At 37.3% G+C, this 140,672-nt stretch overlaps 13 protein-coding genes and 3 long non-coding RNA genes across 29 annotated transcripts; 9 read left to right on the top strand and 7 right to left on the bottom strand.

Annotated features, from left to right (window-relative positions):
• The first annotated feature begins 13,564 nt into the window (after nucleotides 1-13,564).
• Nucleotides 13,565-15,861, top strand: LOC147545942 (universal stress protein A-like protein). The gene is made up of 4 exons (XM_086673844.1): nucleotides 13,565-14,023; nucleotides 14,881-14,984; nucleotides 15,373-15,491; nucleotides 15,623-15,861. Exons 1-4 carry the CDS (start codon nucleotides 13,681-13,683, stop codon nucleotides 15,699-15,701), a joined length of 645 nt encoding a protein of 214 aa, XP_086529970.1. The 5' UTR covers nucleotides 13,565-13,680; the 3' UTR covers nucleotides 15,702-15,861.
• A 187-nt stretch (nucleotides 15,862-16,048) lies between these two features.
• Nucleotides 16,049-22,796, bottom strand: RBL15 (RHOMBOID-like protein 15). Of its 6 annotated transcripts, none has more exons than XM_086673838.1 (13): nucleotides 22,515-22,796; nucleotides 21,471-21,636; nucleotides 19,692-19,995; nucleotides 19,480-19,512; nucleotides 19,271-19,362; nucleotides 19,041-19,114; nucleotides 18,222-18,316; nucleotides 18,069-18,141; nucleotides 17,123-17,301; nucleotides 16,904-16,946; nucleotides 16,757-16,813; nucleotides 16,370-16,448; nucleotides 16,049-16,283 (listed from the first exon to the last, which is right to left on the bottom strand). In XM_086673838.1, exons 1-13 carry the CDS (start codon nucleotides 22,536-22,538, stop codon nucleotides 16,273-16,275), a joined length of 1,230 nt encoding a protein of 409 aa, XP_086529964.1. In that variant the 5' UTR covers nucleotides 22,539-22,796; the 3' UTR covers nucleotides 16,049-16,272. The 6 variants fall into 6 exon arrangements, with proteins under 6 accessions (XP_086529964.1, XP_086529968.1, XP_086529966.1 ...); XM_086673842.1 differs by having other exon boundaries at nucleotides 16,049-16,295; nucleotides 16,374-16,448; nucleotides 17,123-17,292; nucleotides 22,515-22,709; XM_086673840.1 differs by having other exon boundaries at nucleotides 16,049-16,295; nucleotides 16,374-16,448; nucleotides 22,515-22,695.
• A 1,788-nt stretch (nucleotides 22,797-24,584) lies between these two features.
• On the bottom strand, nucleotides 24,585-27,785 carry LOC147545944 (nucleic acid binding / methyltransferase). The gene is made up of 4 exons (XM_086637221.1): nucleotides 27,341-27,785; nucleotides 25,790-25,948; nucleotides 25,189-25,270; nucleotides 24,585-25,019 (listed from the first exon to the last, which is right to left on the bottom strand). Exons 1-4 carry the CDS (start codon nucleotides 27,653-27,655, stop codon nucleotides 24,865-24,867), a joined length of 711 nt encoding a protein of 236 aa, XP_086493347.1. The 5' UTR covers nucleotides 27,656-27,785; the 3' UTR covers nucleotides 24,585-24,864.
• Nucleotides 27,786-28,771: 986 nt separating this feature from the next.
• On the top strand, nucleotides 28,772-37,100 carry TSL (Protein kinase superfamily protein). Its single transcript, XM_086638236.1, has 16 exons — nucleotides 28,772-29,929; nucleotides 30,554-30,643; nucleotides 31,509-31,724; nucleotides 32,473-32,523; nucleotides 32,757-32,864; nucleotides 32,959-33,003; nucleotides 33,128-33,240; nucleotides 33,340-33,406; nucleotides 33,570-33,636; nucleotides 33,915-34,012; nucleotides 34,722-34,901; nucleotides 35,519-35,729; nucleotides 35,853-36,117; nucleotides 36,201-36,255; nucleotides 36,469-36,630; nucleotides 36,736-37,100. Exons 1-16 carry the CDS (start codon nucleotides 29,720-29,722, stop codon nucleotides 36,829-36,831), a joined length of 2,034 nt encoding a protein of 677 aa, XP_086494362.1. The 5' UTR covers nucleotides 28,772-29,719; the 3' UTR covers nucleotides 36,832-37,100.
• Nucleotides 37,101-41,724: 4,624 nt separating this feature from the next.
• LOC147545946 (uncharacterized) lies at nucleotides 41,725-46,072 on the top strand. Its single transcript, XM_086633944.1, has 9 exons — nucleotides 41,725-42,876; nucleotides 43,492-43,696; nucleotides 43,897-43,987; nucleotides 44,117-44,262; nucleotides 44,356-44,599; nucleotides 44,697-44,801; nucleotides 44,902-45,084; nucleotides 45,178-45,382; nucleotides 45,472-46,072. The coding sequence occupies exons 1-9, from the start codon at nucleotides 42,648-42,650 to the stop codon at nucleotides 45,954-45,956; spliced, it is 1,893 nt and encodes a 630-aa protein (XP_086490070.1). The 5' UTR covers nucleotides 41,725-42,647; the 3' UTR covers nucleotides 45,957-46,072.
• Nucleotides 46,073-46,705: 633 nt separating this feature from the next.
• Nucleotides 46,706-49,747, top strand: LOC147545947 (uncharacterized). The gene is made up of 8 exons (XM_086638237.1): nucleotides 46,706-46,992; nucleotides 47,252-47,456; nucleotides 47,560-47,650; nucleotides 47,760-47,905; nucleotides 48,004-48,247; nucleotides 48,404-48,508; nucleotides 48,585-48,972; nucleotides 49,072-49,747. The coding sequence occupies exons 1-8, from the start codon at nucleotides 46,764-46,766 to the stop codon at nucleotides 49,554-49,556; spliced, it is 1,893 nt and encodes a 630-aa protein (XP_086494363.1). The 5' UTR covers nucleotides 46,706-46,763; the 3' UTR covers nucleotides 49,557-49,747.
• A 130-nt stretch (nucleotides 49,748-49,877) lies between these two features.
• On the bottom strand, nucleotides 49,878-53,969 carry LOC147545948 (uncharacterized). Of its 6 annotated transcripts, none has more exons than XR_015224246.1 (9): nucleotides 53,739-53,969; nucleotides 52,773-52,929; nucleotides 52,527-52,649; nucleotides 52,040-52,251; nucleotides 51,640-51,783; nucleotides 50,949-51,166; nucleotides 50,603-50,861; nucleotides 50,071-50,377; nucleotides 49,878-49,941 (listed from the first exon to the last, which is right to left on the bottom strand). XR_015224246.1 is itself a non-coding variant. In XM_086638242.1 (9 exons), exons 3-9 carry the CDS (start codon nucleotides 52,849-52,851, stop codon nucleotides 50,243-50,245), a joined length of 1,170 nt encoding a protein of 389 aa, XP_086494368.1. In that variant the 5' UTR covers nucleotides 52,852-52,929; nucleotides 53,229-53,353; nucleotides 53,739-53,794; the 3' UTR covers nucleotides 49,878-50,242. The 6 variants fall into 6 exon arrangements, 5 of the variants coding, with proteins under 5 accessions (XP_086494368.1, XP_086494367.1, XP_086494366.1 ...); XM_086638242.1 differs by adding an exon at nucleotides 53,229-53,353 and having other exon boundaries at nucleotides 49,878-50,377; nucleotides 53,739-53,794; XM_086638241.1 differs by having other exon boundaries at nucleotides 49,878-50,377.
• On the top strand, nucleotides 53,758-56,259 carry LOC147545949 (phytochrome-interacting ankyrin-repeat protein 2-like). Of its 2 annotated transcripts, XM_086638244.1 has the most exons (4): nucleotides 54,024-54,266; nucleotides 54,499-54,623; nucleotides 54,808-54,979; nucleotides 55,830-56,147. In XM_086638244.1, exons 1-4 carry the CDS (start codon nucleotides 54,158-54,160, stop codon nucleotides 56,039-56,041), a joined length of 618 nt encoding a protein of 205 aa, XP_086494370.1. In that variant the 5' UTR covers nucleotides 54,024-54,157; the 3' UTR covers nucleotides 56,042-56,147. The 2 variants fall into 2 exon arrangements, with proteins under 2 accessions (XP_086494369.1, XP_086494370.1); XM_086638243.1 differs by having other exon boundaries at nucleotides 53,758-54,623; nucleotides 55,830-56,259.
• Nucleotides 56,260-57,592: 1,333 nt separating this feature from the next.
• On the top strand, nucleotides 57,593-60,512 carry LOC147545950 (uncharacterized). The gene is made up of 2 exons (XM_086632256.1): nucleotides 57,593-57,796; nucleotides 58,872-60,512. Exon 2 carries the CDS (start codon nucleotides 58,917-58,919, stop codon nucleotides 60,312-60,314), a length of 1,398 nt encoding a protein of 465 aa, XP_086488382.1. The 5' UTR covers nucleotides 57,593-57,796; nucleotides 58,872-58,916; the 3' UTR covers nucleotides 60,315-60,512.
• Nucleotides 60,513-60,516: 4 nt separating this feature from the next.
• LOC147545951 (uncharacterized) lies at nucleotides 60,517-64,384 on the bottom strand. 2 transcript variants are annotated; one of them, XM_086632254.1, is made up of 10 exons: nucleotides 64,038-64,384; nucleotides 63,376-63,621; nucleotides 63,093-63,297; nucleotides 62,902-62,992; nucleotides 62,624-62,769; nucleotides 62,157-62,400; nucleotides 61,954-62,058; nucleotides 61,639-61,821; nucleotides 61,274-61,478; nucleotides 60,517-61,121 (listed from the first exon to the last, which is right to left on the bottom strand). In XM_086632254.1, the coding sequence occupies exons 2-10, from the start codon at nucleotides 63,596-63,598 to the stop codon at nucleotides 60,634-60,636; spliced, it is 1,890 nt and encodes a 629-aa protein (XP_086488380.1). In that variant the 5' UTR covers nucleotides 63,599-63,621; nucleotides 64,038-64,384; the 3' UTR covers nucleotides 60,517-60,633. The 2 variants fall into 2 exon arrangements, with proteins under 2 accessions (XP_086488380.1, XP_086488381.1); XM_086632255.1 differs by having other exon boundaries at nucleotides 63,922-64,351.
• An 8,368-nt stretch (nucleotides 64,385-72,752) lies between these two features.
• Nucleotides 72,753-76,464, bottom strand: LOC147545952 (uncharacterized). 2 transcript variants are annotated; one of them, XM_086632547.1, is made up of 10 exons: nucleotides 76,137-76,464; nucleotides 75,469-75,735; nucleotides 75,170-75,374; nucleotides 74,957-75,047; nucleotides 74,727-74,872; nucleotides 74,373-74,616; nucleotides 74,181-74,285; nucleotides 73,772-73,954; nucleotides 73,457-73,661; nucleotides 72,753-73,364 (listed from the first exon to the last, which is right to left on the bottom strand). In XM_086632547.1, exons 2-10 carry the CDS (start codon nucleotides 75,692-75,694, stop codon nucleotides 72,877-72,879), a joined length of 1,893 nt encoding a protein of 630 aa, XP_086488673.1. In that variant the 5' UTR covers nucleotides 75,695-75,735; nucleotides 76,137-76,464; the 3' UTR covers nucleotides 72,753-72,876. The 2 variants fall into 2 exon arrangements, with proteins under 2 accessions (XP_086488673.1, XP_086488674.1); XM_086632548.1 differs by lacking the exon at nucleotides 76,137-76,464 and adding an exon at nucleotides 76,053-76,133.
• A 603-nt stretch (nucleotides 76,465-77,067) lies between these two features.
• LOC147545953 (uncharacterized) lies at nucleotides 77,068-78,946 on the top strand. Its single transcript, XM_086632549.1, has 2 exons — nucleotides 77,068-77,360; nucleotides 77,526-78,946. The coding sequence occupies exons 1-2, from the start codon at nucleotides 77,261-77,263 to the stop codon at nucleotides 78,680-78,682; spliced, it is 1,257 nt and encodes a 418-aa protein (XP_086488675.1). The 5' UTR covers nucleotides 77,068-77,260; the 3' UTR covers nucleotides 78,683-78,946.
• Nucleotides 78,947-90,752: 11,806 nt separating this feature from the next.
• LOC147545954 (uncharacterized) lies at nucleotides 90,753-92,282 on the bottom strand. Its single transcript, XM_086635879.1, has 2 exons — nucleotides 91,747-92,282; nucleotides 90,753-91,040 (listed from the first exon to the last, which is right to left on the bottom strand). Exons 1-2 carry the CDS (start codon nucleotides 92,280-92,282, stop codon nucleotides 90,800-90,802), a joined length of 777 nt encoding a protein of 258 aa, XP_086492005.1. The 3' UTR covers nucleotides 90,753-90,799.
• Nucleotides 92,283-97,192: 4,910 nt separating this feature from the next.
• On the top strand, nucleotides 97,193-99,016 carry LOC147545955 (uncharacterized). The gene is made up of 2 exons (XR_015224248.1): nucleotides 97,193-98,030; nucleotides 98,696-99,016. It is a non-coding gene; the product is annotated as an uncharacterized LOC147545955 (long non-coding RNA).
• An 18,676-nt stretch (nucleotides 99,017-117,692) lies between these two features.
• LOC147545956 (uncharacterized) lies at nucleotides 117,693-134,209 on the top strand. Its single transcript, XR_015224249.1, has 3 exons — nucleotides 117,693-117,919; nucleotides 118,517-118,637; nucleotides 134,006-134,209. It is a non-coding gene; the product is annotated as an uncharacterized LOC147545956 (long non-coding RNA).
• LOC147545957 (uncharacterized) lies at nucleotides 121,148-127,262 on the bottom strand. The gene is made up of 4 exons (XR_015224247.1): nucleotides 126,975-127,262; nucleotides 123,765-124,787; nucleotides 122,103-123,122; nucleotides 121,148-121,896 (listed from the first exon to the last, which is right to left on the bottom strand). It is a non-coding gene; the product is annotated as an uncharacterized LOC147545957 (long non-coding RNA).
• Nucleotides 134,210-140,672: the final 6,463 nt, after the last annotated feature.

Genomic DNA, 140,672 nt, shown 5'->3' on the forward strand with positions numbered 1-140,672 from the left:
TTCTTCAAACTTTTTTTTTTTCGAAAATTATTTGTCTAAGTTATTACAAGACAGTGATACATTATGTTATAAGCACGATATTTATACTCTTAATGACCCATGAATTTCACTTATTTTGAGAATCTCATGGATTTCACTTTTTCTCAGAATTGAATTTGAGATCTTCAGGATTTTAAAGTTTATGTCAACAATGTTAACCATTTGAGCAACAAAATGTACCGTTCTAAACATTTGTATGAAACTACAATTATAACCAGTACAACATAAGAAGAGAATTATATGCGGAGACAAAATTGTGTTGTATAACTTCAGTGATTTTATTAGGGTTATTTTCCTAATGGCCCCCTACTTTGTGATCAACTTCCCGCCTAGCCCCCCCACTTTACGAGAAATACTCATATGACCCCCTTTCGTTATAAAACCGTTACTCTCTCACCTCCATCTATTTTTCTCTCTCTGTCAAGTCACGCTACATCATCTGTTGTGCCACCTCATCACCTTCTTCGGCAAAGGTCGTCGGCTGGCCAAATTTCCGGCCGGCGACCTTCAAACTAAAAAAAAAATTTCTCTCTCCCCCTCTCTCTCTCTAACACTACTCCGCCGAAGGTCTCCCTTCGCCGGAGTAGTGTTAGAGAGAGAGAGAGAGAGGAAGAGAGAAATTTATTTATTTTTTTAGGTTGAAGGTCGCCGGCCGGAAATTTGGCCGGCGGGCGACCCCTGCCGGAGAAGGTGATGAGGTGGCGTAACAGATGATGTGACGTGACTGGACAGAGAGAGAAAACATGATGGAGGAGAGAGAGTGACGGAAAGTTAACGGTGTCAGAAAAAAGGGGGCCATATGAGTATTTTTGCTAATTTGGGGGGCCAGGCAGGAAGCTAGTCACAAAGTAGGGGGCCATTAGGGAAATAACCCATTTTATTACCATGCGGAAATAACTAGAAAGGTCTTCGCACTATTATTAATTCTGCAATTAGTTAGAAAAATTACAATGGAAGTAAATCATATTTTAAAACTAGAACATAATTAAAAGAGAGTTAATCAACCATTAAGGATTTAACTATTATTTTTAGATTTGTTACTTCTAGTTAATTATGAAGAACTTTATACCTATTTATCTACGAGACAAGTAATCAAGTATCAAGTTTGTTCTCCATCAACTTTAAAGTAAGTACTGTCGACACTTGGTTGCCCAAGCAGTTAAAGTGTTAGACATATACTCCAAAGGTTCGTGGGGTACCTGGGTTCGGAAGAGGTGGAATTTCTGGATTATTGAATTTGGGATTATTAGGGCATAAATAATGTAGATGACCTTTAGGTCATAATGTAGATGGCCTTTAGGTCATAGTTTAGTTGGGCTTTAGGCTTGTTCTTGTTTAATATGACAGTTACCGAGCTTATCACATCTTTGATGTATTCATGTAGAGGAATTGGCCGAAAAATACATGGAAGAAATAGATGCGGTCAAGTATAAAGGTGACAGACTGGAACGACCAAAACCGAAGCTACGGGTAGGGGTGGGAATCGGGCGGGCTCGGGCAAGAATGAGCCGGACTCGGGCGGATCGGGCTCGGATAAGCCGAGCCCGCAGTAGTGAGTCGGGCGGATCGGGCCGGACCAAACACGCCATAATGGTGCCCGTAGCCCGTCCGAGCCCGGCTACCCGAGCGGGTTCCAACGACCTCGGGCCGGACGGGCTCGAGTTTTTTTTATTATATTTAAAAGAAACCAATTTATCTTATTTATCTTATTATTTTTTAAAAAACAAATAATTACTCAATAATTTATCTTATATAGCTTACAAGTAAAAAACCCTAGTTTTTCAAGTTATCAATCACCAATTTTCTTTAATAGTCACTGTACTGTATACAAAGATTAGTTCTCAATCTTCTAAATCATCCAGACCCAGTAAAAAAACATCATCAGATCTCAATTTTCATTTACAAGTAAAAAATAAAACCTAAGTTCTAAGTTCATTACAAGTAAAAAAACATCTATAGATCTCAATTTTCTTCAATCTTTGATGGTCAATCTTCAATAATCCACCCTTTGTACTCTTTCTCTCTCTCTCTGTATAGATGAGTTCTCAATCTTCTAAATCATCCAGACCTTCAAACCAACACTTTTGGGATCTGCAGTGATTCTTCTCTTCATCCTTTTCAACGGCCTTCGGTTTACAACCATGACGACGATAAAGACAACGAAGAAGATGATGATTTGTATGATACTATGATAGTAATGGACTAATGGTTATGGTTTAATGGAGTTTTCGGGTCATGGTTTAATGGAGGTAGGAGGTTAGAGAGAGAGGCGGAGAGAGAGGTGGAGATAGATTTAAGGTTAGGGCAATATGCAGAACTCTTTTATAGGTCCCCTATTTAATCCAACGGCTGAGGTCTCTTTCTACCTCAGCCGTTGGATGTATTAAAAACACGCGGGTCTTAAGTGGGTACCAGGCAGATCAAGTCAGACGGACTTCATCGGGCTCGGGTAACGGACGGGCATAACGGGTCGGGACTCGGATTTGAGGTTATGTCCGAGTCCCGGCCCAATAAGCCCGATTCATCGGGCCGAGTTAGCCCGGCTCGGGTTGACTACGGGCAGCGGTCTCTAACGGTCCGGGCCGAACGGGCCGGATCGCGGGGTTTCAGACCGTTTTCCCAACCCTAGCTACGGGTGTCGGAATTGAACGAAATTTTGAGGGATGTGCGAAATAGCCTTCCGGTCATTCGTTGTCGCTTCGCCACAACCGGCCCACTTTGAGGGTCAAATTCCATCGTTTAGGTCCTCAAAACGGACTTTTAGTAGTTTTTCTATTTTTGGAAATTGTTTTCAGTTGATGATTTCTGTTATTCTAGTGTTTTATTTTATTAAGAGTTGTTATTTGAATTTGACTAAGATCAGAAAACCTTAGGCCTATATAAAGAGGGTCTAGTAGTTGTTTCAGTCATTCAGTTCAATCAATAAAATTCAAGTAGTTAGTATTAAATCTTATTAGTTTCGGTTTTATAGTCTTTAGACGAAGTTCTAAGGCTTTTTTTTAGAGATTTCCGCTGCATCATGTATCAACGCCATTGTAATGACTATCGTACATCGAAGTCAAACTCCAAAAAAAAAATTTTAAGTAAGTACTCAAGTAAGGCGAAGTTTCACACAAGACAAATTTATAATGTAATTAATAGATAAGCGATAAATCATATAATTTCGAAAAGAAAAGAAAACCAATTGATTTTACGTATTTAACGTAGTATTATAGAAACGCGAAACTTTATGTGCAAACTGTACTAATGACTTATGTGTTCTATATGGTCTCAAGAATCATTACATGAGATGGATACATCATAAATGTTTCATATCTGAACTGAATAAATTCTAGAGTTATTTCCTATTTGACCCCCTACTTTGTGACCAGCTTGCTTTATGACTCCCTGTTTTTTGTAAATTCAAATAAGGTCCTATTTTTTAACGTAAATGTCATAATTACCCTTCCTATAAATATTTTTTTAAAATAAAATTAAATAGAAAATATAAATTTCCACCTCACCTCTCCTTCTACCTCACATCTCTCTCCAGCTCACATCTCTCTCTCTAACTCACCTCTCTCTCTCCAACTCACCTCTTTCTCTCTCTCCAACTCACCTTTCTCCAACTCATCTCTTCTCTGGCTAAAGTCGTCGATCGGCGACCTTCAACCATTAAAAAAACTCTCATCTCTCTCTAAACACTCCGGCGAAGGGGCGGTCTGTTCTTAAACAGACCAATACCTCCGCTCGAAAGGAAACCCCTTCGTCAGAGTATTAGAGAGATAGGAGAATTATAATTTTTTCTTTCAAGGTCGCCAACCGAAAAATTTTCTGGTCGCCGACCTTGTCGGAGAAGACAGGGAGAGAGATAGAGGAAAGGTGGAGAGAGAGAGAAAGAGAGAGAGAGAGGTGGAGAGAGAAAGATGAGGTGGAGAAAGAGAGAGATGTGAGGAGGATAGAGATGAGGTGGCCCCCTACTTTATATTTTCTATTTTATTTTATTTTAAAGAAATAATTATAGGAAGGGTAGTTATGACATTTAAATTAAAAAAATTTAGCCATATTTGAATTTACGAAAAACATGAAGCCATAAAGGAAGCTGGTCATTAAACAGGGGGTCGAATAAGAAATAACTCTAAATTCTATTATAATTCCGGTCACAAATATATTTTGGGTCTTAAAGATAGTGCAAGAACCCTTAAGACTATCTTATGGAGTATGAAAGCCAATTTATCTATATGTCTATTATATTTATATTCGAGTTGAATAAATCATGATTTTCACTTTTTTACAAATATCGAACTTTGGAAATCCAAAATGCAGAAAGAGTGTCCAGCCTCTAAATCAACTAGGTGAGTTTAGGTCAACACTTGGTTTTCCGAGTGGTTAAAGTGTTGACATATACTCCAAAGGTCCCTGGATGTCCCGGGTTCGATCCTCAAAGAAGGTGAAATTTCTGGATTATTGAATTTGGGGTTATTAGGACATAAATAATGTAGACGAGCTTTAGGCCATAGTTAGTTGGACTTTAGGTCATAATTTAGACGGGCTTTAGGCTCGTTCTTGTTTGATTTGGCAGCTATCGTAGTACCGTGTTTATTACATCCTTGATGTATCAACGCCTTGTAATGACTATCATACATGGAAGTCAAATTATAAAAAAAAGACTAGGTGAGTGTTGTGATCGGGCTAGGACATGAAGACCACTTCCCGATCCGAGTGGATTAGGGTAACCCCAACGGGCTCCCTGTGCGCTTGTTATTTGGGTCAGCGCTTGTTATTTGGGTCCACTCAGTACAAGAATCCGGTTCCAAATCAGAGACATTCCGATGTCTCGGCCAGAATCACGTTTGGTTCGAGAACTCATGGCGCGAATTTTTCACCGTATTTGTTTTGCAGTTGTGCAAACTTCAACCTGCTGGTGGGTTTGTTATCTCATCATTTGGGTGCCCTAAATTTGAACTTTGATTTGCAGATTATAACTTATTTTCCCTTGAAAGTATCTTTTGTTCCTCCTTGGTGGTTTGATATGCATATTATAGATATCGTAGTGGTCGAACCCAGAAGCTCAAACTTTTGTTGAAATTTCTTATGTGTTCGATGAAATGGCTCAAAGAACTTCATTTTATAAAATGGAGTTCATAATCTAGACCCAAGAATGGCATTGATATATTAACAAGTCAATGAACCTTTTTTTTAGTTATATAAATATAATGTGAATATTCTCATCTTATTTGCTCTCATCTTCACTCATTCCATCTATATTGGAGTGTGTTTCTTCAAATTATACAATACAAACCTCAAACATCTTCCATCACTATGCTGATGAGAATTCTCAAATACTGTCTAATTCGGCGACTTCGAAATTCTGGCAAAGGATGTTTATTAAAATTCGAGTTTAATACCAAGATATACGAAGATCAACCAGGAAAGTATATACTAATATTTATCTAAAGATAATTACAAGAGATATTCAAAATACATGAAACTCAATCTTCTCGATCTTCATGTATCTTGGAATATCTTTAAATATCTTCAAGTTACTTGGACTCTTATTGATCGTCAGATCTTCCCCTTCGCGATCCATATGACAGAAACCAATTCCTGGATGATGAAAGGGGAGGAAAGGGAAAGACTCAGTCAGCGTCTACTAAGTGTCACCTTAAACATATCTACTGATCCTATACTCTTATTCCAATTGTCAAATAGTTTCATATCCTTAGGTATGTTGCTTGAATGAGTCAAACTGTTCTCCGTTGATTGCGTCTAACTATGAAACTGCATTTTTACAAAAGTATATACGTATGCGCAGCGCGCTATAAAATACGTGTCTAATCATTCTGGAATGTAGTACGAGTACGGGTTGGTTTCACACCACTTCCATCTGGGGGAAATGATTCTTGCTATATCACAACATACCTTGAGTCAAACTCGTGTGATCAGTACCATGAAGTTCAGTCTTGCATCATGTATTTGAGCCCTTACTACTACACTTTCAGCAAGAATGGGTCACCTAGCTTTATTTGCAAGTAGCATACAGTGAGCTGTAGCTTGTAAACTCTGGGTTGCAAACTGGATAGTAGCCGAAGCTTGGGTGCAACCCTTTGGATTCCAGAATTATACTAAGCTCAGGCCAAAAGACATGCCCGGGAGCAGGAAACCAAGTCCTTGACACCATTTCAAGGGCTAAACTTTGTTGGACTCCAGCATTTCTTAGGTCTTGGGGTTCTCCTTCAGCTGAATAATTTTGGGGAAGTGATATTTTATGGATTTTTCCCGGAGGGTTTCTTGCAGACTCAGTTCTTAAAAGAACAAATTAGATGTCTTCTGCCGCTCGCTTTGTCCCTTGGTTTGTGAAAAGTGTAGCAGATCCCTTTGACTCACTCTGACTCAGAACTGATTTCAGCTGAACTTAGTAGGAACCCAAGTTGTAGCAAGTATAGACTGAGATCTAATGTGGGTCTTATATTCTATAACTGCAGATGATCTTGTTTTAACTTATGCTTAATACGACCACTTGGGTTGGACACTTTGTGAAGGAAGTATAGCCTATAAAATGCCATCAACTGAACCCTAAACCCTAACTTCTAGACTTTGTAGTAATACCAATCTTTTAGACTCGCACGCTAAACTATTTGCCATCAATTTGAATTTAGTTCTCTTAATTAGTTTTTGAAATCTGGTAGATAGAAATGCACAAGGTAAATGCATAAGCGCATATTATATATACGTTGTAATGCAATTCTAAATGTTTTGATGAGGTATTTCGCTTGTTGCAGATTTGTGTCTAATAAGTGGTTTGGAGCAATCGTGTGTTAGTTGAATCTTATTTGAAAGACTCGTAACATAAAACGGTATGCCACAGGCGTTGCATCAATGCTTCAAGTTCTGTCCATCAAATTCGTTCTTTCAACGGGATTAACTTCTTGCAACATAAACGGAAACCCAAATATTGGAGAGGCGCTTCTTTGTATAGCAAGGGAAACAACTCAGTTCTAGACTGCAACGTCTGAACCAACACAAGAACCATCTTACTTATCCTAGTTTGCGGTGGTTTAGGGTATAGGGTTTAGGATAACCGAAAATGAAATCTTTGTTTGGGTATGACGTTTTTTTTGCTTTTTCTTTTGTTGCATGACTTGGTGGGTGGTGTAACAAAACACATTTTTCTAAAATTCATAGTTTCAGCCAAAAATTGTCTGTTGCCAAAGTTTGTTTCTTTTGAGGTAAGCATGTTATTCTTGCACGCTAGAAATGAGGTGAAAAGGATAAATAATGAATAAGATATTTTCGCAAAATAGAATTACCAATTATGAAAATTTATTGAAATAATTGTTTTTTGTTTTGTTGGATAATGATCACTCAACTTTTTCATAAATTTGTAGGTTCTTTAAGTATGTCTGTAATTTACATCGCAACAAGTTTTTCAGCTGTTTGCAAGAAGGTTGAAAAAATTACTGAATTTTTATGTAAAATACAGATGATATATGTTTTACCAAAAAAAATTTACTTTATTGTAATTGTGCCCAAGAGAGAGAGAATTTAAATAGTAAAAGGAACACTTAATTAACCAAACTTAGTTATATTATAAATGTACGAGTATATTATTCTCAACTCAACTTACATACCAAAATTAATGAGAGGAATGGTGTATTTATAGTAAGAGATGTTGGCAACGTGGAGCATAAAGATGGTAAGTCCTACATGATGTAGGCACCTCATGCTTGTCATCCTAGTGACTCACCCAACAAGTAGGCACCTCATGCTTGTCATCCTAGTGACTCACCCAACAACACCACCTCATGTTTTCTCCCATCTTATCCTTGAGAAGCTTTAAGGGACTTGCATGGGCCACACTACCAAAGTCCCATAGCAACATTGATCTCTAATATCCTTATGGGCAGCCACATGTAGTATAACACTCCCCCTTGGATGCCCATCACTTGGAATAATTGTCTCATTAAAAACCTTGTCAGAAAAACCCAGTGGGACAAAATCTGATGAAGAAAAAGAGTACAAATAATAGATTCCGAGTGACGTTGGATACGCAAATACTGCCTCGTTAAAACCTTGCCAGAAAAACCCATTGGGACAAAAACTGGACGAAGGAAAAAGAGTACAGAGCGTAGATAGCGATACATGAACCTGCACATGATAATAGACTCCCCCTGATGAATATCATATCTTGGAACGATGTAATCTTACATCATCAGGCTATTCAAGCTTCGCATTCCGATGCCATCTACCAGTTTTCTGAACGTCGTAGTAGGCAGAGACTTGGTGAACAAGTCAGCATAATTCTCACACGATTGTATCTTCTGGATATCAATCTCATTATTCTTCTGGAGATGATGTGAGTAAAACAACTTAGGGGATATGTGCTTAGTCCTATCTCCTTTGATGTATCCTTCTCTGATCTGAGCGATGCAAGCCGAATTATCTTCGTGAATGACTGTGGGAGATTTTGTGATTGAATCAAGACCACTTGAGCTTCTAATGTGTTCAATAATGGATCTAAGCCATACACATTCTCTTGTTGCTTCATGGAGAGCAATAATTTCTGCATGGTTAGATGAGGTAGCGGGCATACTTTGTTTACTTGATCGCCAAGAGAAAGTTGTACCACCACTAGTAAAAACATAACCTGTTTGTGAAACTCCCTTATGTGGATCAGAGAGATATCCTGCGTCAGTATATCCTGTTACTTGTGAACTATCGGATGAATTTTTCGAATAGAATAACCCCATGTCAGTAGTTCCCCGAAGGTATCGAAGGATATGTTTTATTCCCATCCAATGTCGCTTTGCTGGTGCCGAACTGAACTTGGCTAATAAATTTACTGCAAAAGAGATGTCAGGTCTAGTACATTGAGCCAAATATAATAAAGCACCGATTGCACTTAAATATGGTACTTCAGAACCAAGTAGTGCTTCATTATCTTCTTTAGGACGATAAGGATCTTTTATAGTATCTAGAGATCTGACAATCATTGGAGTACTAAGAGGATATGAAGTGTCCATGTGAAATCTTTTCAAGACTTTTTCAGTATATAAATTTTGATGAATAAGTATGCCACTTGTGCTCCTCTCAATTTGTAAACCAATGCAGAATTTTGTTTTTCCAAGATCTTTCATCTCAAATTCTTTCTTCAAATATTTTGCAGCTTTTGAGACATCTTCAACTATCCCAATTAGATTTATATCATCAACGTATATTGCAATGATGGCGAATCCAGTATATGATTTCTTAATGAAAACACATGGACAAATAAGATCATTTACATATCCTTCCTTGGTTAAGTATTCACTGAGGCGATTGTACCACATTCGCCCTGATTGCTTTAACCCATATAAAGCTCTATTAAGTTTAAGTGAATACATGACACGTGGTTTTCCTTCAGGTAACTTGAATCCTTCAGGTACCTTCATATAAATATCAGTATCTAGATTGCCATATAGATATGCAGTAACAACATCTAGTAGATGCATATCGAGTCCTTCTTGAGCGGTTAGACTGATTAAATATCTAAATGTAATGGAATCCATAACAGGAGAATATGTTTCCTCATAATCTATCCCAGGTTTTTGTAGAAAACCCTGTGCCACAAGTCGTGCTTTGTAGCGAACGATTTCATTATTTTCATTTCGTTTTCTTAGAAAAACCCATTTGAACCCGACTGGATTTACATCCTTAGGTGTTAGGACCACAGGTCCAAAAACACTACGCTTATTAAGTGAATCTAGTTCTGCCTGAATTGCGTCTTTCCATTTCGACCAATTAGGTCTTTTTCGACATTCCTCAATAGATCGTGGTTCATAATCATCATTCTCTTTCAGAATTGAGGTTGCTACTGCAAAAGAGAATACCTCGTCGACAATTGTTTCATTTCGGTCCCACACTTTTTTCGAACATTCATAATTTATAGAGATTCCCTCATTGTTTGGTATCTCTGCCTCATCAAGGGCTTCACCCTCTTCAAGGGGTATTTGTTCAGAAAGTGTGGGTGTATCATTAATTGTCTCTTCTAGAGAACTATTATTTTGTGATTGGTTCTTCCTCTTTCTAGGGATAGTATCTTTAGAACCAATTGGTCGTCCACGTTTCTGACGTGCCTTAGACGACTCATTTGCTATAACAGTTTCTCCTGGTCCTCCAGGAATATTAATTCGTGCACGAGCATTAGCAGCAGGGATATATGATTCTGTTACCCTTGCTGCATCATTAAATGCATCCGGTAGTTTATTTGCAATGCCTTGCAAATGTATTATCCTTTATACTTCTAGTTCAGATTGATTTGTATAAGGATCAAGATGAGATAAACTTTGTGTACTCCAACATAATTCAATTTGTTTGTTATTCACTGCAGACGAATTTTCTCCCCCTAATGGCGGGAAAATTGTCTCGTCAAAATGACAATCTGCAAATCTTGCAGTGAAAGTATCACCTGTCGTGGGTTCTAGATACCTGATAATAGATGGTGAATCAAAACCAACATATATCCCCAGACGCCGTTGAGGTCCGAATTTTGTCCGTGTAGGAGGTGTAATTGGCACGTGCACCGCACATCCAAAAATACGTAAATGGGCTATGTTTGGTTGATGACCCAAAACAAGTTGCAAAGGAGAATGTTGACCATTCGCTGTAGGTCGTAGACGGATCAAGGCAGCAGCATGTAATACTGCAGATCCCCATGCAGAAACTGGCAACTTGGTTTTCATCAACATTGGGCGTGCAATCAGTTGTATATGTTTTATGAATGATTCTGCTAGACCATTCTGTGTATGAACATAAGCTACAGGATGTTCAACATCAATACCAACTGATATACAGTACGCATCAAAAGCCTTTGATGTAAATTCGCCTGCTCCATCAAGGCGTATGGACTTAATAGGAAAATCGGGAAAATGAGCTCGTAATCTAATAATTTGGGCAAGCAACCTTGCAAATGCATTATTACGAGTAGTCAGAAGATTAACATAAGACCATCTAGCAGAGGCGTCTATCAATATCATGAAATATCGAAACGGTCCACATGGTGGGTGAATAGGACCACATATATCTCCTTGGATCCTTTCAAGAAATTTAGGAGATTCGATATGAACTTTTGTATGAGACGGTCTTACAATTAATTTTCCCAATGAGCAAGGTGTACAAGTAAAATCCTTGCTTATTAGAATCTTTTGATTTTGTAGTGGGTGTCCTTGAGAATTTTGAATTATTCTATTCATCATGGTAGATCCTGGGTGTCCCAAACGATCATGCCAAAGTGTCGTCACACTTGGGTCGTAAAACTTCTGGTTTATGACAACATAAGATTCAGACGTTTTTATCCTTGTAATATATAATCCTGATGAGAGAGTTGCCAATCTCTCGAGATCATGCTTCTGGCCTGAAGCAGTTGAAGTAATATATAAATATTCTTCATTATTTTCATCTCTAGTCTCAAGGTGATAACCATTTCGACGTATGTCTTTAAAACTTAACAGATTCTTCAAAGATCTGTTGGAATACAATGCGTCATCAATGGTTAACTTCGTACCACTTGGTAATATTATGATTGCTCTGCCAGAGCCGTCAATGAGACTAGATGAACCAGCGATAGTAATCGCATTAGCCTTAAATAATTTCAGAGTCAAGAAGTACTTTTTACTTCGAAAGATGGAATTTGTGGTTCCACTGTCTGCCAGACAAATATCTTCATCATCTCTCAAAATTGTACTTCTAGAATTCATACCTTATGTACACAAAAATAAGACATAAGATTATAACATATTTGTATTATATGAACATGACAATATATTACACTAATTATTTAAGAAACAAAGTAACATATACAAATTTAACACTATTCTGGGAAAATTTTGTCAAACTCTTCATCAAGTAGTTTGTCAAATTCAGCGGGAGGTAGATGATCAAAGCTACCATCGTATATATCTCTTTCGACGGCTAGGACACAATCTTTTGGAATTTCAAGATTACTGCCGTAATCAACAGGAAATAACTCGATTTCTGATTTAGTATGATGAATTTCAACTTCATCAACTAGAAAATCAGACACATCCATTCCAGTGTTATAGGATGAACCACCTATCTCCATCTGGTTCATTTCTGTACTAGACGTTGATTTCTTTAACGACGCTTGATAAAGATCTACCAGATGTTTTGCAGTTTTACAGGTCCTTTGCTAATGACCTGTCATGCCACATCTATAACATGATTTAGTTTGCATTTCAGATGGTTCATTTAATGCCCTATTTCCTTTGTCTTGTCGACTAAATGGATGAGGTCTAGTATACGAGTTATTGTAACGTCCTTGACGACCACGACCGTAACCACGACCACGTCCACCAGAGTGGTAGCCACCATCTCTGTTATTCCAATTTTGACAATTCCCACGTCCGCGCCCTCCAGAGTGGTAGCCACCATCTCTGGTATCTATTTGGTGATCGTTGCCACGATCCACAGAGTGGTAACCACCATCTCTGGTATTTAATTGACGATTGTTGCCACGATCGCCAAAAGGTGGTAGCCACCACTTCTATTATTTCTACTGCGATCGTTGCCACGATCACTTTCTGCCAGAACGGTTACCACCGTCTTTAGCTAGTACTTTTACCGTGATTCTACAACGATCACGTAATTTAACCAGTTGTTGGGAAATTGTTGTTACAATACTAACTTGTTAAAGAGACAGTGGGAAAATATAAAATATATTAGATAAAGTACTACAAACCAAACCTTATTAATTTATTCTTCCTTTATTAGAATTCATGATATTACAAGAACTATGAACTTTCCATAATCTTCTTGAGAGATTTGCAAATTTGATATTGGTTAGATTTGACATTATGAAAATTAATAAGACAACTTACCTCAATCTTCAGATAGCCTTCAATACAATCCTTCGTCTATACCCTTAAATCTCTTTACTCGAATCAAGAGACTATCGTGCTGATAACGTATTGTAATTGTGCCCAAGAGAGAGAGAATTTAAATAGTAAAAGGAACACTTAATTAACCAAACTTAGTTATATTATAAATGTACGAGTATATTATTCTCAACTCAACTTACATACCAAAATTAATGAGAGGAATGGTGTATTTATAGTAAGAGATGTTGGCAACGTGGAGCATAAAGATGGTAAGTCCTACATGATGTAGGCACCTCATGCTTGTCATCCTAGTGACTCACCCAACAAGTAGGCACCTCATGCTTGTCATCCTAGTGACTCACCCAACAACACCACCTCATGTTTTCTCCCATCTTATCCTTGAGAAGCTTTAAGGGACTTGCATGGGCCACACTACCAAAGTCCCATAGCAACATTGATCTCTAATATCCTTATGGGCAGCCACATGTAGTATAACATACTTTATATTTTGAATTTTTTTTTTTTTTTTTTTTTTGCGTGGCAATTTATATTTTTAACTTAATTTTTGTTATTAAAATTCAGTATTGGATGCAATTTCCTCAAAAAAGAATCCACCTAATTTCTTTTTTTTTGTTTGAGAATGCATAAAAGGAAAGGAAAGAAAATGCATGTGGGGGCAAGGCAAGTCATCCTTCAACTCCAAGTGTCTTTAAGAAGGTCGACGCGTCAGATTACTCTTTCTTTAGTTGATCACAACTAAGAGAAAGAAACAAGAAAGAAAGAGAGAATGGGGAGTGGTGATGAGGAGAGAGAAATAGAAGGGAAGATTAGGATGGAGGAAAGGAAAGAGCAGGAGATGATGAAGCCGCCAGTGGTGGAGGAGGAGAATAAGAAGATGAAAGTACTGGTAGCAATTGATGAGAGTGAAGGAAGCTTCTATGCTCTTAACTGGACTATTCACAACCTTTTCAATCCCACCACAGCCACTACACCCACCACTTCCACCACCACCACAACCACAACCACCAGTTCTGGTGATGGAAGTGATCAGATCCCTGGCGGTGAAGGGAGGGTGGTGGTACTCCATGTCCAGCAACCTTTCCAACACTACATGTTCCCTGCTGGACCTGGTAATCAAATCAACAATCACTCTCTTTCTCTCTACTTCAAGTTAATTACTTTCTTTTAAGTTAGGTTCTTTCTTTAGTAGTAGAAGGAACTGTTTTAGGAAGGGTATTCAATTAAAACTAGGTTTATTGAGATACCATTCAGCTTGAAAAATTTTCATATTGTTATAGACTGGAAAACAAACTTGTTAGGATGAACAATTAGAGACTAGTAACTAGTAGTTTTCCCAAATGATAAAAAATAAAAAGAGAACGCTAGAGGAAGGGGTCGAACCTCCGACCTTGTGGTTAACAGCCACACGCTCTAACCAACTGAGCTACTCCAGCTCTTTGCTTCTCTCTAACTTATTATAAATTAAGAATTGTATTATTCCCTTTTTATCTTGGTTTCAACCCTTGATTATTCTGGTGTTACGTTAATGAGGCCGGAAGCAAACCCCAAACAGAACTTTAGGAACATAGAATTAGAGGAACTATTCCTTTTGGACGATATGATAAAAGACTACCTGGATACACATATTCAAAAGCTTCATATAGGAATTCATAAAGAAACAACACAATCGATCAATTTATAAATGAAACGATACTCCGTGGCGGCTCGCCCCCATAGATGAGGATGTAAAGGCATTACGTCGCTTGGGGAGAATCTAAAGTATGTGCTATAGATGTTTCCTCGAGATTAATAACTGACATGGCCTTGTGTTTGTCTCGTGAACAAGATATTGTAGTTCTAACGGTTGGGTTTTGGTTTGTCAGCACGGGTGCAATAATTGAATAATTCTTTATGCATAGTTTGAGATGAATTTATTTTGTTCGTAAGAGTATATATGATATTAAAGGGATTTCTTATGGTTGTGCAGCTGTTTATGCTACTACTTCGGTGGTAGAGTCGGTAAGGAAGGCCCAAGAAGAAAACTCGGCACTCCTGCTTTCACGAGCATTACAGATGTGCAAAGAGAGCGCGGTAAGCTTGTGTGCTCTTTTTTTACCCTCGAACTATGTTCCTTTTTATAGGTCAATAAACGATAATGATGTTAGGGTCACAAAATTAGTTGATAAGTACATCAAATTCAAATCCAAGAGATTGTTTTTTTCTTTATCCGGATTCACCTATACGGTTTGTTTAGTTTGAGTATTTTACTTGTACTAGTTTTGGATCAACTCGACCAAAGCCATAAGAAAAGACTGACTTAAGGGTTCATTACCTGAAATAACAGGCAAGGACTCTAGTGCTCTCCACAAAAATAAGTGAAATTAAGATGATATGAATTCAGACAAGTCAAACTCAGTACGATAGAAAAACAAAGACTAACTAATCTTAAGGGTATAATATGCTTGGCCATGGTGTGCAGATCAAAGCTGAAACACTGATATTGGATGGAGACCCAAAGGATATGATATGTCAAGCAGCAGAGGAAATTCATCCAGATCTTGTCGTCGTAGGAAGTCGTGGACTCGGTAAAATCAAGAGGTAATTCATCGTATTCATTTGCTTTCAGTTCACGTTGGAACTTCTTTAAGGTCCGTCAATTGATGATCTCAGATTTGTTCTCAACATTTTTCTTCACGATCGTAAAAATATCAATACAATGATAACTGCAGGGCATTTCTTGGAAGTGTTAGTGACTATTGTGCTCATCATGCCAAGTGCCCCATACTCATTGTGAAGCCACCCAAGTGATCAGACGTTACAGCTTCCTTGCATCAAAGTTTTCTCTCCATATATAAATGTGTGATGTGTGTTTTATGTGCCTTAATGGCTCTCTTAGTGTAATAAAGAGGACTCAATTTTACTGTTTATCAAGTGTTGTCTATCGAATAAGGCCTCGACTGAATTAACATGTCTGTGACCATCCAACACCCAACATCATATTTTATTTCAAATTATAAGGAGTATCTCAAAATATCATTATAAGCTCGCGAAGTTATCAAACCCATACTGAAGCGGTTGGCTCGGTCAGCCACCATGGTCGATGTCCAACCCCAATTTACCTAACTGCTAAATAGAAGCAAAAAAGCACAAAGATAGAACCAAATACATTTTTTTGAGATCCAATAACACAAATTGGTTCTACATGATCTTGTTTCCCCAATTTTTAGCTCTACATAATTCTTTCCTCTAGGAAAATATACAGTAAGTTCATTACTCACTAGTCACAACTAAATTTGTTTAACTATCAGGGGTGTTAGAAACATTATAAACGGAACCTGCCTGGAAGAGTACCTCTGAATGTCCTGTAGTCGATTGAAGTTTATATGCGATCTGCGGCTACCCCTTAAATATAAGCCAACAATTTTTTATTGTCAGTACAAGATTCATATTGACCCAGAGGAAAGAAAGTTAAATACGTGCCTGTTGGCTCATAAGAATTTCCACAGCAATGTTCGAGTCTCCTTCTGCCGCTGTAAGAGCAACTTCTGCTTGTGTCTGCATCGGAACACACAATCAGTTATCATGCAATAACTTACAGTCAAGGAATGACTACATGGCAGATAAAGTTACAAGCAAGATGAGTGACACCAGATATTTCTAACATTAGCAATATGGTCGTATTTCTTTCTGATTGATCTTGTTTCTGAGAACCAGATACTGTGCTTGCCTTTCTCGAAACCGATGTACAGGAAGGCGCTTATTTGTCTTCTTCAGTCTCTTTTAATAATTAGTGGCCATGTACAAAGCACATATCAATTTCTTGTCAAACTATGGTAAGAAAATAAGTCAAGGTCGTGATTTACCTTTTCAAAACCCATTGCCACAAGTTTTTCGAGCTCTTGATTAAAAGCTCCTGAGTTCTGCAATTATAAACAAGTAATACCAACTAAAGTTAGGAACCAAGTACCCCAATGAAATGTGATTTTACTAAAAGGAACCTGATGACTTACAGGGGCTCCTGCAGCTGGAGTTGCATTGTCCACTGCTGGATGCCTGAAAAACAATAACCAAGTTATGAGCAGTTCAAGATTCAGTAGCTTCATATTCTTTTTTTCCCCTTTAATCCCTCGTGCTTGAGTGCGGCCTAAGTTAATTTTAGTAAAGCTCACAGCATTTTATTGACATAATGAACATGTCGAAGATATATGATCTAAGAGACGTTTAAACACCTTGTGCTTGAAATTAGCTGTCCTGTTCCCAGTATTGCTGATTCTGGGAGATGATCTGGACTGCTGCTATTATCTAAGAGTCTAGCTTGTAGGCTTGAATCGGCAGCTGGTTGATTTGGGGTACCGGCAAGGGTCCTTCCTCTTCCTGGGAATCTGCTGTCCTGGGTTGACTGCAAGTTCTAAAATTGAAATCACTACGTTAATATTGAGCCGGGAGAAGCCAGGGGCAGGAAACAAGAACCGGCAGTAGAATTATAAATATCCAAATGGTGTTAAGGGTGCTCCTATCATTCATCTAAACCAAAGACTACCATCAACAAATTAAAATTCAGCATATTTACATGTTGCAAGCATTCCAGTTACGAACTCTAAAGATATAATATACCTACCAAACTTAGTTATGAGACAACATAGTGAACACATCCAAATAAAGCAGGTTCAATTCTCACTTAAAGAGAAAGACTGATTCAAATGAATGCCTGAGAAAAGATTCCACAATATAAATATAGACGATGACCAACTGGGAGGACTCATTACTTGTTTGATTTTAACCAAAATTTAGGACTCGCAGTAGAAACGGGCAAAGTCAGTGACTTGTAGACTAATAAGAGAAGAAACTTTCATCCCCCTTGATAGTTGAGTCAGCAATATTAACACTCACGTATCGTGATAATGTTATTCCTTAGAAGAAATATACTTCAAATCCTTAACTGTCCAAATTTTCTGAGCAACATCAAGGCCCCATAGGAGAATATACAAGTATACAACGGCCCAGGCTACTTCTAAAAGAATATATATTAGAGGTCACTTCGATATATGAATGTCAACCCTAACACATGAATATTATTCATGACAGAGATACTGGTATTGACATATGAGATAATTATTCATTAATACGATAATTCACAAAAATTTAAGTTTTTACTGCTTAGCTTAGGATTGAAACCTGAGGAGATGATGTTTCTCGATTCGGCATCCACGACGAAAGATTTCTCCATATATTCCCAGATACCAAACCACTGCACATACGGAGAACTGAGGATCAGGTATCCACTGATAAATCATTACAAAAATAAAGAACAAAAGATGAGGAGATAACCTGGATATCGTATTTGGGCTTGAATAGGTCGGGATATAACTAGTTGGATTGCCTCCAGTGCATAAAATAAATTTAGGCCGTCTGACGCATGAAGACTGTAAAATCATAAAAATAAGCATTCATTCCAATTCAAAAACTACAAGTTCTAAGGATGCACCTAGTAAGTATGACTAGCAAAAGACCACATACAAGTGTACACATGTAAAAAAATAAATATACTTTTTGATTTTTATCTCAAATTACATGCTAGATGTTAACATATTGATTCACAATCAATTAAACGTTGGTACGTTTCTTCTTTTCTCAATACAGCATACATTCCTAGCTCGATAAATCCTCTCGTCTACCCCCAGACATCGAATGGTGGTATCACATAGAAAAACTTCGGGGGATGATTCTTTTTTTATTTCTTTCTGTATAATTTAGAATCTGGCTTGGCTATCAAAGCTAGTACAACCTTCAATGTCTGATCATGCAAAGCTTTTCATATGCAGACCCTGTTCCTGGACTCTGCACCTGCCACCTGCAGGTGCCAAATCTGGGCTCATATCCCTCTGGGCTATCTCTCAAAGAGGATATCACCAAAGCCACTATTACATTCGTTTCACTTTGCATACTACCAGGCATACATCATGACTATCCAGAACTTTATGACAATGCAGTCTTATTTTTGAACTTTATCTATGACCATACAGACATGAGACATGCATGATGCACCACATCACTATCTCACATGTTTGTCAGATAGTACTAGATACCTAATAACCAGACGAATTTAATGTGATCTAATCTCAGAAAATTTAGGGGCTTAAACATTACCAGAAAAGAGGAGCCCTCAATAGATGAAAAGAAAGATGATCCTGGAAGCATGAAGTTGAATAATCCATAGGTATCTGATGGAATGAAAATACAGCTTTGTAAGCGTACATATAATAATCTCAACAAGTGGTTTCAACTTTCAAATAAGATGAAAAGAACAATAAACGAGAAAAAGCATATTAGTTGTATAATGAAGAATATGAGGTAGATAAAGGACTGAAGGGACACACATGCAAACCCAGACAAAATGCCACACAAGTGTCCGAGCAATGAAACATTCGTCATCAGAAGTTGGAAAGCTATTAACAATATCCAGGCATACCTGAAAAATATGTAGGTCAAGATATTGCAGCTTGAAGGAATCAAATAAAAGATACTAACAAGAAACAGTTGAAATGGCAAAACAAGTACGAACGAATAATCAAGTTATTGCATTTACCACTTAGCTGGTACATTAAACAATCCAAACACACTGCAGGAAAGAAAGTAAATACAATTAGAAGGTAAAAGAAGCATGGTTATTTTGTATTTATATGCTGTATGTCAGTGTATAATTTGTTAATGCATACAAGAGCCAACAGATTTTTGTTGGATAAGCAAGTTAGCATCTATCGTATGAAGTATATACTCGTAACGAGTAAGAGTGCCAACCTTCTAGATTGTATTCCACTAAGACTTGTCTCTATAACGATCATGGAGAACAAGATTCCTGAGAAGCCTATTGCACACTCGTTCATGAGATAGGGGAAAGGGTGGAACGGATTATAGGATACCAATAACGCAATAAGAAGATGAAAAATAGCATTGCTTATGGCCAATAACACTATCACGTACAACAAACGGACAGAACCCATGATTCTCTCAAGCTCGGAACCCAACGGCACAAGAGCTAACATATTGAACAGAACATGCAGTAGAGAACCATGGAAGATGATTGATGTGAAAATCCTGTAAACTGCAGGAAGGGACAGAACAAGGTTAGAGAAGTAAAAGCAAGAGGTGAAATTAGTATGGATCAAAAAGATATGAGCATACTAGACAAAGTATCACATTTGTAATCTGCTCCCGTTCAGATAATTGAAATTTAGAGATAACATGAATTAAAATTAGGTTGTAGCTAGTAGTAATAACTAATAAATCCGAAAGTTATCATCAGGCTGCCGCTAGCATGGCATGATGAAGGATATACGTTGTGCATTAAGGATATTACGATTTCACGAGATATTCAACTTCCAGCTCCGTAAGCAGATATACCCAAAATGAATTTAGGTAAAAATCCCGAAGACAAAAATAGTTCCCAAAATGATCTGGAAGGCGCAACAAGATTTGACTCTTTACAGAACAGTGAAGATGAAATTATTTAGCAAAAATTACACATATAGAAAATTCACGAGAATATGTAATAACTTTCTATGCTTTACTCGGTTGACGTGTTTCAAATAGAAGCCTTTGAGGAAGTAAATATCATGAACTTACAACCAAAATATTAGGAGGAATGGGCTTTTAGTCCAATTTGTAACCTCAAACATTCATTCAGAACACCAACTTAGCAAAATATTCAAGATGCAGGAGCAATTTCAGATGTCATATGCATGTCAAGAAAAGCAAAATCAGAAATAAGTATGCGACTTCAGATATATTTGCAGGCATGCAAATGAAAGAATATATATGCAGATTGAGTAATGCAAACAACGTTTGGACCTAATAGGTCAATATGAAACATTGCTGGACTAATTAAACATTATATATTTCTAACTGGATAGCTACTTATCTATTTCTAGTCGTTCTAATTATCTTCGGTGGAAATCGTTAAGTAGTGGCACAATTTCAAGGATAACATAATAAAACTTTTTAGAAACATACGTTGGAACTGAATAGCGAGTGTCCATGTAACATATTGGTGACAGAGCACTTATTACGGAAGTTTTATATTCCACCAATTTTGTATTTAAGTGCTATTGATGCCACATATCTCATTCAAACGTGTGTTTCTTAAACCTTTTTATCATAGGCTCATAGCTAAGTATTTAATGCCCAATCCAACAATTTCTGTATGCAAAATACCTCACTGCTGACCGTTCCAATGTTAATATTGTAGAAATTAGTTCATCTTAGGAGAGCTCATGATATTCATATTGGTCTAGGGTTTCCCCATCTACCATTGCTTAGACCTTGTATAAAAACTCTTTTAGTTCCACCATATCTTTTCTTTCATTTCTTCTATAAAACAAATTATCCATAAGAGTGAAGTAGCTAACATATAGTGTGTAATGACTAATGAGAGCAACACAATAAGAGCAGTTGTGAGATATAGTCAGTTAACTGATACAGAACGACCCAGACCCGAGAATTTAAGACTTGTACAACAGATCACGACCCATTTTCTTAATTAAAATTATTTTATCCATAAATGTTTGAAGTAAATCATACCTTGGAAATGAGATACGACTGCAGAGGGCAAGAAACATATCTCTACAAAGGAGTCATATCCAACCAAAAGGCAGACCAAATATATAATCCCACACACAAACACTATGGCAGAAGTAAGAAAGGGAACACCTTCCCACCATTGGTTTAACCTAGTCGGCAAACCCGCCTGTACACCAAGAAAAATAAATAAATGAATCCTAATTCCCAGATGAGAATTCAGAGTATATAACTACACAAAATAAATAAGCTACGAAAGCCAAAACGTGCTCTTTATCTCAAAAAGAAAAATCTCTACGTCTCAATCACTCTAACGAACTTATAATTATATACTGTAATAAATAAAAGCAATCACACTTCTCAGCACTTACTGAGTTGCTAATTTCTTTTCGATATCTTTCCTTTCCAAGAAAGAAAATTGGCTTTCAGTAAAACCCCGATCACTAATGAACGGTAACTAAAATTCATTATCTCTTTACCAGTTGAATAAGTTACATTAGCCTATTCCTACCCTTATACCGAGATAATAGCATCCAAACTGAACTTTTCAAACAACATAACTAAAAGAAGTCAGAGAAACCAAACCAAATTTCAGCAAGGGGTTTCTTATTAGTGCATTTTACTACATTTTCTCAGTCTAATTTACTATGCATGAAAAAATGGCCACCATTAGAAACTTCCATCATCACTTCAAATTTAAAACCTTCAAATTAAGTCTTTCATCTCTTTCTTCACAAAATTTCCTACTCAGATTTCCACAAGCAAGTAATAAAAACACCCCAAAACTCCAAAAAAAAAAACTGATCTTATTTCATAAATAAAATGATGAGTGAAATATCAACATTTTTAACTATATCACTTATTCATATTAAAACCCTAAACAACTAATCAGATTATTTTCAAGAAAATACAAAAACCCTAAATAATGAAATTGGGAAATCTACAGAGAAAATGAGGAAATTATTAGTTTAAGATCCAATTCGATATAAGAAAATCCTGAAAGAAATTTGAAGTGTGTGAGATCATCAGAAATGGGAATTTGTTTACCTCAGTGACGATGTTCGATCTCATGATGTTGAAATTGTGAATTTTTTTCTCTCTCTATTCTGTAACTTGTTTCTTTCTATTTCCCGCTGACAAATCCTCAAATACTGTTTCCAGTTTCTTCTCCCGAACCCGAAGGTGGTTCTTCAAGTTCACGTAATCGCCGAGTACAAAGTTAATTATTACTAAAATGTCCTTACAAAATTTAGGAAATGACTTAGGTGTGGGTGAATGCTAGTCTCTGTTTTGGAAGCTTACTAGTTTTTTTTGTTGTCAGTTGTTGTTGAAATGAGTAGCTTAATGGTTGCCAACCGGTAGTCGGTGTGTTCAACAAAAAAACGGTAGTTGGTGAGTGCATCTACTCCGCAATGCGGAGGTCTCAGGTTCGATCTCATAGAAGTGCAAATCTAGGAATATTGAATTTTGGTATAAATAAAATAGTTTTTGTGAGTTTTAAGTCATAAAATAATTAATTTCGTCGCCCTTTATACCAGTAATAATCGATGTATCAATGCCTTTGTAATGATCATCGTAGTCAATATTTAGATAGTGGGACCGACCATTATCTTAAGAGTGTTTTTTTAAAAAAAAATTGAATGAATATAATATAAAGAATGTTACAACGATCATGAACTAGAAAAAATGATTTTCATAGGGAAAAAAAGGAGATTAAACTTTGAATTAATGAACAAAGAGATTATATAAAGAAATGTGAAAGTTGAACACAACCTAACAGGATGACTAGTTGTTGACTAAAAAGATTTGTGTAAGGGCATATGGGGTATCTCCCCTTTTTATGCTAGGGCACATGACCCAACTCCAAAATGAAGTTTCATAAAAAAAAAAGGGTTAATTCCGTTTTGGCCCCCGATTTGTGACCAACTGGCCGTTTTGGCCCCCAATTGTGTCCGGCAGTTCGTTTTGGCCCCAAAAAATTCCTAAATGGCCCCAAATTTTTTCAACCTCCCAATTTTACCCCCATGGCATTTCTGTAATTATCTTTTTTTTCTTTTTCTTTGTCCACCTCATCTAACAATCACCACATCACTCTGTCCACCTCACCCTTCTTCTCCGGGGAAAGGTGGCCAGCCGGCCACCTTTACCAAAAAAAAAAAAAAAAAAAAAATTTCTTCATTTCTCTCTCTTCTTCATCTCCTTCTTTCTCTCTCTTCTTCATCTCCTTTATCTCTCTTCTTCTTCTTTCTCTCTAACCCCTCTCTCTTCTCTCTCTATAACTCCGGCGAAGGGGCGGAGCCCCTTCGCCGGAGAACCAGACCGAGTCTGGTTCTACAACCAGACCGAGTCTGGTTCTACAACCAGACCGAGTCTGGTTCTACAACCAGACCTTGAAGGTCTGGTTTCTACAACCAGACCTTGAAGGTCTGGTTTCTACAACCAGACCTTCAAGGCCTGGTTCTCCGGCGAAGGGGCTCCGCCCCTTCGCCGGAGTTATAGAGAGAGAAGAGAGAGGGGTTAGAGAGAAAGAAGAAGAAGAGAGATAAAGGAGATGAAGAAGAGAAAGAAAGAAGGATATGAAGAAGAGAGAGAAAGAAGGAGATGAAGAAGAGAGAGAAATGAAGAAAATTTTTTTTTTTTTTTTTTTTTGGTAAAGGTGGCCGGCTGGCCACCTTTCGCCGGAGAAGAAGGGTGAGGTGGACAGAGTGATGTGGTGATTGTTAGATGAGGTGGACAAAGAAAAAGAAAAAAAAGATAATTACAGAAATGCCATGGGGGTAAAATTGGGAGGTTGAAAAAATTTGGGGCCATTTAGGAATTTTTTGGGGCCAAAACGAACTGCCGGACACAATTGGGGGCCAAAACGGCCAGTTGGTCACAAATCGGGGGCCAAAACGGAATTAACCCAAACTCCAAAATGAACTCTTAGACTTATTTCATAAACTCAAATAGATTTGAAGTTAACTCAAGTCAGCCTTCGTCAACTGATCTGCTCAATCCTCAAGGACCAAGGCGCCTGTGAGGGGAAAAAAATTGGTAATGTTTATTCCCATACAACAATTCTCATAGGTATTACCTTTTCATCAGATAACTTACAATTATGAATCCAAAAACCAGTTCATCTGAATAAATCAATATCATTGCACAATTTCTGCCTCGGAAGTATTTAGATTACACTTCTTTCATCATTTCATGATTAGATCAAGAATTTAGATCGTCTTAACAGAAAATGACGAGCAGAAAACTAGAAGAACTGCTTAATGTGAGTGCCGATGGGAGCAGAAAATGACGAGCAGAAAACTAAAAGCTCAAGTTTCTAAGATCTGAATAATGTGAGTTTCCGATGCCGAATGATCAGAAGCCGAGCTTATCTGATCTCAAAATGGTCAAAACAGTTTTACTGTCTGTGGTTTTCCCAACCACCGAAGCTCTCGCCAGGGTCATAGTTCGTAAACAGCCGGAACTCGTTTCCGAGCTTGTTAGAGTGATTAGGCCTGAAACAACATGGATGTACGTCCAATAGTTCAGCAGCTCTCTCCTCTTGCACTGCCCCTGAATTCACAAATCGTAATCAAGATGTTTAAGTAATTATTTTCGACATATTTAGAATGTCATAGATTAAGAATAGATCACCCTTGAGAAACCACTCTAATTCATAGGCTAAATAAACAACAAAAGATGGAGCTAACCACCATTATGGACGAGAAAGATAAAACTCTACCTGTCAGCAAAAGCAAGTACGGTTTGCCTGGTTGCCTGAGAAACTCAAATGTCCGAGTAACTTTCTCCAAGCACTCCTTACTCTGTAATATAGAATATAAAGATTAAGCAGATCAGAATCATCAATTAAGATGTGGATTAGCAGAAAATACTGATTCACAGACGACGATAGAGAAAAAGAGTGATTCTAGTGCCGCATCTACGAGCCATCATTACATCTCATGGGTGAATAAATGGCTCGAGAAATGGTAAGTCCAGAACAACAATATGCATAAGTCACGATCATTAGATCAAATGATTTTGAACAAATATTCTAAATAATCTGAGGAGGCACCCCTTGGTAAGATGGGTATTAAAAACACCCAACTGTGACATGAACGCCACAGAGATGACCTCTTGATGTCCTGCATGTTAAGTATTTGTTTTAGACTAACAGAAACCTGTAAGCTTGCTCTTTTTTGCATAACAAATTGACACACGAATTGAAGCTAAGAAGAACATAACACACGAGATGAGGTCATAAAGACTTCATGAAAATGCTAACAAGGTAACACAAACAACAAAGTATAGATATGATGACATCTTCTCATCTCACCACTCACCAGATAAGGAGGATCTGCAACAATGATTTGGTAACTATGCTTCAACTCCTCCGGTAACTCTTCTGGTACATTGTAGTCGTAAAATGTAAAATCACTTCCATATTGCTCAAAACGTTTGTCATACTCAAAGAGCCGTGCAGAAATATTAGGATCAATTTTCTGAAATTCAGATAAAGTATAACCATAACATCACTGGAAATATCAATAAATGAAGGCAGAGGAAGAAATTTCATTGACCAGAAAGGATAAAGTAGATTCAAAACAACACAAAGAGAAATAAGAGTACTATTTTGTTTATAGGAAGTATGAATGCCATGATAGTCGATCCCTCTCTTTCCCATGTATCCGCTCTATTAAAACCTTTTCACCATCTTTTAAGCGGTAGTTGTGCTAGGTCACTTCCCTAAGCATTGAAGTCTATAAACTAAATGACCTAATAATTAGTACAAAGTCTTAGTATGCCAAAAAGTTACTTTGGACATAGTCAATCTCTCATTATATTAAGCAGAAAGATTTGACGCACACGGGCTTACCTGCACTAGAAAAGTGTAGATGTAAGATGTTCCAACTTTGTCCTCCATCTCTCTATTAACTATGTGAGCATCCTAAGTTATGCCATACGGTATGCTTCAAAATTTCGGTCTGTCAAGCTCTTTGGACGTTCATACCACACGTCATCTTTTGATGTATTTGGATATCCCGCAACATTTAAAAGGGAAATCAGTAGCCGTGAGTTCGATCATACACCTAGTCCAAAGGACGCTATTCCTGTGATCTAGAGGGAAAAATTGGGCTAAACTTTTACTCTTCAGGAGGTCACGGTAGCACGGAGACGCGTTGATGAAATTCTTCTTTAGGGAGTAGACAACAACAACAATGGAGGTAGACAATACAATAGCGGGGGTAGACAACAACATCAACAACAACCTTGTTGCATCTTAACACGGGTGTTTCTGTTTTTCTTGTCCTCTAGGAGGGTTGCTTGACCTCCTAGAGTTTTTCCTTAAGGCGTTATACATCCTTTTTCTTATTTATGTTCATTCAAAGTTCCAAAAAAAGATAAGACCCAGAAGCAAGAGCATTAACTTAGACAAGTGAACAAATGAGAAGTCTCTTCATCGTCCAATACAAAGAGATACAGTAAATAGCTACGTTAAATACATGGTCATTTCTTCTTAGTCTTTTGTTTTACCTTGTTGAACCCTCGGATCATCCGATACTTGTGACAAATAGTAGAGTTGGTGGGTATAATACTATAATGTGGGATTTCGTATACATCTTGAGTAACTTGCACATAATCACATTAAGACAGTGAAATAACAGTTTTGTGTAAATTATACCAATGGCAGTTCCAAGAGTACAAAAATTGACAAAGATATACACAAACAATTTCAATTCAAACACTCTAAACAAAATGAAGAACAAAAACAACCTTAGGTAATTAATTAATCAGCTTTCAACAAACAATTAAACAATCAAACACTTGGTGATCTAAAAACTAAATAAAACCCCAAAAAATCAAGTCTTGATTGAGAGAGAGAAAGAGAGTACCTTGAGATAAGCATAAAGGGTGGGGCAAGCGATACAAGCGACAGGAGAAGAAGTAGAGTTGCTGAGTTTGCGAACTTCTTCTGCCACAGTTTCAGCAGTTTCTTTGTCGTACCAGAACTGACTCAATCTCCAATCTTCCACCACTAGATCAACTTTTTCAGAATCTCCGCCGTTGTTCTCGTCTGAGTTGGTTTGATTATTCTGTTCACTGAGAAATTCTTTGAGGGCTTCGAGAGCTTGAGAACTCAGCATCGGTGGGTCATCGTCTTCTTCTTCGATACTGGATTTCAGTCTTTCATCTGACTCGACCTCCATTTTTTCAGTGGTGCTTTGGCGCCGGTTTAGTGAGAGAAAATAGAGAGAAGTTTCGCGTTGAAGGTGTTGGGCAAAATCTGTGGACTAACCATTTTAATCCTTCGGATTGTTCGACTTGCATTTTAGCCCCTTCTAGTTGATTGTTCCAATACGAGAAAGTTAACTTTATTTTTCTCTTCCAACTTTGCCCTTTATCTTTTTTTTTTTCTTATTCTTGTCTTCGTCATTCTATTTTTCATCTCTTATGTTTCTCTTTTTTTAGCTTTCACGTTATCGAAACAAAGACCTACATAATCAGCTTGTCCGACTAACGACAAAATTCGTGCAGCAAATTCTTTTAAATGAAGATCTCTCTCTCTCTCTGTATTCTACCAATGAAGGGAGAGATGCTAACTCCTATTTTCGTCTTAATCTTCATACAACATTAGATGGAAAGATGGATTCCTCTCTTTTTCTCTCCCTTCAAACAAAATCATATCAATAAGTCTGGGGAGTCCGTCACTTGGGACTCCCTCGTGACCCGTCCAACCCCATTGGACTAGAAGACAAAGATCAATCCACTTTCTATCTCTAGAATTTGCTTTGTCTTTTAGTCCAATGAGGTTGGACGGGTCACGAGGGAGTCCCAAATGACGGGCTCCCTAGATTTATTGAAATCATATTATAAAGAACAAAAAATGAAAATAAAGATATAAGGTTTCCATACCTATCCCTTTGTACTTCATGATGTTATAATATAATGATACTTGTAAGAATTGAAAAAGAATTCATCGAGCAAGCACGATGTTATCTCAAGAGTGTACTGTGATATTCTATAGTTCATCAAGGGAAGTTTGATAAAATGAGTGTATAATCAGACGCAACTTCACGAGTAGTCTTAAAAGTAGTGACAAACAAAGTACATCATTGGATAAATGATGTTCAAGCATCTTCAAACTCAAACAAATCTTTATCAAATACTTTGACCAATACATTTCATTTTAATCATATGACGCGACCTTATGTAATTTCATAATAGGAAGTTACCGCAAAAGATTTTTTCATAATCTCACAAGATTTTTTCAGAATCTCAACTAAATCCTAATATAAATAATATATGTGAAGTTAATACTTCTTGACCGTAGTTAAACGTACAAAGATATTCTATTGTACTTTACCGTCATACTCGTTTCTCATTAACATTTACAAAGAAGTATTTCACAAGCTTCCATATAAGCTTGATAGATCTCAACAAAAAAAAAAAAAAAAAAAATATAAGCTTGATATGATGTAAATAAGTGCTAGACAAAAAAAAGGGTTTCTATGTGAAAATTAGGGCACTGAAATCCCATTTTTTGAGTCTTTAGGCATCAAAACAAGTCATGACCAAGTCCCACTACTCAAATCACAAACTAGCCAGTCCTTAAAACATAAAACAAAACTTGAAAATTGAAGGTTTCATTTCATAGTATTTCTTCTTCTATACTCTACTCATCCTTCCTTCCACAGATCCCTCTCTCTCTCTCTCTCTCTATCTGCATTTTGTTTCTTCAAATAAAAACCCTAATTTTGTTTTAATCAGAGAGTCCCAAGAGTCATTGTTGTTTCCTAATTTCAGCTACTGTGTTTCTCCTCTCTCAATCAGTTCAAAGTATTCTGTTTAATCACTTCTGGTCTTCTTTCTCACTGGTTCTTAATTCCTTATTTCAATTTTTAACCTTCAACCTTCTCTCTCTTTCATAGCCACCCTTTTTTTTTATTCTCTCTCTCTCTAGAAGTGCTTTCAAGCAACTTCTGCGATTGTAACGTTCGGAATTATACATTCAAATTAGGCTAATCCAAGTGAAATCTTAATAGTAATCTGCATTTAATGCATTCCTTATAATCTTTGTTGAATTCTTAGTTTTCTGAAGTTCTGTTTTAAGAAACTAAGTAAGTTCGAGTTGGCGAATTAATGGTACAAATTTGTTGGTACGAAAATTGTGGGATTATGGGGTTTATATTAAGGTATTTTATAGGGCATCTGAAATAGTAGATGATCTTAATTAGGGTTTATTGAGTTCTCTTGAGTTTTGGATTGACTACATGGCGGACGATTTGCTTTTGCACTTCTCATCAAACTCTTCAAATCAATCTGACCCATCTCTGCCAACAAAGCTTGCCAAGCTTGAAGCTCGAATGGTTGGAAAAGGGTCGTCAAGTACTCCTGTTCAACCATCGTGGTCATCTGTTTCTTCTGCCCAGAAATTTGTACCCGCAGAAGATCAACCAGCTTCAAGCGATTCTGATTCTGATGTTAGTTCTTACTTTCATAATCAAAAACTTAATTTTTCATTATCTTTTAATTACTTTTTCTTATTCATCTTCCTATTACTTGCTATACGATTTTGTTTTCCCCCTCATTGAATGTGAATTTTATTTATCTGCTCATTACTTTAGCAAGCATTGGGGATCAATTTCTATTATAATTGACTTACTTTTGGCAATTCTGCTTCTGTATTTAGTCAAGTTCATTAGGTTTTATTGTTTACTTAAGGAGCTATAGATTTACAGATTTAATTAGGGCCCATGGAGTAGGACTTCGATATAGAAAACATGTTGGTGATTTGATTAGTTTTCTAGGTAGATACGAGTAATGATTAGTTCAGAAGTTAAAACATGGAATTGGATGTTTCGAAGAATCTTTATTGTGGTATTCTTCTTGGTTGGGAAATTCCTCAAGCAGACGAGAGATATTCTGTCGATGTGATTTTAGGATTTTGTTGCATGATTATTGTAATAGATGTACTTAAGGAAAGGAAGGAAACCATTTGTTCATTCACCATGTGTTTTTCCTTTTAATCATCTACTTTGCTTGGCGTACTTCAGTTGTTCTGTTAATCAGATATTAACTTGGGGAGATTCATGTCTTTATATCAGGACGGAGGGGAGTTTCTTATTCGCGCGAACACTCAAAAGCGGTTGAAACTCGAAGAGGATGATAACTCAACTTCTTTTCAACAGTCAGAGGTACTGATACTGAAGCACATTCTGATTTACATTATTGAAAATTATAAAGCTATGATTTGGTATTAGTAAGTAATGACATATGTTCACTATCGTTATAGTTTTCTTTACGATATCATTACAGCAAAGGGATCAAATGGTACATATCCCGTGTATTGGACATGATTACTGGATGGTTCCTATTTTGGATTATCACCTAGCATAAAATCATCCTTACAAAGTCGATCTGTTCTAACTTTGACCCAAATACAAGTTGGTTAGAAATTAATATTATGATAAATATAACATACTCACATAAGTGTAAGAGTATAACATCTAATTTGAGGGGGTTAGAAGGAAGGTATGTTGTGACTTGTGAGGATGACGGACATGATGGAGAGATCATCTTTGCGTAGATGTACCATGTGGATAATCCTCCTCGAACCTAGATCGCTAGATCTAGTGAGTTTTGGATGGTTCATTAATTTGATATTGTCATTGTTTCCGTTATTTGCTCTTTATCATTAGTTACGAATATGGTATATCGTCAATAAATATTTATTTTCTTTCGTAGTATACTTTTCTTTCTTCCCTTAATAGTGTTTTCACATTGACTATGTTGTCTATGCTTGCATAGAAAGTATGGTAACTTTAGCTCGTTACAAGTGGTGTCCTTAATAGCGAATGATTTCTCATGCATCAGAAAAGAGGTAACCATCTTGGAATTTGCTAGATGGAGGTGTCTGGTTATTGCAATATAATATACTTTCAAATTTCAATACACCTCCTACTTATAGTTTCAAAAAAATAGGCTTCCTACTTGGTGAATGATTACTGCTGTGAATACTATTTTGCCTGGAGATACATAACAATGCAAATGTAAAAACAGATGATGTCTGAAGGAAGAACTAAGACGGTTGAAGTCGTGGAGGCAAAAGTTTCTTCTGAAGATGGAAATAAAAGAAAGCAAGTTCGTGGCAGGGGGCGCCCTGCTACAGGCAAGGGACGTGGTTTAAAGGCTAATGATCAAGCACATCCACAAGTTTCTTCTCCCCCTTACTCATCATCAAATGCAAATGGTCAAGCTGATAACTTCTTGAATAAGGTGTGCAGTCAAGGACATCTCTTAATTTTAATACCCGTATTCTACATGTTTGGCTGTCATTTATCTGATGGAGGGCTATCTAGTGTTCTTTCCGCCATCTCATTTTTCTCAAGTATAGCTCAGTTATTATGTGAAGCACCAGTAAATCCATTTGTTACTCAGAGTCACATGTGTGACCCTTCTGGAGGACACTGTGCAAAACCGAGAAAATGACACTCACTTAGATAACAAGGAGCACTTTTGCACCATTTTTATTTCCTGTGTTGATGTAGTACATATTTTGTGCAGATTTTATCGTTTTAAAGCTCACGTTTAACATGAATGAACGATGTAATAGTATGTGTCATGATGATTGGTTAATAGCGCATAACCGTAGCTCAAGTGGATAGATTAGAGAAAGTGCATGAAACACGTGTACAATGATACATAACTTTTAAAAGCGTGAATCCAACATATTTTCATTGATGTCGACTCATTTAGGAAAGTAGATTTTGATAGTTATAATACAGGCATCTAGAAGGTTGCGCTGCTGGACCTTAGTGCTGAAACACTGAAAGTAACAACCATGAAATACTGAGAATAGCCAATGTACCAAACTCAGATCACGATTATTTTCTCCTTGATGACTGATTCAGTAGGAGCAAGCAGTAGCAAGCACTACTTAAAACAACCAAGTACATATATACACATATATCTAGTTATGTACGCTTTTCAGAAAAGCTAATACTTCCATTTCCTCTCTATGAAGGAGAATCCACCCAAAGAAGTGCTCGGGAAGGACGGACGAGTTTTTCTAGAGGTAAGCTGTTGTGCTGATTTCTTGTTTTTCCATGACAAGGCTGTAATTGTGGTAGTATCCATGTATTTTTTGAGCATATATATATATATTCAAATTATTAGAAGGTCATCTTTAGTTCTTTGGTTGGTTTCAAAATGGTGTTTATGCATTTATTCATGACCAAGTGGTTGAAGTTACAGAAAAACCTTATCTTCTCGCACGTATTCCATTTTCTTTCATGAAATTGATTTTAGGAGGAGGTGTCATCTTTACGTGCAAAAGTTACACTTCTAGAGGAGGAGCTGCGGAAATCACGTCTGGAAGCATCTGACAGTCATCGATTTTGCACTCAACTAGAAAAGGTAATTGTTTTCTTTCTGTTGCTTGCTTGTAGAATGATTTTCGTCCACTTCCTTTCACAGATCCAATTTGTCTAATTCTTGTTGACAAGTGCAGGAATTGAGAGACCTCAAGGATCAAGAGCAAAAAATAAAGCCAAAGGTACTCTTTCTGTTTTTTCCAGTATGCCATCTTATGCTTCTAAATGGTAACTAGAACTGTCTGGTCTCTAAAATGGAGGGTGTCTCTGTAAATTTTTTGACTTGTTTTCTCGTCTCTGTCACAGAGGATAAAAGTAATATCCGAGCTCTTGATATCTGTCTCGAAGGCAGAGAGACAAGAAGCGAGGATGAAAATACGCCAGGATTCATCAAGGCTTGGCAATGTTGGTGTAATAAGGTACACCCTGTACTCATTTACTTGGTAGTTTTAGAGGATTTTATTCAAAGAAATTAACGCTGTCGATTTGGCTGGTTTGTCTTATCCTTTGCACTGTAGAGCTGGAACCATCATATCAGAAACTTGGGAGGATGGGCAGGCACTAAAAGACATCAATGCTCATCTTGTATGTCATTTCAGCTTCATTTCTCCCGCATATGATTGTATTACTAGTTGGCACATTTCTGTACTTGCAGCTTAATAATAGGAAGGAAATACTAGACTAGTTTTCCGTTCACATAATATATTGAAAATTAGTTATGAGTTTGATTTAATTGTTTTGTTTGTAGAGACATTTACTGGAAACAAAGGAGGCTATTGAGCGACAGCGGAAGTCGCTGAGAAAACGTCAATCGGGTATCCTGTTTAATCTTTTTGTGGTCAATATAATATTTTCTCGCGTGCTATTTTTATATTTACTGGGTAGAAGTTCTGGAAGTCTAACAAGAGTTTAATGGTTTCTTCAATCTATGAGTCAGAACCTGGTGTTTTACAACATGATTGACTTAAAGGCTTTGTTATTCTAGTTTCACAATCATCCCTCCTTCCATAAAAGATATTTTGAGCTCTTGTATTCTTGAATGATGAATGGAATGTTACTTAAGTGCTTTATTATTATATCTTGATTCTTGAAGATAAGGGAGATGGAAATGATGCTGAAATGGGAATACCAGAAGAAGATTTTCTAATCCAGGATGAGATCTTTAAAACTCGCCTAGCAAGCATCAAGCGTGTAAGATTTTTGCAGTCTACTTTTTAATATCTTAATTCTACTTATTTGCAATACATGGATGTCTAAGCGGGGCTTACCAAAATGGAACATGGTTATAGACTCACGTGAAAATGAATAAAGGTCTGATTTTGTTGCGAGGATGATCTTTTCATATGGAATGTCTACAATCTGTACACAATTGCTCAGCTAACTCTGAAGTTTCAAACCTCTAAAGTTTGACTAACAAAATCATTTTGTATTTGTTTTGTATTAACTTTTAAGATTTATTCGCTAAGATTAAATTTTTGATGGAGCTGACTTGCTCACTGAGAATCAACACTTTTTTAAGGTTTAAGATTTTAAGTCTTACAATAACTGTGACAGTGGAGGCCAATTAAGTGGTGAAAACTTTTTAATTTGTACACTCCAAAAGCTTAACCATCCATCATTTAAGTCTTTTAAGGTAGTTGTATAATGAGGAGTCTGGAATTGTTTCAGTTTTACCCGCTAGAGGCAAGAAATGACAGCCAGAGCATTTCTTGTTTGGATGATCTGCATCTAAAAAAATGATTCGCCGTAGGCCTAATATATGGATGTACTTTCTGTATGGACATTCTAGATATGTGGAGTCCATCCCAGCAAATGTCACCTTCGGACTCACCTCCATGTCATAAATTCTGTAACGAACAACCTCTAATTCTTTGTCGAATATCTTGTGAATTTACATTAGGAGGAAGAAGTTTCTCTACGGGAGAGAGATCGCTACGAACTGGAGAAGGGAAGACTAATACGTGAAATGAAGCGTATACGAGATGAAGACGGGTCACGTTTCAACAATTTTCAAATTCTAAATCACCGATATGCCCTCTTAAACCTTCTTGGCAAGGGAGGATTCAGTGAGGTTTACAAGGTATTACCCATTATTCCATAGGTATCTTCAGTTGTATCTCGAACATTAATTCCTTTTTGGATTGTGATTTCATCTCCAGAAATTTTCACAAAGTTTGTGAATCTTGCTAGAGATTTAATGAGACAGTGGTCAGCCTCCTATAGTAAGGAAACACATACTTTCCGGACTTGCTCTTTACAAAAATTGAATACCTGTATTATATGTTGGAGAGAAAAAAAGTATCTCCAAGTAAATGTGATCAGCTGTTTTTTGTTACACTATCTAAGCAGCTTTAGTTTAATATGTTTATCTTTTTCCATAGAAACAGCATATATAGGTCAGATTTGCTTACTAGGATAGGAATTACATTCTCTAAGTGGACTTACTACGGGATTGATTAAAAGGTTTCTTCCCATTTTAAAGCCACATTAGCCTCACATTGGAAGACAACTTTTACTCTGGAAAATTCGGTGTCTTTTAGCGTGTGTGCTTCCTACGTGGCACAACAGTTTCTAGCCAAGCACATTCATACTGGAGAACCTCTAATGATAGAGTGCTAGATCACTGGTGTGCTTGTGCATAGGCAGTTGTGAGTACGTACTTTCTTGCAGTAATTTGAAGTGGGAACTTTCGAGCAGGCATATGACTTGGTGGAGCACAGATACGTGGCATGTAAGCTTCATGGTTTGAATGCTCAATGGAGCGAAGAGAAGAAGCAAAGTTATATACGCCATGCTCTTCGAGAATATAACATTCACAAGTCTTTGGTGCATCATCACATTGTCCGACTTTGGGACATCTTTGAAATTGACCAAAACACATTTTGTACTGTTTTGGAGTATTGCAGTGGTAAGTAAATTACAACTATATACCTAATGCTAAATCCTTCCTGGCTGGTTTTTATGAGCACTAAATGATATGTTTTAGAAACTCACCCATCTTTCATTATCGCTCGGTTCATCGGTTGTGCAGGAAAAGATCTTGATGCAGTTCTGAAAGCAACACCTGTACTTCCAGAGAGGGAAGCCAAGATCGTTATCGTTCAGATATTCCTGGGTCTTGTATACTTGAATAAGAGACCACAAAAGATTATACATTATGATCTGAAGCCTGGAAATGTTCTATTTGATGAAATTGGTGTGGCGAAAGTGACGGATTTTGGGCTAAGCAAGATAGTCGAGGATGATGTTGGATCCCAGGGGATGGAGCTTACATCCCAGGGTGCTGGAACATACTGGTGAGTCAGTCAGTTGCTTCTTCCTAATTCCCACTTCTTCTGCTTGGCATATTAGATTACTGATTTCCTGTACAAATTTACAGGTACTTGCCTCCTGAATGCTTTGAGCTTAGCAAAATTCCGCTTATTTCATCGAAGGTTAGTAGACGAAAACTTGCATTTTTGGTAAACTGCCACACGTCTCTGCTAAATACAACAGTTATAAGTAACTTTATAGACTGAGTAGGGTTAGGGACTTGGAACTGCATCTCTTGAGCGACATAATTTTATATTATGATGGTCTGTTTTTCTTTGATTGTTCTTCGTGCTTCAACAATTAACATGACATTACTACCATATGTAAACAAACAGGTCGATGTTTGGTCAGCTGGTGTTCTATTTTACCAAATGCTCTTTGGGAAACGGCCTTTTGGACATGATCAAACTCAAGAAAGAATACTTCGAGAAGACACGATTATAAGAGCTCGCAAGGTGGATTTCCCTTCTCGGCCCGCTGTCTCAAACGAGGCAAAGGTAAGGGTCTTCCTCCATCTCTAATTACAACTGACTTTTTTTCCGGCGCTTATAATCTTCATTCTTCTTAGAACAATAAACACCACGTCTTGGCATATTTTGCAGGAACTGATTCGCCGATGTTTGACTTATAACCAAGCTGACAGACCTGATGTTCTTACTATTGCTCAAGATCCATATCTATCCTACACAAAAAAGTGATACCCAGATAAGAAAAAGATGAGGAGAGCTAAAAGTTGGTGGCTGTTAAGTGGGGGAGAAATCAGCCATTAAAAGACTTGAGGACTAAAAGTTGTTGAAATCTTCTTGAGATCAACATCCAAATACCCAGTTTTGTACATGTCTTTTATATCCTTTTTTTAGTTCTCTGTTTCTCCCCCTCATCACCTAAATGAAACTTGTTCCTTCAAGTACTCAAAAGTGGATTATCATATATTTTCACAAATGGAACCTGACTTTGTTTTTGGAAATTTGAGTGGACCGTGCTAGATTGAACAAATTTTAATCACACCCCATGTTTTGATTAGTCATACTCGACATTCTGCAGAGAAGTGTATTTTCAAATATCGGAAAGCAGTAAAACCGTCAAGTGTGTCAACTTTCAATTGTTTTTTGGGTGTTTGAAATATTCAAAAGGTGGATGCTTTTGGAAGCAAGAAAATTTTGTCGCATAATTTTTCTTTCGATTCTTTTTTTAGTTTCACATCGCCACCAAATAGCTGGTGGGCGACCCTCTATGATCATTAGCTAGAGTCGGCATTTTCTTCTTCTCTTCTTCTCCACCATTATCTTCATCTTTCTCTCCTCTCCCTCTCTCCCCTTTTATCCCCTTTTACGGCTCCCTCTCTGTGGAGACATAAGAGAGATGGTGGCCGGAAGTGGTGGTGGAAGGAAAGAAAAAAAATGCTTTAAAGAAAAAATTAAGTGTAGCTGGCGCTGATAGTTCGCCCGCGTGAGAACAAGGAACGGTGGGTGGTGGTGGGGTTTTGAAGAAAACGGAAGAGAATAGTTTTCTTTCAGCTAAATTTACGTTATTTTTCGAAAAACAAGGGGCCTATTCATGGTTTCGAGGGATATACCCCAGGCGGGATTGGCTCGTCTACTATGCGGGACTGGTCGAGCCCAAGCCCACACAACCTGATAAGCACCACTACTCTAGAGTATGCTTTCACGATGACGAGGCGTCAATAAAACTTTGAGGGCCTATTAACATGGTAGCCAATAAGTGGACAACCAGTTTCTTTATATGGACAACTATTTTTGGGTCCGGTGTTAGTAAACTATGTTTGACTTAGTTAACTTTGATTTAATAAGGGGACAACTCTATAAAGACTTGAATGTTAACACTACTTATTCTGAGGACCATTGACAAATACAATGGTTAAAAATAGAAAACATAACTGTTCATCATCTTTTTCTTCTTATTCTTTAAACCCTTGTTTCAAATCCAGTACAATGGCCTTTTTTTAAATCAAACTTAAGCCATAGGTTAGGGTTTCTCGACTCCCTAGTCCTATTTCTTGGGAAGATGCAACTAGAGCTATTGGATATATAATAGCAACTTTCAGCAGATATGGGAAAGATAGTCTACGATTGTATTTCAACACTAAAATGTGAAAAAAGAGAAAAAGAAAAAAAGTAAGTTATGTTGGAGGACATTAAACAAACTGCATATGGTGATTTCCTGACCAAGATGAAGTATTAGTATTTTGGACATATCTGGCCAATATGGGATGTTATTATTTTAAACATAATTTGCCATCCATTCTATTGCATTTATCTTCTAGGTATTGGATCCAAAGTTCAGTTGTTTAACCCTAAGAAGATAGGATTCAACAGTTCAAATACTTAAGTATCATACAAGTAATACCCCAAGGGCAGAAAAAACCTGCACAACAAGACTGACAGTCACGAGTTCTATTAGGTATGCCATTCGAATTTTTCGGATCAATCTTTTGATATAGGCCGATTCCATGGGCCCATCCCGGTTCACATCCAGGATTTCATGGGGTCAGATAACAAATCCCATTATGTTCCAAGGAGTTGATGATTTTCGATCCCCTTTCTAAGAAACTGCGGAAGTAGAACTTTCTTTCTGCTGCTGTACAAAAGCGTTATCTCCTGGGTGGATTGGAAGAGGAGATGAATATGCATTAAAATGTATAACTCCAAAGTTTTTCTCTCTCTAGAAATTTGTTAATGGTGAAGAAGAAGACTAAAGTCTAGGGTTTATGGAAAAAAAAGGACGGAGTTAAAATAAAGTTCTAACTCTTGGCGGATTTGAGTAAACAATAATAGAGTGTTGTCCCCTTAAAAACGGTTGTCCATATAAAAATTTTAATTTTTCTGGTTGTCCACATAAAATAGTTGTCCGTATAAAGAAATTGGTTGTCCACGTATTAGTCACCATTAACATTAGCGAAGGGTAATTGAATTTTTTTTTTTCTTGTGAAAAATTGACTACGATCTACATTAGTCATTACAAGGCGGTAATACATCATGAAGATGTGATGAGCATGATAAACACCTAAATTAAACTAATAATGAAAGAGATCTAAAACTCAATAATGTAAAACCTAAAGCCCGACAAACTTATTAAATTATTTATACCTTTAATAATTAAATTCAATAATCATGAATTCCATCTTATCTGGGAATCAAATTTGAGACCTTCTGAATTTTGGAGTTTCTGTTAAAACTATCAACCACTTGGACAACCAAGTATTGACCCCAAGGTTAATGGTTGTGTTTTCAAAAGAAAAAAAAAAAGGTTAATGGCTGTGGGTGCCGGCCTGCCGGGTGCCTAAAAGATGTTTTGTTGAGGTAAGGATCAGAAAATTTCTAATTAGTCCTAAAGTTTATGCACAATGGAGATTTTGGCCTTCTTTTTGTTTAGATGACTATTTAGCTCTCTTTTTGGTTCGGTTAAATATATGTTACGGCCAGTTATCAATATATCCCATTCTACCCTTTAGTACTTATATTTTGTCCTTGAACTTCAACTACATCAAATTTTTACTTCTTTTGTTCCTTCTTGCCACGAGTTTCGTTATCTCTTTATATTTTCATTAAGGTTTCTTGACTTTAGCCTGTCGATACTTTCTTTTAGTTTAGATGAGTATATAGTCTTTATCTTCTCGGGTACCTTAATGCATTATCTTGTTTCTTGTTTTTATCTCTCCAAATCAGTTTTAATTTCTTTCTCAAATCAAATTATGATTATTTTCCTATACTAAATCAAGTTTATCTTCTAAATCATTGCAACTTTATTCGACGAACATCTTTAGGATTGTGTTTAAGATTTAAAACATTCCCACATATAAATTCTTATCCCTTTGCTGATTCAATTTTTTTTTTGATTTCACTAAATCTTAAACTTTAATGCATTTCCAAGATTAAATCCAAATCTTCTTTTTTATTACTCCTATTTTGAATCATTTTAATTTATTTCCTAACTAAATATGAATCAATTTCATTTCATTCCATAATATAAAACCTAATCAACCTCATTTCAAAATCATTTAGATTTCAACTTATTTGGTATATAATAATTTGTTTCCCAGACATACTTTTTTTATATTGCTTTCTAAAATTTCTTTTATCATTTCAAATCACTTTTTAGTGATTTACCAAAATAAACAATTATAATCCCAAAGATTAGACCCAATGGATTCAACTCCTTATCCAAATCATTTTCACTTTTGTAGTAATAAAGTTAGAATTTTCATAATTAGCCACTAATTTTACAACAAAATCTTCAAAAAAGGACCAAACAATCCATTGAACAAAATTTGGAACTAATTCCTTGATGACCATAGACTTTTGGCTATGAAAAATTTATCAACTTGTAAACCATTTACCTTCCTATCTAAGGACTTTAGTATATCATTTTCTACTCTAGGTAGTGCAACGCCCCGGGCCTAAGAAGTTATAGATATTGTCTTCGCCTTTAACATCCATAACAAGGCCTAATTGGTAGAGCATTTTATTCTAGAGAAAGGCTCTGTGAGCCCACCCAAATGACCTCGACACTTACTAAGTCTGAACAAGAACCAATAGCCTAGACTTATGACGTTTTCCTTGCACCCTTACTCTCTCACACCCCCTTTGGATTTCTTGTAAACTTCCCATTTTTGTACATGCATGTTCCTGCATTAGTGCATTATATGAGATATATCTCTTTAAAGAACTTCATTAAGGAGAATTTTTATGATTTACTTGCTAATTACATTCCCCTTGAATAGCTATAAATATATAATCTCTCCCTCTAGAAAACTCACATTCTTCTTGGTTACTTTCTAAGTTCCTTCTACACTACTAGTTCTTTTTGTTGTATAGATAAGAAATCAAAGAAAAACCATGAGGAGAACAAATTTAATCCCTTTGGTGGGATTACTTTGCTTATGTTTCTTTTTTACCATGGTAAAATCAGAGGATGAATACTTAAAGTACAAAGATAAAGATCAACCCATGAATGCTAGGATTAATGACCTCATTAACAGAATGACTCTAGAAGAGAAGATTGGTCAAATGATTCAACTCGATCGAGCAGTTGCAACACCTCAGATTATGAAGAAATACTCAATTGGTAAATTATGTTTCTTTCTTTTGATCAATTGCTATAAAATTCTGAAAAAATAAAAACGGTTTAATGAGGTTGATCTTAAACTGTGATGCTTGGGCCTGAGCTAATGGGCCTAGTATTAGCATTATCCCGTATCGTCTGAGCATTAAAATTCGCGAAGTAGATAAGCCTGGGCAATTCTTTCCTTGCAAGCTAGTTTTCAAGGAGAGTTAAGCCTGGGCAATTCTTTCCTTAATGCATTATCTTGTTTCTTATTTTTATCTCTTCAAATCAGTTTTAATTTCTCTCAAATCAAATTATGATTATTTTCCTGTACTAAATCAAGTTTATCTTCTAAATCAGTGCAACTTTATTCGACAACATCTTTAGGATTGTGTTTAAGATTTAAAACATTCCCACATATAATTCTTATCCCTTTGCTGATTCATTTTTTTTTATTTCACTAAATCTTATACTTTAATGCATTTCCAAGATTAAATCCAAATCTTCTTTTTTTTATTATTTTGAATCATTTTAATTTATTTCCAAACTAAATATGAATCCATTTCATTTTATTCCATAATATAAAACCTAATCAACCTCATTTCAAAATCATTTAGATTTCAACTTATTTGGTATATAATAATTTGTTTCCCATACATACTTTTTTTATATTGCTTTCTAAAATTTCTTTAATCATTTCAAATCACTTTTTAATGATTTACCAAAATAAACAATTATAATCCCAAAGATTAGACCCAATGGATTCAACTCCTTATCCAAATCATTTTCACTTTTGTAGTAATAAAGTTAGAATTTTCATAATTAGCCACTAATTTTACAACAAAATCTTCAAAAAAGGACCAAACAATCCATTGAACAAAATTTGGAACTAATTCCTTGATGACCATAGACTTTTGGCTATGAAAAATTTATCAACTTGTAAACCATTTACCTTCCTATCTAAGGACTTTAGTATATCACTTTCTACTCTAGGTAGTGCAACGCCCCGGCCTAAGAAGTTATAGATATTGTCTTCGCCTTTAACATCCATAACAAGGCCCAATTGGTAGAGCATTTTATTCTAGAGAAAGGCTCTGTGAGCCCACCCAAATGACCTCGACACTTACTAAGTCTGAACAAGAACCAATAGCCTAGACTTATGACGTTTTCCTTGCACCCTTACTCTCTCACACCCCCTTTGGATTTCTTGTAAACTTCCCATTTTTGTACATGCATGTTCCTGCATTAGTGCATTATATGAGATATATCTCTTTAAAGAACTTCATTAAGGAGAATTTTTATGATTTACTTGCTAATTACATTCCCCTTGAATAGCTATAAATATATAATCTCTCCCTCTAGAAAACTCACATTCTTCTTGGTTACTTTCTAAGTTCCTTCTACACTACTAGTTCTTTTTGTTGTATAGATAAGAAATCAAAGAAAAACCATGAGGAGAACAAATTTAATCCCTTTGGTGGGATTACTTTGCTTATGTTTCTTAATTACCATGGTAAAATCAGAGGGTGAGTACTTAAAGTACAAAGATAAAGATCAACCCATGAATGCTAGGATTAATGACCTCATTAACAGAATGACTCTAGAAGAGAAGATTGGTCAAATGATTCAACTCGATCGAGCCGTTGCAACACCTCAGATTATGAAGAAATACTCAATTGGTAAATTATGTTTCTTTCTTTTGATCAATTGCTTTAAAATTCTGAAAAAATAAAAACGGTTTGATGAGGTTGATCTTAAACTGTGATGCTTGGGCCTGAGCTAATGGGCCTAGTATTAGCATTATCCCGTATCGTCTGAGCATTAAAATTCGCGAAGTAGATAAGCCTGGGCAATTCTTTCCTTGCAAGCTAGTTTTCAAGGAGAGTTAAGCCCAATGGGCTAAAAACTGGTGTCAGAGCTAGTGTCCCAGGGATGGATCGGGACTTACTAACCTTAGCCTGCGTGTGGAGGGGGAGTGCCCACTGTCTCCAGTCCAGGCGTTGAGGGGAAGTATTAGTATTATCCCACGTCGCCTGAGCATTAGAATTCGTGAAGTAGACAGGCCTATCCTTGGGTTTTTTTCCCTTCTTGTAAGCTAGTTATCAATGAGAGTTATGCCAATGGGCTCTAACACCTATATCTTCATGTGATATAGCCACAAGTGAGAATGATCTCCTATATCATGTGGAAGTCCAAAGTATATTAACTCGGTTTCGAATTGTGATATCTGAGCCCCAAGCTCATTAAATCATTGCTCAAGGATTATATCATAATATAAATTGCGATTTTGGCAGGGAGTCTATTGAGTGGCGGAGGGAGTGTCCCGAAGCCCCGAGCTACCCCTCAGGATTGGGTTGATATGGTGAATGGGTTCCAGAATGGTTCGCTATCTAGCCGTCTTGGTATTCCAATGATATATGGAATTGATGCTGTTCATGGAAATAACAATGCCTTTAAGGCCACAATTTTCCCCCATAATGTTGGCCTCGGCTGTACTAGGCAAGTTCACTATACCCTTAACTCCATCAAAGTTCTTCTTTGTGTTCTTTTTTCCGCCCGAAGGGATTGTTCCTGATCTAAAACCGCCTCAACGACTTAAAACTTTTGAATATACTTCAATATTTCCATTATACTTGCTTGTGTCAACCCTCTAGGAATCTTCGATGAGTAATTTGTGAACTGAATTTCTTCTGATGCAGGGATCCTCAACTTGTAAAGAAAATTGGTGCCGCGACTGCTCTTGAAGTTAGAGCTACTGGTGTTACATATGCTTTCGCACCATCTATAGCGGTAAATAGCTTACTACTTATGATTCGAAGTACATTTATGTTCATATAATGGATTTGAAGCTTGAACATTTCTTGTGTTTCAGAAGGTTTATTTCATTTTTCGCCTCTTCTTGTTCTTGAATCTATATAGGTTTGTAGAGATCCGAGATGGGGTCGGTGTTATGAGAGCTATAGTGAGGATCACAATATTGTTCGGGCTATGACTGAGATTATACCTGGATTACAAGGAGACCTCCCTCTTAATTCTCCAAAAGGAATTCCTTATGTTGGTGGCAAGTATGAGACTAGAACTCCTATTTCAGGGTTTAAAAAAGTATAACCAAATATTCCGATAACTATCTGTTTTAAACATTTGGTGATATTTTTTAGGACTAAGGTTGCAGCTTGCGCGAAACACTTCGTGGGCGATGGAGGAACAACCAAAGGAATCAATGAGAATAATACAGTGATCGATTATCATGGATTGCTCAGTATTCACATGCCTGCCTACTACGATTCGATTGCTAAAGGTGTCTCAACTGTTATGGTTTCATACTCAAGTTGGAACGGTAAGAAAATGCACGCCAACCGTGATCTAGTTACCGACTTCCTCAAGAGAAAACTTAAGTTCCGGGTAAGTTGGAAATGTTTATATTACCGTCGTCTAAAGTTGTCTGGGTTCCCGGAAGAAAGCAAGAGCAACTCATACCCTTTTTCTTGTAAATTGTCAGGGTTTTGTGATTTCGGATTGGCAAGGGGTTGACAAGATTTCCTCGCCACCACATTCTAACTTTTCGAACTCAGTCCAAGCGGCAGTTCATGCTGGCATTGACATGGTAAAAACCTCTGTTTAATGCCAAAAACTTGACTCTATTTGAGATCTTAGATTTCAGTATAAAGTGTTTGAGATGTCTTTACTGTTTTTGGGTTTTGTAGTTTATGCTTCCATACAACCATACCGAGTTTATCGATATTCTAATCTCCCAAGTTAGGAACAAAATCATTCCAATGACTAGGATTGATGATGCTGTGAGAAGGATTTTGAGAGTGAAGTTCACCATGGGACTCTTTGAAGAGCCAATGGCTGATTACAGTTTAGTTGATCAGCTCGGAAGTCAGGTTAGTTTATTTAATCTTCTATTACGTTTCTGTTCGATTGTGACGATATATGGATATAAATCTAGTTTACTTGATTGAATTCAAAAAATGCAGGCACACAGAGACTTGGCAAGGGAAGCTGTGAGGAAGTCACTTGTGTTATTGAAAAATGGTTACGCGGCCGACAATCCAGTTTTACCACTCCCAAAGAAGGCGCCTAGGATCTTGGTTGCCGGAACCCATGCAAGTAACTTGGGCTACCAATGTGGTGGCTGGACGATCGAGTGGCAAGGAGTCAGTGGAAATAACATCACTGCCGGTATTGCCTGTTTATCTACATTTTTGTACTGCCCTTTCCGGAAAAATAGAGAGTTTCCTTACGAAATACCCTTTTGTGTAAATGAACAGGAAATACTATCCTCAGTGGCATTACGTCTACCGTTGATCCAGACACCGAAATCGTGTATAGTAAGAATCCAAGCGTCGAGTTTGTTAAGTCTAACAACTTCTCATATGCTGTTGTTGCTGTTGGAGAACTACCTTATACAGAAACACAAGGAGACAACTTAAACCTAACCATTCCTGAACCAGGTCTTAGCACAATCAAGAATGTCTGTGGGGTTGTCAAATGTGTAGTTATTCTCATCTCTGGAAGGCCTTTAGTTATCCAACCTTACCTCTCAGAGATTGATGCTCTTGTTGCTGCTTGGCTCCCTGGAAGTGCAGGTCTAGGCATTGCCGATCTCCTTTACGGGGATTTCGGATTCACTGGCAAACTTTCACGGACGTGGTTTAAGACCGTCGATCAACTCCCAATGAACGTCGGCGATAAACATTACGACCCACTCTTTCCTTTTGGTTATGGACTAGAGACAAAGCCAATAAAACACTGATCTGGTCAAGTGAGAACAATTAATGGAGACATAGCTCCATCATTTTTTCACATTTTTAAGATCTTATGATATTTTGTAATGAATATCTCTAATATAGATTGAGGAATATAATAAAAGGAAACATCTATTCCCATCCAATGTTTTCAATGGTTCTTAACCCTAGTTCTAGGGGTGTACTCCAGCCTAGCCGATGTGAGTAGTAAGATGTTCAGGCTCGGCTAATGTCTTTGACTGTTTGCTCGAGTTCGGTTGAGTAATTGTCCACTTTAACGAGTCTGTCCGAGTAATTGTCCACTTTAACGAACTCGACAATGAGATATACTATATCCAAATAAAGAGCAAGAAAAAAGCAAAAATTAAAATGAGGGCAAGATTGGTAATTCAAAAATGTAAAACACACGTGTAAATCAGTTTGTGGATTATTATCCTATTTGGATAAAATGCTTATTTGGTGCTTAAAAAGTGGTTTAACTTCATATTAACTGATTTGGATGGATTAAAGACTTTTCAGAAAAGGTCAGCATAACTAACTTACCTGTCACTCTCTTACACCTTCCTTGGATTTTCATAATCTCTCTCTCTAAAACAAAAGAATTTCTAATCCATATATCTCTAATCTTAATATCTTAATTTAGTAAAACAGAGTAAATAATCTAATCCATTTATATCTTTTCTTTTCCACAAATTTCTCTTCAATTATCCACAACTTTTCTTCTATAAAGATCAATTGGTCTTCTATGTTTCTACATCTCTCTCTATCTCATTAGGACTAAACAAAATTAGACAAGAAATTAAAGAATAACAACAATGAGAAGAAGTATTTTGACCCCATTGATAGTATTTCTTTGTTTTTGTTGCTTTTCAATCATGGTGGAAGCAGAGGATGTGTACATGAAGTACAAAGATAAAGATCAACCCATTAATATTAGGATCAGAGACCTCATGAATAGAATGACTTTAGACGAGAAGGTTGGTCAGATGGTTCAGATCGAACAATCGGTTGCTACTCCTGAAATAATGAAGAATTACTCCATTGGTAATTATGTAATTAACTTTTTTCCCTTCAAATAAAATTAAGAACATTGCTTAAACATCTAAAATGATTAAAAAAATGATTTAAATGAGGTTGATATTAAACTGTGATGTTGGGTCTGAGCTAATGGACGATCGAACATTCTATTGTATTATGTTAAAATATACAACTAATTTAATTCAGACTCAAACTGTGATATTTGAGTTTGTTAAATCATGTCTCAAAAGGATTGTTTTATAATATAAGTTGGTGGTTTTGGTAGGGAGTCTATTGAGTGGTGGAAAAAAAGTATGGAAGCATCGTGCCACACCCGAAGAATGGATTAATATGGTGAATGAGTTCCAAAATGGTTCGCTATCTAGTCGCCTTGGTATTCCGATGATTTATGGGATTGATGCTCTTCATGGACATAACAATGTCTTTAAGGCCACTGTTTTCCCACACAATATAGGACTTGGATGTACTAGGCAAGTTCACCATATCTTAGCTTCATGGAAGTTCTTTATTTGTTTATGTTAATCCTTATGGAATCGTCGACGAGTATTTTAGACTGAACTTCTTTTGATGCAGAGATCCTCAACTTGTAAAGAGGATTGGTGCTGCAACTGCTCTTGAAGTTAGGGCTACTGGTATAACATATACTTTTGCTCCGTGCATTGCGGTAAAGAGCTTAATGGTTACGATTTTAAGTACATTTATGTTCATATAGTTATTGGTTTATGAGGGTTTATTTCACTTTTCGCTTTCTCTAGATATTGAATCTTGTATAGGTTTGTAGAGATCCGAGATGGGGTCGGTGTTATGAGAGTTATAGTGAGGATCATAGGATTGTTAAGGCGATGACTGAGATTATTCCAGGGTTACAAGGAGACATTCCTCTCAATTCTTCAAAAGGAGTTCCTTATGTTGGTGGCAGGTATGATACTAAGACAATGTTGATGTTTGAAATCCTATTTTAGGCATTCGAAAAAGTTAAGCCAATAATCAGGTAACTGTTTGTTTGTATATATGTAGGACTAAAGTTTTAGCTTGTGCAAAACACTTTGTTGGGGATGGCGGAACGACCAAAGGAATCAATGAGAACGATACAGTGATTGATTATCATGGATTGTTTAGTATTCACATGCCTGCTTACTATGATTCGATCATCAAAGGTGTGTCAACTATTATGGTTTCATACTCGAGTTGGAACGGTATGAAGATGCACGCCAACTATGATCTCATTACCAACTTCCTCAAGAACAAGCTTAAGTTCCGGGTAAGTTGGAACTGTCAATATACTATAGAACGGTACGTAGCGTGTTAAATACTTTGAAATGACTATTATGCCCCTGACCAAACAAGTCAGACTAAGCGAGTCAGATTCAGACGATAGAAAAACGTTTTTCTCATCTATCTTTATATATGTTATCAGGGTATTGTAATTTCGGATTCCCAAGGAATCGACAGGATTACCTCACCACGTCGTTCTAACTATACATACTCAGTCCAAGCTGCAGTTGAAGCCGGCATTGACATGGTAGGAGACTCTGTTTGAGATTCAAATTACAGTATGAAGTGTTTGAGATGTTTTTTCTTTTATTGGGATTTTGCAGTTTATGCTTCCCTACAACCATACCGAGTTTATCGATATTCTAATCTCCCAAGTTAGGAACAAAATCATTCCAATGACTAGGATTGATGATGCTGTGAGAAGGATTTTGAGAGTGAAGTTCACCATGGGACTCTTTGAAGACCCCATGGCTAATTTCAGTCTTGTTCATCATCTGGGAAGTCAGGGACACAGAGACTTGGCAAGAGAAGCTGTGAGAAAGTCACTTGTGTTGTTGAAAAATGGTAAATCGGCCGACAAGCCAGTGCTTCCACTCCCGAAGAAGGCGCCTAGGATCTTAGTTTCCGGAACCCATGCCAGCAACTTGGGCTACCAATGTGGTGGATGGACTATCCAAATGCAAGGAAGTAGCGGAAATAACATCACTGCAGGTTTACCCATTTTATCTGATTTCTCAGCAGTTCGGTTAATATATTGTCTTTCCAAAACTATTATTTTTCCTTACACCAATATCGGTGTATAATGAACAGGAAATACCATCCTCAGTGGCATTACGTCAACCGTAGATCCAGACACTGAAATTGTCTATAGTAAGAGTCCGAGCGCCGAGTTTGTTAAGTCTAACAACTTCTCATATGCTGTTGTTGTTGTTGGAGAGCTACCATATGCAGAAACATTAGGGGACGACTTGAATCTAACAATTCCTGAACCAGGCATAAGCACAATCAAGAATGTTTGTGGGTCTGTGAAATGTGTTGTTATTCTCATCTCTGGAAGACCTTTAGTGATCCAACCTTACCTCTCAGAGATTGATGCTCTTGTTGCTGCATGGCTTCCGGGAAGTGCAGGTTTAGGCGTTGCCGATCTTCTTTACGGGGATTTTGGGTTCACTGGCAGGCTTTCACGGACTTGGTTCAAGACTGTCGATCAACTTCCGATGAACTACGGCGACAAAAATTATGACCCACTCTTCCCTTTTGGTTATGGACTAGTGACAAAGCCAATTAAACACTGATCTGGTCATCCCACAGCAGTGGAGCTAGTAGCTCTCTATCTTTCATTCTTTGCACATTCCTAGGGTTTTCTTGTGTAAATTTCCTCATGTAGTGTCTTTTGTTTAGTAATAAACACTTTGTAAATACTTTGTAGTGTCTTTTGCTTAGTAATAAAAACTGTAATCTAAATCGAGTGATTTGACAGACAAAATTTGTTTCCAAAACGATCAGTTGGTCCAAAATTTGGGCTAAAAAGGGGTTAACTCTTAAGGAAAACATATAACAATCACAGATTTACTTTTGTCTTGAATTATAGGGAAAAAAAATACTATTTCTGCTCATGGACAAGAATAACCTCTTCTTTCAATATTGGCTGTGCAAGTGAACAATATCCAACTATCCATCCTTGGGAAAAATCCACAAGTTGAAGATACAACAACAAATAAAACATCAGAAGCGAAAAGAATTTCTCTGTACTAACATGGAAATAGAGTAAGAAAAATTGAAGAATAAAGAGAAAAAAGAATCACATACTTGTCATCATCGTCGTACTTTTGCTCTTTCTTTCTCATGTTCGCTATAGTTGCTTCAATCAGCTAAAACCAGAGAGTATTCTAGCCATTTCTTGTTTAATCACTCTCTGCAGAATTTCAGCATTAAAACCCAAATGGAGTTGGCGAAGTTCGAGAAATCTAGTTATTAAGCTTCAGAAATCATATTTTGTTCTTCCACTCATTAAGATTAAGCACAACATATCTGAAATGCCAGGGGAGGTGGAGGAATTATAGAAGTTCCAAGATTCAAGCATCAATCGCTTTCTTGATCCCTTGAAATGAACCACCTGAAAATCAAATAAGTTGGAGCGGAAAAAAAACATAGGTCGGCAAATCAGCAATGACATTTAACAGACAAACCACATCAAATGGTAATAGTGGTTCAAATGCCCTTGTTGTCGAGTCAAAAGAAAAAAAACGGAATTGAAGGAAATAATAAGTCGAAACGTTCTCGGGAGCAAGATAAAGAAATAGAAATGAACCATCAAGTTTTGGAGTTGCAGTATAATTACCTTAACATCTAAGGGCATTCCATGGAATTGTCCGGCACCCTCAGGTGGCGTCCAATTATAAATTGCACAAGGTAAAAAGAGAACCGATGTTCCGTGAATGTCATCCAGAAAAGCTTGTGGCTTAGTAAATCTCTTGGCATCAAATGAAGGATGGGACTTTATAATCCAAGCCAAAGCTAGCTGGTCTCCTAGCATTCGAGAGGCTTTCATGTATTTGGAAACGTATATTTCTAGTACTTCTTGGAGAAACACCGTCGCTCTATTTAACCAAGATATATTACAATACGAATATCAGTATTTGAAAATTTCCCCGTAACAAAGAAGAAACAGGAAGCAAATTATGTACCTCGAAATTCCATCATGGGTCCCTCTAACTGCAATGAATCCTGAATTCAGAGGCTGGTCTTTGTTGTTCCTGAAAGTGACAGCAAGGTGGAAATCCGGGTAGTTGTGAAATATCTGTCCCAGATCGTCAACCACTGCTATATCGGAATCAGTGAAGATGTAATGATGATTATCCTCTTCCTGCCTAGAAGGTTGCTCAAGCCTGATTTCTAGGAAGGCCTGAATACAAAGAAAATGAAAGCACCACCATAAATTAACACCTTTATTCCTATTCTATTTTTTCATACAAATAAGTCTTAATAAGAGCTTCGCCTGGTATCATGTGAACTTCTAAAAATATTCACATCTGACATCCCCCTATTATGCCTTAAGAAAACTGATGTGGAGTGTGGACTAACTACAAAATGGTTTATGTGTTCGTACTTTAAAAGAAGAAACAAAAGCATAACTTGGACCCAAATATTTGGAAAAATTCAAGGAATACCGACCAAAACCTAAGAATCTATTCAGAGTAACATATGTAATGATATTATAGAAACAAGTTGAGCACATTCTATCAGAAAGAACAAATGAAATTAAACTGAGAAGTCACTTCTGGATAACAATCAGTATAAAACAATCAGCATACTCTCACCTAGGAAGCTAACAATGTCGACTATAAAGAAATTGTACTAATATACATTCATTCTTACAATGTAAGACTTGATTCTTTGAAGCATCAACTTGTCTCGCGAATATTCACCTGGAACGGGTAATACAGTGACATTATTTCTTCGTATTGACATATCAGAGGCTGGATCTGTGAGAATAAATACATTGCTTTGGGGCATAGAGACCTGCAAAATCGAATATACGATCAAATTTGAACTAAACTCTTTAATATAGCAAGAACCCATTGACTAGCTATTCTATTTAGATAATTCTTATCACTTCAAGCTTCTTAGAGTAATTTTGTCTGACGGAGACTTGGTTTGAAATTGAGTTATTTAGATATTAGAGAGCATTTTTGCTTGTTATAAAGATAACTAGATGATCATATAAAACACGAGTAGAAACTTATAGTTCAAAATTGAACTCGTTCAGATTTACAACCTTAATGAAGTTGATGAAGACATCCAGAACTGCCACTGATCGCTCCGCCTTATTGTAGGAAGTTTTCCCAATAGTTACCAACTTAGATGCGCTATTGTCCCTAGGATTGGAGGTATTATAAATAGTAAAGACTGTTACAAAAGAAATAGTGTTCTCTAAACCGGAGATTCGAGGCGAAGTTGAAGTATGGATCTTATGAAGAGCTTTCGTGCCTGCAGCATTTTAAAAACAGAATACATATATCAGATTATAAAAGTTTTGTAAAATTAGGAGCTACTAACCATATCACACTGGCAAAAGACAAAAGGAAGCAATTATTAAAAGAAAAGGAAGCGCCACCATCTTCATTATCCGTTTCTTCCAGATATTGGGGTCGTGATTCAAAATAATATAACTCGGTTGTAGATAGACCAAGTAAATTTGGTATCCAAATATATGAGATGGCATGCTAGCGTACAAAACCTTGAGTAAAATGAATGTTAAGTACCTTCACATTGCAATCGATCACGCAAACCCTGACCAGCAGCAGGGCCAAGAACCAGATGATCAAATTTGTTCTTGTAGTATTTTCGTGGCACTTCTACATGTGAGTTATGGTGCAATACGATAACTGAGAAACATGGACGAAGTTTTCTCGTAAATTTCGGTCTTACATTGTAAAAAAAATGATATCGAAATAAACGACAGAAATGGTTTAGGTACTCAAGAGTGAGTATGAGAATGGGCAATTCACCTGAGAATAGGTAAAAAGGTAGAAATAATATGAGAGGGGTGCAGAAAAGGAAGCGACGCCATCCATTCCAAATTTTCATGACTAACAAGCTATTCCACAACTATGCCTTAAAGTAGGCATTCAGCATAGGGAGAATAAAGTACAGATCTTTGCTTTACTGGCCATAGAACAAAATAAACAATCATGTTTCACACAGAATATAAACAATCATGGCTCAGAACAACGTGACCAACATCCAAAAACATATCAGAATCATCCGATACAAAACAATAAGGTCAGTAGCTTATGATCCATTGATTTGAACCACGTATCTCATCAAGGTAATATATGTCACTTCGGGCTCTTACCCGACACAAGCCTAACTCAAATTCTTGCTCTCTTAAGTTAACCTTACAAGTCTGTAACGGCCAACACTAAGAAGGGGGAGCGAAGCTATTGCTGGATGGAAGCACCTACCTTTTGCTTGGCCTAAGATCTAAAACAGAGGCGGCCTTGCCTGCACTGGGCCTACTTGAGAAACTATTCCCGGTATATTCCGCTCCGCGAACCTATTCTCTTCTCTACTAGACTAACCACTGGGCCTACTTGAGAAACGAAAACTTCGTCAATTGAGGTTAAAAAACCATTCTTTGGGCTTTGGCAGAAAATGCTAGAGAACAAGAAAAACTAGGCAAACTCTAGGCAGAAATCTTATGTGGTTTGTTGTGTGCGTGCTTCCCATGATTCTGATCCACTGAACTACGAATTACGGCAAACCACATAGGATTTCTGCCTAGAGTGATGATTTCCATATCATATGATAAGATAAACAAACAACATTGAATAGCTATGGTTCTTCCATCAGTTTTTGGATCACCAAAAGTAAGATAATGGGTTTTGATTTGATCAGTATATAATAGATCTTATTCCAGTAAAATGAATTATGATAAATCAAAAACTAAATCAAATTGATGATTTAGGACTAACCTGAAGACTAAACCGGACTGACTCGAATGGCAGCAAATTAGTGAGAGAGAGAGAGAGAGTGAATTGGAGGAGAAGGATGAACAAATTCGGGTTGTTTATCTCGCGGACCGCGGTTTATTCCGGTTCAGCTTTTAGCAGACCAGTTCCGGCCCGCTGTTTATGGGCTAAAATAGTAAAAACGTGGGCTGAAATATCAACCGCCCTATAAATTCGATTCTAGAGACGAGCGTTCTTCCAACGCAAGCGCAACGAAGTTTTCTTTCTTCAAATATTTCTAGGGTTTCTTTGTGAACTTTTTCATCTTCTCCATGTTTTCGTCAAATTCTCCTCCAATTCAATCTGATCTTCCACCGATCTAGGGTTTTTGTATTTCTTGGTGACTTGTTCCCTTTTTTAATAAACTCCGTTTCCCCCTAACTATGCTAATCTTCTCTTCCTCTCGATTATCTTCGATGTATGCTTCTCCGATCTCAATTTCTCACAATCTTCGTGCTTTTGGCCCTGGTTTGAATCCTTTTGCACCTGTCGGTATGGGTAATTATTCTTTTGGTTCTCGCTAAATTAGTTTAGTTTATTTTACGTTTTCATCTTCAATTTGTATCTGGAATCTTTGCTTGGCGAGATTTATTAGGGTTATTGGGGGTTTACAAAAGTTTGAATCACGTTGAATTAGGGTTATTGGGGGTTTACAAAAGTTTGAATCACGTTGAATTTGAGGGTGTTTTAGTCGTTTTTCCGTGGGATTAGATAATGCCACAAGAACAGTTTGGTCGTTCGCTTAGGCGAAACTTGTCCGGTAAACGTATGTATCGATCTGATGTTGAGAGAGATGATAGAGGGTGGACTTCGCTTCACGTTGGTGCCCGCAAAGGTGATTTACAGGAGGTTAGTATCGTTTCATTACCCTTCATGTTTGTTTTTTCTGGTGCATTGTTTATGTGTTAATTTATCTTAAAATTGTGGGTATAAACGAGATGTATTAAAGAACATAGTAATGGAGTTAATAAGAATGCATTAAACAATTAAGTAGTTTTTGCTCAAAGTGTTTTGTTCTCTGCCTCCTCTACAGGTGAAGCGATTGCTGAGTGAAGGGCTTGATGTTAACGTTCTTGCATGGGGTCCCAAAGCACAAGGTGTTACTCCTCTTCACCTTGCTGCTAAGGGTGGCCATCTTAAGGTTATGGATAAATTGCTCGAGTATGGAGCAGACATTGATGCTAGGACAAAGGGGGCTTGTGGCTGTAAGTAATATCTCTCTATAGCTAGTAGTTTTATTTATAAACGAGAAGGTCAACTTATTTCTTGGTTTTACTGCTGCAATTATGTGGGAAGTTGCCACGATGAAATTTTTTATTACTGCATAATATACTTGCAAAGATGAATATTTATCTGATAATTACTCGACTCCTTGCTTCAGTAAAGAGCTTAAACAAGTTAGGATGATGACTTGAACAAGTTACGATTAAGTTTTAGAGCTAAACAAGCTAGAACAGACCTTGCAAAGATGTTGCTTAAACAAGTTAGGGTGCTTGCGCCGAATGCCAAGGCTAATGTGAACTCCTAAACGTCTCGAGCTAGTCGCGAAAAGTATTTCATTTGGCGCATGGTCAAGGCTCTCTCCTATATGGCATAAAAGCCTTGATTTATAACTTATAGTACAAAATTATATACCTTCAATATTTGGTAACTTGATTTGCTTCAATGAATATCTTCTTTTTTGGTTACGGAGTGTTTGTTGGACTATTATTGCCCTACTTGTTAAACACTTAAGTTTATAAGTGAACATCGCTATGCAGTGTATATTAGTAGAAAAAGTATCTTATTTCAGAATTGTAAGTACCGCCTGAACGCCTGGTAAAAAAAAAAAGTAGAACCCTATTCAAGAAAAGGTCCGAGCTATAAACATTATAGTTCTTGTGTTCGACTATAATGTTCTATGCCGTGAGTATCATTTACTGTCATGTCAACATAGTGTATACTCATCTCATAAACTAGTTGGTAATTGCCCGAAATTCTGGGTAATGTTTCCGTTTGGATTAGCTCCAATTACGTTTTTGTGGCTGAGCTGACGTGATGTCTATATTCTGTCAGGGACTCCTCTCCACAGTGCAGCCAGAGAAAGAAAGAAGGAAGCAGTGAGATTCTTGATTGAGAATGGGGCGTTCTTGCCCGAAGACATAAATGACTGCAGGTTTAATCCACCCATCCACTATTGCTCGGGTCTGGAATGGGCTTACGAAGAGGCAAAGAAGTTACAAGATGATAGTCAGTCATCCAGCGAGGGTTCCTCCTCCGAAGCCTAGCTCCAACAACAGCGAACAACACCTAAGCTGCAGTATTAGTATTTGCTTTAAAAATGTCGAATGTTATGTTTTTCACTGAGAATGATGGCTTGTTTGTCTTTTTTTTGTTCCTTTTCTTTTTTGGTTTCATGGGCTTGGATTGGATCTTGTCTCGTCTGGGAAATGTCTTTCTCTAGACATTAAGAAAAATTATAAATGCACTCAATATTTTCGTTTTAGAGGCGATGCAACTGGATCTTGTCTAGTCTGGGAAATGTCTTTCTCTAGATGCCCCATTCACATAAGGACCTTTAAAATATTTTGCCTTAGCCAAGGGGGCTATAGCTGTAATGTGGGGCCGTATATGACTGTACTCGTATCTTTCTTTCTTTTTTTTTTTTTTTTTTTTTTGAAGCCAAAGGGAAACAATTTCCATTAATAAAGTGATAAAATCACATTGTTTACATGGATAATTCTTATTTCTCATCTGAAAACTTCATGAGAGTTACATACCTTTAAATGCAAAGTGCCTCATGAAGAGAAAGAAATTGGACTAGACACAGACACAATGATCCTAAAGATCGAGAAAAGAGACACTAAAGGTCGACAAAGAGATCTTAAAGATCGTGAAAAGTGAAAAGAGACCCTAAAGGTATGTAAGACATCTTCGCTTCTTGAGCGAAGATAAATCCGTCTTTCTTTTCTTCTCATCTTCATGTAAAATCAGATTCGTTGTATGATTTCCTCTTTCTTTTCGTACTGTAAGACATCTTCGATTTGATGAAATTGAAGAAGAAGCCCATAAAGAACGAAGAACCATCATCATACCATTTGGCTCTTTTCCCCTGAAAAAAGATGAAGAAAAACAAAAGAAAAACTTTTCCCATATCTTTCTTTGATACGTTCACATGAATCACAACTCTTTAAGGGTCCGTTTGTTACGTAGGAAAATTATGTAGGAAAATCAATTTGATTCCAAGAAGCTGCGGTCAATTGCAAGTGTGACTCAGATTGAAGCAATAACCCAACAAGTACGATTCTTGTAACTCTAATTGCAAAAACTCAATTTGATTCCAAGAAGTTGTGGTGAATCTTGCGTAAACCTAACTCCAAGTATGATTTTTGTGACTAGAAACACAATTTCATTCAAGTATGGATATGAACTCCGTCTCTTTGTTTCTACTGATTTGTTCTCTCTCTCTCTCCCTCTCTCTCTCTCTCTCTCGATCTTCTCTCTCTCTCGATCTTCGCTCTCTCCCGTTCTTCGCTCTCTCGATCGATCTAGGATGGGTTAGGGCAGAGAAAATGATATTAAAGGCAAATATTATAAATGCACTACCCAAAAGTCAAATTAGTATATCGTTTTATAGAGACACTCTTATTTTCCTGCATTCTTACCAACACAGTTAAACTTCAGATTGACAAGAAAAAAACTTGACTTTCTTTCTCATTTAAGAAAAAAAATACTCCATGATTTTATTATTCAGACATTCTCGCGTAACAAACGAACCCATAGAAAAGTCGAGTCGGTCAGGAGATGATGGTAAAGGATTAGCGCGTTTGTTGAAGTTTATTTGTGACACACGTCTTTTACACGTTCGCTCCATTTCCATGACTTTCCTGCGTCTTCTTTAAATGATGACTATGTCGGTACAGAAGCATATCTATACTTTTGCTAGTCTGTCCTTCAAATACAAAACATTTTAACGAACCACCAGAAGAAGAAGAAATCTAGAGAGAGATCTAGTGAGAGAATTGGCTTTTTTTCAAAACAAGGTTAGTTGTATATCCTCTCTCTCTCTCTCTCTCTCTTTTATGTCTCTAAAAATTGTGGTAATATCTCGATTTCAGAGCGTAGACCAATTCGAGTGCTTAATTGTGTTTCCTTTTTTTTTTGTTCATTAGATCTTCTTGTGTTGTGTTTCAATTTATGTTCTGTAGATCTTGTTTATGCCTTTTCAAAGCTAGTTGATACCTAGGCAGCCTAATTTAAATTTCTCTACTTGTTGATATAGTAGTAGTATTTGATGTTTCTTCAATCACTTGTCATCTCAAAACTCCAAATCTTACATCAATTTTCAACCCAAAAATAATTTGTATACTTGTCTTTATATGTTTGCTTGATATCTGAAAATCTTGACACAATTATTTTGAAGAAAAATTACTGATTGAATTTGTGCATAAGAAGAGCAATTAAGAGAAGTTTTGCTGGTCACTTAAACATCTTGGTTTTGTTATACTGTATTGTTTGGTTTGATCAGGAATATGATTAGTAGTAGTAGAGATTAATTTTGATGATTTAATTGACTAATCCAAGGGAAAGGTAATCACAAACCTAGACACCCCTTGGATTTGGGATTCTGAGGAGGAATACCATTCCCCTTCGGATCCCCGTGCACCAAACACCACATGGAATGTGATTATTGGTAATCGAATTCCATTTTCGTGCTTCAAACATGCCCTTTGGGTTTGGTTATCTTTCGGAAAAGAGAATGATTATCATGAGAAAACCCTGATATATCCTCGTCAAGTTCACTTACCTCTAGAATTATGGAGTTCCTTACTAAGCATTGATATTATAGTACATTCTTTTAGCATGAGAAGCTGCATAATGCCGAAATCTTTTGACCTAGGCGACTTTTTTAAGTCTTCCATCCATAATTTTCTAAATTGTCACTTTTATTTTCTTATCTCGTGGTGAAAGGTTGTAAAATTGGTATTTATATATTATGGTTATCTTTTGTTTGATGTTTTATTGAAGTTCTTAAATATCATGAACCAGTCATGTTGATTTTTTAGTTAGTACTTGTGTTGTTGAAACCCATTTTTCTGCCTTTTCTGTATGTTGCAGAAATACCAAGGAACAAGAGTGTTTGAACGCGTTTAAGCAAGTGATATGGCTGAAGAAGCTGTTGAGGGAGTAAAGAAGGTGGAAGAAGAAGTTTTTATCAAGGTCAAGAGCAAAACGAAGGAACCTATGGAAGATAAGGAAGAAAAAATGGAGCTTGAAGTAAAGACTAAATCTGTGGAGAAAGAAAAGCCAGCGAAACACAAGGAAGAGAAGGAGCAACATAAAGAGGTGAAGGAGAAAAAGGAGAAGAAACATAAAGAAGATGAAGGTGAGGGTGGAAAGCATAAGAAAGAGAAGAAAAAAAGCGAGGAAGGGGAAGAAGAAGAGGAAAAGAAAGACAAAGACACGAATAAGGAAAAGAAAGTGAAGAAAGTGAAAGAGAAGAAAGATGAAGATGAAGAGAAGAAACCGGAGGAAGAGAAAGATGAAAAGAAAGTAGAAAAGAAGAAGAAGAAAGATAAAAATGGTGAAAATAGTGAGGAAGAAGATGGAAAGTCTAAGAAGGAGAAAAGTGAGGATGAACCTATAGACACGAGGGACAAAAAGAAGAAAGAGGGAAAGAAAAAACAGAAGAATGATGAAGATGAAGCTGGTGAATCAAAGCAAGCCGAAGACAAGGAAAAAAAGAAGAAGAAAGACAAAAAGGTAAAGAATGATGAGGAAGATGAGAAACCAGAAGAAGAGAAGGAGAAGAAAGAGGGAAAGAACAAGAAGAAGAAGAACAAAGATGGAGAGGCGGATGATGAAGTAAACAAGGAAGAAAATGACGAAGATGTTAAGGAAGAAAAAAAGAAAGAAGGGAAGAGTAAGGATGGAAAGGCTAAGAAAGAAAAAGAAAAGAAGGAAAAGAACACAGATGAGAAAGAAAAGAACAAGGAGTCAGGTGGGGAACCTAAGGAAGAGAAGAAGAAGGGAAAGAAAGACAAGGAGCTTGACAAAGATGGAGAGTCGAAGAAAGACAAAGATAAAGAGAAGAAGGGCAAGAACAAGGATGAGAAAGAGAAGAAGAAAAAGGAGGAGACGGAAGTGGAATCAAAGAAGGAGAAGAAGGACAAGGATGATAATAAGGAGGAGAAGAAGCATGAAGAGAAAGAAGGTGGCGAGGAAAATATCAAGGTTGACACGACCTCGAGGGATATCAACATAGGAGAAAATGATTCGAAAGACGATGAAGATGAAGAAAAGAAAACCAAGGAAGAGACTGAAACAGGGGAGAAAGAGCAAGCAAAAGAAAAGAAAGATAAAGACAAGGGTGACAAGAAGAGGAAACCTGATAGCAAGAACAAAACCAAAGATGCTACAAAATTGAAGCAGAAGCTTGAGAAAATTGATGCCAAAATACAAGCCCTTGAAGAGAAAAAGACTGAAATACTGAATCAAATCAAAGAAATCGAACAAGCGAACTCTGCAGTTGGAAATCCCACACCTACTATTCCTCAATAACATCGTTATCGGATTTCCGTTGATATTAAGTCATGTGCTATAGTGGTGTTTATGGTTTGACTGCTCCTTGAATAATTTGTATGGGTTATACAAGACTATATGAGTTTTATATGTAATATCTGTTTTTTTTTTCCTTTTGTAAAAGATGTTGGTTTATCTATTGGCAGTTCTGATCAGATCCAAATTATGAACAAGAAATTAGTGGTGGTTTATGAATACTAGGTACTTTCATTTCTAAGAAGGTCAAATGAGAACTCATAGCAAAATTTGAGTACAGAGTAAATAAGAAAAACTACTACAAGTTCTTTTAATGGAGTTACTAATGCTCAGTCTTCGGTTCTGTAACGAGTCCGAAACCGAATGGGAATAGCGGATCGTAATGACTGTCACCGACATTCATCGGAAGTTGATCAACAGTCTTGAACCAGGTTCGAGCTAGCTTGCCAGTGAAACCATAATCACCAAAGAGTAGATCAGTAACACCTTGACCTTCGGTCCCTGGTAGCCAGGCTGCAACAAGTGCTTCAATGGTGGAAAGGTAAGGTTGGATCACGAGAGGTCGACCAGAGATGACAACAACAACGCACTTAACGGACCCACACACGTTAGTAATCGTGCTTGGGCCTGGCTCCGTGATGGTGAGGTTTAAACTATCACCGAATGTCTCTGCATATGGAGGTTCACCCACAACAACAATGGCATAAGAGAATCCGTTGGACTTGACGAATTCTGGATCAGGGTTTTCATTGTAGACTACTTGGGTAGCTGGATCGACAGTTTTCTTGACTGCTTGGAGTATTGTTGTTCCTGTTTCACAAGAACAAATCTTTCTTAGATCATTCGTTCAAATTATAGATTTTAGTTTTCATTCAACCTGGTATTAAGACAGATTAATTTGGAGGGGAAGAACGAATAGGGGACAATTTATAACTCTCATTCAGTAATATAAATGAGCTTACCAACAGTGAGGTCATTTCCGGTTTTTCCCTGCCACTCAATTGTCCATCCACCGCATTGATTACCGAGGTTATCGGCATAGCCTCCAGCCACAAGGATCTTAGGTGCTTTCTTCGAGAGGGGCAAGAATGGCTTATCTGTCGACTGCCCGTTCTTCAATAGCACAAGTGATTTTCTTACAGCTTCTCTTGCTAAATCTCTGTGCTCCTGTCCATATGGAATACAAGGGTTTGTTGATAGGGTAATTTTGTCGATGAATAACATAATGACTCTAATGACTGCACTCACGATACTCCTTTGGCGACACAATACGAACCTTTAGTATCTAACATAAGCTAAATGTTCACTCAAATTTCAGTTAACTAACCTGGCTTCCAAGCTGTTTTACCAGGCTAGTATCAGCCATTGGGTTCTCGAAGAGCCCCATGACGAACTTAACCCTCAATATTCTCTTCACAGCATCATCAATTCGGCTCATAGGAATGATATTATTCTTCACCTGGTACATCAAATCATCGATGAACTCCGTGTGGTTGTAGGGAACCATGATCTGTAATAAAATGCAATATGGGTATTAACACCTAAAAGGTAATATCTACTCTACAAATAACTTCCGAACATATGAGAGTCTGAGACGCTTCAGTAAGTAAAAATTTGCTTGTGAGTTGTGATTGAGTCTGACCATATCAATGCCAGCACTAACTCCAGCTTGAACTGAATAGGAGTAATTTGCATGAGGTGGAGAAGTGATCCTGTCGATACCTTGCCAATCAGAGATGACGAAACCCTGATACAAACATGAACTTTGTTAATGTTAGTTTCAGTTCCTTTTGAATCAATTGGAAGAAACTCAACATGGACAAATCGTTAAAGAAACTCTTATACCCTGAATCGAAGAGTTCCCTTGAGGTAATTAGTAATAAGATCACGATGGGCGTGCATCTTTTCTCCATTCCAGCTTGAGTACGAAACCATGATAGTTGAGACACCCTTGACGATTGAATTCAAGTAAGCTGGCATGTGAATGCTCAATAATTGCTGTTTAGTTGTCACCGTATTATTCTCGTTGATACCCTTGGTCGTTCCACCATCACCGAGATAGTGCTTAGCACAAGCTGCAACCTTGTCCCTAGATAACATAACCAATGAATCACAGTGAATCCAAAATACAAAAGTTTTAATTTCCAAACTAACTATAGTGGCCAAGAAAAAACAATGAGATTTCAGCAAAAATGGTAACATGTCAACTGAGACTCGTGACTCGCCTGAACAATGTTAAATAGTTTCTAAGGGGCATGAAGCATTTAATTATATTGATATTCAAATCTAGTGGTAGCGTGCAGTTTTCGTACCTTCCACCAACAAAAGGAACGCCTTTTCGAGAATTCTTAGGAATATCTCCTTGCAACCCAGGAATGATCTCTGTCATTGCTTGAACGATCTTGTGGTCTTCACTATAACTCTCGTAACACCGACCCCATCTTGGGTCTCTGCAAACCTATATAAGCAAAATTGAATGGCAAATCAGGGGAAAGGAGGATACTACTGTATATAAACTTCAGATTTGAGCCGAAAGGAACTACTAAATCACATTCGAAAAGTTATCCTTATGGGTTTTTAGTTTATATACCGCAATACATGGAGCAAAAGCGTACGGGATGCCGGTGGCTCGACATTCTAGAGCGGTTGCTGCTCCAATCTTCTTGATGAGCTCGGGGTCCCTGAATTCATCACATACACATCATTTAGAAACCGGAGGTGAACTAATATGTAGTCAGCAAATATGTGAAATGCATATTCAAGTAGTGTGGTTCGACTTGCCTAGTAACTCCAAGTCCAACATTATGAGGGAATATCGTCGCCTTGTAGACATTATTATTGCCATGAACGGCATCAATGCCATAAATCATAGGAATCCCGAGACGGGTCGAAAGAGCCGCCTTCTGTATATCATTTACCATATTAACCCAAGCCTCAGCTGAGGCCTGAGGAGCCGGAGCACTCCCTCCTCCACTCAAAACACTCCCTAATCAAAACAGAGCTAATAAGACTAACTAGAATGAATGGGAGAATGAAAGTTCATAGTTTGAGAATCGACGAATACCGATGAAATACTGTTTCATAACAGCAGGTGTTGCAACGGTGCGTTCGATCTGTGTCATTTGACCTATTTTCTCTTCTAGAGTCATCCTCTTCATCAAGTCATTGATTCTAACATTCAATAGGTGTTTAGGATCTTTGTATTTCATTTCTTCTTCTGCTTTGACTGAGCAGAAACATAATAGCAGAAACCCCATAATGGGGAGGATCCTATTCATTGCCATCATTTTGAGCCAATTTGTTTGCACCCCTGAAACCACAGTAATAGAATAAGCCAAAGAAATTGCTAGATCTCTCATTCTACCACCAACCCAGTAACAAAAAAACTAGTAACATTAAGAATTTAAGATCAACAAAATATGAAGAAAGTAGTAAAAAACCCATGTAAACAATCATTAAATGACTTTAATCAGTAAGTAGTAGATCTAATGAAGAGCCAAACAAATTAAGAAACCAAAAGGAAAATGCATGTGTATATTAAACTCCTTTCCTACTCAATAAGCAAAACCTAGACATTAAAATGATCCAAATAAAAGAGAACTTAAAATACCCAATCACTAGGTAGAAAAAAACACAGCTTAATTTAAGCTCAGATCAATGTGCAGATTCTTTGACCTACAAATGAGAAATATGTAAATGTTTGTAGTGTGAGAAAAGGGTACTCACAGATGGGAAAAAGAAGAAGAAGGGTTTATGGGGTATATCTGAAACCTCTTCTTCTGGTTTCAACAATCTAGAGAGAAAGGGAAGAGAGTGATGGCAAACAGAGGAACAAATATTCTATTTATATGACAAAATAATGAAATATTTTGATTCTGATTTAATTTTTTTAATAATGAAAAAACAGCTTTTTAATTATTTTAATTTTAATATTGAAGAAGAAAAATCCAAGTTGATAAGAACTTTTGATCCATTCCAAATCACCTTCACCATCTCTGATTTTCTTTTGTCTTTACTCTCTGCTTTTGCAGATACCCATTCCACGTTTAATTCTAAAATGGCCCTCAATTTGTAGCCAGTTGGAAAATTCGAACCTCACATGTATCTAGCATTCTGTTTTGCTCCACTAGACCATTTCTTTTGCCCTCGCTTTCAAAATATTTTCCTCCTCAACATTTCTCTCGTTAGAAACAATTGTCAGCAAACAGTCGACCGACCATCTACTGACGATCATCTGGAACCTGAAGAAAGCATTAAATGGTGGTTGTGATGTGGTGGTAGTGGTAGTGGTGAACGCGAGAGGAAGAAGATGAAAAATTAAGTTGAAGGTTGTCAGCAGATGGTCAATCATTTGCCCACTATTTTTCTAACGAGAATAAAGACATGAAGGACGGGGAAGAAAACATTTTGAAGGTTAAAAAAAGGTCCCTTAAAAAAACATCAATCGCTAAATTTGATTAACCGAATTATGATTTTAGGAACTAAACTTTCCCGTTGGTTACAAACAAGGAGCCAAATTGAAATTAGCCCTTTTTTTTAAGTTAATTCTCAACTTTGGTTGATTAAATGTAATCTCAACTAACCATTGTGAGAAAATTGTATTAAATTCAAAATGGGTAATTAAGAGCAAAACGTGTAACTATAATTTAAATTTTGAACTTTGAAAAGAGGAATAATTCTAATAAATCCGGATTAAAATACGTAATCAAATCAGGATAGTTTGCAGGCGGTTAGATCTACTAACAACTATTTGAGTGACAACAAAGATTTACCCAAATTTATCAAAAGTTATGGAGAACATGTTGGTGGGACCAATTGTCCTTCCTCTATGAATTGTTATTTTTTTGATAGAGTTTTTTTTTTTTTTTTTGATGAAGGATTTTTAAAGAAATATAATATAATAAAGTTACAAATAAGGACGGTTCATGATTTTTACACAACTTTTGGATCCAAGTTTTGGTAACCACGTATAATATTTCTCCGCCACGATGAAAAGAAAACTATAGTTTAAATATATATCATAATTTAGAAGTCTAGTCTTAGTATCAAAATTTAAGAATACATTTAAGTACGAAACATGTGTAGGGCCGTATCATGTGGCCGACAAAGTTATTAATCAAAAACTTTTATCCTCGTGCCATCCCTGAATAAAAAATAGGATTATGTATTATTTTAAGGTGAAGCTTCCACTTAGAGATTTTTGTTATTTGCAATAAAGGTAACTAAGATGGTTTGGTAGCGTAATTTGAACACTTATAAACGTGCTCTCTCTCATTGGTAAGGCACCCTTTTCCACATGAACCCTATCCGCCTATCCCATACTCCATAGGCCCGTACACAAAGTTACCACTTTTAGAACATCCCAACACAATATTTAAATTTTTTTCGACAACAATAGGTAGCCTAGTTGATAGTGCATCTACCTCGCAATACCGAAATCTCAAATCCGATGTAAGGAATATAAACTCAGGACTATTAACTTGAGTATAGATAAGTAGTTTCGTCGGCTTTAGGTAAGTAGTTTATTTAAGGTTTAAATCCGACAGTTATCGAACTTATCACATTTTATTGCTATATCAATGGTTCTATATTGGTCATGGACTCATGGAAAGAAAATGTAATTAGGTAGTTTGATGGATGAACCTACCAACCAAAAAGACTAGAACAAAAATATGATTAACTTTTCATTAGGAAGGACATTTCTACTTTCTAAGTTTTGTTAATCAATTTGACAATATTTTCCTATTATTTCCTTTGAGGAGATTATGTTAAATTCCTAACCAAGGAAAAAACAGTCAAACAATTGATATTCAAAGATACTAGAGTTTCATTTTCAACAAAAAAAAATAAATAATATCTAGAGTTTTTCTCTTACCTTTTTCATGAAAATGGTTAAAAGTTTACAAAATAAAACTCAACAAGTCTCCCACATGGAAGACCTAAACCATTAATTTGATGTTCCAACTATAAAGCTGATGAACATATATCACCGACTAAAAGGACAAGATTATTCAAATACACAAATAAGAAAAGAATGAACAAAATTGTACCGTCAGAGACAACTTTTTGAAATTTGATTTATTCAAGTACTTTTTTCTAGACAAAGTGACCATTTTTTGTTTCCAACGTATTTATATTTTCCTTTAAAAGTTTGAGATGAGTCCAAATTTGAATTTGATAGTAGGTGGAAGTGAGTTCATTTTGGTATAAATTAAAAAAAGCAGACACAATTTATACCCAAGTTGGTATTTTTCAAAATGAACAGATAGTTGAGATAGATTTGCCACAATCTAATATTCCTCTTGTCAAAATCAAACTTAAACCTAATTTCTTTTATCATAATTTTTTAACATTTGGTATATGAAATTATGAATAAACATAAATTGATATGATACGTTCGGATTCTGACTCAAATATTTAAACCAAAGTTTATATATCATTTCTTTTATTTTAGTATTGAAAAACATTAAAATTTGAATTTAAACTAGTACTTGTTTATTTTCACGTAGTGCAGTTGAAAGTGACAAAATTTCATACATTTGTAAAATTTGAAACTTTAGTAGAACAATTTGGTTTCAGAATGTTAAGTTTTTGTCTTGTAATATAGCTATTTATGTCTATTTCTAAAAAGTAGAGAGAAGCCAAATTTGAGATGACAATATGACATGAAAAGGAGGAGGTGGTTAAAAAGAAGAAGAAGAATATAACTGTTATAACTGAAAATCGCGGAAGCTATCGAACCTATCCTAGAAATTGATCCGATTATGAAGATTAATCGAAAAGCTAAGTCAAAATCAAATATGCGAACAGAATTTAACGAGGTTCGGCTTAAAGCCTACGTCCTCGGGCGAACAAGAAATCTTTATTGAAGGATAGATGAAGACGACTAACACAACCCGCAAGTTCGTCCCAAGATGGTACCGTATAGAATTAACCTTCTATACTAAATCTTCGACGACCGAGAAATTTAACACCGCTCAAAAAAACTATGAAAAAATTCTCTCACTCTTGCTCTCTCTCTAGCTCTCTAAAGAAGAGTTGTTGTTGCTTGTGTTGGTGTGTTGTTTAGTTGATTGGCTCCCCTATTTATATATTATTATAAGCCGACAATTTAGAAACTTAATTGCCGCCACAAGCCATACTCAAACCGCCTACAACCATGAAAACCGCCTCAAGAAGCAAACCGCCTATTGTCAATTTAGAACTGCCTCAATTTGGAAACTTAGTTTCAAAACCGCCTCCAATTTGAATCCCCCAATTTCAAACCTCCTCTCACAATTCTCAAACCGCCTCAATTTGGACGAACACCAGGATACTCCTTGTAAGATATATCTGCTTCTTGTAACTTCATCCGACTGCACCATATGACCATGGCTGCCTACGTACCCTTTTATAGGATCAAGCCTACCGTAGTTCTACCAACCCTTCACATAAAGAAAAACCTTGTCGCCATTACGCCCTTTCGGGCAACTTAACACGAGCCGATTTGTAGCAATTCCAGACAATGCTGAAACTTGCTACACGTCACCACTTTAGTCAACATGTCCGCGGGATTCTCATCTGTGTGTACCTTCATGAGAGAAACATCACCTTCCTCTATGACATCTCGTACAAAGTGATACCTGACATCGATATGCTTAGTACGAGCATGATGAACCTGATTCTTCGCCAAGTGGATTGCACTTTGACTATCACACCATACATCCACGCACTCCTGCTTAATCCCTAGATCATCCAGAAGACCCCACAACCACAATGCTTCCTTCACACCCTCGGCCATAGCCATATACTCGGCCTCCGTAGTAGATAACGCAACTGTAGATTGTAACATCGATCGCCAACTAACTGGAGCACCATGTACCCTAAATACATAACCAGTAGTAGATCGTCTTCTATCTAGATCGCCAGCATAGTCCGAGTCAACATAACCGCTTACCTGACATGTGTCTCCACCAAAGCACAAACCCGTATCAACGGTACCCTTCAAGTACCTCAAGACCCACTTCACAGCTTCCCAATGTGTCTTCCCCGGGTTTGCCATAAACCTACTAACCACACTGACCGCCTGTGAAATGTCCGGACGAGTACACACCATAGCGTACATCAAACTGCCAACTGCACTAGCACACGGTACACGATCCATATGATCCTTCTCCACCGTAGTAGTGGGAGATTGTTTTCCCGAGAGCCTAAAGTGTGGTGCCAAAGGTGTTGACACCGCCTTCGCATTCTGCATCCCGAACCGAGAAACTACTCGTTCGATGTAACCTTTTTGATTCAAGTACAGTTTCTTACTTGACCGCTCTCTCTTAATCTCCATTCCCAGTATCTTCTTTGCAGCGCCCATGTCTTTCATCTCAAACTCTTGACTGAGTTGAGATTTCAACTTATTTATCTCCACCATGCTTCGAGAGGCAATAAGCATGTCATCCACATACAAAAGGAGATAAATAAAGTCACCTTCGCGAAGCTTCTTGATGTATACACAACAATCATAGTCACTTCTGCGAAAACCATGCTTTAGCATGAAAAAATCAAATCGTTTGTACCATTGGCGAGGGGATTGTTTCAATCCGTAAAGAGATTTCCTCAAACGACATACTTGATTTTCTTTGCCCTCAACCTTGTATCCCTCAGGTTGAGCCATATAAATTTCTTCTTCCAAATCACCGTGCAAGAAGGCGGTTTTAACATCGAGTTGTTCCAGCTCAAGATCACTATGAGCAACAATACTCAATAGCACCCGAATAGAAGTATGTTTCACGACCGGTGAGAAAATCTCATTGTAGTCGACCCCTTCTTTCTGTGCATAACCCTTGGCCACTAGTCTTGCCTTATACCTTGTACCTTTGATCTCGGAAGAATCCTCTTTCTTCTTGTACACCCATTTACAACCAATAACAGACTTACCTTCGGGCAATGGGACAACCTCCCATGTCTTGTTCTTGTGAAGAGACTCCATCTCTTCTTGCATAGCAACCAACCAACTCTCTCTATCCTCCGCGGTAACAGCTTGTTTGAAGGTGACCGACTCGTCGTCTTCCACCGAGAGTGCATATTCAACAAGATTTGCCTGCCCATAATGCCTAAGAGGTTTGTCTGACCCTAACCTCTGTACCGGCTTATATAACCGTTTCGGCCTAGTGTGTACCGAAACATCCTGCTGTTGTTGTTGTAAAACTTGTGTACCTTCCCCTTGAACCTCCTCATGATCGGGTTCATCAATTTTCTCATCCTGAGTATTATCCTGATGCTCCACCTGATCATGATTCCTAGAAACCCGTTGGTCTTCGGCTTCTACTTCCACTACTTGAGCTTTAGTAGACCCAACATCACCACAACTAGGCACCGTAGCTTCCACCATAGCTACAATAGATGACTCATCAAACACCACATCTCTGCTGATTACAAACTTCTTGTCTTCCGTACACCATAGCCGATAACCCTTGACTCCTGTAGCATATCCTAAGAAAATTGCCTTCTTTGCTCTATTGTCAAGTTTGTTACCTTTAACATGGTAATAGGCCGTACAACCGAAAACCTTAAGTCTCCCGTAATCTGCATGTTCACCTGACCACACCTCGTAAGGTATGCCGCCATCTAAAGAAGAATGTGGAGACCTGTTCACAATATAACAAGCTGTAGCAATAGATTCTGCCCACCATTCTACGCCTAGTCCGGAATTGGAGCGCATACATCTAGCCTTCTCAAGTAGTGTACGGTTCAATCTCTCTGCGACTCCATTCTGCTGAGGTGTGTTTACTACTGTCCAGTGCCTCACAATGCCTTCCTGATTACAAAACTCCTTGAATGCCCCATCCGTGTACTCGGTCCCATTATCCGACCTTAACGTCTTCAGCTTTCGACCAGTTTTGTTCTCAACCATTGCTTTCCACACCAGGAATGTGTTGAATACCTCATTCTTATGCTTCAGAAAATAAAGCCAGACAAATCTCGAATGATCATCAACGAATGTAACAAAATACCTGGAACCACCCTTGGAAGGTAACTTTGCCGGTCCCCAGACATCGGTGTGTACGTAGTCTAATACCTCTTTGCTCCTGTGCTTGCTTGTAGAGAACGTCACCCTGTGTGCCTTCCCGAACACACAATGCTCACAAAACTCCATGCAAGGCTTCTTCATGTCCTTCAACAAGCCTTTCCCGCACATCAAAGATAGACCCTTTTCTGACATATGCCCAAGGCGCATATGCCAAAGCCTCGTACTAGCCGTTGGATCCCTTCCACTGATTCCTACTGCTACATCTCCAGTAATTGTTGTCCCCAAAAGTTTGTATAAATTACCGTAACGAGTACCTCTCATTACCACCAAAGAACCCTTAACGACTTTTATGGAGCCATTCTCTATAATTATCTTACAGCCGTTCCGCTCCAACACACCAAGGGAAATTAGATTTTTCCGCAAATCGGGTATGTGTCTTACGTCCGTCAATGTTCTCACCACTCCATCGTGCATCTTGATCCGTATTGTTCCGAGTCCCACAGTTTTACATATACTATCATCACCCAGTATAACTGTACCACCATCTATACTCCTATAGGTAGTAAACATCTCCCTATTTGGGCACATATGGTGTGACGCCCCTGAATCAAGCATCCACTTATCGAAGATCTTCTCAGACACCTCTGTCACCGAGAAACATTCGTCCGCTTCTTCTGACACATATCCCGCCTCTTGCATCTCTTGTTTCTCCTTGTAGCCTTCGTTCTTTTGCTTCAACTTTCTCTTTGGACAAGCCGCTTTAAAGTGGCCAAGCTCACCACAACTAAAGCACGTTTTCTTGAAAGAGCCTCTAGATTTGGATCTAGATTTCCCGCCCTTTCCCTTTCCCCTTTCATTACTCCTCCCCCTCGTTACAAACAACCCTTGTGTTTGTTCTTTGTCTACTCCACCCGACGCCATACTGCTAGTAGCAACCTTACGAAGGTCATCCGCTAATAGCGAATTTCTCGTCTCTTCCATGGTTAGACTATCACCAACAAGCATCAAAGTTTGAACAAGGTTCTCATAGGATTTAGGTAATGAAAGTAACAATATGAGGGCTTGGTCCTCATCCTCAACCTTAACATCAATATCCTTCAAATCTGAGATAATCCTGTCAAACCTATTCACATATTCCTGAATAGAAGAACCCTCTTCCATTCTACATGTGAATAATTTGGATTTTAAGTAGACCCGATTCGTTAAAGTTTTCGTCATGAAACTGCTTTCTAATTTTAACCACACACCCGCCGCCGTTGTTTCTTCGTCTACCAGGAACGCCACGTCCCTCTCAAGACACAACATAATGGTAGCCCGTGCTTCGAGATCTAACTCCTCCCAATCCTCATCTGACATATCTCCTGGTTTCTTTCCCGTCAACGTCTTGTGTAATTTCTGCGAGATTAACAGATTCTTCATCTGCATCCGCCAATAAGAAAAATCGTTTTTCCCATTGAACTTCTCTATCTCATATTTCCCTGATTTGACCGTACCACTTCTCGATCCCATCTTCTCTTCGTTCAATCTCAACAAGGCTCTGATACCAATTGTTATAACTGAAAATCGCGGAAGCTATCGAACCTATCCTAGAAATTGATCCGATTATGAAGATTAATCGAAAAGCTAAGTCAAAATCAAATATGCGAACAGAATTTAACGAGGTTCGGCTTAAAGCCTACGTCCTCGGGCGAACAAGAAATCTTTATTGAAGGATAGATGAAGACGACTAACACAACCCGCAAGTTCGTCCCAAGATGGTACCGTATAGAATTAACCTTCTATACTAAATCTTCGACGACCGAGAAATTTAACACCGCTCAAAAAAACTATGAAAAAATTCTCTCACTCTTGCTCTCTCTCTAGCTCTCTAAAGAAGAGTTGTTGTTGCTTGTGTTGGTGTGTTGTTTAGTTGATTGGCTCCCCTATTTATATATTATTATAAGCCGACAATTTAGAAACTTAATTGCCGCCACAAGCCATACTCAAACCGCCTACAACCATGAAAACCGCCTCAAGAAGCAAACCGCCTATTGTCAATTTAGAACTGCCTCAATTTGGAAACTTAGTTTCAAAACCGCCTCCAATTTGAATCCCCCAATTTCAAACCTCCTCTCACAATAACAAATACATTCCCAACCCATATGCATCTTTATTCCTTTGTCATTTTCAATCTATTCTAGTTAGGCAGAGTTCGGTGGACATAATTGATGACAGACTTAGAATTCAGCCGTTTGGTACTTGCACATACTGAATTCTTCGAGAAACTTGAAAAATTAGTGTTGACGCATAAACAGTCACTCAAAAGAGTCGGACATCGCGTCACAGATAAAAACAACTATTCTGAAATTTGACTCGAGTGAATTGGGATCTCGAGCCAGATTTTAGATCTAATTTATAGAAAAAACAACATACAACCTTCTACAATAATGGAACAATTCAGACTCAAGAGATGTCTGGTTGATACCAATTCAGGGTTCTAACACTTCATGACAGAATTAGAGAATCATAATGAAAATAAAATGGAAAGCATAAATCTTCTTCAACATTGAAATTGTATTATCTCTAGTTCGACTTTATCGACTTAGTCTCAAGCCCAAATCCAAATGGGAATAGAGGGTCATAATGCGAGTCCCCGACATTCATTGGGAGCTGATCGACAGACTTAAACCAGGTTCTTGCTAGCTTACCAGTGAACCCATATTCACCAAACAGAACATCTGCAACTCCTTGGCCTTCGCTGCCGGGAAGCCAAGCAGCCACTAAAGCATCAATAGCTGCAACATACGGTTCAATCACCACTGGCCGGCCTGAGATGATGATGACTACACACTTAACAGCGCAACAAACATTCTGGATAATGGTTGGGCCTGAATCAGCAATTGTGAGGTCCGGACTGTCGCCCTTGGTTTCTGTATAAGGGTGCTCACCAACTACAACAATGGCATAGGAAAAATTGTTGGACTTAATGAAGTTAGCATCAGGGTTCTCATTGTAGATAACTTCGGTACTTGGATCGACAGTGGAATTGATGGCATTGAGAATAGTGGTTCCTGTACATGAGAAATCCTGATTTATACTTGAAGACTTTGCATCCAACAAATTGTATGAAAAGCGAGAAAACGAACATCCGGTGGAAGTTTACCTTCAGTGAGGTCATTGCCGCTATGTCCTTGCCACTCTATTGTCCACCCACCACATTGATAGCCTAGGTTATCGGCATGGGTTCCAGCAACAAGTATCTTTGGTGCCTTCTTAGGAAGAGGAAGCAGTGGCTGATCCGAGGACTTCCCATTTTTTAATAGCACAAGTGATTTCCTGACAGCTTCCCTCGCCAACTCTCTATGCTCCTGGTAAGAACAATGACTACCGATCAACAAGTTGTTTTGGTCACTCATTACAAACACAATGGTTATAACCCCGGCTACTTATTGAGATGTGCATAATTGAACATGCTAACCTTGCATCCAATCTTGTCAGCTAGGCTAAGATCAGCAAGTGGGTTTTCAAAGAGACCCATCGTGAACTTGACCCGCAAGATCCTCCTCACTGCATCATTGATACGTCTCATTTCGATAATTTTCTTATCTACTAGGTCAGTAAGTCCCGTAATGAACTCAGTGCAGTTGTACGGGACCATGATCTGCAAGAACATGTCACCTCGTATAAAACTTTAAGCCATGACTAAAGGTTCGAAACCAGTACTAAGTACTAACCAAATTGAAGTTAATGATAAGATTGAATTCACAGAATCCTGGCAACCAAATCTAAGTTATTTAGACTACCCCAGTAGTGTTCAGGAGGGTTTAGGTTTTAATCTCGGTTCCAGTTACCAATGTTAAAATGGAAAAAAATGACTACTTACTGACCATGTCAATCCCTGCATCAACACCAAGTTGAATAGAATAGGTATAGTTCCCGTGAAATGGATTAGTAAGTCTGTCGATTCCTTGCCAATCTGAGATAACAAAACCCTGTAGTTTGAACATTTGCAAACACATCAATAAGCGTAGGATCACACTCCATTTTAACATAGAACTGCTAAGAATAGAGCTCTTTACCTGGAAACGTAGCTCATCCTTGAGAAAGTCAGAAACTAAAGCACGATTAGCATGCATTCTCACTCCATTCAAACTCGAGTAAGAAACCATCACGGTTGAAACACCCTTTCTGATCGAGTCATAGTAGGCAGGCACGTGGATGCTGAGTAACTCATTCCAGCTTACGATTGTGTTGTTCTCGTTGATCCCGTTCATAGTTCCACCGTCACCCACAAAGTGTTTAGCACAAGCGGCAACCTTATCTCTACGTCGAATCAAGGAATATTATCAATAATCAAACATCTAATTCATTTAAACAAGATGATGGTTACAGAAAACGAAGTGATGAATCGGAAGTAAGCTCAGATAACTTACTTTCCACCAACATAAGGAAAACCTTTCCGAAAACTAGCAGGAATATCACCCTGTAAACCAGTAATGAGCTCTGTCATGTTTCGGACAATTCTAGGGTCTTCGCTGTAGCTCTCATAACACCTACCCCACCTTGGATCTCTGCATACCTGTATCGGTAGAAATGTGACAAACAGTCAGATATAAACTAAAGCCAAATACAATTTTCACTTAGAATTTCGAAAGTTCCTTACAGCAATGCATGGAGCAAAAGCATACTGAATGCCCGTTGCTCGAACTTCCAGAGCAGTTGCAACTCCAATCCTCTTCACAAGATCAGCATCCCTATTAGGATATAAAAAGCTTGTTATAAGAAAATCATGTCTAAAAATTGTAAGAAACGGTGGATTTGTCATTGCAATCAAGACCTACTAAATTACGAGTAATAGAATCTACATTACATCTACCTGGTGACTCCAAGCCCGATATTGTGAGGGAATATCGTGGCTTTATAGGCATTGTTGTGTCCATGGACAGCGTCTATTCCATATATCATCGGTATCCCAAGACGGGTAGCAAGAGCTCCTTTCTGGAAGTCGTTTACCATATTGACCCATGTCTCAGCCGAAGCTTTTGGAGCAGGAACACTTCCCCCACCACTCAGTAAGCTCCCTGAGAATATTTACTTTCAGTTCAGCCAATTCGTTTCCACTAAAACGTAAATTTGATTGACTTGGAATCTAATAAGAGAGAATCGATGTTTTACCTATGAAGTAAGTCTTCATAATATCGGGCGTGACCTTGGCACGGTCAAGTTGGACCATCTGCCCAATCTTCTCTGCTAGAGTCATTCGCCTCATCAAGTCCTTAACCCGTGCAGACACTGGCTGCTTCGGATCTTTGTATTTAGTGTACTCTTCAGGTTTTACCAACGTCGCCCAACAAGATAAGAACAAAATGCCCATAAAGCAGATGAAAATTCTAGACATCATCTTCCTATCAAACACAAACTTCTGCAAATTTCTCTACAATTCTGAAACAAAGAAGATCATGAAATTCAGATTTCTGGGTCAAAGAAAGAATGACTTTCTTGAAAAAACCAAAAGAACTAAAAGCTAGGAAGATAACTATATAAGATATAGGATTCAAGAAACACCATTAATCAAAGATTAATCAAGAAAACTTAACAAAAAAACAAAGAAATCAACAACATGGGTTTGTTGATTTAGCTGCCAATTCATGTTGGAATCATAATCTTCCAGTTAGGGCATTTGTAATTTCATTTTATCATCAAAGATTACGATCAATGTGAAAGAAAAGAGAAATCAAACATTTTTCTAAAACCCAGACCTAAAATAGTTGAATCTAACCAAAATAATCGAAATCAAGATGAATAATTGTAAGAACAAGAACCATGAAGAAACAAGAACTTACATGGAAATGGGGTTCTTCTGTTTGATTCAGTCACAACTCTCAGAAAGAAGATGAATAATTTTTTAGTAACGGAAATGGGTTTCTTCTGTTTCATTCAGTCAGAAATCTGTAAAACATTGAAACGACAAAAAGATATAACAGCGGAGAAAACTAGAAGAAATCAACACTTGGCGATCAGTTTTCTTTCAAATTTGGCGGGTAACAACTCATAACTTTCCAACTCGGGTGAGGCAAACGAGTCAGAACAGATCGGTTCAACTTCACTCATCCGATTCTATTACCATAAATGAAGGAGATGTATTAGTCATTGAATGATTGATTATAGCATTTTGGGCATGAGTAATGAGTTTGTTTTGTTGTAAAATAATCTCACGTTGGCGGTGGGACGGAGTGTGGTGCTCCTCTTAAGAGGTTAAACACCATTTCTTAGTGAGACCTTTTAAAATTGTGAGGTCCAGGTGCGCCAAAGTAGACAGTATCACTAGCAGTCCAGAAGACTGGTCCGCACCATCCTAAGCATGTTTAACTTTTTTAGAGGTCATATGTTCGAATCTCAATAAAATGATTGTGGTTATGTGAATAATAACCCTTTACTTCAATCTATTGTGATGTATGTCCTTTTCAAATTAAGATTGTGGTAAATTGGCAAGCCTAATGACTTCTCACAAAGAGAAAAAATCGTTATTAAACTGTCTAAAACTGAAAATTTATCTTCTCGTAGTTTCTTTCTCAATATAAAATTGTAACATTTGACAATAACCAAAAAAGATTAAGAAAAGGTCTTTAAGTTTAAACACTATTCAATATCTTTTGTAAACATGGCTAAGAAAAGATCTCTCCCTTGCTCACTTTCTATATTGAAGTAAAGAACCTTTCACTTTAACCAAAAAAGAGGATATCATATTTGCACAATCAAACAAGTAATATGAATATCTCATCACATAAAATTAATTTCAGAAACCCTAACATTAAAATAAAGCATGTTTCTTGTTAAAGAAAAACACAAGCCAAACCTTCACTTCTAGTCCTCATTCCATTAGTATATATATTCATCCTCTCTCTGTATACAAACCCACATCTTCTTCTAAGTTTCACAAACAACATAAAACTAAAGTAACTGCAAAATGGCTGGGTACACCACCTTTCGAGTCTACGAGAATTTCCAACCAACAATGAATGTGATAGAAGAAAAAGACTCCGACATGCTCGTCCTCAATCTTCCAGGTGAGTTAGCCCGATCTCTTCTATTACTATTATCCCCTTCCCGACATGAATATGACTATTTTACCCTTAGTTTCGAACTGATTAGTTATTTCAACCGTGATGCTTTGCCCGACCACTATCGTGATTGATAATTTTTGTGTTTGCTTTGTGATGAAAAAATAACAGGGTTTAGGAAGGAACAAGTAAAGGTTCAAATTGGTACTTCCGGTACATTGAAGATTAACGGAGAAAGGCCTATAGCTGGTAACAAATGGAGCCGTTTCCAAAAGGATTATCGCACATCTCCAAATTGTCTTACCAATCAAATCCGGGCAAAATTCGAGAATAACGCTCTTCATATTATCATGCCCAAAAAAGTTGATAGTGAAGCTGCATCTAAACCAGCGACTATGGCCCCACCAGGACCAAGTCCAAAACCAGGCACCGCTGAGTCTTCCAAGGTACCACCACCCGCTGGAGAGGCACCTCCGCGTCAAAAACCAACAACTACAGACTCATCTAGAGTCCAACCACCACCACCACCAGTTAGTGATTCTAGGCCATCGAGATTTTCACCACCACCACCACCACCACCACCACCACCACCACCACCACCACCACCAGTATTATCTCCACCGACTAAAAATCCAGCTAGTACTGCCGAGTCAATGAAAATTGCACCACCACCATCAGTATCTCCACCAAATACAAAACCAGTCGCTACCGAGTCATCCAGAAATCAGCCACCACCACAAACGCCATCACCTCTTCGCGATAACGGGATACAGGAATTTCCACCACCACTAGTAGTATCTCCACGGAGTGAAAAAACATCTCGGACAACCGAGTCAACAAAAATTTCACCACGACCAGTTGTAGCTCCACTGAGTCAAAAGCCAACTTCTGAGTCTAAAATTTCACCTCCACCTCCCGTGTCTCCACCAAGTAAAAACCCAGTTTCTGAATCGAAGTCTACACTTCCAGTACCTCCACTGACTCAGCCGGGTCAGACTCAGCCAAGTCAGCTATCCGAAGCACCGACAACAGAAGGTTTAAAACGACCCGAAAAACCATTAGTGGCTGACCAGATGGCGGCAAGAGCGGATGAAACAACAGGGAAGGCTAGACACAGTGGTGGTGGTGGTGGTAGTGGTGGAGATGGTGGTGGAAGTAGTAAGAAGACAATAATGGATGAGTACAAGAACAAAATTGAGGAGTTAATGATGGAGTTGAAGGAGAAGTCATCAACAGATTTGGTTGTGAACATGTCAGTGGCTAGTCTTGTGCTGGTGGCTCTTGGGGTTTATGCAACTTGGAACCTCAAATCCTCAGGAAATAACTAAATGAACCCAACAATAAATATGGATCTTTAGCAAGCTTAATATGGGTCTTATTATATAATCATATTAATTTAACCCTTAGATGGTACCTCATCAGTCCATTGTATATACATGTAGTGTGTTATATAAGGAGAATTTCACATTCATTTAGGTGTTCCCTATTAAAATTGGGTAGTGCCCAAATTTATATTTATCAACTCTTGATAAACCTCTATTTGGTTTCAAGATGTATAAACCCTTATTAATGAGAATAATATTTCAGACAAAGATTTCGGTTAGATGCGATGTAAATGTTGTTAGGATGGAGCCTAACATTGCCAATCAACTTAAAACGGGTTCGGCTGGTAAAGCCTGTCTCGATCTTCGGGTAGCTCGTTAGTCCATCAAACTCGAGTGTTCTGGGCCGAGCTTCAAACTCTTGGATTTAATTCCCACCCTTACACTGTATTGTTATTACGACTCTAAAGGACATAAAAAGACCTTCGAAAATCCATTTATTCTTTAGTCCAATCTATGGCCTCTGATCAGGGTAAACGACTAAGCCAAAGGGCCATTAGTCATATTTCACAATATTATTAAAAAATGGTGTGTTGAAAGTGACTGGAATATGGGTTGATATCGAACCCGATTTACGACCCGCTGACCCACTTACAAGAAATTTGGACCCGTTAGCGGAGCTGATTACTAAGACAGGACGGGTATGCAAAGCAGGGTTCTGAGGCAGAGCTGGACTCTGAGACAGAACTGGTATGCGAAAGCAGGCTTATGTCGGTTATTAGTGTTAGCGTATCCATGTGTATTTCGGATTTAGAAAGAGAGAGTCGGTGAGGTTGTTGGATTAGGCTATATAAACTAAAACCTTAGGAGATATCAGTAGTCTCAGACTCACGAATCTCTTGTGTAACTTGTTTGCTTATCATAATGAAAATCATCGCGCCGTTGTCGCCGTGGAGTAGGTCTCACCAACCGAACCACGTAAATCTCTGTGTTCTGCTTGATTGTTCTTTATTTCCCGTTGCTTTTCTTGGATTACTTGTGTTTGTCATAGAAAACTCACGATTGTCACAACATGGTGCTGCTAAAAGCACTTGCCCTAAATGCTGTAAGCGAGCGGGGCTATTAGCAGGCAACCCAAAACTTTCAAATTTTATACAAATTAGAAAACTAAAAAAAGAAAGAGCCAGAGAGAGGACAGGTAAAGCTCTCACCGGAAAAGGTGATCCAAAAAATACTAAAGGTATTGTGTTTAACATATTCTGGAAGGTAACAAAACACATGGATGAGACCACGAAAAAAGTTTTTTTTTTTTTATTATGATAAGCGGGAGAAGCCCGATCGAATACAAAGAAATAAGATATAAAAAAAAAAACAGCTAAGAAATCAAATTACATCATATCGTTAGCCCCACCCTTTCCTCATTCTCACTGTTCCTCTAGAATCCGCATTAACAATATTGACTAATTCCACTGGAAGTTGACTAATATTCAAGTGAGTTACCCCCGGTCCGAGCTTCATCTTCGACAGAAAATCAGCAGCCTGATTGGCTTCTCTATAGACATGAAAAACCCGAAAACTATGAAATTGACTCCGAAGTCTCTGAACTCTCTTCCACAGACGCCTCGCCCTCCATGGTAATTGCTGATGTGGTTTTGCAAGAAGTAACTTGATATTCATCGAGTCAAGACCAAGTTCAACTTCCTGCAATCCGGCACTAAGTGCTAACTCCAATCCCAACTCAACACCCTGTAGCTCGTGTATGAAGATAGTCTGTCCATCAACCTGACCTGTGGCTGCTCTCACAACAGTCCCCTCCGAGTCTCGAATAATGGCTCCATACCCTGCCTCCACCTCGTTGAGTGCACCATCCGTGTTAATCATATATCTCCCGGTCGTCGGCCGAGTCCATTTACATGAAATATAAACCGGCTTGTGGAGAGAGATAGTAAGATTCCAACGATCGATGGTTCTTCGATTCTCCTCTGTGTCTTCAAACCGTTTGGTAACGGTATTCAGCTTGATCCTCACTTCATCACAAATAGTGTGTATAATCAGCTCTGGTGACATCACATTACTTCTAAATACCCTATTATTCCGCTCCTTCCAAATATGATAGACATAGGCATTTAGAAGCATACGACCCACTCGGGCAGCAATAGAAGGCCCACCAAAGTGATTAATACACCACTGTAGCTCCCCTTCCCAATCAGCAGCACATACTCTCTGAAAACCCATCTTGAGTAAGAGATTCCCATATAATCTTTGTGACCGAACAACCAAAGAATAAGTGGAAATCTGTTTCTTCATCTCCCCCACAGAATACACATGTAGTGTCTATAATCATACCCCAACTAGCCAGTAACGATTTGGTTTTGAGGCATCTTCGACAGGCAAGCCACGTGATGAAGCAATGTTTGGGTATACCTCCCGGTGACCATACTAAGGAAGTCCAGCTCAATCGAGTCCCTTTAGGTCGAACAACTTCATACGTCTCTTTGAGAGTAAACTCTCCATTCTGGCTGGGCGTCCAGACCACCTCATCTCTGAGGGTACTATCTACCACCACCTCTCTTGCCTCGACCGCGATAGTCCCTAACATAGCTGCAGTACGAGTTGGGAAAACCCAACCTGACTGCCCAATAAATTGAGAGACCCGTGCATCTAAATGTAGGTGAGAATTATATCTATACCCCTCTTTAAATGCATCATAGAGAAGCCCGCGAGGATGCAACAAATCAGTCCAGAATTTGGTATCACGACCGTCCCCCAAAAAAGTACCAATAAGTCTTTGAGCCATTGGCCTGCTGCCTAGAATCCGACGCCAACACCATGAACTAGTACTCGGAGCTGAAAGAGTCCAGAAGTGCTGATCTTTGATAAGATTACTTCTCACCCAATCAGCCCACAGAGTCGGCTTACCACTAACCAAATCCCATATATGACGAAGATTTGACGCCTCGAAAAGCTTCTCGATATTGCGAAATCCAAGCCCTCCTTCGTCAGTTGGGTAACATAAGTTTTCCCAGCCAATGGGAACTTTCTTACACCCCATATCAGCACCAGACCAAAGGAACTTACTAAAGATGGAGTTGATGTCGTTCATAACTCTTTTGGGAATAACAAACACCGCTGCCCAGTATAATAACATGCTGTTCAGAACCACCTTAATGAGAAGAACACGCCCCGCAAACGATAAAAAGCGACTCTTCCAAGAATGGATTCGTCCCTTGATTTTATCAATCAGCGGAATACAGTGACTATAGGTGAGACGAGAAGATATGAGAGGCAATCCCAGGTATCGAATAGGCAGAGAACCAGTACCAAATTCCAGGATGGTGGTAATATCACTCTGACCCTGAGCCGAAAGTCCAGCAAAGAAGATAGTACTCTTAAGCACGTTGGCCTGCAACCCCGTCGCCCGATGAAAACCAGTTAGCACACCTTTAAGAGATTGAGCCGAACCTGTATCTCCTCGAAAGAAGACCATGAGGTCGTCTGCAAAACAAAGGTGAGTAACCTTCGGGACTAGACACTGAGGGTGTAGCAGAAACCGACCCGCTCTTTCCTCTCGATTAATAAGAACCGCGAATACCTCCATCATTAATACAGATAAATATGGAGATATCGGACAACCTTGCCGTAAACCCCGTTTCCCATCAAAATAACCTTGGGCTTCACCATTGACCAAAATAGAGAACTTAGACGTAGTAACACAAGCCCGTATCCATTCTATAAATATTCTTGGAAATTGGAACTTACCAAGAACTGAGAATAGTGAAGACCAACGGACTGTGTCATACGCCTTCTTAAGGTCAATCTTGACCGTACACCGAGCTGGACCAGTGGGTCGGTGGTAATTCCGGACAATCTCATGGGCTAGCATGATATTGTCCTGAATAGAACGACCAGAAATAAAGGCTGACTGGTTCGGACTAATCATCGAATAAATAACTCCCTTCAGACGAATAGTGAGTATCTTGGTAATGCATTTGTACAGAACATTACAACAAGATATAGGTCTAAAATCTGAGACTGAAGAAGCATTATCGATTTTAGGAATAAGAGTCACGAAAGTAGAGTTTTCCTCTTTGAGAAGTTTTCCAGAGCTGAAGAAATTCTGAACAGCCTCCACAAAGTCATCTCCCACAATCGACCAACACGCCTTAAAAAAGTGGGAAGAGAACCCGTCCGGCCCCGGTGATCGATCAGAACCAATAGTAAGCAAAGCAGCATATATTTCATCTCTGGTCACCCTCATAGTAAGAAGAGCTCCTTCAGCTTCCGTCAGCGGGCGTGAGAACTCCACACTAGATATGTGATCTAATGCTTCATTGTCCTCGTCCTCTCGACCGAATAAGTCCCGATAGAAATCCACACACATATTAGCTATTTCCACTGGATCCTCAGCCACCGAACCATCCTCTCGGGTAAGTCGAGTGATAGCGTTCCGAGACTTCCGCTCCTTAATAGAGTTGTGGAAATAAGCTGTATTGCTGTCATCGAGAGTGAGCCAATCAACTTTAGCACGTTGTCGGAGCATTGCTGTTTCAGCCCGTACAACGTCACTATAGTTTTCAGTAGCTACTCTCTCTTGCCTTCGTAAAACCGGGTTTGCTGGATCTCCCTGCAATCGAACCTGCACTGAATGTAAAAAATTTCGGTTAATGGTTACCTGGTTCGTCGCCCCATTGAACCGATCTTTTTTCCATTCATTCAAACGAGCCTTCAAAGCTTTGAGTTTTGTCACCATACGAAACATCGGATTACCCCGTACTGACTCCTTCCATACATCAGCAACGAGAGCTCGAAACGTGGGATCCTCCGTCCAGGCATTAAAGAATCGAAACGGAGTACGCCGGTGTATGTTGGGTGTAGCCAACGGAATTATAATAGGAGAGTGGTCTGAATCCCCAGGTGGTGGAAAATCTGCTTTAGTTAGAGGAAAACCGTTCAACCAACCACTATTAATAAGAGCCCGATCAATCTTGGAACTGACATTAGCAACTCCCATCTGCCTGTTAGACCATGTATAGAAACACCCTGTATACGGACAATCGAACAGTCCCAAGTCGGTAATACAGTCAAACATCTCATTGGAGCCTTGAGATGGTGAGTTGTTACCGCCTCTCTTCTCATTGGCCAGCATCGTGGTGTTAAAGTCACCTAACACTAGCCACGGAGCCTCAGAACCCATCATGAGAAACTCAAGGTCCCTCCAAAGCTCCCGGCAATGAACAATGTTATTGCTTCCATACACCACTGCCAAAAGAAAACCCGAACCATCGGGAAACCGAACACCACCTGCAATAACTTGTCCTCCTATATGGGACACAGTGAAATCAACCCTACTCGGGTCCCATCCTATCCAAATACGACCTCCCGGAACAATCACATAGTTATCAATAAAAGTCCAGCTAGAATTAAGACTTCGCTGAATGCGAGTCTTGTTCAACTCCTGGACATGGGTTTCTAGAAGTCCACACAAACCAATTCTATTCAATCTCACAAAATCTCTCACGCTTTTCGTATGGAGAGCATCATTAAGACCTCTCACGTTCCAACATGCTATATTAATCATTTAAACTATTGGGGTAATGTTTCGACCCCCTCGGAGGTCTCCGGATTACTCTCCATTCTCGAAATGCTCGCAATAGGGTCAAATTCATTCCGTGAGTTGTTGACCGAGGGGTCATCTTCCTCATGGAGGTTTTGATTGTGAGGCTCGACCCGTGTCTCAGATTCTATATTATTAATGGACATTAACGCAGCAAAAGAGTTACCTGTTGTAGTGTTACTAGTTAAACTCATAGGTACAGTATTTTGTAGTGTTAGTCGTCGTGCCATTTTCCTTCGTGGTTGATCCATTCTTTCACCCGATCCTGCCCCAATTTGAAATTCCTTCGGCTTGTGTGTGACAACTCTCCACTCATCAGCCTCATTTGTCACTCCCTCATTTCGAGTAGCTTGGGATTCATTTGCTGGTCTCTTACGCCCTCCATCTTGGTGTCTATGTGCTGTTTTAGTTGGGATTTTATGTCTGAAATTAGTAGCTCTCGGGTTAGCTGCCATGTTCTGATTTGGACCTCCATTACTTGCTCCCGATGTTTCTTGCGTTTTAGGTTTCTTAGGACACACTTCATCATTGTGTCCGAATACCGAACACCTAGTACACCGGTCCGGTATCCATGAATACTCTACCTCCACGCTTACCAACTCATATTGTTGTCCATCTTTTACTCGGAGAGTTAGTTCCTTCGGCAACTCACTCTCGGCATTGACTTCCACACACACCCGGGCGTAAGCCATTCGTTCTCGTGTTTCAGTGTGACTATCGAGCATTAGGGGTTTGCCAATGCCGCTTACGATTTGACTAATGCCTTTAGTATTCCAGAAAACAAGTGGAACATTACGTAAATTTATCCACATCGGTAATGTTTTCATTTCTTGTAGTTCCTTTTCGAAGTGTAATCGCCAAGGTCGTACAACAAATAATCTCCCAGCGATGAATAATGGCTCATGTTCCATTGCTTGTTGCCTATCTTCCATTGATGAGAATTTTATCACAAATGCTGAGTTGCCGTGAATTGTGATTTTAATTTCACCTTTCGGATTCCATTTCTTTAACAACACACTTTGAACCAACCCAAAACCCAGTCTTTCACCAATAAAACTACCAATCAAGACATCATCAAAAGACCTAACTTGATCAACATATGCTGCCATGTCTAAATCAATAAACTTCTCACCGTTTAGTACTGTGGGAGGAGTGTAAGATAGGTTGGTACTCATTGGTGATGCTTGTTTCTTGAACAACCTGGCCCAATTCGCTGCTGGACCCTCCCGTATAGCTTGCTGACTGTTGGAGGTAGAGAAGAGCCCACTGGTCCTCTCGTTAATGGGCCCTACCGGAACCCTAATTCCCGTCGGAAAACTAGCTGCCTCTGCCGAAGTTCTCTGTAAACCTTGCTGCTGGTTTGTTAACGAGTGATCTATGTTCATCATATTACTCGAGTCTGATTCACGTAGAACACCCGATTTGATTAAAGGTCACCAATTCAACAACAGAAGGTTATTTCTTGATATTAGAACTTGTAGAAGATTATATACAAGGATCTTAAACAAGCCAAAAAGAGTCTCCCACTCCTGAACATGAGAGTGAATTGAACTAATTGAACTCTTGTCTTCATGAATATCACATGAATTGACAAAAAGCTGAACGTAAATTCTACACTGGATCCCTCGAAGTCATGCTATAAGTTGTATCAATCTACAAGAAATCAACATGGGGTGGTAATCAATTTGATCCAAATTCACCATGGTTGTCATGCTATAATCTGCATCCAAATTCAATATGGGTAACTGCGACTAAAGGAGAGAGAGTGGAAGAGAGAGGAAGACGAGAGTTTAGAGACAATACTATATGGAAGTTTTGGGCTGTTGCTAATAGATCTGCACGCATAGAAATACAATATTCAGTCCTCATAACAGAAGATTACAATATTCAATCCTCATAACAGAAGATTACAATATTCAGTCCTCATAATAGAAGATTACAATATTTAGTCCTCATAACGAAGAAATAAAAATAAAATTAGGCCAGCGTTTTGGGGAAATCAAAATATGTTCGGGGTGAAAAATTTTAAAGGGAATATGTGAAATTTTGGAGATTTTCGGGGAAACAAATTTTAAGGGGAAACAAAACATTTCTTCTTCCTCTTCTTCTTCAACTCCGACCACCAACTCCGGCCACCACCTCCGCCCCCAACCACCACCTCCGCCCCCAACCACCACCACCACCATTTTCTCTTTTTTTCTTCCTCTTCTCCTCACACTCTCTCTATCTCTCTTATAGTTCGTCTCTCTTAATCTCACAGTCTCTCTCTCTCTCTCTCAATCTCCTCTCTCTCTCTCTCTCTCTCTCTCTCTCTCTCTCTCTCTCTCTTACAGTTGTTGTCTCTCATACACAGTTCCGGCGAAGGAAAGCTTTTCCTTCGCTGGAACAAGACCTTGAGGAACGTTTTGCCTAACCCTCCTCGAGAGTTTCGCGGGTCGGTCGACCACAAACTATTTCGTGGGCAGACCGACCACGAATTCTGAAACTGCGAGAGATTTAGGGAGAATGAGAGTGAGACCGAGTATTAGGGTTTGGTGATCGGAGAAACCGAGATACAATGAGAGAGGGGAACGAGGTAATGTGAGAAAGAGGCAGTGAGAGCGATAAAGAGAAAGTGAGGGAGAAATAGAGAGTGAGGGAGATAGAAAGATGCAAATGATGATGGTGGCGGCTGAATTTTGGTGATGATGGTGGCAGCCGGATTTTGGTAATGATGGTGGTGGCTGGATTCCGGCGACCCTTGTCGGAATGAAGAAGAAATGGTTAACAAATTTGTTTTCCCTCTAACATTTCAAAAATATACTGGTCAACTGTTTTTGACAAAGTCTTCATACCCAGGAAACTATTTTGATTTTCCCAATGCGCTGTACTATAAAATTATAGTACAAGGACTAAGTTGTAATGAAGTTTAACCATAGGGATCAGAGAGCTAATTCTTCATTTGATAGGGTCTGAACTGGGGAGGTCAATTCATTTTTTGTCCGTAAGCACTTAAATTCACTTGGGATTGAGATCGCACGAGGGGGTTTGTGGGATATAAATACTACAACTATCTTGGAACCCTAATGTGCTGCAAGCCTGCAACTGCCTCTTCTTGTATCTCTATTCTCTTGTATACTCTCTCCCTCTGTACAGAGGCGACAACAGTAAATGAATCTCTATTTCATTCTTTGGGTACCATCATACTCTTTAGTCTCTTCCCATCTCGATCTTTAAAGAAATATAAAGATCACAATAATATGAAAATGAACGAATCAGCCAAAGATTACGATCAGAAGGGATTAAACGAACAAAAAGAAACAGCGGTATGAGTTTTGGAGCGAAAAATTGGTATGTCTATAACCTTCTTTTTTATTTATATATTGCCTGCCACTTATCTTCCTAGTTTTCTAGGTTTGAATCGGATACATCAGATCTTCATACTGTTGATTTTAATCCAGCATTCATTTTCATGATACTGCAATTTTGTTTACCAAATGTTGTGAGCATTTTGAGAATGATTTTATTTTCTATTGTTTAATTAGTAGGATACTGCAATTTTGTTTACCAAATTTTATACAAACTAATAGGTGTTAACTCTTGATTGGTTCTCATTCTACACTTTAAGTTAGGATCTTCTTTGTGTTACATTTCTGATATATAAGTAAACTTTTATAAGATGTGTAAATAGATACGAATCGACGTGTGTCACGAGACTAGTATTTATAAACTAATAATAAATACACTTAACATAATTGTGTACTTTATACATGAATTATGGTATCTTCGAAAGTAATAAGCAACGGTATCTCATAATGGATCAGTAACTATTTGATAGTCCTTCATCCTTGGTGTGGTTACTACTTGAAACAATGGTTTGTCTCGTGGGTTCAAAGATGGCTAAAAAAGGTTGATATTTCAATTACTTCGACAATATTACTATCTAAGCTATCATGTGATTGTTATTGGAATGAGGAGCAATGGTGGCCATGGATGGGCTGAAATTCAACTAAGATGAGATAACTATATACAAGGGAATATTAGGATGAGATATATTGAATTTGAGGAGTAGGTCTTTTGGAATTTGGAGCAGCAACAAAGTATATGTTGGGTATGTCTCACTGAATACGTTGGTTCAGTAAGTAAACATTTGGAGGAGGCTTCTACCAACCAGTAATACTTTGTTTGGAAAAGCGAAAAAAGGAAAATGATTAGTATATAACAGAAATTCGCTTTAGAAGGATCTTTTGTGGGTGCCAAAATGTTCAATGTATAGAGTGGAAACAACTACGTCTGGAGGAAGCTTCTACTTGTAATACTCTATTTGAAAAAGAGAGAAAGGAAAATAAATTTTATATACTCGAACTTTATATGAAATATCTATTGGGTTTCTTATGTACATTGGATTTTATGAAAGAGGCGCATCACATGGCTAAAATATATGGTGAGAAGTTCTGAAACGAAATAGGCGTTAAAAGCATCTTTTCGTGGGTGCCAAATATCTAATTTATTCAGTGTATAGAGAGTAGGAGCAATAACAAAGTCTATGTTGGGTATGCCACTCTGTACATTGGCGCTTTTAAGTAAACGTGTGGAGGAGGCTTCCACTAGTGACGCTTTTAAGTAAACGTGTGGAGGAAGAAGTCCAATTTTAAAGATCAAAGTACTATCACTAATGAGTCATCATCATATCTTAAAAAGCAGGACATGTACATTAAGAATACTACGCAATATGTTTTTATAAGATATATGAAGTATGTAATATTGTAAAGATGCAAAGAATTCCCACTTTATGTAGACACAGTGTTGTGAACCTATGTGTTGGGCACTTAGGCTTGAAATTAGAAGAGTCCATTAGTCACCTTTTTCTTCATTTTCCTGTGGTAGACGAACTCCGAAGTCCATTTTTGAATAGTTTTAACATTAGGTGGTTCACCCTAACAAGGTAGTCTAATGCATACTCTAGTGTGCATTTATAAAGGCCAAAGCTTGTGAAAACTGGTGGGAAACTGTGACGGCAACTGCCTCATGCTATTTCTTTTGACATTTCAAAGAATCATATTATAAAGTACAAGCACCACTCAAAGAGGAAGAAGTCCAATTTTAAAGATCAAAGTACTATCACTAATGAGTCATCAAAGTGTTCAACTACTTTGTTTTACTTGGGGAAAAACCTAGAAAGGATAGCAAAACAAAATTTCAGAACAAAGGATAGCCTAACAAAATGGTCGTTGCCATTTTACCGCGTGACTTGGGACAAATATATGGGAGATTTTTTATGCAATAACTTTCTCTTGCAATTGGAAATAATTTAATTATAGGGATATAAGAGGGATCACGATAACTTGTGAATTGAAAAGGAAGAATTACCACTTTGTTACAAGGGTAAAAAAAATGGCATCATGGATTTGAGGTGAAATAAAATGGTTGATAAGGAAGCAGTGCCTATTATTTGAACCATCCCTATTTTTTTTTCTCTTTAAGAGAAGTGTAGAAATTAGTAAATTTAAAGTAAAAGATAGAAAAGTCTATGATTGTGAAGAAGGAAAGGAAAAACCATAACATGAAGTAACAAATTTAGGGAAAACGATATGGTGAGAGATTAATATTGGGTGGTGCACATTATTTCTTTAATTCATTCAAATTATTAACAATAAAGAGATTAATATTCGGTAGTAATTATGAGTAATTTGGAGAAACTTAAACATGAATATTTATGTCGACATGTTGAACATGGTCAAAATGAAGCTTAAGATTTTGTGATATGTCGTAGTGTAATTCTTGGGAAGCTTGTAGGTTAAGTTATAAAGGGTTGCAGAGAGCATTGACATAAGACAAATCAAAATTAATAGAGAAAGATTCGTATAAAAGGTGAGTTGATGTACTTTCGACCTTTTGCATTTTCAAAGAAAAAGTTAGTGTTACCCTCTCTATATAGGTGAACTAGAGAAGGTTATGTCAACATGAATGGTATATTTTATTTTTATATTTTAAAATATTGATGCTTCTAGATTAAAATGTTAAATGGTGAACGACTTTGTGATTTGATTATTGAGATAGTGTCAAATAATTGGACACATGATATTTCAGAAAAATAAGATATGAGAATAGGCAAGGTTATCAAGCAAGGTGAGCAAGAAGTTTAGTTAAGCATGTATAAAGTAAACTAAGAGAAATCTTAACAAAGTATTCAAGATCATTAGGTATCAAAACCTGTTAGCTTGTCGGACGATTATTTCTTTTATGGGCAGAGGTTATGTTAGTTTCTTAATAACCCAATCCATTCATACGAAACCGTGACATGAAATGTACGACTTGCTTCTGTGTTGTGGTGACCAAACTGTATTGAATTATTGAAGACAAACAAGATTAACTATAAGTAGTTTGTTATCATCTGTGATGACATTATCTAATGTTTCACATGAGAATCCAAGAACAAAGAAAATTAAGCCACCAATGTACGATAACAAGAAAACTATGGAATGATTTATTCCTTGTGAGTAAAACTTATAGATATTTCAGTAAGAGAGTTAAAACATCGTCGGAGGTGGTGGGGGTGGTGGAGGAGTTCGACGTCGGTGGGGGTTTCGTGGTTCAAAGAGCCTTACCCATACATCTTTTCCGTTAACTACGAACTTCACCTTCTCCTTCCCATTAAGAATAGTAGGTATAATCCAAGCATACTTCAGAACAACTCGAGCATACAATGGTTGTATATTCGGGGAAATCACGTCTTCCATATATACAGCCTCAACACAATCCCCATATGACCTGTGGAAAATCATTATTAGTTTAATATATATTACTCTATTTGTCAACAAATTAATAGTCACATTGGGAGTCCAACTTATTTTCAACTTTTGTCTTTTTTTCATCTTCATCCTTATTTATATGATAACATTTTTTTAGAATAATTCAAGAATTACAATTTCATTCATGCATTTAGTTTTGCTTTTGGATCTATGTTTTCTACCAAATCTTTAGGGTCGAGTCACTTAAATTCGGCCTTAAATATTTACACCAATTGGATTAATTCAAAAGAGTGGATTTGTTTACTAAGAAAATAAGCCTTTATTATTGAAATATATAAATGCATTCATTAACGTAATTAATGCACCATATATTGGAAATATGAAGGAAAAAATATTTATGGAAAAATAAGAATTTTTAATGATATATAAGGAATAAAATTCTTAATTTTGGACATCTAAAAAGGAATAATAAACTCTTAAGTTGGGTCGGAGAGTATTATTATTCTTATAGTTTTTCAATAAAACATTAACAATGCGAAGTCCTTGAGGAGATACGAGTGAGTTGTTGTTCAAATGCTCTTGACATAACCAAGGAGAAATTTCATAGTAACGAGTTGGGGTTCGTTCAGACCACTAAAGCAATTAAACCCACATTTGATAATACATTTAACTATTACCTAATGCACATGATACAAATGAATTAGTAATTAAAAAAATTTGATTACCTATGGAATAAATAGCGGACTTCTGCCTCAAATACAGGGGATCCTTGAGAGAATGTTAAAAACAATGTTCTTTCTTCAGATGAAACAAGTCGAACATTGTTTTTCATATGTGCCACATGTACTTGTTGTAAGAGATCGGCAAAAGCCTTAATGAATTCCTCTGTGGTTTTGGTAATTATAGAGACGGCATTGACCTTATGTTGTTGGAGGAATTCAAAATCGATCGGGGGTCGATTGCTATTGCAAAGTAGCTTTTGGGTTAACGGAATTTGAATAGGAGGTTCTATTTGGGAGAATAGACACCTGAGACAAGTAGATGCTTCATCTGCAAGCGAAGCGACAATCTCAACAGCTTGGGTGAGCCGCAACTTCGAGATGATGTGTAGGAACCCTAACTCCTCCATCCATAGCCAGAAGGCTATAATTTTCATGCTTTCCATTGGATCTTTAAGTAGCTTCACAGCTAACACAATGAACAGATCTCGTTCCATGAAATGGAATAGTTTGAGATCTTCAAAGGAGCATTGAGATGCCATGAGAAATGCAATAAAGTTAAATGTTAGAAAGTGAAACCTCGGTAACAAACTGATAGGTTATCACTTCTTACCCTCCCCCCCCCCCCCCCTTTTATTTGTTTCTGGACGTTGTTTGTTTGAGAAGAATTAATGTTCAGCGTCCTTAAAAATATTTGGTTTTGTTTAAACCATTTGTAATATATTTGTTACTCCTTCTGTCCCAAATTATGAGTCAATTATTCTTTATTTAGATGTCCTGAATTAAGATTCTTATTCCTTATTTATTATTTAAAATCTCTTATTTTTCTATAAATACCTTTCCTTGATATTGCTAATATATGGTGCATTAATGAAGCTAATTAAGACATTTGATTATTTCTAATAAGAAACAAGCTTGTTTTTCAACAAACAACCCTACTCTTTTGAACTAATCTAATTAATGTTATAAAGTTTAATGATTCAACGATACAACTTTTGTAATAGTCGTACATCCAGAAAAAAGATGACCATAATTACATTGTACCAAACCTACGATAGTCAATATAGACTACGACTACTAACACTTCTACTCTTGTAAAAGCTAAGGCATTATCAATTAAATCACGATCATACTTCAATCGAGAAGGTAGGTTCCAGCTTATTCTCTAATGATTTTTACTTATGTGAGGCCCCATTCACTTTTTATATCTCAATCATACATTATTGTATCGTTAAAAAATTACATTATGGCTAAATCATAAAATTGTTTGAGATCCCGTTCCACTAAATGGAATAGTTTGAGATCTTCAAACGTGTGTTGAGATGCTACGAGGGATGCAATAGTAGTTGCAGGGTCCGAAAGTGAGAGCAGTAGCGCCCAAAAGTGATAGATAGAGAGAACTCTCGGTAAAAAACTGATGGTTCCTTGCCTTTTTACCTTTTTTATTTTTATTTGTTTGTCGAAGTTGCTTAATTGGTAAGAAATTGCTCAAATTTATATGCAAATGTTAGGTTTTGTTTAAACCATTTGTAATATATTGTCATTTAAGGTGGGACGATTGACGTGTTATATGAATATTATTTGTTGAATGATGTATATTTATTTTAGTTACTAATTTAATGGGTCTAATTATCTTTTTAGAAACGAAAAATTATTAGTCGCAACTAAATTTGTAACTAAAATAAATGCACATCATTGCACGGAAATCAATATTGAGGATTGACGTGTTACGTGAATATTATTTGTTGAATGAATTACAATTAATTTTACTTAACATACCAATTTGTACGGAAATGACGAATAATTTGTCAAATCAATTCTAATGGACACCATGTAACTATTATTTGTATTGGATAAAATTTTTCGTACAAGAGAAATCAGTATGGCAGTGAACTTTACTTTTTTCTTACTGGGTACTTACTGTATTTCAATTGCTTTGTGTACCTTTGAGGTTTTAATACCAATATCTTTAGCCTTAATGTACCTAATCTTTGAAAGTTAGAATCTTTAGGTAACGTATTAATTTGGTGTGATTTGACTTTTAGTTTTTATGAAAGTGGAGTGGTTCGGAAAAGTGTATTTTGGAGGCCCAACACTCTAAATTTGGATACTGAAATCATTAGTCTAAATGTACGAAATTCCTTTCTTAAAGTTAAAACTTTTGATAAGTGGTTTAAGTGAGTAAGATTTTACTTTCATTTTTGTATGGAGGTGGATGATTTATGAACATGTATTTCTTAAATAATGATTATAAAATATATGTTATAGGATGTAGAGCCTTAACTATGTAACACAAGCATACTGGTACTAATATCGTATACTGAATCGATCCGCGCTTTAGGTTGCATTGGGTTTGATAATATCGGAATTAAGATTTGCATACTAGTTACCATGTCGGGGCTTCATATACATACGATAATTGAAAGGCTCCAGTTCTTTTTGTTATGTATGAGTAATATATGAGATTATTATAATAAACTATAGGTTTAGTAGAGGCACCAGTAATTAACTACGTACCTAATAGACTTTTAAAGATTTTAAGGCGGAATAGGCAAGGTACCTCTGCAGACGACTTTATATGCTGCACTTTGGTTGAGAAATCGTATAGTTATGTCGACTTCTGAGAAAGTGTAATAAGTATTTGCTTATTTACTACTGTTATTTAAACCACATCAACGGTTGTGATTTTTCAATATATTTTATCCATTAATATAGAATGATACAATGTGGAGAAGGCAACCAATTTACTAGCTTCTTATTGATAAAAAATAGCTTCCCTCCTCAAACCGAAATCCGTAATAGACAAAAAACAAGACTAATTTTTTATTTTACCTCAAACTGTGGTTCATTGAATTGTTATCTAATTTTTTATTTATGGGTTAATATCAAATATTCTCCTAAGAGCATCTCCAATGCAACACTCAAACTCTAAATCTTAGAATCCCACATAGGATTTTTTTTAGACTTTTTCTTTAGAATCCATCTCCAATATAAAACTCAACATGAATCTCTAAAATGATGTGTCAAGATTTATTTTAGAGATCCTTAAGAAGACATTCTAAATTTAGAATGTCCTTCTGAGGATCTCTAAAATAAATGAGCAAATCAATTAGTTTTTAAACCAAAATATATGTTTTTAGATATTCTTAAGTGTTGCAGTGGAGAAGGTTTTGTAATAGAGTGTCTCTAAATTGTCAAATAGGAAGGAGACCATTTAGAGATCCATTTTTCACACTTGACACATAAGATTTTTAGAGTTTTTCTTGAGTCTTGCATTGGAAATGCTCTAAATTCTTAAGTAATTAAGAATCGAATGCTTACTAAAACCATGTATTGAATTTACATTATTAGCTTTAGTTGTGAATGTCATGTATAAACTGTGTGTTCATTGACTTTCTTGAATACTCGAGGTTTACCAGATGAATAATATGGTTCATAATCAAAGATATTTTAGGATCGTAAGTTTTCTTAGGTGCGTCAGATTGTTATTAATATATGTATATTGCTTCTTGGTTGGTGTTGTCAAACATTCTACTATTCATGTGAGGAACATGTAGGACTTATTCGGCGATCGAAGTTGTAAGGAAGAAAGGATAATTTCGTGAAAGGACTTCCTTTTGGAATATGATCTGTATTTTCAAAACAAACAGACTGTTCATGAGGCTCAGATTTTTAGAGAATAATAATTTTCTCCTCTCTAAAATCCTTGTTGGGGGATCACTAAATTGCTTTGGACGATGATAATGGTATAGTAGAAATTTTTGTTAAAATATTTGAAATTTAAAAGGATATCTTGATGCTAGTGAATAATACAAAGAAACGACATAATTGGAACTTGTATTTTATTATCAAACAAGGGAGTTTCATGTCCATGTGGTTGAGATTATTAAAATGTATAAAATAAATTTACGCAACAATAGAGGCTTAATTTTATGTTTAATTTCAATCAAGATTAGATTTGTAAACATAATATTGGACTGCACTAACAATAAGTATTTCGCCTTCTTCAACTCGATGAATTAATACCTACTTTTTTCATTTGGATAAGAGTGTGCATATCTTTTAGTGATTACTTCAATATGATTCTTTATCATATGCTTTGCACTGGGATAAGTTTAGTGAGTTGACGTGTTCACTGTGAGGTGGAATTGTGGCTTATGATGGGAAGTAAGTCTTCCTACTTCGTTTCTAATTCTTTGTATTTTTTTCGGACTTGTGCATATATTTGAAGTTATATTTTTCTCATATCCATCACTAATGTTACAAAAACCATTAGATGCTTGCGCCTCAAAGTGAGGCGGTCTGTTTCGCCTTGAGGTGTACGCATCTACAAAAGGAAAAAAATTGCAGGCATCGTTTAAATTTATATGTTTCTCGCATGAATAGTTTCTACAAGTTGGGGATGGTTTGGTAGTCCTGACTAGGGGTGGGAATCGGTCCGGTCGGGCTTACCCGCGAGCTAATTTCATCGGTCTCAGGCGGTTCGGGCTCCACAACACAATATCTGATTGGGTTTCCGGGCCGGTCAAAACCTAAAATGATCTTGCTCGAAGCCCGCCCGAGATCGGGTTTTTCCTTCGAGTACCAGTCTGGGTCGGTCCGAGTATAACCGAATTTAGGGTTACAAATTAGGACAAAATTGGGGGTCAAATTAGGGCAAAATAGGAGGATAAAATTATGGCAGAATTGGGGGGCAAAATTGGGGGGGGGGGGGGGGTCCAATTAGGGCAAAATTTGGGATAGTTCTACATGAAACAAGATGATGAGAAGAAATAACATGAAACAAATCTTAAAAAGATACAACATGAAATAAATCTTAAGAAGAAAAAATACATCTTAAAAAACCAGATCTTCGTCATCTATTCGTTCTTCTTTAATTTCGTTTTTCTTCAACTTTGTTTTTTTTCATTCTTCTTTGGTTTTGCTCAACTTTGTTCTTCTTCATTCTTCTGCAAGTTCGTTCTTCAAGTTCGTTTGTCTTCAGGTTCGTTTTTCTTTCTCTACAACTATGAGAGGGTACAATGAGACGAGAGAGAGAGAGAGAGAGAGAGAGAGAGAGAGAGAGAGAGAGAGAGAGAGATGAGATCATGAGACAGAGAGAGAAAGTAGTCGAGAGAGAGAAAGGACCCGAGAGAGGGAGATGAGACAGAGAGATGAGACAAAGAGAGGGGAGATGCGTTTTGGAGATGAGAGAGAGATAGGCACTTAGGGTTAATAAGGTTGTCTTCAAAAGAAACCTATTTATACCCCGGGATAAACCCCTTAATCTAACGGCTGGTGATGTTGATAATGTCTTAATCTAACGGTTGTTAAGAAATCGGTTCGGGCGGTCCGGGCTTGGTAATTGACAACCGGTCAGAGCTTCAGAACCGAGACCGGCTCGACAACTCTAATCGGTCGGTCCGGGTTTGGCTCGAGCGGATTTCGGGCGGTCTCTGGTGTCTTCAGACTCGGGCGGACACCAGGCGGTTCGCGGTCAACGGGCATTTTTCCCAGCCCTAGTCCTGACAATAAGATATATTTTTCTCAAAAGGACTTATTCAACGATTAAGGTGAATGCGTTCTGAAGCAAACTGCTTTGAGGCGTGTGCACGACAAACTATTATATATGTATCACCTTGTAATATAGCTTGAGCATATACTTTTTTAGATTTGATAATTTGTATAAGTTGGGAATGGTTTGCTAGTCATCACAATAGGATATTTTTAGTCAGTGTGAAGATTACCTCTTGTTTTTACAGTAAATGGGTCGAGAGAAAAATAAACTTCGTGATTGAGTTGATGCATGTTAGTTTCTCCTTTGGTTGTATTGATGTTATTTATTTAATGGGGAATAGAATTTATGAATGTGTTGGTGCAACTATATCTATATATTTATTAGATCTAATCAACCTGAACAAAACAATGTGATGTGGAAGGCTAAAAAGAGCCAACAATCCACTTTTTATAAACGGACCGTTATATGTCAATGAATCTGTCAATGTCAGATGGTGGCCACTCATCCAATATTATGTTTCAAACGACGATCGATGCAAGGTTATCATCAACACTGACGCCATACCACCGCATCATCTCAATCGTGCATTGCCACAACTTATCCAAGCGTAAAAAGGGGACCGAAGGCCGCGTTCTAAACTGTAATTTCGAATTCTTTCCTTGAATTGCAAAACACCTCACTGACTTGAGCGTCCGTTATTTTCTTTAGTTTTTGCAGGCTCTGTTTCACGGGGAAGATAACCGAGAAAATCACATCTCAACATCATCAGAAAGCATTCAAACAAATGTGGAGGGTTAATTTCTTAGTGAGAAATAATTGTCACCATGTACATCATAGCTTTCATACATGAAAAAACACTCACTACGATAATGAGTAACTTGTTCATTAGTTGGTGAGAAATAGGGTTCATATGTACATCATAGTTATATTATTTCATGTTTGATAATTTGGAAGAATTCACCCAGTTAAACTCTTTTTGGATTTTTACAATTTGAATTTTCATTCATCTTCACTGATTTCTCTGGGTGACATCTGATGCACTTGATTCTTTTTGTTAGCAGTAGAGGTGGACTTACCCAGATTGATGATAAACCCTATTTTGGCGTGTCGAATTCATCTATTTCTGTATTCCGAGTTTCAACATGATTTTAATAGAGGCCTAAGACTACCCCTCATCAAAGGTCAAACTCCAAAAGAAATCAACACATGATATTACCACGACCAGAGGTTGCATTTCTCCATATTTATTTAGTTTTGTATATCCGTTTCATGTGTTTTGTCTGATTTCATAAGGGATAGAAGTGATAAGTTTCTCTTGAGGCTTGAATTCAAAGTTTTCAACAATCTTTGGACATTCTAATATTCTCTCAAGCATATTGAGATTGAATTTTATTTTGTTCATTAGGAGAATGTATCTAACTTGTAATTCGTATTTCCAGTGTGTGTTTTATCTCCTAGGTTGGAAGATCCAGAAGAGCCGGTGGAATCTGAAAGTATTGGAGGATGGAAGAACTGAAAAGCAACGTGTCGGATGAATTTTTGGAAACCCAGCAGATTGAAGAACGATACAGTCACACTTTATTTTTGCCAGAGAAATAGTTTCTTAATGTGTATTGCATGTATTTGAAAGTGCCTAGTTAGATTGTTGTTTTTGGGAAGGTGATGGTTACCACAGAACCCACATAAACCTATATGTGTCTATAATCGAAGGTCAGTTCATTGTTGTTCTTAACATGTATATTTTTTTTCATGAATGAAACACATTCCCTTCGGTAGAAATCCGGGTCAAAATGTAAAGACGCTTAGTTTACATGATTTGTTATATAGGTTCGCTACATCAGAATGGTTTATGGATTTATTTATTTTAATTCTTGCAAGTCTCTTAATAACCCAATTAACATAAATAATTTAAGACTCTTTTACAGATTTTTTTTTTGCAAACTCTTTTGGGTTTCTCCATAATAGAGATTAAAATTCAAAATCCAATATAGGTTCCTCCATAGATGGTATCATTGTATATAGTGTCTTAAGTAAGGTGAACTCTCCATTCATTTAGGTGTTTCCTTATTAAATTTTGGTATGTGCCCAAATGGTGGCCAATATATGAACAACCGGGTTTGAAAATAGTTGTCCATATAAGATAATTGGTTGTTTATATAGTGGCCACCACCTAAATTTGTATTCATCAACTTTGCCCAAGCTCTAATTAATTTTAAACCAATTTGATATAATCCAAACATATTTGTCCGGTTAGGGAACCAAATATGCCTCAGATACTATAAGACCGCGACATATAAGTTTGGTTCGTCGCATGGATTTGTTCAATGGATAACTGAAAAAATCAGACCAAATCATAAATTGATGTCTTTTGTATATTACATATATCTTGCAACAATATCTATTATCTATTATATAAAGCACAATGGTCTTTTTTGAGCAGGGTCGTCGATTTATGTTTTGGATATTCGTGCCCGTTAGATTATAATCTTGAGTTTTTGAATCTAACGTCTAAGACACATCCCACGTATTCAGATTAGTAGTTAAAACCACCCATGTTTTTCAGAAAACTACTTGCACACGGTTATTGTTTTATCTCACGGTTAGTTTTAAATCTCAGATTTTATCGTGTGGTTTTGATCGAATAATTAGTTGAGTAACTGTTTCTTATCCTTAATTTTCTCCACTAACATTTCCCACTCTCACGGTTTTATCTACTTAAATCTTACAAACCATAAATAAATCCTAACTAAATTACATAAATCACACGCTCTCCCTCTCCCTCTCCCTCTTCATCTCTCTCTCTCTCTTTCTCTCTATAGTATCGTAAATTTCAGATTCCAGTAAATCTCTCAATTTCTTCTTTGTGTATAATGTTATCCTACAATTTCTCCTTTATGTTATCCTCTATGTTTCCTCTTCTTCATGAATCTCTCTTTGGTTTTTTTCTTTAACTGTGTATTATGTTAATTTAAGAGAACTTTTTTTCCATTAGTTAATTCTCTCCTCTCTTTAATTTTTATGTTGGTAATTTAGTCTAATGTTATTATGTCTTTTTTGGAGGCTTTTACCAATATCTTTGTGTCAATGTCCTACAACAACTACCCCATTCATGGAACCATCATGCTCTTCTCTTTGTTCAACTCACTGTGTAATTTATAGCATTTAAATTCATTTAAGTAACAGAAGTCAATCCATTGATGATCTCTACTTTTTACAGATTAAAGACGATAAACCATCACGGAACCATCATTTTTTTCTGGTTAAGGTGCTGTTTGTTTTTTTCTGGTGTCTGAATCTTAATTGGCTGAATCTTAATTGGCTGAATCTTAATTGGCTGAATCTGAAATACTCAATTATTTCAAAAATAGATGTTTGTTTTCTTGATCTGAATCATTAAATCTGAATTACAAATTTGACACTTATACCCTTATGGGTCTTGTGAACAAATAAAAAGGAAACCCTAATTATCTTTAAACAAAACCCTAATAAGTTTCTCCTCTTTCCTGCTCTCTCTCTCCTCAACAATGGCTGCTTGGTAGGGATTCATCTCTCTCTCTCTCTCTCTCCATCTCTATCTCTACACTCGAAGATTATAAGCTAACCCTCGCTAGATCCAGCGAGGGTTTGGAGCATAACCAGATCCGGCGACAGTATAATGTGATAACTTCCCAAGTTGATCTGAATGAAGAAAAATATGGGTTAGATGTGATAACTTCCCAAGTTTTTTGGGGTTTCTTTCAAGTTTTTGAGATTACTAAGGTCTAACAATTGAAGAAAAGATAGATTTTCTAAGGTGTAACAGTTAAAGATCTGGTCTTGATATACTTGTAGCTACATAGAGAGAAGGTGGTGGTGGTTCTGGTCGGTGCCGGTAGCATTGGAGGTGGTTCTGGTCGGTGCCGGTGGCATTGGAGGTGGTTCTGGTCGGTGCCGGTGGCATTGCTGGTGGTTCTGGTCGGTGAGGGTGGTGGCTGGTCGGTGTTAAAATATGAAAAATAGAAAATTCAATTTAGCAGGGGTGCAATTGTCATTTGCTTAATTTCAGATGTTGGCTCTCATTTCAGACTTGTTTTCAAGTCTGAAATGAGGGGGCCTTTATTCAGCCTATTCAGATGTTCAAATTATTCAGCAAAGATTTCAGAATTTCTTAAATAAAAAATCAAACATCTGAAATCTGAATTGGAGTCCAATTCAGATTTCATATCTGAAAAATTGAAAAAACAAACAGCACCTAAGTCTCTGTAGCTCTCATTGGTAATGAATGTATCTTTGTAGTTCTCATTGGTAATGAATGTTCAGTATGTTATTTATTGTATTCCAATTAAACAACAAATGTAATTAAGATCTATTCATATTTGATGTATTTTTATTTGCCAATTATGACATTTTCGGGTCGTGTTTTTATAGCTAACATTCTCTAAAATTTAATGAGCTTTTCTAATTTGAAAAGAAAGAAGTATATTGAATTTAAAAAAAGAATCTTGAAGGGGTTATAAACCATCTCCCATTAATTTCTCTCCTTTTTTTTTCTCTTCATCAAGGTATTTAAGCATGATTTAATCTCCACCCAGGCTCTTTCAGATTCACATTAATAGGTGAGGCCGTTACTTAGATGGTCTCTCTCTCCATCTGACTTTTAAAATTATAAAAAGGAAACTTACCACCTCCATTAACTTCATATGTTTCTAGCTCTAATAAAAGAGAAGGTTGGCCGTCTTTCATGCAAACTAAGGGGAGAAGAATGGTTCTTGCCATTGTATTAAAATGAATTGTAAAAGAGATTGTGTTTTTCTTTTCCTATGTTTAAATTTGTTCTTCATTTTGTTGTATTAAGAGTAAATAGATGAATTAGTTTATAAATTTTTGTCTCTCTCTCTCTTCGTCTCATGTATCAAGATATGTGTCTCTTAAATTTAAACGGGTTAATATACAACGTAATTATTTGATGCTTTCTCTGTTTCTCCTATTGTAATGTTCTTGCCATTGTATTTCAAATGAATTGTAAAAAAGATTGTGTTATCTATGTTTACATTTGTTCTTCATTTTGTTGTAGTAAGTGTAAATAGATGAATTAGTTTATACATTTTGTCTCCCTCTTCGTCTCATATACCAAGATAATATCTTTATCATTGTGCCTCTTAAATGTAAACGGGTTAATATACAATGTAATTATTTTACGCCTTTCTCTGTTTCTCCTAATGTAAATGTTGTTATTCAATTTAGTGTTTACATTTTCCACTATTATTGTTATCTTTGTTAAATGGTGACACTCTGTCTCAGTATTCCTAGCACATTAATAAAATAACTTTTATTTTCAAATAACCATTTCGATTGTATTCTGTAAATCATTTTTCAAGAGACAATAATTTTTTTGTAGGAGTGTTTATTTAAATGTTAGTTTCTAATTTATTATTTATGTAACATCCTTGAATTTGTCATGGCCCCATCTATTCTCTATCCTTCGAAATTTAAAATATTCACTGTGAGGGATTAAATTATTTAAGACCCAAAAGATAGGCGCCGCCAACTTGGACTAACACCCTATATATTGTGTAAATTTTTTTTTTTTTTTTTTGTTGAAAGATAGTGCAAATTATTTTTTTTTTGTTTAAACTCATTTGTTCAAAGTTCTATGAAGAGTGAATTAATCAGACTTTCTATAAAATTATATGTTTTTGTGGTCTTTAAAGGGTGAATTAATCTCTCTAAATCATTTGTTGTTTGTTATCTTTCAAGAGTATATCAATCTCTTCTCACATCTAATATTTTGGCTTGAAAAAAGGGGTCTCCATCTGTTTCATACTACCTCCTTCGTATCAAATCTCTCTCAGACTCTCTTGTGGCCATTGGCCATCAAATAGCTGATATTGACCTAGTCCTCATTGTTCTTTCTGGACTTGGAACAGAGTATGAGAACTTTGTTACCTCCATAACCACTAGAGTTATTCCTCCTACCTACTCTGAGTTGCATTTTCTTTTACTCACTCATGAATTTCGTCTTGAACTTCTTCGAAATCAAACTATTCAACCAGCTGTTATTTTCTCCCAAACACCCTCCTCTCCTCGAGCTCCTCATGTTCCTGCTTATAGGGGAAACAGAGGACGTCAAAATAGGGGTGGTTATCGAAGGTCTCAAAGAAATTTCAATCAAAACAGAAATCATCAACAGAGACCTACCTCTTCAGTTCTTGGTCCTCCTCCTTCTCCACTGATTTGTCAATACTGTGGCAAAATTGGACACTCTGCTCGTCAGTGCTACTCTCTCAACAATCTCACTAACCTAGCTCACTCCTTTGCTTCTATGGGAATCGATTCAGTCTCTGCTGATCCCAATTGGTATTTGGACTCTGGTGCAACAATGCATATCTCTTCTGATGTCGCTTCAACCTCATCTCGCTCTGAGGTCTCTGTTCCTGACCAAGTAATGGTAGGTACTGGTCAAGTCACCCCTGTTTCTGGCACAGGTAATTTTCTTCTTCCCTCCTCTAATTTTTATCTCCAAAATGTCTTAATAGTTCCTTCCTTCCTTCAAGAAAAACCTAATTTCTGTCTCTCATCTCCTTCGTGACTTTAACTGTCTTGTTGTCTTTCATCGGCATGGCTTCTTTGTTCAGGAAATACCATCAGGGAGGAAACTCCTCGTCGGAACACTTAATGATGATCTATTTCGTCTCTCCTTCAAAACAGAGCTTCCTCCTTTATCGCTTTTTGCTTCATCATTGTCTTCATCTTCTCGTGCTTCGTCTGAAGTTTGGCATCGACGACTAGCACATCCTCATCTGCAAGTTTTAAATTCAGTAATTAAGAACTATGATTTAAAATTACAACAATCTGTAATACAATCCAGTAAATGTACTAATTGTATTTCGGCTAAGCATCATCGTCTCCCCTTTCAGTCTGTTATCCACTCTTCTACTTTTCCTAATGAAATTGTCCACTCTGACCTCTGGGCACCATCTCTGGTAGCATCACCGACTGGTCACCGTTATGTTTTACTTCTAATTGATGATTACACCAGGTTTACCTGGATTTATTTTCTCAAAAACAAATCAGAAGTCCAATCTCATTTTGAAACATTTAAAACCTTTGTCGAAAAACAATTTGAAAGACCAATCAAAATTTTTCAGACTGATGGAGGAGGCGAATTTGTCAGTTCTGCCTTTTCTGTCTTCCTTACCAAAAATGGCATCCACCATCGACGCTCCTGTCCTCATACCCCACAACAAAATGGGGTGGCAGAGCGAAAGATCAGACATCTGGTTGAAACGTCTCTCTGTCTCTTGAATCATAGTATTCTCCCACAAATATTTTGGCCTGAAGCTTTTCAAACGACCATTTATACTATCAATCGTTTTTCCTCTACTGTTCTTAATGGTTTATCTCCATATGAGAAACTTCTTCGAAAGAAACCTAATTACAATGATTTTCGATGTTTTGGGTGTAGATGTTTTCCTCTCCTCACACCTTATCGATCTTCCAAGCTTGATGTTAAATCAAAACCATGTATCTTCATTGGTTATAGTCCCCAAAATAAGGGTTATCTTTGTCTTGATGAATCTTCCTTACGAATATTCATCTCTCGTCATGTTCTCTTCGATGAGAATGTTTTCCCCTCTCACTGTACGAACAAACCTTTCCTAAACCCTAATGTCTGTCCTCTTTCTCTAACTCAGACCGTCCCTTCCAATCCCAATCTGGACCGTCCATCTGTCACAACAAATGCAACAACTCATCCTTTCGTGGTTTCCCCTAATTCTCCATCTGTTCCAACCAGTACAGCTGGTCTGGTCCCCTCACCACGTGGAAATTCTCCACCCCTCTCTTCTGATTATCACGCGGTTTCTGATGTAATGCCAACTGTGTCCCCTCCTGCTCACCTGTCCTCTAACCAACCCCATCCGACCCACTCGTCCTCTCCATATGTAACAAACCCTAATCCATCTTCTCCACCATCTGACGAACCACCTTATCATCTTCTCTGCCTGAAAACCTTGTCACCACTACTAATCTCCCTCCACCCACTACAACTTCTTTACATCCATGATCACTCGTACAAGAGATGGCACAAGAAAACAAAGGATATTATTAACCACACTGAAGGAGTTGAAGGAGATGTCCTTCGACCAAGGTGACAATGCGAACAATTTGTCGGATAGGACAATTGATGTGGAAGATCATCAAGTCCGATTGATTTAGGGATCGTAGAGTTGTAGCTAGAGACCAACTACGATCGTCGAATTACGAAGTAATTCGCGGCTAACTTCGATCGGATCCTACAACGGGTTACACATAAGAGTGACAAATTGATCTAGGATATGACTAGTGGGAGTGAGATATAATCATGGGAGTGTCCCATAAACATATCTCATAGGCCTAAAAAGGAATTAGGCAAAGATAGTACAAAAAGGCCAAAAGCAGGGTTTTTGGGCCTAGGCCGATTCGGGCACTTTTAGGGCTCGGATTGGGCTGATTTTTGGAGGGACGTTTCCTTATGTTATGAACATTAAATCTGCCAATTTTGGCTGGGTTTGGACGTCATCTCCTTAGGGAATTGAGAAAATACCAATAGTTGCTATTTTCGACTATTTCCCTAAATCTTATTCTAAAGGGTGTTTTGGGAAACCTAAAAGGAGGTGGATTCTTATTAGGGTTCTATATAAACACTCTTAGGGCAGAGAATAAGGTGTGGAATTTCTCTCTAAGCTTTCTTACTCTACCACATCAAGTAGAGAAGAGAAAGTGAGCTAATTCCCATTAACTATCTATCTAGTCAAGAAGAAAGGAGTTCTTCTTCCAACCACCATTGGTGTGCTAGCTATACAACAAGGTGGGAGATCAAATTGATTGCTCGTGTCCCAAGTAGAGGAGCTACACTTGAAGCTCTTGATCTTCTCATAAGCAATTGGAAAGGTTCGAGGGAAAACTAGCGAATAAGGTATTTATCTTTCTAGTTTTAATTAATGATTATCATAGGCTTATGCATGTGATCCTGGGAATACTAGTGTAGACATTAGATGTCTTATTCCGCTATAAACACTAGTAGAAGGGTGCAAAACCCAACAGTGGCGTCAGAGCCTCTTGCAATTAGCCTATCTTATCTAAGTTTTGGACCAATTCCATGCTTTTCTAGATAGAATATTGTGTTTAAAAGTGTTTTGAACACAAAATTTTGATTAATTTTGAATAAGATTCAAGTATTTGTCAAAAGATTTCAAAATTTGTTCTTGAAAAGAGTTTCAAAACCTGAAATTTTGATCCAAAATAGTTTGAGTAAGAGTTGTTTTTTTTTAGTTTTTGGAAACTTGTGAAAAACAAAATTTGGAAATTTAGAATTGTTCTAAAAGAATTTGAAATATTTTAGAAGTGTTTCAAATTTTGGAAATAGCAATTTAGAATTGCAACACAAAAAAAAAAAAAAGGGGAAAGACTATTGAGTTTTTTAGAAACTCAATAGGTCCGGCCAGGAAGCTTCCTGGCCGGACCAGTAGTCTGGAGGACGCGTCTGGGAGACGCGTCCCAGACTACTGGTGGATGCGTCTGGGGACGCGTCCGGGTACTCCAGGTCGCGTCTTCCAGACGCGACCAGTAGCTTAACCAGGACGCGTCTGGGACGCGTCCAGTAGCTACCATCAGACGCGTCTTGGAGACGCGTCTGGGGTCCTGGGTGTCTCGGACTAAGTCCGAGACACCTAGTGCTGGTCCGGTCCAGCATCAGATGCGTCTAGGACGCGTCTGGTGCTTGGACTAGCGTCCTGGCTCCGGCCAGGACGAGATCAGGCCTATTGGCCTCGGCTCGGACATGCCGGCCCTATGGGCCGTGCCATGTCCGGACCTTGTCCGGGCCCCTTTTTGGGCTTGGGCCGGGACTTGTCTAGGACTTGTCCCGGGTCTTTTCAAGGCTTTTCGGACCACGAAAAGGGACCACTATTCGAGTGGGAGTTTTATCCAAATTTTCTCCAAAATTCCAATCCAAATATTTCCGAAATAAACCCGGGCCATTCAAAGCCTAAACGGAATTTCTCTTTAAAATCAGATTTTAAAATCAAACCAAGACGCACCATTAGTCTAATCCTTTGATGTAGACTTAAGGTACGTACATGACATATAGATGTCGACAAAAGTATCTCCCGGATATACATGCATATATAATTGTTAGCCTTGAAATATATTATATGATTGCATGTGATGTGAATGCGGAAACTAGTATGGCCATAGAAAGTGTTTCTTATTTTTGTTTTGAGCACGGATGGGTGCCTAATTTGTAATAATTTTAATTTTCAAGTTTACACGATCTGCGAATCGTTTGAGTCTTGTAATTAGAGTTTAGGGTTTATGAGTCCATTGAAGAAGCTCAAGGAAGGAGTCCTAAGGTGAGTGGGAGAAATCAATGGAGGTTCAAAGATGGAGATCTAGACGAACCAAAAGACGAAACAAGAAGCAAACCAAAGGAGATTAGATCTTCTAGGTTAGAGGCCATACTAGGATCCATATGTGCTTGATTTACTTTCTCGCGCGCATTTACTTACTTATTTACGCTTTATGTCGTGGATGTTAGTTAGGCTAATTAGTTCACTAAAACGAACGCCAGACTAGCGTAAAAGTCCCTAAAAGTAATTTTGAGTACAGTGCCTATCCAAATTAAGACACTCCTTGCGCCCTTGTTCGAGGAAGGTGGGTCGGCCTTCGCAGAGTACCTCCTCTACCTTGGGACATTGCGGGTAGGCCTATAGAAGAGGCCTACATGTCTAAATGGTTCTACTCAACGAGATCAGCAAGAGAGTCTTGGATACTCGAGGCAAAAGGATGGATTTTACACTTAACATGTAATCCATCAACCGAGAATCATACGGTATGATCAGTGAAAGTGTTCACTCACCTAAATCAATGGGAATTAAGGGCAGGGCCCTAGTCCGCTTAATCCTTGAGAGATGGGATCTCGGAATCGCATTATTCATCTAGGGACATGTTTTATCTTGAATAATGTGGCAAAAACGTAGAACTTTTTTGCAAAAATTATCGAATGTAATACTTAGCAAAATCCTTTTTCTGTTTCATGTAGTTTTACTATGGCAAAAATCAATCTTTTCAACCTATGTTCAATCCTTGATGAGGACAAATTGAACATGGATAACTTCCTTGATTGGGAAAAGAGATTGAGAAGTGTTCTCAAGTCTACAAACAAAGAAAGCGTACTGGATACCCCTATTCCAAGAATAACTGCGAACTCAAAGGTTGAGGAACAAAAGCAGGCCAAAAGTATCCGGATGAAATCAATTTCAGTAACTTGCCTTATGTTGGCAACCATGGAACCTAATCTTCAAAAGAGATTCAGGAAAATGGATGCGCACACAATCATCCGTCGATTAAGGGACATGTCCCGAAACAAATCACGGTTGAGGAAGTACGGGACTTCCAAGGCAATCCGGAGAGGCATTGGAATGTCTGAATCAAAGAAAGAACTTCAACTGATTCAGAAGAACAAAAGGAAAAAGGAAGGAACTCGCGATTCCGACCAAGGTATCTATGTTATCGAAGTTAACTTAGCAAATACATTTGATTCTCAATCCTGGGTATTCGATACCGGATGTGGTGCTCATATCATTTATGATGTGCAGAGCCTTAAGGGAATCAAGTATTTATCTGGAAGGGAGCTTGTCCTACGAGTAGCAAATAGAGCAACGGTTGCTGCAAAAGCTGTAGGAACATTCAGTCTACCTTTAGAAACTGGTCTAGTTTTAGAACTTCATAATTGCTATTATGTACCCTCTATTTCTAGAAACATTATCTCTGTCTCAGAATTAGACAAAGAGGGATATCACCTATTAATAAAAAACCAGCGTTGTTCTTTATACAAAGGTGAAATGTTTTATACCAGTGCTAAGCTATACAACGGTCTCTATATTACGAATATTGAGAACGAAGTCTTCAACATAGAAACCAATAGGCTACGGTCAGATGATTCAAATCCAAGTTACCTTTGGCATTGTCGTTTGGGTCACATTAACATGACACGCATGAAGAAGCTCCATGAGCATGGACTTCTAGGTTCGTATAATTTAGAATCATATGACACATGCGAATCATGTTTAATGGGTAAAATGACGAGGTCTTCTTTTAAAGGAAAAGGAGACCGAGCCAAAGAACCCTTGGAACTCATACATACGGATGTATGCGGACCAATGAGTACTCCGGCGAGAGGTAACTATGGCTACTTCATCACGTTCACGGATGACTTCACTCGTTATGGTTACATATACTTGATGAGGCATAAGTCCGAATCGTTTGACATGTTCAAACAATTTCAGAACGAAGTAGAGAATCAACTTGGCAAGAAAATAAAAGCCATTCGATCCGATCGAGGTGGTGAATATTTGAGTCAAGAATTTGACGATCATCTTAGGAGTTGTGGTATAGTATCTCAACTCACTCCGCCAGGAACACCCCAGATGAATGGTGTTTCTGAAAGGAGAAATCGCACCTTGTTAGACATGGTTCGATCTATGATGAGTTTAGCAAATCTTCCAAACACGTTCTGGGGGTATGCTCTAGAAACGGCTGCTTTCACACTTAACCGAGCTCCGTCAAAAGCTGTAGAAAAGACGCCATATGAGTTATGGTTTGGAAAGGTTCCAAAGCTGTCTTTTCTCAAAGTCTGGGGATGCGAAGTTTATGTAAAACGTTTACAAGGAGACAAACTCGCACCTAAATCAGACAAATGTCTCTTTGTGGGCTATCCAAAAGAGACAAGGGGTTACTACTTCTACCACGAATCTGAGAACAAAGTGTTTGTTGCTCGAGATGGTGTCTTCCTTGAAAAGGAATTCCTTTCCAAACAGACAAGTGGGAGAAATGTAGATATCGATGAAATTCGATATGAGCAACAAATAAACACAGATATAGAGATATCAAGAGGTTTAGCGGCTCCTATCTATACACAAAGTATGGAAGAGGAAAATGAGGTCGAGAGAGTACCTCCCGCTCAAGTCGAATTAAATTCGCAGGAGACATCTCAACTAGTTGAGAACACTCCAAAAGTTGCTCAGGCCCCTCGTAGATCTCAAAGGCTCCAGGAATTATCTCAGAAAACAGATATCCTACTGTTAGAAGATAATGAGCCGAGTACCTACAACCAAGCTATGGCGAGCCCCGACTCCGAAAAATGGCTAAAAGCCATGAGGTCGGAAATGGATTCCATGTCAGAAAATCAAGTATGGAACTTGATCGATTTGCCCGATGGAGCAAAACCAATCGGATGCAAATGGGTTTTCAAAGTAAAAACTGACAAGGATGGAAACGTTAGCGTTTTCAAAGCTAGACTCGTGGCGAAAGGATACAAACAGATTCATGGTATAGACTATGATGAAACCTTTTCACCTGTCGCAATGCTTAAATCCATTCGGATCATTCTAGCAATTGCAGCTCATTATGATTATGAGATTTGGCAAATGGATGTCAAAACCGCCTTCCTAAACGGACACTTGGAAGAGGATGTGTACATGACACAACCCGAAGGTTTTGTAGATTCCAAAAATGCTGGAAAAGTTTGCAAGCTTAAGAAATCCATTTATGGACTCAAGCAAGCAAGCCGGAGTTGGAATCTTCGATTCGAAGAGAAAATCAAAGAATTTGGATTTCTCAAGAATGCAGAAGAATCTTGTGTTTACAAGAAGGTTAGTGGGAGCGACCTAGTTTTCTTAGTCCTTTATGTCGATGACATATTAATCATAGGAAACAAGATTCCGATGTTGGAATCAGTTAAAGACTGGCTTCGGAAATGCTTCTCTATGAAGGACCTAGGGGAAGCAGAATACATATTGGGAATCAAGATCTATAGAGATAGATCAAAGAGGATGATCGGACTTAGTCAAGAAACTTATATAGATAAGATTCTTCAACGGTTCGAGATGACAAACTCCAAAAGAGGATTCCTTCCCATGTCACATGGTATGGTGCTTAGCAAAGATCAGTGTCCTAAGAGTCCTGATGAGCTAGCACACATGATGAAAGTACCCTATGCTTCGGCAATAGGATCAATCATGTACGCCATGATCTGCACTCGCCCAGACGTCTCATATGCTTTGAGCATGTGTAGCCGTTACCAATCAAATCCAGGCCAAGCGCACTGGCACGCCGCCAAGAATATCCTAAAGTACCTGAAAAGGACTAAGGATCATTTCCTGGTATATGGCGGGGAAGATACACTAAAAGTTGTAGGCCATGTGGATGCAAGCTTTCAAACTGATAGAGACGACTTCAAATCACAATCTGGGTTCGTCTACTGTCTGAATGGAGGAGCGGTATGTTGGAAAAGTTCCAAGCAGAGCACAGTTGCAGACTCTACCACTGAAGCAGAATACCTAGCGGCCTCGGAAGCTGCAAAGGAAGGAGTTTGGATCAAGAAGTTCATGATAGAACTTGGTGTCGTACCTGGCATGGAAGAGGGCGTGACTCTCTATTGTGACAACAACGGAGCAATAGCCCAAGCCAAGGAACCAAGAGCGCACCAAAAATCCAAACATATCCAAAGGAAGTACCACTTGATTAGAGAAATCATAGAAAGAAAAGATGTGGTAATTTGCAAGGTTCATACGGATGATAACGTTGCAGATCCGTTGACCAAACCGTTACCTCAGTCCAAACATGATTCACACATGAGGGACATTGGTATAAAGCGCATTGGGGAATGGCAACAAATGTAATTTGGATTCATAAAAGAGTTTATGTGCCTAATTACTTACATTCGATAAATAAAATAAAAGAAATTTTATTTTGTCCTTAGAATTTGGTTTGGTATTTTAAGAGACAGTCCACACGATAAAGAAAACGCTCCGAGTAGGCTTGTCAGATACGTGATCTGATGAATGAAACCCTACTAAGTGAACTTGGAGTGATTCATTATCAATTCCCTAGTCCAGGTCATTGCATGGACAACAATGACTCACGAAGACTAGTACGGGAGTCGATGGGATAGCGCAGTTTCATGGGCTATAGGAATAGTGTATTCGATTCGACTACGTGAGTGCATAATAGAGATTATGCGCTGGAATAACCCTCAACATGAGAAGTTCATCCAAAGAATGATGAAATCGTCAAACTTCTCATAAAGACAAGATTGAAGAGATTCCTCAAAACATGAGTGCTCAGCTCATCTTATGTAAGGAATGTCTGACTTTGGTTCCGTTAAACGCCGCGCCGTAAAAGGAGGTTATAAAGGCGGATACTGGGAAGGACAGGATAGACATGAAGTTGAGTGGGAGCGCAAGAATGGATTATGTCCTCCTAACCATGTTAGGATGCAGTGTCCTCGGGCCACTTGACGAGCAGCAACTGAAAATGCATGGCCGTGCTCAAATGGATTAAAAGTTAATCATTTGTTTTGACAGTTGTACTCGAGATCAAGAAAGTCTGAATGACGTGACGTATCAGATGGGATACTAAGTGACATGGGAATCGAGCATTGTACTTGTTCTAAGTCCAAGTGGGAGTCTGAAGGAGTTGAAGGAGATGTCCTTCGACCAAGGTGACAATGCGAACAATTTGTCGGATAGGACAATTGATGTGGAAGATCATCAAGTCCGATTGATTTAGGGATCGTAGAGTTGTAGCTAGAGACCAACTACGATCGTCGAATTACGAAGTAATTCGCGGCTAACTTCGATCGGATCCTACAACGGGTTACACATAAGAGTGACAAATTGATCTAGGATATGACTAGTGGGAGTGAGATATAATCATGGGAGTGTCCCATAAACATATCTCATAGGCCTAAAAAGGAATTAGGCAAAGATAGTACAAAAAGGCCAAAAGCAGGGTTTTTGGGCCTAGGCCGATTCGGGCACTTTTAGGGCTCGGATTGGGCTGATTTTTGGAGGGACGTTTCCTTATGTTATGAACATTAAATCTGCCAATTTTGGCTGGGTTTGGACGTCATCTCCTTAGGGAATTGAGAAAATACCAATAGTTGCTATTTTCGACTATTTCCCTAAATCTTATTCTAAAGGGTGTTTTGGGAAACCTAAAAGGAGGTGGATTCTTATTAGGGTTCTATATAAACACTCTTAGGGCAGAGAATAAGGTGTGGAATTTCTCTCTAAGCTTTCTTACTCTACCACATCAAGTAGAGAAGAGAAAGTGAGCTAATTCCCATTAACTATCTATCTAGTCAAGAAGAAAGGAGTTCTTCTTCCAACCACCATTGGTGTGCTAGCTATACAACAAGGTGGGAGATCAAATTGATTGCTCGTGTCCCAAGTAGAGGAGCTACACTTGAAGCTCTTGATCTTCTCATAAGCAATTGGAAAGGTTCGAGGGAAAACTAGCGAATAAGGTATTTATCTTTCTAGTTTTAATTAATGATTATCATAGGCTTATGCATGTGATCCTGGGAATACTAGTGTAGACATTAGATGTCTTATTCCGCTATAAACACTAGTAGAAGGGTGCAAAACCCAACACACACCTCATTCTCTTCCTCAATATCTTCTCTCTCTTGTTCATAATACACCTCTTGAAGAACCAACTACCTTTCTTCAAGCCTCTAAACATGAACACTGGAGACAAGCTATGACTGAGGAAATCAATGCTCTCCACAAGAATGACACCTGGTCTCTAGTCCTAGCTCCCTCTACTGGTAAATAGTTGATTGTAAATGGATTTTCAAGGTAAAGCAGAAGGCCGATGGTTCAATTCAACGCTATAAGGCACGATTAGTCGCTCGGGGGTTTACTCAACAACATGAGATTGATTATGCAGAAACCTACAGTCTAGTTGTTCGTCCTCAATTTATTAGAATAGTCATCTCTATTGCTCTGTCAGGTAATTGAAAAATTAAACAGCTCGATGTCAAAAACGCATTCCTTAATGGGGATCTTCAAGAGTCTGTCTACATGACTCAACCTAAAGGATTCGAACACCCATCCTTTCCCCAACATGTTTGTAAGCTTCATAAGGCTTTGTATGGCCTGAAGCAAGCCCCTAGGGCTTGGCATTCTAGATTCAGCAATTGCATCTTAAAAATGGGTTTCAGGCAATCACTTTCAAACCCATTATTATTTTATCATCGATCATCAAGAGGGATTTTAATTTTATTACTATATGTCGATGATATTCTAGTTACTAGTTCTTCGAATGTCATGCTTGATCATCTAATTGACTGTTTGAAAACGAAATTTGAGATGACTGATCTTGGTGACTTAAGCTACTTTTTGGGTATGGAGGCCACTCGATCAAATGACTCTCTCATTCTCACTCAACAAAAGTACTCTTTGGATTTATTAAAACGATTTGGTCTTCTGGACTCCAAATCAGTCTCAACCCTGTTCTTCCTGGTTCGAAGCTCTCCAAATCAGATGGTGCCTTACTTACTGATCCCACTATTTTTCGATGTATGGTTGGATCTTTTCAATATTTAACTCTTACTCGACCTGACATAGCTTATGCTGTAAACCAAATTTCTAAGTTCATGGGTACACCAACCACAGTTCATCTCTCTGCTGCTAAGCGAATATTTCGCTACCTGAAAGGCACTCTCTCTCATGGTTTATGTTTCCGACGAGCAGCTCATTTTCCTCTCACTGGCTACTCCGATGCTGACTAGGCGGGTAACCCAGATGATAGACGGTCCACATCAGGCTCCTGTGTTTTTCTCGGGCCAAATATTATTGCTTGGGTCTCAAAGACCCAACCCACTGTTGCCCGTTCATCCACCGAAGCCGAGTATAGGGTCGTGGCCCAAACTACAGCAGAAATTCTTTGGCTAACCTACTTGATGAACTGGGCTTTGCACCTTCACAGCCTCCTATTATCTATTGTGATAATGTAAGCACCACCTATCTAGCAGTCAACCCTATTCTTCATTCACGAACCAAGCATGTGGCCATTAATTTTCATTTTGTCCGTGAGCAAGTTGCAAAGGGAAATCTCAAGGTTCATTCTTGCCTGATGAAGATCAAATTGAAGACATTCTCACTAAAGGCTCGTCCACTCAGAGGTTTCAAACTCTCAATTTCAAGCTCTCTCTTCTTCCAAGATGTTCGGCTTGAGGGGGGGTATTAGAGTGAATTGTATATATTAGTCTTTACATGTATATTGAAGGGTATATTTGAAATTGTATTCCTCTTGATTTCATTATAAATACAATCATACCCTACAACTTAGGGTATCTTGAGCTCAATAGTTTTCAGCTTGATCCTGTGGTTCGGTTACCCAACAAAACAGGGGCGACCCTGGCCCAAAGCGAGCAAAGCCTCGCTTTGGGCCACCCAATTTTTGGGACCACATTTGGTTCTCTTTTGAACTAGCAGTATCATTGAGGTGCCTATAAAGAAAAGAAAAGAAAAGGAAGCAACCCAGGCCACAAAACATAAAGGGCATCACGTCCAACTTTCAAGCCACTTTAAATCCAAACTGTTCTTACGGGCCCACCGTTTCATTTGTGCCTCCAGCGCAGCCACTTTAACCTTATTTGAACTGTTTGATTCAGATATGGCCCCTCCCTAGTGTTATAACCATCTTCAGAATTTGGACCTAATTGTGACCAATTATAAAATTTGACCCTCATGTTTATGTTTCCAGTTAAATTTGCCCCAAATTATTTACATTTTTTTTCAAATTAATTTCTTCATCATTTCTCTTTAGTCTAGTCATCTTCGCATTTTAAAGTTAATTGTCAGCGTGAAGTGCATATTGGTCATCTACTAATGAGTCAGCCACACACTCTCTCAGTGCCACACCTCTTCAATTTCATACCTCTCTTTCATCCCTCACTCTCTCTCTCTCTCTCTCTCTCTCTCTCTCTCTCTCTCACTCACTCCCTCACTTCTCCACATTTATCTTCATGTCTCTATCCTTCTCTTTTTCTCCCTCCATGCCACTCATTCTTGAAAACTCAATAAGATACTCCGGTCAAAAATCTCAAGGAGAATCCCTTCACAACGGTTTCCAAGTTTGAGTTAATATGTAAGATCAAATCTCCGAAAAAGTTTGATACAAAGCTATATTAACAATCTAGGTGAGATGTTAGGTCACACTTCTTGGTCATCTAATAATGAGTCAGCCACACTCTTTCACCGCCACACATCTTCAATTTCATACCTCTCTCCTTCATCCCTCACACTCTCTCTCACTCTCACCCCCTCACTTCTCCACCTTTATCTTCATGTCTCTATCCTTCTCTTCTCCTCCCTCCATTCCACTCATTCTTGGAAACTCAAGAAGTTACTCCCTTTGAAAATCTCAAGGAGAAGCCCTTCACAACGGTTTTCAAGTTTGAGTCAATATGTAAAATCAAATATCCGGAAAGGTTTGATACAAAACGATATTAACAATCTAAGTGATATATATGTAAGGTCAAACTTCTTGGTCAGCTTGGTTACAAGTACATGTATATACTTTTGAGGTTTTAACTCATTGTGCAAACTCATGCAACTAATTTTGAACTTGTGCAATTTAACATGTGTTTAAATCTTGCATAATGTGTGTGAGATTTCACAAACTTTACTATGTGCAAAACTGTAAAACCTTATATACCGATATATTCTTTTCGGAAAATTGATAAGTTCTTTTTGAAGAAAAGCGTGAGTATTGGAAATTTGGATTTCTAGAGTAACAAATTTGGGGCCACATTTGTGAAGTCTGCTTCGGGCCCCAAAAAAGTCAGGGCTGACCCTGCAACATAACCAAACTGTTCAGGTAAAGTTTAGTTTAGTTAGTGGTGCTCCAAAATACCGGGCCAGATCATCCAAGATATTTTAAAAATAATACTATTTTTTATTAAGTTTTAAAATTAAAAAAATATAAATCCATAGTTTATTTTGAAAGGTATAAATCCATAGATCTAGGAATAATTTTTTGAGAATAATTAATAAGACAAGATTTATTTCATTAAGGTCAGGAATGATTTTTTGGAAAAAAAAATATTGAGAATGATTTACATAAATAAGTTTAGGAAAGATTCTTTAGAAAAACCTTTTAGAAATGATTTTAGGAATGACTTTTTGGGAATAATTATTATGACATGATTTTGAGAATAATTAATAGGACATGATTTATATGAATAAGTTAATGAAAGATTTTTTGGCAAAGAGTTTATGAATGACTTTGTTGGAAAGAAATCTTTGAAATGTTTCCATTGCTTAAAAAGAGAGATTTAAAATCGTTTTTTCAAAATCTATGGAATTTTGAAAATAAAAGGAAGAAAAGATAATGCGTTGAACCAGGACTTTTGTCGGACCTAGCTCGTCGGGCTCAAACTGAGACCTAGCCCAGGACAGGAAGAAACCCCCGGTCAACCTGACCCGTTTTCTGTACAGTTATTAGGGTAAAACAGTTGGACCAAAGGCCCAGTCACCAGAAAAAAAGGACCACTTAAATTGCACTTAGGATAGCAGGGGAGGGTTTGTGGGGTATAAATATTCCAACAATCTCATAACCCTAATGTGGTGCACACCTGCAACTAGGTATTCGAGTTTCTCTAGTGTAGTTTCTCTCCCTGTTATCAGAGGCTATAGCAGAAAATGAATCTCTGATTCTCTCTCCTTTAATGCTGGTTCTTTGATACCCCACCATTTCATTCTTTGAGTGCCATACCCTCTTCCCATCTTCTTGAAGAAATATAAAGGTTATGTTCATAAAGGATCAAAGGACAAGAAGAAACAGTTGTACGAGTTTTGGAGCGAAAAATTGGTATACAATATAACCTTCTTTTCTCTATCTATTTATATACTGCAACTTATGTTTCTCCTAGTTCTCTAGGTTTCAAATCGGATACACATGGATCTTCATACTGTTGGTATGCAATATGTTTTAACTCTTGTTTTGTTTTCATTCTACATTTTAAGTTAGAATCTTATTTGTGTTACGAGATATAAGTAAACATTTCTAAGATATGTAAAAAGATACGAACCGACGTGTGTCACGAGACTAGTATTTATAAACGAACAATAAATAAGCAACGCTATCTTAAAATGGAATAACTATTTGATCGTCCTTCATTCTTGTCTTGGTTAAAAATTGGTTTGCTCGTGGGTTCGAAGATGGCTAAAAAAGGTTGATATTTCAATTACTACAATAACATTACTATCTAGATTTAGACTGCAAGTATGTTTAGGTGAAGTATTTTCTGGTACATGAATTGTTACTAGGTCTTGTGTTGGTCATAACTTGTACACTCAACTTTGTGTTATTAGTTTTTTTTGCGGATCGGTGTTGGAGGAATTATCAGTCATTCATTATTGCAGTAGAATTCACTATATAATAATTGCTTGATTGTAACATTTTCAGGTCAAAAATTTCGAAGACAACCTTTTCCATTTAGAGGCAGATGGTGATGAGTTGCATGCTTTCATTGGCTCTAGGGTAATTCAGATGTCAGACCCAAAACCAAACAAATTATACAGAGCTAGTAAGTTGGTTTTCTTGCCCACATTGCGATTGTCATTTTATATTAATACAATATTTTTGTCCTAGTAAAAAAAAAAGAGTTAGATAAAATATGATAGAATAAAATACATGAAACATGAGAGCTGTTAAATATGATTTGAATAATTAGCTATTAGAAATATATAGCTAATTTACAAGTGGTAAACCACTGGCCAAAAACATTTGTCAATCTGCAGAAGTACCGTATTCTTTACTAAATTTATAGTTAATTATAATAGTATCTATATTACTCGCACGTAATAAAACGAAGTTGGTAATTAATAGTTGTTTTTCAATTATCGTATGTATATGAAGCCACAACTCCAACATGAGTAACTAGCATGAAAATCTTCAATTCTTATATTTTTTAACTAAATGTAACCTAAAGTGCAGATCAGTTCAATATACGGTACAAGTACTAGTATGCTCGTGATATATGCTTTAAGCTCCTAAAAAATATATTGTGTGATCATCTTTTAATACTCCAAAATATAAGTAAAATCTTATTTTCATAAACCATCCACCTTCATAAAAAGAATATAAGTAAAATCTTATTCACTTTAACCTGTTACATCTCCAAAATGTACTTTCCCAGACCACTCCACCTCCCTAAGTAAAAGCAAAATTTTACCTAAACATTTTGGTATTAAGACCTCCAGAGTACACACCGCAGTAGAAATGTATCCAAGAGACAAAAGGGTGTGTTTACAACGACATTGATTTCTTCGGGACGACAAATTTCATCTAATAAAAATATAATCACATGATGTCCATTAGAATTGATGCGACAAATTACTCTCATTTTCGTACAAATTGGAATGTTAGGTGAAAAGTAGTTACCCATAGAATGTATTTGTTTTAGTTACTAATTTAGTTGCGACTAATAATTTCCTATTTCTAAGAAGATAATTAGGCACATTAAATTAATAATTAAATAAATGCACGTCATTAAACGAACAATATTCACGTAACACATCAATCCTACCTTAAATGACAAATATATTTCAAATGATTTAAGCAACATTACACATTTGTGAAAGACTTTGGGCATTTAACTCTTACAAATTAAACAACTTCGACAAACAAACAAAAGAGGGTAAGAAGGCACATCAATTTTTTTTTATTAAGGCTTCCCTCTATCTATCATTTTTTGCGTTACTGCTCTCACTTTCTGACCCTGCAACTATTATTGCATTCCTCGTGGCATCTCGTTGCATGTTTGAAGATCTGAAACTATTTCATGAAATGGGATTTGTTCACCGTGTTGGTTATCAACCTACTTAGAGATCCAAATGAAAGCATGAAAGTTATAGCCTTTTGGTTATGAACAGAGGAACTTGGATTTCAAAAACATCATTATGAAGTTGCGGCTCACTCGACCTGTTGAAATTGTCGCTTCAGTTAATGGTGGATAATACCTACAATTCCTATTAGGAAAGAGAATGTGAAGCTCATAATTAATTGGAGTGACAATTTCAACAGATCGAGTGAGCCGCAACTTCGAGATAATGTTTTTAAATCCAAACTCCTCCATCCATAACAAAAAGGCTATAACTTTCATGTTTTCTTTTGCATCTCTAAGTAGGTTCATAGCTAACACAATGAGCAGATCCCATTTCATCAAATGTAATAGTTTGAAATCTTCAAATGTGCGCTGAGATGTCATGAGAAATGCAATAGTGGTTGTAGGTTAGAAAGTGAAAGCAGTAATGCAAAGTGATAGATAGAGAAGTCTCGGTAAAAAAACTGATGGGTTATCACCTTCTTAACCTCTTTTATTTGTTTGTCGAAGTTGTTTAATTGGTAACAATTAAATTTTCAAAGTCCCTTGCAAATGTTTGTTTTGTTTAAATCATCTTTGATAAACACCTTCTTAACCTCTTTTATTTGTTTGTCGAAGTTGTTTAATTGGTAACAATTAAATTTTCAAAGTCCCTCGCAAATGTTTGTTTTGTTTAAATCATCTTTGATAAATTTGTCATTTGAAGTCGTAGGATTGACGTGTTACATGAATATTATTTATTAAATGATCTCTAATTATTTAGGTACTAATTTCATGTGCCTAATTATCTTTTTAGAAACGGAAAAATATTAGTCGCATCTAAGTTGATAACTAAAATAAATGCATATCGTTGTACAACTAATTTCCACCTAACGTTACAATTTGTTAGGAAATGACAAGTAATTGGTCACAACAATTCTAATGGACATCATGTGATTATTATTTGTATTAGATAAAATTTGCCCACAAGAGATAATATTGCAGCAAGCTATACCATTTTGTCAAATGATCAGTGTTGCAGTGAACTATACCCACTACAAAAATGAAACTGATTTGTGACGGCATAAGCCCGTCGCAAATAGAGAAATTTCCGTCAGAAAAAGTTTTTTCGACGGCAGGAGTCCATTGGAAAGTTCGTCGCAAACAGGGGCGACGTACATACTTTTAAAAAAGAAAAATTCATAATTTAAACCTTAAATACAAGACACCAGTTCACAAAAATTACTTAAAACTTCTCTTTACAGTGTAACATATAAAATTTAATTGTATAGATACAAAACCCCAAATTGATTAGAACAAATAAAATAAAAACTGCATCTATGAGTCTGATTAATTGTTCCTCTGTTAAGAAAGTTAGATACAATCTTTATACAGGGTCAGCTTCTTGCTTGGTTGCTTTAGTGGTATAGAGTCTATATGAATGACATGTAATAACTTTCAAAAGAAGTACCCGAAGTACTCATCTTATTGTTTCCCATAGAGAGGATGTGAGAACAAGCTCGACCATAGGGGAGAGGTAGTTTACTTAATGCTTGTGCTAAGGCCTTTGTTTTCGTTTCCCGCGCGATTGCAATGCAAAACATTTTTTTGTCCACAGAGGAGAAAGAAAAGCATTAGCTAGTACCAGTACCTGAATAAGCAGCAGATTGGAATCTCGAATTCTCAACAGACCAGACATAAACAAGTCTGGCGTGCTAGCTCAATCTTGTTCATTCGGCGTCCGGTGGAGAGCATCACAGGGCCAATAAACTACTGTTCTAGCTCCTTTTTGAGGCCTCTCAGGGAACATGGCTAAGCCGAAAAATATACGTACTTAAAGTCCGTTTACGCTAACAGATACAAGAATGGTTGGCGGAAGGATCTCCTGCGCCTACTTCTTTGTTCTGTCAAGTTGCTTACAATTTCATGAGCATCTCCGTCTGCGATCTCAGCCCATAGTGAAGGCAATCAGAAATCAGCCCTGATCAATATAAACTTCAAGCTATGAAAGATAAAATGATCATGAGAAAGATCAACATAAGTTTCCAATGTTACTACAAATACTAAGTAATGTTCTTTCTATTCTTAGCTTTCCTAGTAATGTCACATAGATTCTAGTGTTACTACTAACGACTTAACTAGTATAAACAAAATTCATCTGAACCCAGAGATTGAGAAGATATATACCTTACACTCGAGACCGTCAAAACCCTTGCGCACAAATTTGAAGAACATTTTCAAGTTCTCCGGGCCACGCAGTTACAAAAATATTTGAATAGCTGCATGTAGAAAGAACTAAATGGACACATCGACAACAAATAAAAGATGATATGGGATACTAAAGAACTAAAAAAAACAATTTTGTCATCATAGGAATATAATGCTGCAGCAATAACTCCTGCCATTGCAAGACCAAGTGCGGCTGATTTTCCACGACCACGAGTAGCCGACAGAGCAACAGTGCTCCATAGTGCCTTATCCAGAACTGAATCAAGGAAAGTAAGAACAACTCTTCCCTACTAAAAAACATAAAGATTATGAGTTGACGCTGATCTTTGAAAGGTTTAACCAAGGGCTAACATATTTTATATCGATAGTCACTACTACCATAGTTATCCTACAAAACAAAACATGTGCATACAATCATACATACTATATTTACAGAATAATGCAGGACATGTGCTCCAAGTTTTGATGAATAACAACTTAAGTGTGCAAGACATGAGGAGACCTTAACATTTGACAGTAAACTAGTAATTTTCAGTAAGTGGTACAATCAATGAAAAGAATACAATATATATTAATGCTCATCTCATAATTCTCGTGTGTTGGATAGACAAATCCCTTCAATAAAAGCAATGTGGTGCATCTATTATTTGTACAGGTGCAGTTTCATCTCTTAAGTCTGAGGTGTGTCTTCTTATAGTTGAACAAATGGATGACCAACTACTATGAAGATATAATCAATAAAACATCCAATTGAAGTGTACGAGATAAGATTTGTTCATTCCGGACAATAAATAACAATCAACAAACAAGTTGAAAGAAGAATTACTTGCCTCCAAATGAATCTTGAAGCAGCCTTGTAAGCTTTGAATCACAAACTGGCACATGTGACTGTTCTTTGACGGGCATTTATGCACTTCCCTATTGAACTTAATGACAGATTAATTGACTTAGCTTCCTCAAGTGTATGGCCTTCACTTCCTGCAAACAAATATGTGCTTATAAACCCTTAAGATCAAAAGTATTTATGTGGTCTTCCATTGAATACAAAGAGATGTTCATTAAGACAATACAATTTAGTACAGTAGTCAGCAACTAACTATTTAACAGCTAGCTACATTGAGCTCCTCTCGGGAGTAGATGAGAGACTCATACCATTTCTTAACAGTCACTGTTGTCCCCACTCAGTAAGATAATATTTGACATGGCCTAGGATGTCATGTTCTTGTAATTCAGTAAACAAGGATAGGCATTGACTTTCTAAGAAGGGGGTAGGAGTAAATGCTGAATAGATGACGACTTCTCTTTTGCTTTATAATTTAAGTTATTTAACCATCACAAAAATAAAACAATGTAAATTCAGGGAAACAAAACATCAACAAGACAAAGGCTAATACCAAATAACCCCTCCTTTTAATTTCCGGAGTACTGAAACACATCTCATTAATGGAACTCATTGTTCGTAAAAGGTAAAAACGTATAGTGAATATACCCAACCCATATCTTAGTTTACTTTCTATATATCTTTGACGTACCATTTGAAACCAGAGAATTCTATGAGATAATGTTAATATCACAAAAATTGGGGAAGAAACAACATATGAACAGGAAGAAGGCTAATACCAGATAACCCCTAAATGCTATTTCAATTTTAATGAAAGCTTCTTCCTCCTTCGATTATCCAGGAGAATTCTATGAGATAATGTTAATATCATGATTATCCAGGATATCATGATAAGCAGCCTTAGCAGCTACAACGATTGTAGGTTCGAGAGAACAAGCATGCTGACGGCTTTGTTCTCCTCCGTTTCTTCTCCGATATACATTTTCTCTATTAAATTTTAAGAACAATAAGATCAAAATCAAGAAAAATATTCTAAAAATGGAACAAAATGTTCCCACATTTAGAATAAGGTTCCCTCACTCACAATGAGATTGGAGGGAAGACCAAACCATTTGGGGTTTTCTCTCTCTAAGATGAGATGAGATGAAATGAAATAAAGAGAGAGAGAGAGATGTTTGTTCTTCCAACAACAAATCCGACGAGTGGGACGACGTTTAAGATAACACAGACCTGATGACATGAAAGTCGTTGGGCAAGCACTTGACAATCACCTGATTCAAGTCTATACAGAGGGAGATCATTGGGACAACCTTCCGGTTTGACCCACTCAAAATCGGATCTTGTTGCTTTTTTAAGATCATCAAAATGACCTTCATTTCTCACCAAGAAATACAAACCACTCGATAATCCAGATACTCTATGAACAAACAGAACATAATGAACTTATGCTTCCCATGGAAGAACCCGAAATGGCAACGCAAGTTGCTTACCTTGTTTCTCTCCATCTTTAGAATCAGAAGGAAGACAATGTAAAAGAATTTGATAAAAGGTTTCTCTCTCCATTACATAACTTTTCTTCATGTCAACAATCAGACAAGATTGGAACTAAAATACTATCTATCTATCTATACAAACTACAAAGTAGTGCTGAAACAGTCAAGGATTAAGTCAAAACAAAACTAATTGAAGTTAAAGGGGAAGGGGAATCGATTAAACCTAATGGGAGCGTAGACTTGAGAATTTGACCTGTAACAATCGATTCCTATTAACAGTAACTGATGGAATTCTCCTTTTGTTGAAACCTAATTGACGCTCATACACAAATAGCAGAAAAATTTGAGTTAAAAAATTCCAAATTTACAATCGATTATCTAATTTCTAGATAAACCTACATCATTCACAAATAGAGCCCTAAAAACCTAATAGAACAGGTGAGAGAAAGATAGAGAGAGAACATAATGAATTTTTTAACTCAAATTTGTGAATGATGTAGGTTTATGTGTGCTAGAGTAAACCCGAGTTTGGCAACCCTAACCTATCACTTCAATCCGACCATTTCTTTTCTTCTTCCTGAGAGCTCCTCTCTCACGAGAAACCCTTATGGTTTCTACTATGGCCGACCACCACTGGTAGGACTTCTTGTTCTCGTCTGGAATGAGCATTAAATAGTATTATTATATTCTTCTTTACCCCCAATCATCTATGATGATTTCAACCAAAAAAATTCATAATTTTTTGGAGCTTTCTCTCTCTAAAGACTAAGCAATCTATTGAAGGTCGTTTTTGGCCGAATTGGATAAGTATGGTCTATATCAATCATCGATTTGGAGTTTCTTCCAATGATTTTATTGTGAAATTCTGATTTGGGAAATCCAAATTTTAAGAAATTTCTCAATTTTGATAAACCCTAATTTAAAAGTTCCTATATTTCCCCAAATTAAATATTTGTGACAGATTTAGCTTTTGCCACAGTTTTGTGTGAACAACTTTAGCCACAGTTTCTTACTGTTGAAAAAATTATTTTTGCGACAGACTACTACTGTCACCTTATATCCAACTATTTATAGTTGTGACGAAATTTTCTGTCACCATTTTCTATTCTATTTGTGACACTAAAAATAAATTAATTTCATCTAATTTTTTTTCCGGATATATCCGTGACACTTCCAAAGTCATTTTTTTAATGACGATTTTATTTCTCTACCAAAATTTTGGTCTTTTCTTTCAACGGAGAAAGAATTCCTAGTTTTGGATTTTAATTCCGGAATTCAACCGCGAACTTTTCATAATCATATATTTCTTATGATTATTTTCTTTATTTCCAATTCTATTTTGGACTTTTCCTACCAAATTATATTTTGGAATATTTTTTTCACCTAATAGAATATCTCTTCAACGAATAGATTATCTCTATTTTTAGTTCCGAAATTATATCCGTGATCTTGCCTTTTTTGGCAATGAATTTCATGACGACCATTTTTTGGTTGTTACTTATCCAATAATTTTTGGCATTCCGACAATGATTTCTTGTCGATTTCCAACAATATTATTTTGTTGACACTCATTAGACAATGTTGAACTTGTCAATTTTCAACACAAAATTTTATTTTGTTGTGACTCATTAAGTTAATTACTTGATATTTTTATACGACAATTTCCTTCTTGCCGACATTGATTATCACAACTTTTTGTTGTCGACATTTTCTTTCAAAACAATGACCAACTTTATATACATGACAACAATACATGTAATTTCGTTGTCATTGATTATCGTTCAATCTTTGACTGTATCTACCAACCTTAATCATCGTTCAATCATCTGCCAGCGCATCCACAATCTAAGAGTTGCAAGAAGACGAATACGACGAATCAAGAAGTATTTCATTTTTCTCTCTCCAAGTCGAACACTTCAAAATTTACGTGCTCCAACTTGCGGGGGGGGGGGGGGGGGGGGGGGGGGGGGGGGGGGGGTAATAGGATACGTTACATAAGACGGATCGAAAATAGGAGATCCGACGGTTAAAGATAAGTTGCAGAAATAATATACGTGTGTAACACGTGTATGTACGTGACGGATCGAGAAGACGAGATCCGACGATCAAGAAGAATTCAGAATATTGAAGATATTTGAAGATATATTGAAGATATGTGAAGATTTAGTTTCTTATATTCAGAATATCTCTTGTAACTATCTAATGGTAATATTAGATAGATTTTGTATTATTTCCTAGTTTAGTAATCAGAAACTAGGAAACCCTAAATCCTAAGTCATCTATAAATAGGAAAGGGTTCTAGGATTCAAAATCATTGAGTTATGTCTGACCAATGTAACCGATCAACTCCCACAATTGAATGTGGTGATTATTAATAAAGAGTTATTTCTCCGTGGATGTAGGTCTTGAGTATTCGACCGAACCACGTTAAATTATCGTGTCTTTATTTCATGTCTGTATCTCCGATTATTATATAATCGTGAATTTAACATTTACCTGCTAATTCTTCTGGGAGAGAGATGGAGAGATAAAGAGCTGGAGAACTGAGAGAGATGGAGAATGGAAAGAGATGAAGAACGGAGAGAGATGGAGAATGGAAAGAGATGGAGAACGGAGAGAGATGGATAGGGAGCTGTGGAAAGTTTTCTGAAAGAACTGAAGAGAGAGGGAATGGAATACGCGATTTTAGGGCAACTATTTTCAACCACCAAAGTGGAAGAAAATAGTTCTCCCGGAAAATATTTCCGCGAAAAATTTTTGGCGCCAGAAATCATTCCATATTCCGACGGAAAAAACTTTTCCACCGTCGTAATATGGGCTTTTTTCGAGGGCAGAGGCAGCCGTCGGGAAAAATGAAAATTTCCAATTAGCAAGTTGCATATTTACGTCGGTTGGTAAGTAATTAACCGTCACAAATACTAATCATTTTCGACGGAGGCCAGGTATCCCGTCGAAAATATTGATAATTCCGACGGATTCTAACAGATCCGTCGGAAAATCATGCCTATTACCGACCATTCTCCATTATCCGTCGGAAAAAGTCCGTCACATATAATCTCCATTTTTGTAATGACCCTTTTGTCAAATGAGTAATGTTTTTGGTTGCGGCTTTAAGGAATTTTTATACGAAATTGGTCAGAGATTGGCTTTTTTATTTCTCTATGTTGCTATAGGACTTTCAGTTTTGGAGTTAAAAAGAAAATTTGAAAGGTCTAGTAAAAGAATTTAGAAGGAACTTCTATTAAACTTAAACAAAATATTTCTATAGATCTAAACCCTAAACTCCTTTCAAGCGTTTGTTCTTGCTTCTCCAAAGTTTTGTTGTCTTCTAATCACTAAACCCTAAAAACATAGAGAACAAACCTACCTTAAATGACAATCATATTTCAAACATTTTAAGCAAAAATACATATTTGCGAAGACTTTGAACATTTAATTCTTACAAATTAAAACAAATTCGACAAACAAATAAAAGAGTGGAAGAAGGGCAACCCATCAGTTTTTATTTATTAAGGCTTCTCTCTATCTATCACTTTTTGCATTGCTGCTCTCACTTTCTGACCCTGCAACTATTATTGCATCCCTCATGGCATCTTGGTGCATGTTTGAAGATCTCAAATTATTCCATTTGATGAAACGGGATTTGTTCACCGTGTAGGTTATGAACCTACTTAGAGATCCAAAAAAAGCATGGAAGTTATAGCCTTTTGGTTATGAATGGAGAAGCTTAGATTCAAAAACATTATCTTAAAGTTGTGGCTCACTCGACGTGTTGAAATTGTCGCTTCGGTTAACGGGGGATCATACCTACAATTCCAATTGAGAAAAAGAAGGTGAAGTTCACAATTAATTTGAGCGACAATTTCAACAGATCGAGTGAGCCGCAACTTCGAGATTATGTTTTTAAATCCAAACTCCTCCGTTCATAACAAAAATGCTATAACTCTCATGCTTTCTTTTGAATCTCTAAGTAGGTTGATAGCCAACACAATGAGCAGATTTGTTCTATCAAATGAAACAATTTGAAATCTTCAAACGTGCGCTGAGATGCCATGGAAAATGTAATAGTAGTTGTAGGTTAGGAAGTGAAAGCAGTAATGTAAAGTGATAGATAGAGAAGTCTCGGTAAAAAAAAAATTGATGGGTTATATCACCTTCTTAACCTATATTATGGCTGCGGCTTTGGGGAATAAAGAAAATTCTCCGGGAAATAAATTCTCGAGAGAATTCAAATTTTTGAAAATTCTCCGGGTAATAAATTTTTATGCGGAATACAGAATACATTTTTTTGAAAGTTCTCTCTGCCACTTCATCATCTCGCCACCTCATCATCTTCTCCGGCGAAGGTCGTCGGCTGAAAAATTGGCCGACAGACGACCTTCGCCGGAGAAGATGATGAGGTGGCGAGAAGATGAGGTGGTAGAGAGAGGTGATGAGATGAAGGAGCCTTTTTATAGCATCTTCTAAAATTAGAAGCCCCTTAGCAATAAAAAAGAAACATAAAAGTCAATCTTATTTGACTAGTTTTAAGAAAAGTCTTTATTCTCCGGAAAATTTTCTTTATTCCCCAAAGCCGCGTCCTATATTATTTGTTCGTCGAAGTTATTTGATTGATAAGAATCAAATGTTCAAAGTCCTTCGCGAATGTTTGGTTTTGCTTAAACCATTTTTTGATATATTTGTCATTTAAAGTAGGAAGACTGACGTGTGACGTGTGACGTGTGACGTGAATATTATTTGTTTAATGATGTCTAATTATTTATTTATTAATTAATTTAATGTGTTTAATTATCTCTTTGGAAACGGAAAATTGGAAACGGAAAAATATTAGTCCCCACTAAGTTGGTAAGTAAAATAAATGCACATAGTTGGACAACTATTTCCACCTTACATTACAATTTGTTAAAAAAATGACGAGTAATTGGTCACATAAATTCTAATGAACATCATGTGACTATTATTTGTATCAGATAAAATTTGTCGCACGGGAGACATCCGTGTTTGAGCGAACTAAACCTTTTTGTCAAATAGGTATTGTATTTGGCCGCGACTTTAGAGAATAAAGAAAAATCTCCGGAGAATAAAAAATTTCTATAAAATTAGCCAACTGAAATTGTTTTATTTCTATTTGTTGCTATAACGCTTTCAATTTTGGAGTTCACAAAATTTGAATCTTTAGAAGATCTCATAAAAGAAGTTAAAAATAACTTTTATAAACTTAAACAAAATATATTTATAGATTTAAACTCCTTCTAAGTCTTTCTTCTTTTCTTCACCTTCTTCTTCAAATCTGTGTTTTATTCTAATCATTACATCCTAAAACATGGAGAACAAACTTGATATGTTTAGAAGTGATGAAAAGTGTGTGTTAAGGCCCAAAATTAAGTGATTTTCAAGATTTAGAATGTGTTTACTTTTCTTGGGAATGATTAATGGATTAGAAACTTGCTTTAGACGTTCCATGTAAGATGTATTAAGGGCTTCAAAAGATTTTGTTTGGTAATTTCGAGGATTTAGAATGTTTTTTTTCCTTTTTATCCCTCTGACCTTGTTTGTGATTTTAGAGAAATAAGGTAGTAAGAGTTAGAGATTTGTTTGGTTATGAAGGAGATGAGATGGGTGAGTTTTTTCTCCAGAGAAGAAGAATGAGTAGGGGAAGAAGAAAGAGGAAATGACTTAAAATAAATTACAAATTGTAAATTTTGTAAACTGTAAATTTTTCTGTATTCCTCGTAGGAAAATATTTCCTGGAGATTTTACTAAGAAACATAGATCACAGAGAATTTATTCCCCAGAGATTTTATTAAGAAACATGGATTCCCCAGAGAATTTATGTATGAGTAAAATACTTGTCCACCACTCTTTGGTGCAGTGGTTGGATAATCCCTCTTAAGCACATGAGGTCGTGGGATCGAGTGTTAGTGGAAGTAGTTGATCATCGAGATTTATCTCACGTAATTTAGGCAATAATAAGTAAATCATGAATAGATTTGCTTTCGGGCCTCTAGGGTGGGCCGAAGAGTATTTCTATGGCCTTTAAGACCTGAGATATCTTAATTGCAGTCATCCAACTCAAAACCAATTGACAATGATGTATAAATGTCATTTAAATGTAATTCAAATGTAATTCAAATGTAATTTTTCTTAAAGTCCAATCTCGAAAAAGAAGAATGGTATAGCTGACAAAAAATTTAAATTTTAAAATATTCGAAATTTAGTAGGGTATGCGGCAAAAAATTGTTGGTCCATAGGGATAAGACCTAAAAAAGAATTAGGGCCTTTATCTTCCCACAAAAAGGGATTTTAGTCCTTTAGAACTGTGTACCCAATTACCCTACGATAACAATATCTGTTCCAACTCAATCCCTTCTCAATTCTCGCCCAAATCAATATCCTTGACTGTTCTTTCTTGAAACTCTTCCTGAACCATATTTTCATTAGTTTTTTTTTCTTTCTTTCACTCTCTGGAAACAGGATATTCCTCTCATGACATGAAACCAAGATGAAGCACCTGTTTCCCTTTCGAAATCTCTTAGGTTGTGTTTGATATCAGGGAAACAATTCCATGGAAATACAAGAGTTCCATGGAAAGTCTTTCCACGGAATTTACTCCGTGGAAATAAGAGTTCTTTCGTTTGTTAGTCATTTCTTATTCCGTGGAATTACGAACTCTATTATTTGGTTGACAACTAACTTCTACTAATATAATATTCAATTAAGAGTTTTTATTTATTCTTTATGTAGTCTGAATGATATTTTTAATTTTGCGAAAATTACATTTTCATCCTCATGTTGTCTAAATTACATTTTCACCCTTATGTTTTCAAGAAATATTTCGTTTCATTTTCTGAATCAACTTTTCCTTGTTCTGACAGTAATGATTTTCCATCAAATGTATCTTTTTTTTGTTCAAATTCTTGGTAATTTGTGGCAAGAATACTATGAAACTTATTTATCCAAGGTGAATCGTCTTTCGAGGTGATTAAAGAATCATTCATATGCATACTTGAGTCTGAATACAATTTTTTAATTGTTCCGCGATAGGGTCCGTTCAAAAGAGGGTCATATCTTTCAGGCAAGCATTCTTGTTCAGTCTCATCATTGCATAATCTAGTCCTTTTTTCGAGTATGTCCAGATTAAGAGACCCCTGCTCTAGAGCGTCAATTCTATTTAAAAATGTGTTACTTAAGTTATTTTTTTTTTCTTCATTAGTATAAATCCAATGATTATACAGTTCTTCCGAGGAGAGTTTTTCTGTTGTGCACAAAAAGATCTTTCCTTTTAACATTTCCAAAAAAGTTGACAAACTCGGTGGATATGTAAAAGATATTCTTTCTTTTCCATCACTTTGGCATGTATAAAAAAAATATTGTGACATTTCATTTCGTACAGTATTTTCAAATCGATCATTTTTTATATATCGCAATGGACGATTCCATCGTTTATAGTCGAAAAGAAGAGTCACAAGAGGTTTTTCAAAGCAGAGGGGGTCTTTATCTTCTTTAAGTTTAAGTATCTCTAACTTCGAATTTTCTTGATTCCCATCAAGATAAGCATTTTCATAAACTGGGCTATTTTTATAGCATGCCTCTTTAAAGTGAAAGTGGAATTTATCCTTTGTTTTTTCCTTTCCATTCACTTGGATCTTTTCCGTTTCATCTATTTTGTCCGGATCCTCCTTTTCTTCCGAACAAAGGGAAGGGGATGGGTCTTCTTCGGTGGATCCTTCTTGTTCCTGTTTAGTTCCCTTCGTTTCAGAAATTTTTTCTATTTCTACATCTGTTTCTTCCTCACTTTCCCCCCTTTCTTCCGTTTCTGAGGTTTCTTTCAGCTTCTTAGTGACAATAGGCGACGGTATTCTGCCTAAATAGTAGACACAGGTGATAAATAAGAGAATACTAAAGATTCGAGCCATAGAATTTCTCAATTCTGACACAAGGTACTTATTCGATCTAATAGAATGATTTTGCCGTATCCAGAATAATACCAATCCAACCCATTTCATGAATAAAATGTGACCAATTAACCAACCAACAAAACTACTTGTTACAAATAACATCTTGTTGTTGCATCGAAACATATAAATGTTGACTAATCTGGCTAACGTTGAACTTGGTAAAATGAAATGGTTGAATAATTGAAAAATGAGATTATTCAGGAATACACATTGAATGCTGAGATTACGCATTGAATTTCTGGTAGTAGATCCATAATCAAAAAAGTCTATTGGTCTGTTAGGATGCCTCAGCTGCATACATCACTGCACTTCCACTTGACACCTATCGTAATGATAAACGGCTCGTCTCGCCGTGACCTTCTCTTGGATTCTCAAAACTTCTGTCGCTCCATCCCCGCATGGGCAGAGAACCCGTCGCTGTCTCGGCTGTGCTACCGGAGGCTCTGGGGAAGTCGGAATAGGAGAGCACTCATCTTGGGGTGGGCTTACTACTTAGATGCTTTCAGCAGTTATCCGCTCCGCACTTGGCTACCCAGCGTTTACCGTTATATTTTTACCCCTATGTTGTAAGATTATTTAACCTTGTGTTACTTTACTAATTTAAGGGTAAAAATGTCATTTTGATATTATACGAGGGTAAAAATGTCATTTTGACAACAAAAGGGTAAAATGTCAATTTGATATTATAAAAGGGTAAGAATGTAATTTTGGCTATAGAAATCCAAAATATCATTTTGACAACTTTGTAAACATGTCATTTGGTAAGAAGGACAAAAATGTAATTTGTACAATGTATAAGAAAACTTTATTTTGCTAAATTTTATGGGTAACAATATCATTTTGAATATATATTATTTGGAGCTAAATTTTAGGTTTCAAGTATCTGAATATATTAAAATATTTTTATTTTGATTTTTGACTTTCCACGGAAACTAATTCCGAGGGGGGAGCAAGGAATTAAAAGTGAACTATTTCATGGAAATAGATTCCCTAGGGAATTAAAGCCATGGAATTACACGTCGTATCAAACGGTGGAAATGCCTATTTCCATGGAAATTCTTTTATTTCCATGGAAATGGGAGATATCAAACACACCCTTAACATTTCTTGTTTCCTCGCCATCCATTACTAAAGGCTCATCAAACACATTGTAACACACAACCGGAACCCTAAAAGTCAAAAACAAAACACCATGAACAATTCGTCGTCTACATCTTCAAGCTTCTTCTTCATCTTCATCTTCATCTTCAAGCTCCATCAACGATTGGCAATGCTTCATAAAGGTTTCGCAATGCTCATGAGAAGCTTTAGAGAATCATGAAGTTTCATCTCCTTGCATTTTTTATGCTTTCATTTGTATTGTTTCATCTTCAAGGTTATGTTTCACTATCTTTGTCTTTTTTTAGGGTTTTGTCTTCAAACTTATGTTTCAGCTTCTGTACTATTTCACAAATTGTTGATTACAAAACACATTTTGTATCATCCATTTCATACAATTTATGTTCATAAACATGTTTCAAATGTGATGTTTTGTATTCTGATTTTTCATATTGTGATTTATAAAACGAGGTTCTCACTCATAGTAGTGCAAATTGATATATGTATTCACATATATCAACATTTATCAATTTGCACATTATAGAAGTGCATTGCCACAACTCATCAGATGTCATCTTTCAAACGGTCGTCGACGTGTGGTTATCATCAAAACTGACACATTACCACCGCATCATCTCAGGCGTGCATTTTCCTAGCTCATCCAAACGTAAAAAGGTGACCGAAGGTCGCGTTCCACACTCTAATTTCCAATTCTTTCCTTGAACTGCAAAAACACCCCACTGACTTGAATCGGTTGTTTTCTTTGGTTTTTGCAGGTTGTACTTCATCGAGAAGATAACCAAGGAAATCACTTCCCGACATCATCAGAAATCATTCAAACAAATGTGAAGGGTTAATTTTTGGTGAGAAATAACTGTGATCATGTACATCATAGCTATCATACATGAAAACCCACTTACTACGATAATGAGTAACTTGTTCATTAGGTGGTGAGAAATAATCCCCAGCATGTAAATCATAGCTATATGCTTTCATGTTTGATTGTCCATAAGAACTCACCCTAGTAAACTCTTTTTTGATTTTTACAGCTTAAATTTTCATTCTTCTTTTACTGATGTCTGTGGGTGACATCTCATGCACTTGATTCTTTTCTTAGCGGTATTAGGGGTAGAGACTTTCCTAGATTGATGATAGACTCTATTTTTGCATGTCAAAGTTTATTTATCTTTGTCTTCAGAGTTTCAACATGATTTTAATAGAGGCCTAAGACCACCCCTTATCAAAGATCGAACTCGAAAAGAAATAAACATATGATATCGTCGCGACTAAAGGTTGAGTTTCTCTATATTTATTTAGTTTTGTTTCATGTGTTTTATAAGTGTCTCTTTAGGCTAGAAATCTTTGGAGATTCTAATATCCTCTCAAGCATATTATAAATCAATCAATATAGTTTTATTTAGTTATTATCGTACTATTTGGATTTTAAAAAGATAATTGTATCTTGGTCTCCAATTTGTGAACTTTGGCTACCATAAGTATCTTATAGTTCTATTTGGCCCCCAAAAAATGAATTCTTTTTTAAATTACTCTTAGGGGTCAAAATAGAATTAATTCTAAAACAAGAAAACATTAATATTCACGTCACCTCTTCACCTCATCATTCTTCATTCTTGTATAGCAGAAATTCGTCGGTCATCGATCCTCAACCCAATGTTTCTTTAACTCTTTCCTCCCTCTTCTTCTATTTTCTCTCTGTCCCTTTCCTCCTATATTATATATCTCAATTCTTCGTATCCTTCTTTTCTTTTTCTTATCTTCTTTGTTTATCGAAGGGGCTTCCCTTCACTAGAGGGAGTATAGAGGATAAAGATAAGAATAAAAGAGAAGAGTTTCTTTTTGGTAAAAGATAAGAATAAAAGAGAAGAGTTTCTTTGTTTATGCTCGACCACTTTACAGTAGGAATCCTGGTCGAGTGACATGGCCGGATAAAGTTAAAAAGAGAAAGTGGTCGAGTACGTCACCCCGTCGGAATTCATCTGAGAGAGTAGTGGGGCATAATGTCGTAAAAAAAGGGGGTTGAAAGAAAAATCCTATTGTTATTAGGTGGAATCTTACCCTCTGTTTATTAGTTCACACCGAGTTGTTTAATTAGTAATTTGGTAGGGTAGTGGTTCAAAATGGGCTTTGCCGCTAGGGTGAACATCGGTTGGATAACCGACATTTGGGGCCTATCCATAGTCCGATTCAAAGGGTTCCGTTATTGTAAAACTCAAACCGAACCAATCCGTTCATAGTTTGGTTCCAAACCAAACTATGCATGACCGATTTGGTTTGGTTATCCAACTGAACCAAAGTTAAAATTCGGCAAGAATAAAATTTCGAATTTTCAACTTTAAAACTTGCTACAATTATACTTAGAACATGTTAAAAATTAGTATTATCTCAAACAATTAAGTCTATTTGTACGTGATTAATTCAACATAGTTTATCAACATCGAGGAAGATAAAGAAACGATACACAATTGAATCTTTACCATCCATCATGTCCAATCATATATTTTTACATCTATATAACAAATGACATAGGTTTTGATTTATAAATCTCGGTCGTCCAATTTTTTATTGTAAATCTCGGTCGTCCAATTTTGGTTTATAAATCTCGGTCGTCCAATTTTCTATTGTAAATCACAGCCCTTCTTTTTTAAAGAGTCTTTAAAAGATAAAGGTGTAAAAGTGAAAATAACTACTCACTTCCTAAAAACTCTCCGACTCTTTTTCTCTCTTTCCTCTTTTCTCCCTTCAAACAACTCAAATAACTTGAAAAAAAAACTCAATATAATCTAGGTTATTATTTTAAATATATTTTTATTACTTCGATATTTGTATAAGATCAAAATATTTAATAATTTTGTATAACATAAATATAGAAATTTCCGTGTCCTACAGGCACGGGCCATACCCTAGTATATATATATAAGATAAAAACAAAGGGTTTGGTTCAGTTTCTTTTTGTGTATGTGCACCCCTATTTGCCGCCCACCAATTCGCCATATCGGGCTGTCTCTGTAGGGGTACGGGCACGGCCCATTATCAACCACCACGATACAGGGGCAGGGACGGATCTACATGCAGGCCAAAGGGGGTCATGGCCCCCCTTGGCTTGCCGTAAATTGTTTTAGAAATGCTGATTGCTCTCTGGTTTATCGCATAAATAAAGTTCGAGTCATACTCATAACATATATGTAGTGTGGGTGAGATGGTAGAGGTCCGAGTTTCGGACGTGAGAGACCTGGGTTCAAGCACTAGTAGACTTAGATTTTTCACTTTTTTTTTGTTCGGCCCCCCTTGACTACTACTCCTAGTTCCGTCCCTGTACAGGGGTAAGGAAGGAAGAACAAATAAAATATTGAAACCCTAAAGGGTGTCTTCTAGAAGATGTAAAGTCAAACGGTCAAAATATGGCCACACAAGACAATATTTGAGCTAGCTCAATTGAAGTTACAAAACGGTTACAACTGACGTGGGAATATTCACCATCCATTATGGCCAGCGCTTTGGGGAAAGCTAAATAGTTTTCGGGATGTGAAATTTTAAAGGAATGCAAAATTTTGAAAAGTTTCCGGGAAAACATATTTTATGGGGAATATGGTTCAAAAATAAAAAACTCTCCACCTCACCTCCCTCCACCTCACCTCACCTCATGAAAGAATAGGTAATTGTCGTCTTGTCTATTTACATTGACAATTCACATATTTATACAATAAGATTACTTGAGAGCCAAGTACGATAAATACGGTAACTAGATATTCCTAATTACAATGTATATTTGATTTCTATATTTACACAAATTTACTATATTTATATTTATTCTAACACACCCCCTCAGTCAAAGCGGGAGGTTTTCGTACGCTGAGGCTGTCCCGAAAGTCTTCAAATAATATTAAAGGAAGACCTTTCGTAAAAATATCTGCAATCTGATAACGTGACGGGACATGTAGTACACGTACTTCGCCACGAGCGACTTTCTCACGGACAAAGTGAATATCCATTTCAATATGTTTAGTGCGCTGATGCTGAACCGGGTTACCAGATAAATATATAGCACTAACATTATCACAATAAACCAATGTCGCCTTATGGATAGGACAATGAAGCTCGAGAAGAAGGTTGCGTAACCAACATGATTCAGAAACGACATTAGCAACCCCTCGATATTCGGCCTCTGCACTAGAGCGAGACAAAGTGGCTTGTCGTTTCGCAGACCAAGAGACAAGATTATCACCAAGAAACACACAATAACCAGAAGTAGAACGTCGGGTATCGGGACACCCACCCCAATCTGCATCAGTATAAGAAACAAGAGTGGTCGTCGTAGAAGGATATAAATGCAAACCGTGATCTAAAGTACCCTTAATATACCGGATAATGCGCTTAAGAGCATTCATATGATCTACCATCGGGTTATGCATGAATAAACAAACTTGTTGCACCGCATATGAGATGTCTGGTCGTGTAAATGTGAGATACTGTAATGCTCCGGCAAGACTGCGATAAGATGATGGATCCTCATACTGTGTACTCGAAGCAGTGCCACTTAATTTCTGTTTAGTGTCAACTGGAGTCGTACTAGGGTTACAAGAAGACATCCCAGCCCGTTCAATAATTTCCTCAGCATATTTCTTTTGTGATAAAAATAGACCTCCAGAGTGACGAGTAACAGAAATACCCAGAAAATAACTGAGTGGTCCCAAATCCTTCATTGCAAATTCAGACCCGAGAAGCGTCATAATTGACTTGCGAAGAGTGTCTGAGGAAGCTGTTAGTATAATATCATCCACATATAAAAGAATATAAGCCATATCAGAACCTTTGCGATAAATGAATAGAGAATGATCAGACTTGCTATGAGAAAAACCAAGACCGAACACATAATCTGCAAACCGTTTATACCAAGCACGAGGAGCTTGCTTAAGCCCGTATAAAGATTTCTTCAACCTGCAAACATAATCAGGATATGTAGGATCTCGATACCCCATAGGCTGATGCATATACACAGTTTCTTTGAGTTCCCCATGTAAGAAGGCGTTTTTAACATCGAGCTGGTGGATGGGCCATGCTTTAGATAAAGCCAAGCTAAGAACAGTCCGGATGGTGGCTGGTTTGACTACTGGACTAAATGTTTCACCACAGTCAACGCCAACCTGTTGAGTCTTACCATTTCCAACAAGGCGAGCCTTATGCCTTTCAAAAGAGCCGTCTGAATTTTCCTTATGTCGAAAAATCCACATAGACCGAATCACATTAACATTAGGTGGACGTGGCACTAACTCCCATGTCTCATTTTTAATAAGAGCATTATATTCATCATCCATGGCCAATTTCCAATTCGGGTCATTAAGGGCAGATACTGGACTACGGGGAAGAGGTGATTTGGTAACATGAGTATGAAAATTGTATTTTGGATTAGGTTTAAAAATCCCATGTTGACTCCTAGTAACTGGACGTTGGGTTGGACCCGAGGGGACTGGTACATCGGTGATGATGTCAGGGATAGGTGGAGATGAAAGTTGTGGTGACGGAGGTGGAGAATGAGGAGACTGTGGTGGGGTTGAAACTTGGGGTACGGGGGTAGATATATCGGAGCTGGTTTGTGAGATCAAATGATGAATTGTATAAGGAGATAATCCATCGTCCAAAAATTGGTAAGATGACGGAGACGGAGTATATAACTTGGCAAAGGGAAATGTTGTTTCATCAAAGAGAACATGACGACTAAGGATGATTTTTTTTGAGGATAAATCATAACATTTATAACCACGATGATTTGGGGGATAACCTAGAAAAACACATGGGGTGGAACGGGCTTGTAACTTATGAATCGTCGTGGATGGAAAAAGAGGAAAACATAAGCACCCGAAGATACGAAGGTGATCATAGGACGGGACTTTGTGATAAAGAAGTTGGGCAGGAGATTGATATCCTATTAGTTTACTAGGACGGATGTTAAGAAGATATGTAGCCATTTGTAAGGTATGGTGCCAAAAAGAGGGCGGTACGGAAGCATGCACAAGTAAGGTCCGAACAATATTATTAATAGAACGAAGTTTTCTTTCAGCTTTACCATTTTGAGATGAAGTGTGGGGACAAGAGAGACGAAAAATCATACCATTAGTTTTACAAAAGTCCCAAAAAGAGTTATTATCAAACTCCTTACCATTATCGCATTGGATGGTTTTGATTTCCCTGCCAAACTGTGTATGAACAAACGCTTTAAAGTTCAAGAAAGTGGAAAATGTTTGAGACTTATTAGATAAAGGAAATGTCCATACAAAGTTAGAATAATCATCAAGAATAACGAGATAATATTTGTGGCCAGAAGAGCTTAAAACGGGAGATGTCCAAAGATCACAATGAATAATATCAAAAGGCATAAAAGTACATGAATTAGAAGCATGAAAGGGAAGTTTAACATGTTTGCCTAAAGAGCAAGACGGACAAACATAAGACTTACGAGGTTCATTATAATGAATCAAATTATTTGTTCGAAGTGAATTTAAAATAGGAGCCCCTGGATGACCTAAACGGTCATGCCACAAAGAAGGAGCCAATGAAGTAAGTGAAACAGACGAGTTTGCTGGACCAGGAGTGAAAGGATAGAGATCTCCCCGACTATTACATCTCAGAAGGTTCATCCCTGTCTGAAAATCCTTCACAGAAAAACCAAAGGGATCAAATTCAACAGAAACGGAGTTATCGACTGTAAATTTTCGAACAGATACTAAATTTTTAATAAGATGTGGAGCATGAAGGACATTGTTCAAGGATAAAGGTGGATTAGGAGGAGACAAGTTAGTATGACCATAACCACGAATTGGAATTGTGTTACCATTGCCAACCGTGATCCCACGGGGATTGCTCAAATTAAAATAAGAAGAGAGTTTACCTTTCATTGAAGTCATGTGAGAGGTAGCACCGGTATCCATATACCAATTTGTATCCGGTGGAGTTAACCCAAGTGTATGCATGGCTGCTTCAATGTCTGTTTGAGTCGGCGGCGGTGTTGCGACAGAGTATGCTTGTTGAGGTCGTGGACCAAGGATTCCAGCTTGCCGTGATAGAGTAGGTCTGGTCCAAGTGGTTGGGTAAGGACACGGTGGAACAGCCCACGGCATGAAAG

Source organism: Eschscholzia californica, unplaced genomic scaffold, assembly GCF_041429995.1.
Source record: "Eschscholzia californica isolate CP2 unplaced genomic scaffold, dmEscCali1.0.p SCAF_4, whole genome shotgun sequence".
In the NCBI taxonomy this organism is placed as follows: domain Eukaryota; kingdom Viridiplantae; phylum Streptophyta; class Magnoliopsida; order Ranunculales; family Papaveraceae; genus Eschscholzia; species Eschscholzia californica.

Bases quoted from the DNA above. Each gene is read 5' to 3' on its own strand.
- LOC147545951 (XM_086632254.1), bottom strand. From the start codon at position 63,598: ATGATGGCAATGAATAGGATCCTCCCCATTATGGGGTTTCTGCTATTA. The intron at 63,298-63,375 runs GTATTCGTCGAT...TGTTTTGATTAG, and splicing joins TATGAAACAGTATTTCATCG to GGAGTGTTTTGAGTGGAGGA. The intron at 61,479-61,638 runs GTTAGTTAACTG...CCATATGGACAG, and splicing joins TAAAACAGCTTGGAAGCCAG to GAGCACAGAGATTTAGCAAG.
- LOC147545946 (XM_086633944.1), top strand. From the start codon at position 42,648: ATGAGGAGAACAAATTTAATCCCTTTGGTGGGATTACTTTGCTTATGT. The intron at 42,877-43,491 runs GTAAATTATGTT...CGATTTTGGCAG, and splicing joins TATGAAGAAATACTCAATTG to GGAGTCTATTGAGTGGCGGA. The intron at 44,802-44,901 runs GTAAAAACCTCT...TGGGTTTTGTAG, and splicing joins TTCATGCTGGCATTGACATG to TTTATGCTTCCATACAACCA.
- LOC147545952 (XM_086632547.1), bottom strand. From the start codon at position 75,694: ATGATGTCTAGAATTTTCATCTGCTTTATGGGCATTTTGTTCTTATCT. The intron at 75,048-75,169 runs GTAGATGTAATG...ATATCCTAATAG, and splicing joins ATCGGGCTTGGAGTCACCAG to GGATGCTGATCTTGTGAAGA. The intron at 74,617-74,726 runs GTAAGTTATCTG...GATTCGACGTAG, and splicing joins TTTCCTTATGTTGGTGGAAA to AGATAAGGTTGCCGCTTGTG.
- LOC147545947 (XM_086638237.1), top strand. From the start codon at position 46,764: ATGAGAAGAAGTATTTTGACCCCATTGATAGTATTTCTTTGTTTTTGT. The intron at 47,457-47,559 runs GCAAGTTCACCA...CTTTTGATGCAG, and splicing joins ATAGGACTTGGATGTACTAG to AGATCCTCAACTTGTAAAGA. The intron at 48,509-48,584 runs GTAGGAGACTCT...GGGATTTTGCAG, and splicing joins TTGAAGCCGGCATTGACATG to TTTATGCTTCCCTACAACCA.
- LOC147545944 (XM_086637221.1), bottom strand. From the start codon at position 27,655: ATGGAGGTCGAGTCAGATGAAAGACTGAAATCCAGTATCGAAGAAGAA. The intron at 25,949-27,340 runs GTACTCTCTTTC...TCTGAATTTCAG, and splicing joins CCCTTTATGCTTATCTCAAG to AAAATTGATCCTAATATTTC. The intron at 25,020-25,188 runs GTAGAGTTTTAT...TTGTGAATTCAG, and splicing joins GTACTTGCTTTTGCTGACAG to GGGCAGTGCAAGAGGAGAGA.
- LOC147545954 (XM_086635879.1), bottom strand. From the start codon at position 92,282: ATGGCATCTCAATGCTCCTTTGAAGATCTCAAACTATTCCATTTCATG. The intron at 91,041-91,746 runs GTAATCAAATTT...GATTTTCCACAG, and splicing joins GTCCGCTATTTATTCCATAG to GTCATATGGGGATTGTGTTG.
- TSL (XM_086638236.1), top strand. From the start codon at position 29,720: ATGGCGGACGATTTGCTTTTGCACTTCTCATCAAACTCTTCAAATCAA. The intron at 31,725-32,472 runs GTGTGCAGTCAA...CTCTCTATGAAG, and splicing joins CTGATAACTTCTTGAATAAG to GAGAATCCACCCAAAGAAGT. The intron at 32,524-32,756 runs GTAAGCTGTTGT...AATTGATTTTAG, and splicing joins ACGGACGAGTTTTTCTAGAG to GAGGAGGTGTCATCTTTACG.
- LOC147545948 (XM_086638239.1), bottom strand. From the start codon at position 52,851: ATGAAAATTTGGAATGGATGGCGTCGCTTCCTTTTCTGCACCCCTCTC. The intron at 52,650-52,772 runs GTGAATTGCCCA...CATGTTTCTCAG, and splicing joins ACCTTTTTACCTATTCTCAG to TTATCGTATTGCACCATAAC. The intron at 50,862-50,948 runs GTACATAATTTG...TTGGTTAAATAG, and splicing joins ACCCATGATGGAATTTCGAG to AGCGACGGTGTTTCTCCAAG.
- RBL15 (XM_086673838.1), bottom strand. From the start codon at position 22,538: ATGAGATCGAACATCGTCACTGAG. The intron at 21,637-22,514 runs GTAAACAAATTC...CTTGGTGTACAG, and splicing joins GATCGAACATCGTCACTGAG to GCGGGTTTGCCGACTAGGTT. The intron at 17,302-18,068 runs GTTTCAATCCTA...TTTCAATTTTAG, and splicing joins GAGAAACATCATCTCCTCAG to AACTTGCAGTCAACCCAGGA.
- LOC147545953 (XM_086632549.1), top strand. From the start codon at position 77,261: ATGGCTGGGTACACCACCTTTCGAGTCTACGAGAATTTCCAACCAACA. The intron at 77,361-77,525 runs GTGAGTTAGCCC...AAAAAATAACAG, and splicing joins GCTCGTCCTCAATCTTCCAG to GGTTTAGGAAGGAACAAGTA.
- LOC147545949 (XM_086638244.1), top strand. From the start codon at position 54,158: ATGCTAATCTTCTCTTCCTCTCGATTATCTTCGATGTATGCTTCTCCG. The intron at 54,267-54,498 runs GTATGGGTAATT...TAATGCCACAAG, and splicing joins GAATCCTTTTGCACCTGTCG to AACAGTTTGGTCGTTCGCTT. The intron at 54,624-54,807 runs GTTAGTATCGTT...CCTCCTCTACAG, and splicing joins GCAAAGGTGATTTACAGGAG to GTGAAGCGATTGCTGAGTGA.
- LOC147545950 (XM_086632256.1), top strand. From the start codon at position 58,917: ATGGCTGAAGAAGCTGTTGAGGGAGTAAAGAAGGTGGAAGAAGAAGTT.
- LOC147545942 (XM_086673844.1), top strand. From the start codon at position 13,681: ATGGGGAGTGGTGATGAGGAGAGAGAAATAGAAGGGAAGATTAGGATG. The intron at 14,024-14,880 runs GTAATCAAATCA...ATGGTTGTGCAG, and splicing joins CATGTTCCCTGCTGGACCTG to CTGTTTATGCTACTACTTCG. The intron at 14,985-15,372 runs GTAAGCTTGTGT...CATGGTGTGCAG, and splicing joins AGATGTGCAAAGAGAGCGCG to ATCAAAGCTGAAACACTGAT.